This window comes from Mus caroli, chromosome 5 (genome assembly GCF_900094665.2).
Source record: "Mus caroli chromosome 5, CAROLI_EIJ_v1.1, whole genome shotgun sequence".
Lineage (NCBI taxonomy): Eukaryota > Metazoa > Chordata > Mammalia > Rodentia > Muridae > Mus > Mus caroli.
This window is the reverse complement of record NC_034574.1, coordinates 43,968,562-44,109,992: the sequence shown is the minus strand read 5'-3', so window position 1 is coordinate 44,109,992 and position 141,431 is coordinate 43,968,562. Positions and strand designations below refer to the sequence as shown.

Below are 141,431 nucleotides of genomic sequence, written 5' to 3'. Positions count from 1 at the left end.
TCTTTGAGTTTGTTTATATAGTGGATTACATTGATGGATTTCCATATATTAAACCATCCCTGCATCCCTGGAATGAAACCTACTTCATGGATTGAATTGGGTAGAGTACTTTCTGCTTCTATTCTGTGGAATAGTTTGTGAAATTAGATCTTCTTTGAAGGTCTGATAGAACTCTGCACTAAACACATCTGGTCCTGGGCTTTTTTTGGTTGGGAGACTATTAATGGCTGCTTCTATTTCTTTGGGAATATATAACTGTTTAGATCATTAACCTGATCATGATTTAACTTTAGTACCTGGTATCTTTCTAGAAATTTGTCCTTTTAATCCAGGTTTTCCAGTTTTGTTGAGTATAGCCTTTTGTAGAAGGATCTGACAGTGTTTTGGATTTCTTCAGGACCTGTTTTATGTGTCCCTTTTTATTTATGATTTTGTGAATTAGGATGCTTTACCTGTGCCCTCTAGTGAGTCTGGCTAAGGGTTTATCTATCTTGTTGATTTTCTCAAAGAACTGCTCCGCATTTGGTTGATTCTTTGAATAGTTCTTCTTGTTTCCACTTGGTTGATTTCACCCCTGAGTTTGTTTATTTCCTGCCATCTAGTCCTCTTAGGTGAATTTGCTTCCTTTTGTTCTAGAGTGTTTGGGTGTGTTTTCAAGCTGCTAGTGTGTGCTCTCTCTAGTTTCTTTTTGGAGGCACTCAGAGCTATGAGTTTTCCTCTTAGAAATACTTTCATTGTATCCCATAAGTTTGGATATGTTGTGGCTTCGTTTTCATTAAACTCTAGAAAGTCTTTAATTTCTTTCTTTATTCCTTCCTTGACCAATGTATTATTGAGAAGAGTGTTGTCCAGTTTCCACGTGAATGTAGGCTTTGTATTATTTATGGTGTTATTGAAGATCAGCCTTAGTCCATGGTGATCTGATAGGACGCATGGGACAATTTCAACACTTTTATATCTGTTGAGGCCTGTTTTGTGACCTATTTTATGGTCAATTTTGGAGAAGGTACCATGAGGTGCTGAGAAGAAGGTGTAGCCTTTTGTTTGAGGATAAAATGTTCTTTAGATATCTGTTTAATCCATTTGTTTCATGACTTCTGTTAGTTTCACTGAGTCCCTGATTTGTTTCTGTTTCCACGATCTGTCCATTGATGAAAGTGTGGTGTTGAAGTCTCCCACTATTATTGTGTGAGGTGCAATATGTGCTTTGAGCTTTACTAAAGTTTCTTTAATGAATGTGGCTGCCCTTGCATTTGGAGCATAGATATTCAGAATTGAGAGTTCCCGTTGGAGGAATTTACCTTTGATGAGTATGAACTGTCCCTCCTTGTCTTTTTTGATAACTTTGGGTTGGAAGTAGATTTTATTCCACATTAGAATGGCTACTCCATCTTGTTTCTTCAGACTATTTGCTTGGGAAATTGTTTTCCAGCCTTTCATTCTGTGGTAGTGTCTGTCTTTTTCTGTGAGATGTGTTTCCTGTAAGCAGCAAAATGTTGGCTCCTGTTTGTGTAGCCAGTCTGTTAGTCTATGTCTTTTTATTGGGGACTTGATTCCATTGATATTAAGAGATATTAAGTAAAAGTAATTTTTACTTCCTATTATTTTTGTTGTTAGAGTTTGCATTCTGTTCTTGTGGCAGTCTTCTTTTAGGTTTGTTGAAGGATTACTTTCTTGCTATTTCTAGGGCGTGGTTTCTGTCCTTGTATTTTTTTTTTCTGTTATTATCCTTTGAATATTATCCTATTCATGGAAAGATAATGTGTGAATTTGGTTTTGTCACGGAATACTTTGGTTTCTCCATCTATGGTAATTGAAAATTTGGCTGGGTATAGTAGCCTGGACTGGCATTTGTGTTCTCTTAGTGTCTGTATAACATCTGTCCAGGCTCTTCTGGCTTTCATAGTCTTTGGTGAAAAGTCTGGTGTAATTTTGATAGGCCTGCCTTTATATGTTACTTGCCCTTTTTCCCTTACTGCTTTTAATATTCTATTTTTATTTAGTGTATTCGTTGTTCTGATTATTATGTGTTGGGAGGAATTTCTTTTCTGGTCCAGTCTATTTGGAGTTCTGTAGGCTTCTTGTATGTTCATGGGCATCTCTTTCTTTAGATTTGGGAAGTTTTCTTCTATAATTTTGTTGAAGATATTTGCTGGCCCTTTAAGTTGAAAATCTTCATTCTCATCTACTCCCATTATCTGTAGGTTTGGTCTTCTCATTGTCCTGGTTTTCCTGGATGTTTTGAGTTAGGACCTTTTTGCATTTTGAATTTTGCATTTTCTTTGATTGCTGTGCCGATGTTTTCTATGGAATCTTCTGCACCTGAGATTCTCTCTTCCATCTCTTGTATTCTGTTGCTGATGCTGGTATCTATGGTTCCAGATTTCTTATCTAGGGTTTCTATCTCCAATGTTGGCTCACTTTGGGTGCCTACCTTCCTTTTTAGGTCTAGTATTGGTTTGTTCATTTCCATCACCTGTTTGGTTGTCTTTTCCTGTTTTTCTTTAAGGACTTGTAACTCTTTAGCAGTGTTCTCCTGTATTTCTTTAAGTGAGTTATTAAAGTCCTTCTTGATTTCCTCTACCATCATCATTAGATATGCTTTTAAATTTGGGTCTAGGTTTTCAGGTGTGTTGGGGTGCCCCGGACTGGCTGAGGTAGGAGTGCTGGATTCTGATGATGGTCAGTGGTCTTGGTTTCTGTTAGTAAGATTCTTACGTTTGCCTTTCGCCATCTGGTAATCTCTGGAGTTAGTTGTTATAGTTGTCCCTGGTTAGTGCTTGTTCCTCCCATGATTCTGTTAGCCTTTATCAGCAGACCTGGTAGAATAGCTCTCCTCTGAGTTTCAGTGGTTAGAGCACTCTCTGCAGGCAAGCTCTCCTCTTGCAGGGAAGTTGCACAGATATCTGGCATGTGGACCTGCCTCCTGGCAGAAGATGAAGACCTGAAACAGGGTCTGTCCTAGAAGCTGTTAGCTTCTGTAGTGCAGACTTTCACTTGCACAGACTAGTCTTGGAGGGATCCGGAAACCCAGATGGCTTCCCCAGGTGCTCCAGCAAAGCCCTCCAGGGCAGGTAGGACACCTGTCCTCTGGCAGGGAAGGTGCAGGGATGCTTGGAGCCCAAAATGGGGTCTGCCTCAGAAGCTGTCCTCTAGGGACCTTGTGGGTGTCCTCTGACTCTGTGCCCAGGTAACCGGGTGCTAGCGTCAACTGGAAGGGACTTGTGACCCTGGTCAGGCTGAGTTTTCTGCTTCCCTAATGCTGGTCCTTTTGATTGTAATGGAACAGAAGTTGTGTTCCACTCACCGGTGGTCCTAAGATCGCATCGAGAGTCTTCTGGGACCTTGGAGGTGTCTACCGACTCTGTGCCCAAGGTGACCAGGTGCTGGCGCTGACTGGAAGGGACTTATCACACTTTGCTTTCTTAATTCTCCAAGCAGAAATCTAAATAATTCAGTGAAGAATTTTTTGAGCTTCAGAAGTCTACTAGGCTGAGGTCTGATCCTGGGGGTTTTGCTTGGAAGGCCTAGAAAGTATAGATCCTTATGGCAGCTGTTATCGGCCAAATTAAGTTTTCCTAAAATTCACATGATGCAATCTTTACTTCTAATTGTGAATGCATATGGAGACATGACCTTTAAGAGGTAACTCAGGTTAAATGGAACTCTAAGAGTAGATCTGTGATCCAATGGACTCAATGTGCACTTGAATAAAGGTAGTTCATTCATATTCTCAATCTCTCTCTCTCTCTCTCTCTCTCTCTCTCTCTCCTCTCTCTTTCTCTCTCTCTCCCTCCTTCCTCTCTCCATTCTTTCCATTCTTCCCTCTTTCCATTTCTCCCACTCCCCTCTTTCTTTTTTCCATGTGAGAACACAGTGAGAAGGCAGCAGCCAGCTGTTTAAGTGACAGGAAGATACCAATTTACTGGCATTTGATCATTAGCTGCCAGACTGCCAAAAAAAAATTGTTTAAGCCACCTAGTCTATGTATTCATTTTGTTATGCTTGCCTGAGCTGATTAGTGTAGTGTATTATTATCAAAGTCTTGGGGACTTTAAATACATGTCTTCTGGCTGGTGATATGTCAGAATTACCCCTGTAAAATATTGCCCTTTGACCCATGTCAAAGAAAGAAAATAGTGAAAATATGAAATAGGGGAAGAATGGTCCCAGGTCATCAGAACAAATTGGTTTTTTATAAGAATACACGCTGTAGAGAAATAATGTTGATTTTTAAAAGGCAGGCATCAGCCCATCCTGAGTATAAACTAGGCAGAAGAAATTTGCATGTTCTCTTTACTTAAATATGTAGCAGGTAGCCTGGGACAAAGCCAAAGAGTGAAACAACTGTAAAAATAAGAATGTTGCAGTGGAATCTGCCTGCTAGATAATATTGGTCCAAGGTCATTTCAGGCTAAGGGCTCCTGAGCATTCAATATGCAATTCAAAAATTCATATTGATTTTGCAGGCTGATACCAAAAGAAGAACTTCATGTGTTAAATTCCCTCTCAAAATGGCTCTAAGTGCTTATAATTACATTTCAAACATCTGCTGCAACAATCACAGCTCTGTGCTAGTTTTTGCAACACAGATTGACTGACAGCATCTCTACTGACAACAGTTCTGATTCAGCTTCAGCTTGAGTTGTGAGAATTTGCAGTTGGGAGCCTTATCTGAACTGTCACCATTCTGTCTTATCACCCTCAAGCAAATAGCCATTCCTGAATGGTACTCACCACTGGGACTGCCTTAAGGTAGAATGTTGGCGGGACTAAACTCCAATATTTCCCAGTTGTTTTCCCTATAAAGTTTAAGATTTTGATTTTGAATGATTGAAATTTAATTTTTCAAATTAGTTTTTGGGTTTCAAATTAGTTTAGCAGAGGATTACATAGCTAGCTCAAGTGAAACCCTGCCTTGATGGTCACACTATTATCTATGTATGAGGAGTTCACTAGTTCTGCTGTCATTTACCTGTTTACATGGATGGGAGGGGCCAAAATAAGACCAATACTGGGTTAGCTAGATGGCTCATTGGGATCAGACCACTTCTCTTACAAACCCAAGGACTTGAGTTTCTTTCCTGGGTCTCACAATGGAAGGAGAAATTGACTCCCGAACTTGTCTTTCCTGACTTCTTTTTTCACGTTGTCAAATGTGTGCTGCCCTGACTAGTGTATTTACACAGTCTTCTACTACTACGACAATGACAATGACAAGTAACAATAATAAACAAAATTTAAGAACAAATTAACAATACAATTTCATGTCAGAATTATATGGAAGCCCAATTTCAATGTCTGTAAACCAAAGTCTATTGGGACCTGAGATGTACTAATACATTCATACACACCGTCCCCCACCCCCAGTGGCTTTACCATAGTAGCTGCAACTGAGACCATATAGCAACAAAGGCTCACACACTTACTCCTGTTCTTTGCATAAAATGTTTGCTGGTTCCTGCTTTAGCATCAACGAGATGAAGGTGACTCCCTCTCAACATCAGCCCTAATCCTTTTACCTGTATTTGTTTTTTTGTTTGTTTGTTTGTTTTCCTCAAAGAATAAAACTTTGCTTCAGGGAGTGTTTACAAAAAGACTATCCTAGATGTACATTTAAGAGGCACAAATGGTCAAAAGTTGGCCCTAGTTCAATGACTGGCGGAGATGGTAGTCTTTCACTGTAATGTGAAGACTCTAGAATCTTGAGAAGCACATAGACAGGTGAACTTTTAGCTTTTTCTCTCAAGAACTAAACTGAATTCGGAAGGAGTTGAAGGGGAATCAGCTAAGTCTCATATTTTTAGGTAACTCAGAAAAAGGTTGTGCCAGCAATTGAAGACAGGTGTGTTAATATCTAAGTGAGGAAGTGCAGGAAAGTCTGGGAAGGAAGGAGAATACCTGTGTGTGCCATGAATGAGGACTAGGATGTGTGATATTAACACTGCATGTTTCTGTACTCAACAGGATATGCCAGATACATAGAGGAACTCATTTGTGTCTTTCTACAGTATCAGAATTTGTTTAATAACAGTAAATTCATGATGATTTCAGTACTGATGATTCGTCTTATAAATCTACCTGGCTTGATTGCCTGGCTGAAGAGAATCCAAATACTTTATTTTACTCTGAATTATTAATGTTAATTCATATCACACATCACATATCACATGGTGAGTGTGTGTGGTGTGTGGGGAGGCATATATACATAAGTATGGGTAACATGATGGATACAATTTAAAAGGAGGTTGTGGTGGAGTTTAAGAGGTCTCAGAAGTGGGGAGAGGCAAAGTTTGGATTGATCAAATACTGCAGAAGCTAGAGTCAGGGTTGAGAGTGAAGTTGCAGAGTTCAACAGGCAGATGAAAGGCTGGATTAAGAAACAGGTCAGGTCACGTCCAAGTCCAGAATGGCAGGCGGTTGAGTAGGCTACTTTAATGGCAGAGGACCAAACTGGGTAGGAGAGTTCTCGGTCCTTGAGACCCACAGTGGGCATCAAATGATAAGCTGGCGTGAGGCCATCATCACTTATGGCACCCTTTCCTCGACCTCAGTGGTCATGACTCCTTTGGAGGCTGTGTATTAGATATCCTGTATATAAGATATTTATATTATGAGTCATAACAATAGCAAAATTAGTTATAAGGTAGCAGTGAACTAATTTTATGGTTGAGGGGGCCACTGTATGAAAGGGTTGTAGCATTAGGAGGCTTGAGAACCACTGCTCTACCTGGCGTATCTGACGAGTTCCTGGAATGCTTTCTATGATACAATCTCAATTTGCCCATGTATGCATAAACTCATAGGGTGGCTACTGTCTGTGCCCACAAATAAGTCCTTTATCAGCCTGTGCTGGAGAGGTGATGCCTGGCAGATGACAGAAACTCTGGGCCCACCCAGGGCCTACTGTCATTCTTTTCTCTCAAAAATATGGAGCTCTAATCTGCTTATTGGTGAGGTTTCCTAGGGCAGTGCACAGCCTGAAACCCACTGTACTTTACAGAGTTTGGAAGTAACCCGGAGTAGAACACAGCTGATCACAACAGGCCCTCTGCAGTTTAAACTGGTGTTTGGCTCCTCCTAAAGGCAACTGAAGAATGGCTAAATTAAACACATTTTTTTGTTGTTGTTCCTGATAAACAAAGGGATTTCTTTTTCATTTTGCATCTCATTTGTCACTAAGGGATCTCATTAACTCTGTAAAAGTGAGCAAAAATCAGACGAGTATAGGGATTAATCCTCAAGCCCTTTCACGCCATCCTACATGAAATGCTACATTTGGGCTTTAGTCTCAATTTTTCCCTTCTTTCTTGGCCGCCAAATCCTTCTCTGTTTCTTCCTTCTCCTCTTGAAATACTTAAAGGTCCAGGGTAGAAACCAAATACTCCATTTTGCTTTCTTTTAATTTTTCTGCTTAGAAATCTCATCTACACCTGTGGCTTTAAATAAAAGTTTTGTACACTGATTTAAAAGAACAAATAATTCCCCAGCTAGTGCTAAAAACTTCAGACCCTTCATAATGCTGCCTTAGAATATAACCACTGACTTGAAAATGAATTTGAGGTTCAGCATGCCCCGACATAACCCTGCAATGAAAACTGGTCTTCCTCCAGGGGTCTTTCCTAAGAGAATGGTGCCATCAATCACTAAGGCAAATCAAGACACCAAATGTCTTCTCCCTCATTCCCTCTACTCAGCCACAAAAATGAGCCTTATGGTTTTCTGAAATACTGTAGGATTCAGCTCTATGCATCCTTTCTCATCGTCATCCCCACTGTCCTATTTTAGATTGTCTGATCTGGAGCTACAAGCTCCTAATCACTCCTAGAACCCACCCCTGTACAGTTCTCTTTCCCTCTATAGTCCCACTCCTGAGTCCAAAGAAACATACAACATGTAACTTTTATTCCATTACAGCCTTTAATAGCTTCCAAGAGTCAAGATATGTATATGCCTGTGCATATGTAATATGTGTACATTGTACATATCTATATGTGCTATATGTATGTACATATATGTATTAATATGTGCATGTGCACATATAGTGCATTCATATGTAAATGGAACATGTGTATATGTAGTATATTCATGTACATGTGTATTCATATGTACATATGTACATGTGCATGTAATGTGTTTATTTATATGTTCACATGTTTGCATGGTACACATGTGTATGTAGTTTATGCATGTGCATGTATGTACTCTTGTGTACATGTGCACATGTGTGTTTCCATATGTGAACATGTGTGTATGGGGTACATGTGTGTGTGTGTGTGTGTGTGTGTGTGTGTGTGTGTGTTAAAAAAGGAATCCAGGGCCTTGTATATGGCATTCTCTGGTTTTCCAAAGGACATTCTTGATGATGATGATGATGGTGATGATGATGATGATGAACAAACAAACATAAAAGACAAACCTGGATGCTGTCCCTGAAGGGTCTCCCCTGCGCCCATATCACAGATCTCAGCAGATGGCTTTCTTTCCATGTTTGTTTCAGTTTTCTGAACTTCTCCAGTGTCCTCATGTTCTACTTTCTTTTCTGCTGCAGGAACCTTCCACAAGCTGTTCCATCTCCTTGGGTTTCATTTAAAATGTCTCTTATTCCCAATAGACTGAAGACTAATGAAGTCTATCAGAGATATATAGCCACTGAGCCTCAGAGTGGTTCATTACTTCTGAGAATCTTCCATGACTCCCATGAAAACTTTTATTTTCCACCCAGTGACCTGATTGATCTACCTGTAAAAGGATGAAGCAACAACAACAATAACAGCAACAACAACAACAAGCAGTTCTAGTCAACCCATTTTTTTTTAAAGACTTCGATAAGGCCATGGTTACCTTCCTTGTCATTTATATTTATAGCGCCTGCACAACGGAGAGACTCCTTCAAGGGGCCCTCGAAACACAATATATTCTGTGATCATTTGCTGCTTATTGATGCCAGAAAGTTGAAAAATGTGCTCACAATACTTTGTGCTCTGTCTATTTTACAATCAATATGTCTTTTGATTAAAAAGTAAAATCAATCTATCTTTCTCTTAAAAAGTAAGTACATAGTTTTTCTTTTTTAAAGAATCAAATGATTTAATACAGATGTGCGCAATATAATGTAAGTCATTTCCAGGTCTTTGCCCCTTTTCCCTGACATAAAAAATTCATTATCCACATTATCTTTTATATCCTTCCATGCATACTCTATACACAAACAGTACAAATAGACAGATGAATAGGTGTCATATACAGAAATGGAACCTCACAGATGCACATAGATCTTCACATCCTCTTTCCTCAGGTCTTTATTGCTCTCCATGTATGCTGTATCCTAACTTATTAAGCTCATTGATGTCTTTAATTATTGATAACAGTGGTGATTTGGATGAGACTGGCTCCCACAGGATCACATGTTAGAATTCCACCATTGGTGAACTGTTTGGGAAGGATTAGGAGGTATAGCCTTGTTGGATGTGGTGTGTCACTGGAGGTGGGCTTTGAGGAACAAAAGCTCACCCAATTTCCAGTTAGCTCTCTGTCTCTGCCTTGTGGCTGTTGTCTCAACACGTAAGCTCCCAGATACTGCTCCAGCATCCTGCTGCCATGTTCCCACTGTGATGGTTATTGGACCCTACTCATCCTCTGAAACTGTAAGCAAGCCACAAAATAAACTCTTGTTTTCTTGCTCATGGTATCTCTTCCCAGCAACAGAAGATTAACTAAGATAACCATCATGGATGCCCTTTCAAGATTTTGCTATAACAAAAAGTCTATCAATCAATGTTCATCTGTCTGTTCTCCCTCCACATGTAGCTATGATTCTGAAGGGAAAATTCCTGGTAGCTGCATTTCTGTTCCAAAGACAGAGTTTCTCTTTCTGTTTGGAAGGTGGTACTAAGCTCTCCTAGAGAAATAATTTCAGTTCTTGGTGTGGCCTCCAGCCCTGTGGGAAGATGTCTAACTTTCCTATAACTGGAGGCCACTAAGTATTGTCTGGTCCACTTCTTTCTAGTTTGCTGGGTAAAAACTGTTGTCTTAGTTTTTGACTATGGGTTGAAATATTTGCTTTTATTTATTTAATTATTTGGTGGGACTAAGAATTTTTTCATATTATAAAATCTGTTTCTATTGTTATCTGAGCTTATTAATGTTTCATGCTGATCAATAAAACAAAACTTGTTTTGTTTTTTCTTAATGTATATGGGTATGTTGACTGTATGTGTATCTGGGCACCATCTGTATGCCAGGTGCCTTTCACAGCCAGAAGAGAGACTGGATTCCCTGGAACTGGAATTATAGACAGTTTTGAGCTGTGATGTGGGTGCTGGGAATTGAACCTTGGTATTCTGGGACAGCAGCCAGTACTCTTAATCTCTGAGTCATCTTTCTAGCTCCCAGTGTAGTTTCTTCAATATTAAAAAAAGGATTAAGTGCATATTGAAATTTTAAAAATAAGTTTACCCATCGATTTCCTGTGACTGATTTTAAATTTTCAAATGATTACATTGATCAGTTTGTGTCTTACAGTGGTTTAATGTCTAAACACACATAAGTGGAAATGATTACATACTCATATGTAGATACGTTTTCTAGCCTGTTAAAGTCATATTTTTATATTTAAAAGTCTTGGTCTCTCCTTTGGAAGAGAGGAAGTAGGAGGAAAGACATGGGCAATTATTACTGGTGCCTTTGAATGGATCATAATCCACAGCTGAAGGAATTTATAACTCTCATAGCGGCAACTAAGCCACTGCATCTTTACTCTCCCCATGTGACATCACATGACAAAGCAGCACCTCAGCTCTTTCTTCATTTCATTTGTTCTCAATCCTCTGTTTTTCTGATCCTGAGCACTGGAGTGAGGGCCTTGCACATGCTAGGCAAATGCATGATCCCTGAGCGTCTCCAGCCCTCTTAGCACTCTTGGAAAGGATGATTTCCTCATGCTAGATGTGGAACAAAATTGTTCATTAATCTACCAAAAAATTAAAATGAATCATAATACTTAAAGTAATACTTACAGTTTGTGTACATTTAAAAAGCAAATACTTAAGAAAAAAAACATAAATCAAAACCCATGTATTTCTTTGTCATCCATTTTAACCATTTTGAATCTTCTTCTTTCTATTGTTTTGTCTGTGTCATATGCTAACAGGAGAGAGACCAGGATGGTAGACAGCACTGGTTTGTGTTCTTTTGCCATCAGAGATCTATTTGGAGAACTTTCTCCCTCCAGCCTGCCCATGTACGTTCAACTCATCCTCCACGTTCTGTCTTCAGGCATGTACGTCTCAAGACAGAGCAATCACAATCCTTAGCAGAGTGATGGAATGTGGCATCATTGCTTTGTTTATATTTTACCTGGTGAGATTTTACAGTTGAAGACACTGTCTGGGAGAATGGCTGCCCTTTTACAGGTGAGTAATTCTTAGTTGAGAACAAAGGTATCAGTGAACTAGGAAATAGAAGAAAGCATTGTTCCAACGACTCTGCATTCAGCTATTAAGCAATATTCTATTGACATGGACCAATACCTTCCTTTTCAAGTTTAAACTAGTTAGAATTACATTTGTGTTGCTTCGATTGAAGTTGCTTTGGTTGACACTGGAAGTGTTCTCATAGTATTTGGAGTTGTTACAATAAGGACTCTCACCTTACATCTCTTCCTTTCAGGGTCCTGTTACAGGGGAGAAGGGAGGATTTGAATATGCAAAGAAAACAACAATAGATACAGAAGTTATCCCTCGCTGATTAAAGGACCAGGCTAAGGTATACATAGATGAGTCAGAGTGCTGGACAGGGCCCCAGGGCAGAATCTTCTGCTCAAGACTTAACACATTACTGGATGAGCTGCCAGAGAGATTGTTTTTATTACATATTTCCATCAAAGTGGACTGAGCTTTATTTAATGAAGATTAGAGAAGTTAATTAAGTGGATTTAGAATTTAATATACAGGGCTTTTACTGCCAAACAGCTTTCAAATACATGAGTAATTTTCCTGATTGGGGCTGGTTACCAAGTCAGACTACTGGGATTTTTATCATTCTATCTAGCAGCAACAGCATCAGCTAGTCAAAGCATTGAAAAACTGTGACAAGTTTCAATGCACACTCAACTGAGCTGAGAGTCCAGTTCATTAGACAAAAGTTTTGTGTAAGTTATCAGGTAGGTATTTAATTGTGAATATTGGGTGGTCATGAAATGGCATGTTAATGAGTTGAGAAATATTATTCATTTATTTTGTTTATTCCCCGTTAATGTATTCCCTGTCCAGTAATTCTTTATGGACCACTGCAGTGGGTTAAATGAGAAATGTCCCCTAGAGGCTCCTGTGTTTGAACACTTGGCCTCCCGTTGGTAGAGCAGTTTGGTGAGGTTTTGCAACCTCGAGGAGATGAAGCCTTATTGGGGGGCAGTACATCACAGGTGGTGGCCTTGGAGAGTCTCAAGTCTTCCCTCACTTCCTGTTCTCTCATTCTGCTTCCTCTTTGTGATGAAGATGTGATTAGCCCGCGTGACCGCCAGCTCCTGCTATTGTCGCCATGCTTCCCCTGACCGTTGCTGTGCCTTTTCTACCATGCTGGACTCTGTCCCTCTAGAGCTGTGAATCAGAAGAAACTGTTTCTCCCGTAGGTTGTTTTCGTCAAGATATTTTACCATAGCAACTGAAAAATGATAAATCCACTTTTGGAGTGCCTACCATCATTCAGACCCAATAATAAACTAACAAATGATCTAGATGCACTGGACATTCAAAGCATCTCAGATACATGGAATCCAACTTGGAGTCCTGCAACCTAATCTGTACAGGGATGGGTACTTTCCTCCAAAGTGGGGAGGGCAATCAATGCAATGAAGTGCACAAAAGGAGCTCTACATGCAGAGAACATAGGGTTGATTTCCTTGAAATCTTCCTTTTGGTTGCCTCAATTGTCTGTTTGGTTTGTTAGTGGAAGGACAGTCTACTACTCTTGGAGATAATTATCTCCCAGGAGTTAAGAGAGTGGGTGATGAAAGAAGCTGATATGTCTAATTATAGTGTTATTAAAGATAAAATATTTTCATAATTTGTAGTGATGAAATACTATCGTTGCATAGATGTTTTTCCCAGTGATTTCACCCAGGCATTACTAAACCTTCCTAATGTGACTGGAGGGCAAGCTGTTATCACTAATCTTCAGGGTTGCTGACATTGAGCAAGCAATCTTTGTAAGTCAGTGTTTGACCAGGTGTATAAGAATGTCTGATTATAGGTCTATAAGGGAGAGAAATCACACCTGCAAAGTTTTCCCAGGTATGTGCTTCAGGCTTTTCAAGGACCAAGAAGCTTGGACACATTCATTTAATTTCTGTAGGCTCCAGCCTTGTCATCTGGAACAGGAGGAAAGGGCTAGATTCCAATTCTGCTTGTGTTTTGAGCAATCTGCTGTGGGCAAATCATGTGTTATGTGCTTTCAATGTTAGATTAATTTAAATTTAAACCAATGAACAACATATGAAGAACACTGCATTGTTTATGGTAACCTAGGTAAGGATGTAGTCAATGCAGTAATCTGATTCCCATCTTCAAGATCAATGGTCTGTGTACTTTTAAATTTTGTATATACTTTAACAGTTTTGTATTTACATAATATATGCATGCATTTAAATGTATTAACATATAGGCTAGTATAATATTAACATATAGATTGAAGCAACTTAGAATATAAAACATGGTTTGTGTCATGTTTGAAATAACATACGTAAATTAAATTTTTAAAGAGTCTCTAATTTACAGTATTTGTTTTGTGACATGGTAACATTTGTTTGGGGTCTCTAAGTGATGAAAGAACGTGAAATCAACAGGACATGGCTATAGTTCATTGGTGAGGCACTTGTGTGGCCTGCACAAAGCAAGCCCTGGGTTTCATCTCATTTAACAGCTAAAGCAAAAATCAAACTTAACAGTAAGTTGTGGTGTGTTTGTGTGTGTGTGTGTGTATACCAAAAGACGGGATGCATAGTGGTTAATATTCAGGATCACAGGCCAAATCAAAGAAGTAATTACTTTGTTGACAAAGGAATAGTTTCAAACATAATATCTCGTTTTGCTTAGCTCAAAAAATGAATTTTGCTCCTATCAGCTGACCCTGAGGAAGCTATAATTGAAAACAAAGATTTAGGTGGACATTTCATGATTGGTAAATCTGCTACAGAGCCTTTCATCAACAGTTATCAGTCTGCTAATAGATGTTAAGCATTATGACTTTGTATGGAGGACTGAAGCTCCATATAGATAATATACAAAGTCAGGACAGGACAGGCTGTGACATACATACAACGTAGACACTCAGGAAATACTGTTTTAGAAAGACATTATACTTCTGTAGTAGATTATAGTTCTAATTTTTTTTAAAGCTATTGCACTCTCTGTTATGTATTTTAAGTTTCAGTTGAGAAGATTTAATCATGTTCTAGAAAAAAAATGTGGGAAAGATGAGAGAGTGAAACAATGTTAAGTCTATGAGCAAAGAGATGTGAGACTTGGCAGACATAGGAAAGCAAACAGAGTAGATGTGGTAGGCAGATAAAAGTGGTGGAATGTATGAGAGAAGTACTTATACACAGAAAAGAATGGGTAGGCCCAGGAAACGCCCACTATTCATGCTTTCCTGAATATACATGGGACATTTGAAGCACTCTACTTATTGGGTTGAAAATCAGCCTTTATTAGTGACTTTTAACCTAGCCTTACATGTGCTGTGTCCAAAAGGCACATACACAATCCACAACCCTTCATTGGACTGTTTGGCTGGTTATAAGTATGATCAGCAAGCATTGTTTTTATGGGCCCAGTAGAACAAATAGTCCCTACTGTCTCCTGCCAGCTCACCTTGCTTTCTGACCTCAGAGCTGAGCCTTTAAAGCCCCATCAGTAAGGGACAACGATGTATCTGAGATCAAAGACAAAAGTGCAAATACATGAGTTAATCCAGACAGTGACTGTGATATTGTGAATCAGTATGCAGAATGATTCAATTTTTCCCAATCCTTTGTTTTAAAAATATTAACTTTTATCTGTGTGTATGTGCATGTTTGTACTTTGATCATATGCCGAAACATGTGCATTTAGACGTATCCAGAATCCAGGAGAGGATGACACATCCTCTGAACTAGAGTAGAGGCATTCCTGTGCTGCCTGACATCAGTGCTCACAACCAAACTCCAGTCCTTTAGAAGAGCAGCAAGTGCTCTTCCCTACTAAGCCATCTCTCCAGCATTGTCTCTCTGTGTATGAAACAAACCATGTATAAGCATAGACTAAGCCTTCTTGTTCCATGAATCTGTGCTAACAGATCTGGCCATAAAAACACTTGGTGCCCGCTGTTTTATCAAGGTAATTCTTCTCATGGCACGGCTGGTTGGACTTTGCCTCATATTTCTCCTTTGTATTTATAACCAATAATAATTACACTGGAATGGAGAAGGAAAATATCATTTCAGAAAAATATTTGGTCACCTAAAGAGAGTAGTGGTGTCATGAAGATACATTCCAATAATAGCCCAGCTGCCGCACACCAACAATGACTTCATGGCTCATCAGGACAAAAATTGCACTTTAAACCCTGTGCTGGTTTAAGTCCTCATTTAAAAAGGTGACATACAGTGACTTGCTGAAGGGCACTGTATCTCCTAACCAGTGAGCCAGAGCTGGGGCCAAAGCTGTGTAAGAGGCAGGATATCTGAGATAACACAGAGGATCCATCTGGGTCCTGGGTAATGACCAAGCTCACATTCTAACACATGCTATGAAAACACTAAAAATACAAACCACAGATGTCACAATTAATAGATTACCATCCAAGCACACAAAAGTGAACTGAGAATGTCTGTTTAATTAGTAAGGCTTACTAAAGGTGTTCCAGAGACCTTTCAAGTGCTAGCAATTGATGTTCTTTCCTGCTGTAAATTTAATCATGGCATTACACATTTCTATCTGATCCTAGAACAATGAACTTCATCCATTTCACATTGGTTAACAATAGCTGGGAATTTATATTTGGCCACCCAAAATGCTTATTTCAACAAAACTTATCTTTAGTCATCATGGCTGAGGGATAGCAGCAGATGTCTGAAACATAGAAATGAGTACATCTAAAATGTTGTAAATTGTCAAATGCCGTTGAGTTGCTTCTGTGTGCCAGGATGGCCCTAGGTTGTAGAAAGTTATAACAATGGTGACATAAATGCAAGGATACTCACCATTGAGGGAAAGAAGTCCAGAGGCTTGAGTGACAATTGACCATGATATCAGTAGGCTTCTGTTTTTAAATACCCTTCTATGATTTAAAGTGTTCCTTGAGGCTTTTTGCCTTCTGATTACAAAACACACATTTCACCTCTAGGTGGCAAACGTCAGTGGTGGGAAAAAGGGATGGGCTATTAGCACCCACTTCTCCTTTTTCCCTCAGCCACCACTTAAGAGAACCACACAGTAGGCTTTAGGCATTTTTGTTTGTTTGTTTGTTTGTTTGGGTGTTTTGCCTGCTTCTGTTTCCATGTATGCAATGCCTGAGGCAGTCAGAAGAGGGCATTAGATCTCCAGTGATTGGAATTACAGCTGGTTGTGAGCCTCCCTGTGGGTGTTGTGAATCTAACCATAGACTTCTGGAATAGTAATCAGTGCTCTATATCTCCAAGCCACTTCTCCACCCAATACGCTCTTTTAAAACAGATGACACATAGAAGTTTCTAGAACTACTGTAGAGTCTCTAAAGTCAAACTGATATTCATCAGTTATAAGCAGCTAGGAAGCACTGATCTGAACGACTGAGAAACAGAATTTTTGGTTAAAATCTTGTCAAGCTTTTAGGTTAAATTTATACACTCTTAAATTTATATACACTATTGAACAGCATAATTGTTGATTCCTTTTGCAAGGTCATCTGCCACCAGTAGTTACAAGGATGGCTGGAAAGTGATACACCTCAGAAAAGCTTAAGAGTGGCTTTTGGGCAGCAACCTGCCATGGGAAACAGGGACCATCAGGGAGCTACAACTGTGGTAAGGGAGAGCTAACATACACAGATGTAAAATTCAAAGGGAAGGAAGTCATGCGCCAAGTTTAGATAATCATCTAGACCCTGGATCTAAACAATCCAGATTCCAGAGCCACAAGATGGAGGAAAGAGAGAGAGAGTGATTTGAAAGGGGGAATCAAGAAAAGCTTCTAGAAGCTCATAGTCTGGCGACGGGAAAAGGTTCCTAAAAGGAACTGTTAACAGTAAATTTAGATAGGCACATTTATTATCTATGAACACATATATTAAAACATATTTTCATTACAGGTATTCACGCAGACATACACAGTTTATACAGTATTTTATTTTAAATCAAGAAAAACAAAGCATGTTTGATATCTCTTACAAACCTTACAAGACCAGCAGATCTCAACTGGTCTCTAGACCAGTGAGTGTCAACTTGAGGGTCTCAACCCCTTTAGGGTTATGTGTATTTAGATTTTTACATTACTATTAGTAATAGTAGCAAAATTACAGTTATGATTTAGCAACAAAACAGGAGCGTCACAATATGAGGAACTGAATAAAAGGGTCACAGCATTAGGAAGGCTGAGAACCACTGTTCTTGATGAGATGCTGAATGTGGTCCATACCCCCTCCTTAAAGCAACAGCCAACATGATGCTGCCCTGTTCCTGTATGGTTAAGAAGTAACATCTCAGTTTCTAGAACTTTCTGCTATGGGACAGTCACAGACACAGTGGGAACTCAGGACCCAGGAAGCCCTACAGTTTCAAATGTTGCAGGCCTGAGGGAGGAGCAGCAGTCACTGGACCTGTCTGGCGAGAAGATGTCGGGGTGAGAGTAGCTTAATTCCAGTTTAGGTTTTGGTGAAGCTGTCAAGCTCAGACTCCATCATCCAGTTCTGTGCAGTTCTAAGGGAGGGCTCACATGTCATGGTGCTTGCATAGACTCAGCGCTCGGCACACTCTGGTGTCTACAGTGTTGAGAATTTCTAAAGCCGGCTCCACTCTGTGATTTTTTTTTTCTTCTAAATGACTTATTTTCAACAATCATCTGAATGACTTCTTTGGAAGAAAGCTGAGCTGACCCACAGACTAGGATTGTTTCCTCCATGTTTGTCTCTAGATTCATGGTCTTATTTGTGACCTACCCTTTTCTGGTGATTTTATATTTTAATATTCTCAACCATCGTGAAGTACAAATTTGACGCCAAACTTAAAGCACATGCTAAGTACGTCTCAGAAGAGTCAAACACATTTACCTCCATGATAGTTATCAACATTTTCATGTAGTCTATGATACGCCAGTCTATGGCAATATCAACAGCAACATGGCAAATAAAAGCTTTCAAATTATTATGGTAAGATTTTATTTTTATGGTGAGAACAGGTAATGATGACAGGTATTGATTTTGGGGGGGGTAATCATCTTCATATAAGTTCTACAGAAAGGTGACCAACCTCACCACAACTGAAATATGAGTTTGTGATCTATAGTTAGTTGTAAATTTTAAGTGACTTAATCATGGCTATGATTTCTTACTTTTCTTAGCCACTGTAAGCACAGACTTGTGCTGTTCAACACATATGTAATAGCATTTAGAGCTGAATTTAATAAAAATGAAATTGAATAAAAACCCCACTTCCTACAGAATTGTAGATAAATTTTAAGCTCTAGATAGCCACTCTTAACTAACATGGATACTATAGGTCTGGATCCCTCTTTTCCTTGTCACATGCCAACTTCCAGAGCCAGAATAATTCTCTCCACATTGATGTATTAGTAGATGCTATATGCACTACTGTGTTTAGATATTAGATAGTTAAATCTCAAGAAGTATCAAGTGATGCACAATTAACACTTATCTAAGTGTCTTGGTAACTTATATACTATTGAGAACGCCAAATACATGCATCTGGGACATGATCTTGGAAATTTTTTTCGGAGGTCTTTTTAGATCCAAGTAAAAAATGCCTGCCATGGACCCTGCTTCTCTTCCAGTTCTCTCGATGTAAGATCAAGCAGCTGGAATATCCACTCCTGTCTCTGTGACAGCCTAAGGGTGGCTGTGTTGGGAGGGACAGGCAGGCTGATTGGGCAAAGGTGTGTACACAGGTGCCACGCCCCACCTGTTGCTGAGTGGAACCAGCATAGGAAGCAAGGCCAGCAGGGGATGGACAGGCCACTGGCTGTGTCCACGGGCTGTGATCACGTGCTCCTTACCTGCTAAGTTACAGGGTTGAACTCCAAAGTACGCGAGGTTTCTGTATACCAAGTTGCTCCTTCCTGGATGTTAAGGAAGTCTGTTTCTCAAAGGAGAATAAAACTCATTTTGTTGGCTTGTATAGTCTCTATAAACTTTAAACATAGGGTAGGTAAGCCCTGGTCTTGCAAATGTTAGGGTGGGGTCTGCGGTCTTTGGTATGAATAATAAAATTCAGCTTGGGTTTCTTGGCTGCTTCGTCACTGTTGCTCCAACTGGTTAACATCTGATCTACCTGTAGACTCAGAAATTTCGGTTGAATGGTCCCCATGCATCCTCAGCCTTGCCCACAGCTGCTTCAGGCCAGGGACAGCTTCCGAGTTCAGTTTATTGGGAAGAAACCTGTTTCTGGCTGTGGCGGATAATGAAACTTTCTAACATGGCCTTTCTTTGGAAAGATTGGTTTTAGGCTCTTTCCCCTCCTCAGGTTGGAGAAAGAAACTTCACCCCCTCCGGCCAGGGCTCTTAGGGGCGTGCAGGGCGGCTTTGTCTGCCAGGCGGCGGCGCCAGGAAACACGGAGCAGAGCCGGAGGGCTGCTGGAGTTAGACTAGTCTAGAACTTTCTTCCGCTGGGTCCAGGAGCAGCGGAGTTCCGGCCAGGACCTGGGGGCGTGCCCGGGTCGAGGTCGGGTCGGCTGCGGGCCTGAGAGCGCGCGGGGCTGGGGTGGGAGGAGCGGTCGCGCGGGGAGGAGCCGGCAGGAGGAGGCGGCGCTCCCGCGGGCCGAGCGGCGAGCTGGGACCCGGCGGCCCTGACCCCGCGGCTCCGCGGAGGGCGAGCGCGGCCGCGGACAAAGGAGCATGTTGTCGCGAAGCGGGACCGATCCTCGGGCCGCCGGGAGGCTCGGGCCACCGCCAGGGCCGCCCCGCCCCGCCGCCGCCCGCTAGGCCGGTGCCGTCTCTCCGCCCCGCAGGCCCGGTCAGCGGCATGGAGCCGCCGCCGCCGCTGGCGCTGCTGCTGCTGCCGCTGGCGCTGCTCGCTCTGCTGTGGGGAGGAGAGCGCGGGGCCGCGGCGCTGCCCGCGGGCTGCAAACACGACGGTCGGGCCCGGGGTACCGGCCGAGCGGCCGCCGCCGAGGGGAAGGTGGTGTGCAGCAGCCTGGAGCTGGCGCAGGTTCTGCCCCCGGACACGCTGCCCAACCGCACGGTCACCCTGTAAGTAACCCACGACGCCCCGCTGCCCTTTCCTGGGGTTCCCTCGCTCCCGGGTGCGCGGAATGGGCGCGGGGGTCTCCCGGGTATACACGCTCCTTTGTGTGCGCGCGGCGGCGGGCTGGGGGTGGTGCTGGAGAAGCCCTGCGGCTTAGTGTGGGACCTGGGTGGCCCATCGCCTTCGCAACCGCCTCTGTTCCTCCTCTGCTAGTTTTGCAAAGAAAAGTTTTCGGGGTTCCCGGGAGCGTCCCATGCCATCCCTGCTTTTGCTCTGCTCCGGCCGCCGAATACCACGTGAAGATGCTAATAAACACTCAGTCGGTGCAGTCCAAGCTCATTCATCCTGGCTCGGGGCTTCTGGGGAACACCCTGTGTGCTCAGAAGTCTTCATCCTAACTGTGGAAATGAAGTCGCACCTGAGGTAGATCCAGTTTGCAGGACGCCACAGCTTAGGACGGCTCTGTGTGGTCTCCAAACCTCTACGAAGCTCTCCTCGCTTTCTGCCTTACTTTTAGTGCTCTTTCAGAACAACTTTTAGAGTTACTAATTTCGGAGAAATGTAAGATAAAAGTTGCCCAAGTCCATTTCAGCTACATACTGAAGTCGGAGAGCTCTCGGGAAAGCCAGAAACTTCGGGGATTGAAAACAGTGTGTGTTGAGTGAGCCCTCCAGAGGTTGGAAGGACTTCGGGTTTTCAGTGTGGGTTTCCACCTGGAAGGAAAAGTTTGGTAACTCAACTGTGCTATAGGATCCAGGGTTCAGTCCTGGAAACGTGGTTCTTTGTGCCAGTTGGACTGAGCGGTTGGCCCAGTGACTTTAGATTCAGTTTTCTGTGAAAGATGAATTGGTCTGGAAAAGTTTGAGTCAGAGTGTTTGTAGCGGGTATTTTGGCAGGCTGAAATCTGAGTCCCTGGGCGTCGTGTTTCCCTATGTTGTTTTGGTAGGTTTCTTAAAAAAGAATCAAGGCTGCCACTATGCACACATAAAGGCAAAGGCATGTGTGATCTATGAACCCACTTAAAGTAGGATTTTTAATGTAGCCTAACTAGACAGAAGGATATTTGGTGGGATAGCCTAGTCAACACCTTTATTGACTTATTTCCATCCCTTTCCTCCCTTTCTTTCTTTCTCTCTTTCTTCCTTTTTTTTTGATAAGGAGACATTTAACACAAGAAACTGTCTTTTCTGCTCACTCAGGTTGAAGATGGGTAAAGTAGTTTTTGTTTTCTTGGGCTCTTACTGACACGACACTTTGGTGTTGTCTTTGCCATTTGGCCGTTGTCAGGAGTTCTATTTATTTAGGTTTTGGCCAGATGTTTTGAAGTGAACAAAATGTAGGCACCTTAATTAAAGTCTAAGTCTGGTGGAGAAAGGCCCAGTGTTGAAGTCCCCTGTGACTGGAAAAATTAGTCACACAAGTGACTTAAGTAGTGATTGGATAAACACCCAAATGCTAGGTCAGTGAGTGGCACTCAGCCTGATTCCTGTTTATGTTTACTTGTCCTGAAATGGATCAATTATATGTAAGGTATTGGCCAATTTGGTGATATTGTTGTATAAAATCACCTTTTGGCCTATTATCAATTATTGCATCAGATTTTGCTCGCGTATAGCCATTTAAGGCCTTTGAAATGTCATTTTGATCCTTGTTTATGTCTGAAAGCTGGTTAGATAAAAATAAAATTAATAAAATTAAGTGACCAGCAAGTAAGCAAAGGCTCAGTTAAGCCACTGCTGAAATATGGTCAGAGTATTCCAAGCCTGTTGGAAGGTCTCGTAGGCTACTTGCTTCATCGTGCTAGACAGGCTTTCAAAAGAACGGTGGGTAAAGGCAGATCCAAGTTCCCATAGTGGTTGTGTGTCTGGTCCTGATCCCAGATTCTTGCCCTGCAGTTGAGATGTTCCTCATCAGATGCTCACACCTGCCTTCATCTTTGTTAGTTCAATGTTTTTTGCCTTCGGGGGATTCTTGGTAGAAGACGGTGTGTGGAAGTTTGGGTTGTCTGTGAGTTTCCCAAGGCTGCTGTAGATTGCTACATGCTTGGCTCCTTGAAATAATAAATTTATTCTTCCTCAGTTCAGGAGAACAGAGTCTAAGGTGTCAGCTTCACAAACTAGGATAGACTCCTTTCTTGATTCTTTTGGCATTGAGTGCCCTTCAGTTTATGATAGGTGTATTTTAGCCTCCACCTAAGAGTTCACCTGGCTCTCTTTCCTCTGCCTTAGTGCCTTAGGTGGCTCCCCCCCACCCCCCGCCCCTCTCCTTCTTTCCTTTTTTCCTTCCTTCCTCCCTCTTTCCCTCCCTCTCCATCTCTCACCCTCTCTTTCAAAAAAGGAACAGTCTTGGATTGGGATAGGGCCTATTCTAAGTATTCTTGTCAGAATCTCTTACTTCATTATACTTGAAAAGACCTATTTTCCAAATAAAGTTACATAGGTAGGGGCCATTTACCTCAGGCTTGGACAAATATCTTTGTGGTGGGTTAATTACCATATATTTCATTTTAACACAGAAATAAAATCAAGATCCTGGGGGCTGGGGAGGAGGTAGCTCCTGGATGAACACAGTGGGCCTAGTCTCTACAGTGTTTTGAGTTTGATTCCCATCACTGCAAAACAAGCAACTGTTCTTGAGGGATACCCAGGTATTTGGAGAACAGTCTCTGAATAAATCTTAGAGCGGTATGCTAAATGTTTTATTACTGGGATGCACATTGAGCAGAAAAGGACCCACCCAGAGGAAGACAGCAAGCCTTGGCACTTGGTGTGATCTAGGGTCTGAAAATCCTGAGCCAATTCTGGAAAAAGGAAGACAACTAAAGAAAATAGTTGATGCAGGGAGGCAAAGAGGAAGTTGAAGTCAGGGTGCTCCTGCGTGCCTCGGCTCCCGGAGGGCAGTACTCAGTTAGGATGCTGTGCAGTTGGTGGCATTGGAATAGTAGAGGCAAATGTCCCTTGCTTGGATGCTCATGAGAGAGAGACATTAGAAGATAGCTGGCTCCCTGGTTTAGTGTTTAGGCCTTAAGTGTGTGTGTCCAAGGGTTTTCGGTGAGCTGTCATGTTACTGCAGAGAGGAACATTTAATTGGCTTGGATTGTGAGGATGACAAGGACAGGCTAGTTTTCTGTCTGGCGAGGAACTTGTCATTGATTACTATAGCTGGACACTGTGACACCTTTCAACCCTGAGAATAAACACTTCTTACTTCCAGCGGCTGTGTTTATCAAAAGAAGTTGAGCAAAGGTCTTTGGCCTGAGCACGCTCGGTCCCAGGTTCTCTTGTAGACTCTGTTAAGGAGATAGATTATACTTATGAAGTTTACAGAGAAAGTGAACAAAAAACACCTGCATTTAATAGTTTTACAGGACACACATTATTTATTACATCTCTGTATTTATATGAGATGTTATTACATATGTGATTTTAAAAGTTCTGAGAACGTGATTGGCTGAAAGCTTTACAGGGTTAGCCATGTGTGTCCGTGTGTATTGTCTTCACGGTTATTGTAGGGAAACAGTTAAGTCAGGAGTTGTGACTCGGGAATGAAGTCTGGTTATCTCTTAGTTTGATAAGTGAAAACAGTGCATGTGCGTTTGGGTCTTGATTTTATAAAATGTTATATTTGTTTTCTGTCAGTTGGTAATTGTTTCGACGCCTCTGATATGGACCAGTCAGTATCAGGTACAAGAAAAGGAACCCCTGGAGTGTCCAGGAACTTAATTAAACATTGTTGGCGAGAAAGGACAGGATAGATAGAGTGGGCAACATTCAGGTACAATGAAAGAATTCCTGTAATTATACAAAAGTCCTGCACTGCTTTCTAATGTTTTAGGAGACTTGAAAGGGGGAGAAGTCTGGGGTGGTACAGAGTCTCTGGGAAGTACTTCTTTCCTGCAAGAAGTAAAGACTTGAGTAGGGCCTCAGGGAAGGGGAAGGTTCAATTGGAGGATAGAGATCATTTAAGGCATAAGGGAGCAGGCTGGTTGCCAGCCCAATGGACTGGGGATCTTGTGTTGGGCCATTAGTATAGAGATAGCTTATGGATATTGGCTTTGACACACTTGGTATTTCCCATACTTGCCTTGTTGGTGCTGCTGGGAACAAGATGAGATGGGGGCCGGGTCCCAGGCAGAAAGCAGGGGAAGTTGGAACTCAACGAGATTGTAAATGAGACTACTCACTGAGGCTGTCGGAGCAAAGAGAGGACTAATCATGAGATTTCATGGTGGGAGAAGCCGCCTGGTGGTGAGGTGCCCAGAGATCATGTGCAGACACACCAAGACTAGTCTTTGACAGCTGAAGGTTTGAAAGCCGTTCAAGAACCCCGTCCATACACCAAAAGTGAAAGATGCCAGGCTCTGTGGCTTGAAGGGAGAAGGGGATTGGGAAAGGTATAATCAAATATGGATGAAGCAGGAGTTCTGGGAGAATGAAAGCAGAAGGTGTTCTTAAAGGATTTGGGTTTCCTGGGACGTATGGGAGTATATTGAATGGGATGGGAGAGAGTTGCCAGGAGGAGAAATGGTGGTAGAAGGAAAGATAGATGGGGCTGAGCATACGTAGAGCGTGTGGTTTTTGATGGTAGCAGGGACTTTCCCTCCCTGCCAGAGTAAGAGGAGACAAGGTATAACCAAGAGGAGCATGAAGGAGCAAGTGCAGAGGCGGCTGTAGGTGGGAGGGAGAGGGGGCTTCTGTGTTCCCTAAGAACATAGGTGAAGGAAGAAAGTTGAGGGAGGATGGTGGGAAGATGAGGGGAAGAAGGGCCCCCTTTTGGAGAGTCATGGCATGGGGGTTGCATAATGTCATCGGGGTGGAGTCTTGTCCAGTTTGGTCCTAATTTCAGAAGGGAATAGCCAGCAGGCTTGCTTTCTCCACTTGCATTCAGCTTGAAGCTACAGCTCCTTGTGGGTAGTAGGTGGCTCCCTCACCACACAAGTGCATTCACACACAGAACAGAATGACTTGTGTGGAACACCCTCCTCTCCCCTTTTAATTAACCTGTGGTGATCCCAGGTAGCTACTGGGTAAGGTTGTTGTCTTTGAATTCGAGATCTTATTTATTGCTCTATATTAAGCAGATTAGGTTTTCTTTCTGTAGGTGTCTTCTTGTAGTTTGAAGTGCCTAGTGCTGGTGGCTCTGATCCACTAAGGTATGCTGCTTTGCTACCCGAGAAAAGTCAGGAATCAGCAGAAGGGAGTCTCATCCGCTTTTACTCTGTGAGTCGTTTCCATCTCGCTGCCGTGCCTCTCATCTTGAACACAGTTTGTACTTAGCCTTCTATAGAGCTTGGAACCTGTGCTCTTGTAAATTCTGCATCCTTCACAGACTGCCCGACTTCTGGGAATTCTTCACTGACTGTCCTCATGGCTTGGCCTTAGGTCATTTTGTATTTCTCTTCTCTTACTTTTTTCTCCTCCTCCTGTCTCTCTACTCCTAAGGCCTTGTGTGGGCTAACTACACGAGGAGCACTGAGATACATCTGTCCCATACTCCTGCATCCCTTTCCATGATACTGGGTAGCCATGCACATAGCCTTGAAGGGAAGGGCTAGGAGGAGACCTATCTGATACAGCAAGTGTTCTTTATTGGCAAGCATACCGTCAGCAAAGATTCAAGAGCGGATGGTGGAAAGTCAAGAAGAGTGGAGGACAAAACTTTCACACTGGTACAGCAAATGAGGGCATTTATTTATTTTAGTCTGGTTCAATAATGCATAGATGTGGGACCCATGATTCAGAAATGGGTATAGTAGGTGTATCTACACATACACCTACTTGATCTTCTGTAGCATCCTAAATTCCTACAAGGAATACTTTGCAGAAACAATCCATAGACTTAGGCATTTTTGATCCTTGAGTACCTATCTCCTATCTTAAGTTTTTATGAAATGATGTCAAGGTTTTGCATAACCCTGCCCCCAAATCCTGTTGCTTCTTGCCTGTTTAGAGTCCTTTAGTATCAGGCGTACAGGAGAGCGGATCGCAGGGTTTGGCAGTATGCCAGGTTAAGATACAAAGAAACCTTGGAAAGTTTGGAGGTGTTTGTTCCATTGCTGCCCCACCTTCCCACCTTTGTCTCCAGGAGTCCTGTAAAGATGGCTTTGAAAAGCACGTAAGAGAAGTAAAATAATAATAATAATGATAATAACAACAACAACTAGAAAGTAAATCAGAAAGTGATCTAGGATACAGACCTTCTTTCTCCTTATTTATCCTGTTTTCCTATTGGCCTCTATTCCTGGCAAGCCTCCTGCCTCTGTCTTTGCAGTGCAGAGTGCTGAGCTTCAGTGACAAGCCTTGTAACACCATGCATGGCGGGTTAGTTTCTTATGGTGACTTTAATTCACCTGCTCCTAGTGATGCTGTTCTGCCTTGACTCTGGAAATCTTATGTCCAGAGACTACAAGGAAGGCACACTTATATTAACATTTTCCTGTAAATAGGAAAAATAAAATCACATATACAGTACTATGAGTTTAAGTGGCATGTTAAATTAGACTTCAAGATTAAAAAGCTATACATGCAAACTTGGCCTTTTCAAGTTTTGATTGTTGGCCAGCAACTCAGTTTGGTTTTAATATTCTTTGTATGGTTTATCTTGCATGCATGTTCAAATTTAGTTTAATGCAGGAGGCAGTTTAAAATAGCAAGCTGTCCTCTCAAGGTTTTCTTTTGACTGACTTTTCATCAATTTTGCATGTCCAGTTAGGGGACTCCCTTTAAGCCAGGGTGACTTTCCCAGGCTCTCCTGGGTCTCCATCACTTGTCTTGGCTCTTAGGCGCTGTGCTGAGTGCAAAGCAGACATTGGCTTTGCTCTTGCACATTGTTTAGCAAGCCTTTCCTTGTCCTGTGATTCTTCCTGTTGAGAGCCCGAGGAGATCCAGTAGGTCAGACCCCACCCCATGCTCTCCTCTAGCCATAGTCTCTTCTCACTTGCCTGCAGACAGCTGGCTTCTGGGGTTTGAACCTGTGCTGACAGACTAGACAGCAGCTTTTTTTTTTTTTTTTTTTTTTTTTAGTGTAGAATAGAGTTCATTTAGGGCATGGGGAGGGGAGTTAAGAGGGTAGTAGAGACAGAGAGAAAGACAGAGAGAAGGAGCGAGTAGATAAGTGGAGGCCGGCCATGAACATGTGGAGGGGGTGGGGAGGGGATAGGGAACAAGGAAGCAAGAGGCAAGAGAGAGGCCCGAGCATGAAAGAGATGACTCTTTTCATGTTTACTCATCTCTTACTTTTCTTCGTGGTCAGTATCCACGTCTGCAACTGCTTGAGTCCATTTAACTGCTAGCTGTTCCGATTTGTGGTCGTTTCAGGCCTTATCTCTGGATTCGACTCTTTTAATATTTAATTTAATTTGATTTGATATTTTTTGCCCGCTGGATCAACTCTGTCCCAGTCAGACACTGCTGTTCTGGAGCTGCGCCTCGTCCTTCTAGCCGTCCAGTATCTGTCATGCCCCTCTCTCCTAGCGTGGATATGGCCGTCAGTCCAGCTTCCTCAGGATGGTCTCTAACCCATGCTCTGGATCCACACTGTCACATTCTCCTGAGACAGAGCAGAGTGCAGAGGTAGTTTGTGTGGCTTTTGATGTGTTAGCGGCAGTAAGGCTTTCTAAAGGGAGGTTTGGAAGACAGGTTTAGGCAGGACTTTGCCAAAGGGGCCCAGTAGTAGATCCTTTGTTCCATTGACCATGGTTGTGTTGTTTTCTTCTTCTCATCCATCTCCCGGGCACAAAGCCTCTCTGCAGTCCCGGGTGTTTCCAACTTGCAGCACACAGTCGCATTGTTATTCACGGAAGTTACTGCAAGATTTTCACGCCAGGACATGACACACGCAAATGGTGGTGAATGACATTCCCCAGGCTGTGTCCAGAAGTAGGGAGATGAGGGATGCTCCCAGCCATTATCTATCCCATCCCAGGGGAAGAAGGGGCTGGTTGTCTCCTTTACTGAAGCCTGATTTCAAGTGTGCTGCTGAAAACTTCATTTGCATCACCCAGGAGCATTAAATATTCCCATATCTGGAGCACAGACCTGTGTTCCCATGCAATTGATGGGATCCCAGACATTAGTGATTTCCATTGATTCCGGTGACCCTTGGGATTACAAAACCTGTTGTTAGGGCTGGAGAGATGGCTCAGCAGTAAAAGGACTGCTCTTACAGAGGTCCTGAGTTCAATTCCCAGCAACCACGTGATGACTCACAACCATTTCTTATGGGATCTGATGCCCTCTTCTGGTGTGTCTGAAAAGAGTGACAGTGTACTCACATACATAAAATAAATAATTTTTAAAAAACAAAAACAAAAAACAAAAAAACCAAACCCATTGTAAGGTATCCCAGTCAAGGGTTAATTGTGGCTACCAGCTGTCCTCTGCTACAACAAAGGGAGATGGAAGAAAGAGCCCAGAAACAGAGAGCAGCTGCCTTTGGGAGTGGGGAGGGGTTGTTCTATGTGCAGACAAGAGGGATGAGATTAAGAGACATTCCTGGGACAGTTAGCTGATAGCTGCGGGCTGGGGCTATGTTCACAGGAGATTATAGATGGAGACTCAGGTGTGCTATCTAACACCGGATTTAATGTTAGGTTGGTGGGATGGTGTTAAAGATATGCCGTGGAGATAAATGACTGAACTTGAAAGGGCCTGACAACTGCCACCATTTGTCCCACTGGTATTTGAGGGCCTGCTGCTGTGTGTTTGATTTGGGATGGGCAACAAAACAGAAAGGGTTCTTCCCTGCTCAGGGTCCCTTTCATGCTCTTTGTTAGATTTAAAACTCAAGGTCCCATTTCCATGCATGAACTTTCTCACAGGGCAGGGGCTGTCAAGTCGAGGAGCTGCGTCGTCATCCAAATCTTCCTAAAACTATCACAATATGAACAGCTAGTTGCAGAATGAATTCAAGCAGTTTAAAAAGTAGGATCCCCATTGTGAAGAACACAAGGGAAGAGTGAACCACCAAACACCAGATCTGGGCTTGGGGCCTGCTTCTCAGTGTGACAGCACACACATATGCAGGTGGACTGCAGTTTGCTGCTTGCAGGCAGGCAAGAGAAGGAAAATGAAGAGGTAGAGGGTGGCAGGAAACTGGGCCTTCTCTACAGGGCTCAGCTCTGCTCTTGCACTTGTTTTTCCTCAGGCTCTGAAAGAGAAACAGAAAAGTGAAATGACTGCTCTGATAAAAGAACAACAACAAAAAGATAATTTAGTTCTCAGTGTGTTTTAATATAATTTAACCTATGGAGGGGTCATTTGTGTTTGGCCAAACTTCTGAACAGTTAAAAATCTATTTATGTATGTATGTGTGTATGTATGTATGTCCCCATTGACATGAGGTTTCTACGGAGATAATTCACCATCAGATATTTATTTCGTCATTTTCTTGCTGTTTGTGCTGGGCCTGAAGGAGGCAGCCCAGTAGACCTCCTTGTGCTGTTGACTTCACAATCGGCAGGTGTGCTGTGCGGGAGCCATGTCTGGAGAGCACAAAGCTCCTTTGCTAGACTGTGAGTCAGCTCGGCTCTCAGGCCCTGCCAGTCACTCTCAGCGCCTCATCTGCGCACTTGTCCTGCATTCTTGGTTCTGAATTTAAATGAAACACAAACCTTATATCTGCTGGGTTTTTTTTTTTTTTTTGTATTTCTTCTCATGTTTTACCTTCTTCAGTTCAAAAGTAATCTTTGTGTATTTGTCTTATTTTTTACCCCATGGTTGTGGGGATCAGGGCACACAGAAGAAGACTGAATTACTGCTGTGGCAGTCTGTTAAGAACTTTTATTGATTTCATTTAGGATCTTGCCCAGTGACAGTGTCATCATAGCAAGAGAAAAACCTTTATATGGCTTGATAGCCCTGTATGAGAAAGTGCTGCCCCGCCCACCTGTTGAAGGTTGTACTTATAGACTGCTGTTTTTCCAAAGGGGCTAGGCATGCTGGACCCCTGGGGGTCATTCCTCTCAGTGCCTCCCCTCCCCAGGGGCAAGCATTGAATGTGACTGGGATGTGTGTGTGTCTCCATCCAAAATACCTCCAGGGTTGCCCCACTTCCTCTGTCAGGAGCACTTGCTGTAGAGACCAGCAGTTAACAGGGAATCCTGTGCTGGCCTGGCATTTCTGTCTAAATCCCCCTTGGATTTAATTGAAGGAAACTCTGTGCAGCCTTTTCGTGGAATGGTAATGAAGGTCCTTTAACACCCGGCGTTAATGTTTTCTTTCTTTAGGCCTGCTTGATTCTGAGTCTAATTAAATTGATTCCTTTCCCATCAAGATAAGACTTAAAAAAGCCTTCTTGACTGTGCAGTTTCTCCCAGATTCTTGTGGAAAAGGTGAAGCTAGATCGCAGGGCGGTGTCTAAGATGTCCTTTCTGTTAGTCTTATCTGTTTTATTTTTTTTTTTAGATGACTTTTTTTTTTAATTTAAGTATGGAATAGAAAAATACAGTGATAAGTATATTAAAATAGTGCCCCAGTAAGCACCGAGGAAACTGCCCTTAGGATTAGGAAATAGAGCTTTGAGGCTCTCCCCAGTCATCTTGAATTTCTTTCACTGCCTGGCACTGTGAGTTTGGATGCATCATGTTCAAGCTCTTATAACCTTGTCTTCCGTTTTCGGTCTGAAACCATGTGCCACTGTTCTTGTGCATTCCTTAGTGCGATTGATAGGATGATGTTCTTTATATTCTTAAAAATAATATCCATTATGGGTATGTGCCAGTTCATTGTTAATGTCCACATATCCCATAGTTTATTTATGTTGTTATATAAGAAGATATATCTCTATAACATGCATGTACTTAGCAACCTCTTGCTAGTGATATGTGAGCGTATGCATGTGAATGTGTACCTATCTATCTATGACTCTCTCTCTATAGATACTTAGACTAAAGTCTTTCAGTCAAGTATACCATGAGGCTTACGCAGGATGTTTCCTTTTCAACATTGGTGTCAGGCTTGTCATTCTCCAAGCACAAGCGTAAACTCTCCCTTCATGCCCAGGCTAAGGATTCTAAAATGGTTGCAGTGAGAACCTGGAATCTGCCTTGTACCCCGCTTGAAAAATGTTAGCTCATCTTGCCTGGTACCCACTTCCTACCTGATGTTTGCTTGTGTTTTTGTGGGGTGACCCAATTTGGTGGCCCAGTCTCTGACCAGAACGTATCAGACTGTGGTTTCCTGATGGCCACGTTGATCTCTGGATGAGCCTCGGGCACAGGAGCATTAAGTGATTCTCTGTACAGGGAGGTTGTCTTTCATTTCTCTGTGCTCTTAAGTTGGGCTAGGGAGGCATTTCTTCTAATTCTTAACTGAGATGGGATGAAAGTGTGGCAGCTAAGCCCCCGAATACTCAAAGAAAACTATGTTCCTGTGAGAGTCCAACTTTACCTCCTACAGTATTCATCTGATGGCACGGTGCCTGTCTTAGCCACATGGACCTGTTCCTTCTTCCAGTTGCTCCCTGCCTTTGGGAAAGCATGCCTCATTTTGCTCTCAGAGCTTCTCACATAGTTTCTGAAGGTGTCCTTGCCATGCTCTGGCATGGCTTTCCTCCTCTGTTCAAAGCACCCCAGGAATCCCCTGTAGCATGTGCTGCTTGCGCACTCTGCTATAGCTCAGCTCCTCAAATTCACGATCTGGTCCCTTCTGTCTTAGTCAGCTGCTCTGTAGTTTTTGCCCCCTGCGCACAATTTGCTGCCAAGGGTAGAGTTCTCTGGCAGCCCCTCTGCATTTCTGCTCATATTTTCTTCTTTGGTTTAATGACTGCATTTGATATCACACTCCCAGATCATTGAATTTCAGCTGCTGAATCCGGGTCCTTTCATCTTCTGCACTTTGGGCTAGAAAGCTCCTAGGAACAGTCTAGACCCAGGAAGGACAATGGCCCCGGGGGCAAAAGGGAGGTGTCATAACAGTGTGAACCTCTGAGAAATAGAAACTGTTTAGATTATTTTAAATTGCTTCAGCAATCCTAGTTAACTCTTCTATTTAACTATCTAGTTAACAACCTAGTTAACTCTTTTATCAGGTAGTGGCAAAGGAGGGTGTAGGGGATCCCTAGGTCCAGCAACTGGGTGACAAAGAGGCTCTTTTCCCTTCCTAGCTCCAAGATTTTCATGCTCTTGAACGTCTATTTCACACTAGTCTGTGAGGCTTGTGTGTTGTGGAACTCCATCCTTTGGCCTAACCACCATCATCTTCATTTAGAGCAGCTGTGACCACGTCCAAGCAGTCTCCTCACTGTTGGCATTCACTCATAGAAAGAAGGGCTGGAAGGAAAGGGTCCTTTCTCTCCCATCTGAGATTTTGACAGTCCCATCCTGCACCTACCTGCTGTTTGTATACACTTCTGTCCTAATTGCCCGTGGTGCTCTCTGGAGTTGCTAGAGTGCAGTCGGAAGGGTGGGAAGTTAAATGAAGTGGGGTGGGGACTCTGTGCATCATCCATCATAGGGTGATGTTCTGGGCTCATTCAGCTCCTGTAAGCAATCCTTCATCTAGACGCTGTGACTAAACCGAATCAATTCATTGGTTCCCCAAAGTGGACTTTGTTGGACTAGTAGACCTTGGTTTACAGGTTCCCAGAGAAAGAGTTCCTGCATGCCTTACCGTTGTGTTCTGTATGGCAGCTTATTTTCCAGTGGTTGGTTTTTGTTGGGAAGTTGCAGAGAAGGACAGTAAAATGAAATATCCTGTTCTCACTTTTTTTTTTCTTTTTTCAGAATAGGATTTCAAAAAAATCATCCCCTTTGGATGAGTTCATTTTGAGATCTGTAGCTTTCATTGTTGGAGTGACCACAGTTGAGTTTTCTTATCCACAGATGCACTAGGGTTCTTGAGAGAAACAGCAACGACGATGGGATGTAGATGGAATCACCGGGGTGGGGGTAGGGTGGGGGGGATGGTGTTACAGGAATTGGCTCATTTGGTTATAGTCTAAGGAGTACCCCAGTGTATAACCTGGAAAAGCGGGAGTCTGTGGTGTGACTCATCCTGGAGTCAAGGCTCTAGGATCAGAGCCTCAGGCACAAGAGTCGGCAGTACTGGTGCAAGTGCAGCCTAAATCTGAAAGTATCAGGCACACAGACGTCCAGGATCAGAGAAGTAGTGTGGAGCAGATACCTGGGCACCCCGAGCCCTGTCAGAAGGACACAGAACATTCACCGCCTGAAAGGGTTGAAAGGTGTTTCCTTCCCAAACTGGTTTGGTACTTACTCTGAACCGCCAGGACTTGGGGGACATAATGTGTGTGGAGTGCTCCTTGAGTTTAGAACCTCAGCATCCTTAGCTGATGCTCAGGTTCTGGAGATAACTGACATCTTGATACTTGTCAGGTAGTAGCTACAGTGTTAAATACTTTACAAAGAACACATTCCTGGCTCCTTCAGATTGACAGGGGAGGTAGTGTCCATGTTTTTACAGGTGCTCCGGCAGATGCACAGATGAGTAAATTAGTATTCTCCAGTTACATAGGTTCTGAGTTCCAGAGCTTGGCTTGTGAGCCATATCTGTGACTCCAGTTCTACAATTCTAACTATTGTTATACCACAAAAGCAACCTTTTGGTAGTAGGGTTGGGTGTAAACCTTTGTAAAGCAGTTGACACAGGAAACTGGTGCACACTGAACAGCTGATGGGGAAATAGGAGCTGAGAAATTGCACTTAGCACTTAAGAGTTGTTGAAGAGAAGATGTTTATTATCCCATTTGCTCTCATTGCAGTAGTTGTGGGAGTGACCGTGTTGGTCCTGCTTAGGTCTGTAATGTAGTGTTGGCTATTAATTAGGAATGCCTTGCTCGTCTGCATTCTTGAGGTGGACTGTTTCATCCTAGAATTCCCAAATGTCCTTACCTGGGACACAGCTACCCTGCACACCTGGGGGGACTAAGACCATCATGGTGTGGGAGGGCGGGGTAGCTGCCTAAAGTCTTCATCAGAAGATTAAATCAGCCTTTTCCCTCTGCCTGACGTTTAGGGAAGGTTCACGTTCCCCATGGTTCTATGCTCCAAGATCCCGATTTACTAATGACCTGAGAGAGGAGGAAGCAGAGGAAATAACAGGAGACTGTGGTTTCAGGGAATCCACACTGGCTTTGCCAAGTGTAGCCAGAGTGTAGCTCTCAGCCCATCACAGGTACTCTGGCCTTCACTTCTCTGACAGGGAAGTAAGGTTTTGAGCTGGCTTGTCCTTAAGGGCTCCTTAAATGCCTGAATTCTGTGAATTTACATAGCTCACAAAACCAAATCAAACCTGACAAGATCACTGAGGTGTTTTTTAAAAGGCACAGACGTTAATGAAGCCCCAGTAGTTTTATTAGAGGGATTCATTGCATCATTATATGGCATTCACACAGTAAGTACAGGGGCTGTCTTCTTGGCAGAGGCAGCCAGGGAGGGCTGGAGAGGGTGGGGGCTGCTAGGATTAGCATCTGGCCAGCCTGGTTCCTTCCCTGTCTTTATTCACTGCTTTTAGCTGCTCTAATTGCCCCTCACTTACCAGTTGAGACCTGCCCTCCTTGCCTAGGGCTAACCCCAACCTTGGGACCTTGAGCTCTCCTTGTGTTAGCCTGTGTGTTAACCCGATTTCTCTCTTGTCTCAGTTCCTGTCTTTAAGACCTGAGCACTTGAGGAGCCCATTAAGCACTCGAACCCTGGTGTATCCCTATTTCTTCCTTCATCACAGGAATACAGATTTTTAAGTTCCCAGCTAAACGGGTAGCCCAGGCTGCTTGTCTGAGTTTCTGAGCTCTGGGTGAATGTTTGGACATCCATTATATAGGAATCACAGGTATTTTTGTTAGATAGTAAAAATTTCCTCAGTGGAATACACACATACACACACACACACACACACACACACATACACACACACACAGGTGTGCACACCTGCATACACGGATTAAGTATGCTCCACTACACCTCTCACACTCGCCTTGCAAGTATTTTACCAATTGAGCTATCTCTCAAAACTCTCAAAAGATGTTCTTTTCTTTTTTTCCTTCCTTCCTTCCTTCCTTCCTTCCTTCCTTCCTTCCTTCCTTCCTTCCTTCCTTTCTCCCTCCCTCCCTCCCTCCCTCCCTCCCTCCCTTCCTCCTCCCCTCCCTTTCTCCCTCCCTTTCTCCATTCCCTGCCTTCCCTGCCTTCCTCTTCTTTGGTAATTTTTAAATACTACTGCAATTATTTAGGTTCTATATAGAGTAGAGAGCTCTACAGTGTCCACATGTTGATTCCAGGCTGGGTAGTTCAGTTGGTGGAGTGGTTGCCCAGCACGTAGCACCTCTTGGGTACCGTCTCCATTGGTACATGTTTTAGATACATGCACAGTGGTGCCTGCTTGTAATCTCAGCATTTGGGAAATAGAGAAAGGAGGTCAGAAATTCAAGGTCATCCTCAGCTTCATAGTACTGAGCTCTACCAGCCTGGGGTACGTGAAAGCTTATCTCAGAAAACAAAGCAAGAGGCTGGAGAGATGGCTTAGAGGTTGAGAGCATTGACTGCTCTTCCAGAGGTCCTGAGTACAATTCACAGCAATCACATGATGAGATCTGATGTCCTTTTCTGACATGTAGGCAGGACACTGTGTACATGATAAATATAAATCTTTATAGAAACAAACAAAAGCCAAGGCAGACAGAACCGCAAACACAAAAATACCTGCTTCCCGCCCCCAAACCAAACCAAACCAAAACCAGGTTGAATCTCTCATCTTTCTCACACACTCTTGGTCATTCTATCTAGACAGAGAATGGCTCCCATCAGCAACCACAGATCTTTGGGAACTGTATTGGGGGAAACTAAATGAGAACAAAAAGACTGAGCATCAAAAATAAGGCCAATTGGAACATAATTTTTTGGAATGTGCCAGGTCCTGTGGTATGTGTGGGAGTGTTGGAGTTACGTTCATACTTCCCTAACAAGGTCATTACTATGATGAACCCTGTTTCATGCTTTGGGAAGTCCGGCCCATTAAGATTCCAGGGTCACTGGACTGCTAAGAGAAGGAACCAGGTTTGAGCTCAGTCACTTGGCATCCAGAGCCCATCTTAATGCAAGGACAGATTGACAGTCAGCATTGTAAGCTGAGATTCTGAAGTGACCCTTCAGCTCTCAGAATCTAGCTTGAGTCTGGCAAGCAATGATCCATGTACCTACATTGATGAGTCCATAATAACTTTAATTCTATTTTAATGCTAGTTGGCAGTTTTTTGTTTTATCATTCCTAAATCAATCATACTTTAGTACTTGGAAAATGCCCATAGCCTCTTTCATTTTATCATCCCTATTAATTTCTTACCTCATCTATATTTATCAAAGAAGTTTCTCCATGATCTGTCAGTTGATTTCCTTAAAGTTACTTCTTTAAAATGTATCTTCATTATTTTTAATTCCATATGTGTGTGTCTGGAGTGTGGGTTTGTGCCCATGGATGGTGTTGTATCCCCTGGAGCTAAACTCAGGCTGTTGTGGGTGCTGGGAACTGTACTCTCCCCTTGGTAAGAACCTTAGGCATTTGCACTCAAGTGCTGACTGCTGAGCCATCTTTCCCTCTTTGAAGTAACTTTACCCAGGACGAACAAGATGAATATTTATCACTTTCTTAGCCAGTAAGAATTGGCTCCATTTACAGTTTTTAATCTTTTACTCATATAATTGTCTTACAAGTTAATAATTAAAAATAATCTTTTAAATTAAAAATGGAATCATTATTTGCTTAGAAATTAGTATTTTGACTACATTACCCCCCTTCTCTCTTTGTGTGTGTGCAAGAGATCGTATCATGGCGTATATATGGATGTCAGAGAGAGCAGCCTTGGGTTGGGGTCTTTGGGTTTCTTGTTTGTTGTTCATCTCTGCATATGCCAAGCTAGCTGGACCGTGAGCTTCCAGGAATTCTCTTGTCCCTTCCTTCATTTGTGCTGTATGACGGCTGGGATTACAGATGTATGCCTCCTCGCCTGGCTTTATGCCAGGCTGGGTATTTTGTGCTTTACCTACTGAGTCTTTCCCCAGACCGGTCTTTAGTCTTCTAACAAAACAAGTCAAATAATGTGGAGCTCTGCTTGTAGCTGGTAGTAATTTGTGGTAGCTTGGTTTCGTACAGTATGTGTGCTTTGCAACTCCATCTTTTGCAACAGGATGGAACATGTGCTTTTTGGCAAGTTCCCAGACTTGAGCAAGACTAAGGGGGGAGGCTAGTTCAACAGATTGCAAGTGTTTGCTTTTTAAGTCCTGATGCTTCTTCACACTGCCCAAGTAGCTCAAGGTACAAAGAGATTTGAGACCTCTATCCTTGATAGACGAAGTCTGCATGAACTGGATGTATGGATGTAGTATTTGGGACTGTCAAAACATCAGCACAGAAGGTGTCCCACAGTGTCTATGTCGATGGTGAAAATGATTACCTTTGAGACAGGGCTCTACTCTGAAGAGCAGGTGTGTACCACAGGCTGGCCTCACGGTCTTACCTTCTCAGCCAGGAGCTGTCTCTCCTTTACTTGTTTATTTATTGTTCATCAAACAGCAGGGTTAGGCTGTGTTATGTTGCTAGTGACATATTCAAAATATAGGTGTGGTCTTAGATACTGGTTTAGACAAAGATCTGTATAAGATCTTTCTGAGATACTTAGGAATCTGATTGTGACCTGGATATGAAAATAGACTGAACTGGAAAGGCTGAGTCGGTAGCTCAAGAAGCTGGCATCCCTGTTGTTTGTAATAGGATCTGTGTTTACAAAATCTATACCTGTCTGTGTATATGGTTGACAGTGTCACGAGTCTGAGCTCTGAACTTGTGAGCATATTTGTCTGTACATAAAAAGTGTAGTTTACTTTCTTATTCTTCTTCATCTTTGTTTTCTAATTTAAGTACTTGACCACTGCTACTGTAATAAAAATTATTTAAAAGCAAGCCACCTTTTTGCTGAGAATTTTCATTTATCACTCACAATGGTCTCTTCATCTTAGCTAGACCTTAATATCTGCTTCTTATATTATTTTTTCAAGAGATTTTTTCCCACCAGCCGACACACTACATATTTTGCTGTTTTGGTTGTGTCCCGCCGCCCACTAGTATATGAATTTGTGAAGACTGCAGTTTTAGTTTGGTCTGTTTCCCCTGGCGTCTCTAATGCTCTCAAGCATGCAATCCACACTCAATAAATCCTCATCACAAGGACCTGATGAGGGGAAATCGATGTGTGTGTATGTTGAGTTCTCTGAGGGAACTGTAGCTTTCAGTCCAATTTAAAACTATTGCATTAAGTTGTATTTTAAAACCAAACCAAAAAAAGCCCTTAGCTTAAATAATGTTTATTTCTGTAAAGTTCATTTGTGTAGGAAAGTTTCTAGAACTGGATGGTCACCGCCAAGGTCTGGAAGTGGTTTAATATTGCCCCTCCGGCATGTGTGGAGGGTCTCTTCATGAGTACTGGTGAGCACATGACCACTGAGACAGCCCGGGGACTTGTTGTGAAGTTTTCTCTTATGTTTGCAGCTTTTGGCCTCCTTGCTGTGATTGGCCAGACACTCAGTTGCTTGGTCAGTGGTATATATATATATATATATTTTTTTTTAAGGCATTTCTTTTATTAGATATTTTCTTTTCTTTTTTTTTTTTATTAGGTATTTTCCTCATTTACATTTCCAATGCTATCCCAAAAATCCCCCATACCCTCCCGCCAACTCCCCTACCCACCCACTCCCACTTCTCAGCCCTGGCATTCCCCTGTACTGGGGCATATAAAGTTTGCAAGTCCAATGGGCCTCTCTTTTCAGTGATGGCCGACTAGGCCATCTTTTGATACATATGCAGCTAGAGTCAAGAGCTTTGGGATACTGGTTAGTTCATAATGTTGTTCCACCTATAGGGTTGCAGATCCCTTTAGCTCCTTGGGTACTTTCTCTAGCTCCTCCATTGGGGGCCCTGTGATCCATCCAATAGCTGACTGTGAGCATCCACTTCTGTGTTTGCTAGGCCCCAGCATTGTCTCACAAGAGACAGCTATATCTGGGTCCTTTCAGCAAAATCTTGCTAGTGTATGCAATGGTGTCAGCGTTTGGAAGCTGATTATGGGATTTTTAAGTTAGTTACTTTTCACATCAAGGTAGGTTCACTATGTACCAAGGTTGTTTGGAGCCTAACTTTATAACATCATAGTAGAGAAATGATCTAATTTAACATCTGTCCTAAAAGTTCCAACTGTGCTTAGGGGTACACGCCTGCTTCTGATTCTGTGGCTTAAGACCTGTGTGTACCCATTATTCATTCACATTCATTCATTCTTCCCCCACCGTCTCCTCTCCCCTACATTTGCTCTTGCCCTTTCTCTCTCCCCTCTCCCCCTTTCCTCTTAATAGAGCCAGGCTCCAGAAAGGACAAAGGGCTGGATGCTTATAGTGTTTTCTTTCTAATACGCCATTTCACAGGAGGCCAATTTCGTGTTCCTGTCTTTTCTCCCACACAGCAATGCCATTTCCCGGGTACTATAAAGCTGTGGCGTGGGACTTGCCTTGGAGGGAATTTGTGTAGTAATGTTTCTTGGCTCCTTTTATTTCCTTCAAGCTATACATTTCAAGGGCAAGGGTAAACACTCCAGTTCTGCCTGGTTTTGTACAGCCTGAGAGCAAAGAAAGGGTTTTTACGCTTGAAATGGATTTGATGATCAGGACCTCAGTTAGTGAAATTTTATCTCCTCCAAAAAGGAGTGCATTCTTCATTTCATTCAACAGTGTGGTAAAGAGAAAGAGATTGGGACCCCTGTTAAATGAGAGCAACAACTGTATGCAGGATCACTTTGATGGATGTTAGTTGGGCCTGAGATACTGGGCTCAACTCCAAATATAGCACTAGCAAATGGGGGTGGATTGCCAAGGAGGTTGGGGCAGAGGGTCATCAGATTTAGAATTACTAACTGGAGACATCAAGGTGGACGAACTGCTGCAAAACTGGCCTAATAAGGTCCTTGCTGAAGGTGGCCAGGTGATCTGCTCTCTGCAGGGATGTCAGGGAAATGAGGAATTTGATCAGATATCAGGAGGTTTTTGTTTTTTCTTCTTCCTAATTTAACAAGATCCTTGTTAAACTAGACACCATGCTACAGATGCAGGAGCCAGAGGTTAAAGAGGAGGGTCCTGAGTCACCTGACTAAAATTTGGTTGAGGAGAACATTTGTGCGAGGGTTTAAGAAAGAAGTCGTGCTCTGTTGTTATATTTTGAGCTTTGTCATTCATAACTTGTGAAATTAGAAAAATATAACCTACAAAAAATTGTTCTCCATCTTGATACAGAACCTACTTGCTACCTTGGATCTTGCATAGCTTTGCTTGTTAAGTTTTAGCGGCGGCCTGGCATTTCTGACAGTTTATTGCTCTACAGTTTCAGGACTGCTCTTGTGGGTCACAGTGCTACAGTGAGCAGGAAGTGTAAGGTTAAGTGTAGCTCTTGTGCATATTGTACTGAGAACTTGGGCTTTAGGAAAGCACACTTGTCTACCTTAGCCTGTAAGATCCCCACTTCCTGAACATTTGTAGCTATAGCCTGTGAGCACAGTTGCCTGTGCCATTTCAGTGGCAGCCTCTTCCCTTCACCCTTCCTGTGAACCCAGAATCTTCTGTGCCTTCTCTGACCAGTTCTACCTGGTAGAGGAGCCCATGCAGTCCCTGCCAGGGCTCTGATCTGCATAGTTCTGAACTGTTTATGGAAACCTTGGCAGGATTACAAGGATTTGACTGTTTGTCTGTCTTTAACTTCCCACCCTTTGGAGTTGGGGAGGGGACAGCTTACATTGTATATAGTTCAGCAGTGTGTCCTCCTAATCAACTCGCTTTCAGCCACCCTGAAAGTCTGTATTCTCTTTGGAGCAGTTAAACACCCTCCTCAGAGCATGTGTGCATATTAGTCCTTGAGGTCTGCTCCTGTATCTGTTGTGTCTCTCCCAGAGCGGAGTAGTTTCTCAAATATATTCGGAGTTAATGAGTGATTGATACATCATCAAAATTTTCAGCTGAAAAATCAAATCTTTGAATCCTCAAGAACCTCAGTGTGGTCCCAGTAGAAAGCTTTCTGTTTGATTAAAATGCCAAATAAACTCACTTTTATTGTATTCATAAATAGTAAGTGTCCAACATTCTCTGTGATGTACCGGCACCTTGAAGAATGGGCTTCCTTTTCTCAAGGAGCTAATGTATTTGTAAGATATGATGGAGTGTTGTTTAATAAACAGTTTTTCATTTTTAGACATTGTTGAACGATATCTTGTATGGTGTTAAAAACCTTTCAGATTTTCTTAATCAACTAAATGCTATTTAGCTTTATGTAAACTCACTGTGTTTAATGTTATCGCTGAAAAATAGGTTATTTACTTTTTATTTATGAAACTGCTAAGTAAAGCATTGAAAGCAAATGAGGAAAAAAAACCAGGCTTTTATGTATTATTTCAAGGGTTGGATCTTTGAGAAAGCTGCCTGGGAACTTGGAAGGTTATTTAATGAGCCATTTGGAGAGTTAGGGTTTACTGTGTACCCGGGCATATTTTTGTTGTCTTTGTATGGTTATTAACGGCACCTTTTAATCTTAAGACTCTAATCATGTGTTCCATGCTGACGGTTTTGACTTGCTGTCTCATTTTATATAATTGTTCACTTTGTGGGAATCGAAGTTGGGCGTTGGGTACAGCATTGATAATGTAGCTAAGTTCTGCTGGATGAATTCTGTAGAAAAGATTTCTTGGATGAATAAATCTGAGATGTCCGACAAATTTAGGTGTCTTCTGTTCAGCACAATAGGGATTCCTGTGTGTGTTTGCTGAGAGAGCTAATTAGCAGGCTGCTGCTTCGCATTGCTCTAATTCTGGGGATCTTGCTAGTGGTGGTGTTCCTACCCCTTTGGGTCTGTGTGTGTACCCCATCATCCTTAGTTGTTACAGGGTACCACCCATCCTGTTGCCTGCACAAGATTACCCTAAAACTGGGCAAGACACACAGGAACCTCAATAGTGTAACAGCTGGCGAAGGCTGGTTTCGCTGAGCAGTTGCTCCAGGCCTTGAAGAAGGCAGCATGGTCAAGTATGCAGTTACCATTGGGCGGTGCTGAATGGAAACTCCTGCTTGGCTAGCTGTTGTCTGGCTGTTGTGATTTGCTTGGATCTTATTAAGTAGTGCTAAAGGCCCACTTTAAGGACTTTCCTACATTTGGCTTCTATGTCCACTAAAAGCTTTCATTTTCTAAGTCCCTAGAATAATTTATAGATGAGATATTGAGTAACAGAGGTCAAGAACCTTATGCAGAATGGTGAAGCCAGATCTTGGTATTAATGTTTAAACGCAGGTAGTTTGTGTGACAGAGTCTACCCTCTGTCGTGGTGTTACCTGCTCAGTAACTACTGAGACAAAGGCAGGGACTGGAATAGTGACCCCAAAACAACAGATTTGTTTGCCCAGTCAGTCATACGACCCACTTTGGTGATGGAGTAGCACAATCATGCATAGAGCAAATGAATGCTTATTATGCTCAGGGACATCCTGTTGCTTCATATGGGGTCTGCACCTTAGCTTTGGTCCACAGGACACTCTTGTGATTAAAGTAAAAATTCTGTTAAGGATAAGATATTTGAAAATTTCTTTTCCCCCCCTATCTTTCTCTCTTACTTCTGTCCTGTTCAAGATCATGTTGAAAATTGTAGCAGAAACCCAACAGGGCTGAAAAATGAGAGAGCAGCTTCGCTGGCCCTGGAGCACTGGGGACTCAGGAGTAAATCGGGCAGATGGATGGGATTGATGGTGAGACCCCACAGCAGAGGGACTTACAGCCCAGGAGAGAAAGTGCCAACTCACTAGAAAAATGACGTTCTGAACAGCGCTCTGGAAGAGTCCCAAGAACCTAAAATGTGGGGAGTGGCAGCAGAAGTGGGTAATGAGAGTGCCCAGCCAGCAACTGATGACCTTGAGACAGATGCTCTGTCCAGCTGGGCCCAGAGGAGGAGCTGCTGATCTGAGGTTGCTGCAGCTGCAAAACCACTTTGCTTGTTTTCTGTCATCTGCGGAGGCTACACAGAGTAGGAGTTGGAAGCAGGAAGTTACTGAGTCCCTGCAGCTTGTGTAACTCCACTCTCTAAGGTTACAAGACTCCCCAAACTCGGCATAAAGGAGGTGGTGTCTTATCTGTCCATCCTTATTTTCATATATGCTAATGAGATCCTTTGCTGCCTTTCAGTATTGATCAGTCCAGTGAACAACCAGAAAGAGTCATTAGACTTTTGAGAAATCAACACTGTGAGCCGGCAAGGAGCCAGTGTTTTGGAAGCATTGGTGAGATGTTAACGCAGGGGAATTCTAGTTGGTATTTCAGATCCAAAAGAAGAGCAGATCCATAGGGCAAGAATAGCGTGGGAAAGGGTGAGAAGGGAGCTCTGAGGAGTTAGCTGTGAGGCTGAGATGTGAAGGAGCCTGTCCCGGGGTCAGTGATTGGTCTGAAGGGCAGGAGGGAAGTGACTCAGGATTTAGGAAATTAGTGGTCTGGAAAATTGAGCGGAGGATTTATTTGCAAATTCAAAGCAGAAGGATTAAGATGGAAGTTGTGAAGCAGTATTAAGAACCATGGAGGACGGCCTAAGAGATGAGTATTCGCTAAGTCATAGAATCTCAGATGCTGCTGGGGCTGGAGAGAGATGACTTATCTCTCTCAAGAGCTGGCGACTCTAAACATGGAGGTTTCTTTCCCCACACCACGAGGCACGTCTTTAGAATCTCTGCCAACCCCCAGTCCTCTCAACCAGAATTCCAAGTCACTCAACCATTCCAGGTCTGCGTGAGATCGTTTTAATACAGTGCCTTTCCAGCTTCAACTTGAAAATAACTAGGTGAAGTTAAGAAGTAGATGGGTAGAAACTACTTAACATTGTAACTCAGGATACCTGCCTTTCTTTTACTCACAATTTACTATTTTAACCAGACTTTCCTTTTTTTTTTTTTTTTAAGATGTGTCCAATATTTTATTGTGGCATATGCAGTGTGCTTGTATATATGCAGTGGTGTTCCAGAGGTCATTTTTCTCTACTTTGTGTGTGTGTGTATGCATACAAATTTGACAGTAGGGTATTTTAATAAAAACAAAAATTTAAAAGAATATCTTCAGTCATGAAATTATAGTTTAGATGGCTCTGAAGCATTTTTTTAAAAAACTTGTTTAGCTTCCTAATCTTGATTCGATTCTCCCTCCTCCCTAACCCCCAATTGAGTCTCATTTTCTGAAGCTTCAGTGTTTCCTTTATAGGTGGATGAGAACTTAAGAAAGTTTCCTGTGGCACCGGAGTGCAGTCCCCTACCCTCTGAAATGTTAAATTCTGACAGTGGCATCGCTTGTCCTCACTCACACTGACTGTCCTATCTTCTGTTATACAACCTTTAATTTCAGTGTTGCATTGTAGTGGAACCTTGGTGTGTAAGCACTAAGCCACAGTTAAAGAGCCAGACTTAAAATTCAACCACAGATTGAATGTGAGCCAACGACAACAGTCACTGATAAATCCATGGTTCTTCCTTCCCTAGCAGCTGGAGATTTCTTTCCACATCAGTTTTAAGGGGGTCCCAGTGTTAGAAAGGCAATAACGTGGACATACTTCTTGGGATTTTGGAATAGAAGAAGAAAGACAACTAGACATTATCTGGTAGATTTTCAGAAAAATCCCTGGAGCCGCAGAGAGGAAGGAGCGAGTGGTCTAGATTTATACTTCTCTGTACCACTAGAGGCCAGTAAATTACGAACTCTGCATCTCACAGTCCTCAGGGAAGGATTCTTGAACAGAGAAACTTAAACCCAGCCGTATTTTTATGTCATTCATTTATTGAACAGATGTTGTGAGCACCTTGTCATTCGGGGCCTCTGGGGACCAGGTCTGGATGGAGGGCTGAAGTACAAGATAATTTACAGGGGAAAAAATGACTGAAGAAAATGAAGGGAAGGAGGCAGTGGGAAGGGTCCAGGTTGAGCATCTGTGAAAGCTGAGGACGTACAGCTAGGCGAGGCCTTTGTCCTTCCTGCAGCTTTGAGCTAGTCTGGAATGGCCCAGCAGGAAGTGACAGTGTGGACACTGCCCAAGGGGCAGCCTGTGGTGGTCAAACAGCTGGAATCTGTACTGTGGTTCCCAGCCCACTGACTGGACACTGCTTATAGAGTGAGCCCCTTCTTTCGGCCAGCTGCTGTCTACGGTATGTCTTTGGGAAAAGACACCCATGCACCACCCCAGTGGTTGCACATGGCACATGCTGTACTGGCAAGGTTAGATCTGAACTCCGCTAGCAAATGTGATTGTCATTCTGAGCAAACTTCCTGGTAGTCATGTAGACTTTTTATTACTGTTTTGGAGGACATGGTATGACTTTTGTCCTGAGGTTCTCGGAAAAGGTGAGGAAATTCACTTAAGGGGGAGAGGCTGCTCAGTGTGGTTCTCAGAGGTTCTCCAAGCCAGCATGACTGTCTTTCTGTCTCTGAGGTTTATCAGCAATACTCAAACAAGAAAAGATTCATGCACTTTATGTATTCTACATGCCTGCACTGTTTTAGTTGTGTGTTGAGTGGAGTAATTTGCGGAACATTTTGAAACATATAAGCTAAAACATACCTTCCGGGATGATTTTCTACAAAAGTAAGTGAACAGATTCACCTGATCAAGAGTGGAGCCGTCGGTGAGCAGCGTGCTCAGTTGCCTGTAGTAGGCTCCGGCGTACAGCACTGAGAACTGTTCGGCATATGCTTTCATCAGTGGAAAACCAAAATCCAACAACAACAAAGAGCCGAAGCACTACATTCACTTAAAGGAGTTTCATTCCTGACTTTAGCCGAGGGCAGGTGGCCATAAAGGTTTAGGGTGTATGCCAAGAGAGGCTAATGATTCATCTGGCTCTAAACCTGGCCTGCTTTTCTTTCTTTCCTCAGTAGAGAAGGTGGTAGGAAGGGCATACATTATTCTACACAGTAAACCCAATGTGTATCAATTTGTACTGTAGCTTGTATTACAAGAACAGATTAGACCTCTAAACACATGGAAACTTACTATGTACATATGTCTTTTCTTTCTTTCTTTCTTTCTTTCTTTCTTTCTTTCTTTCTTTCTTTCTTTCTTTCTTTCTTTCTTTCTTTGTTTTCATGTTCTTTCTCTTTTCTGAGACTAGGTCACATGTAATCCCTGTCATCTTCAAACTTGTTACTTCAGGTGACCATGCATGAATGCTCCTCTTGCCTATATCTCCCCAGTGCTTAGATTATAGTCATGCACTACTCTGTCTACTTTATGTGGTATCTGGTTTTGAAGCTAGAACTTTGTGGATGATAGGCAAGCACTCTATCAAGCAAACTACACCCTAGATCCTGTGCTTTGATCCATGTGACTATTTAAGGAGTTCTATCTTCTTGAAACTGCAAAGACTTGATCATTTTAATATGCATTCGGTAGACAGGAAAAAAACCATTATTGGAACCCATAGTATATTTAGTAATTAGCTTTTACTAGTTGTATGATTGTAATTTTGCTATATCCATATAATTATGTGACATGTAGCATGTAATATATTTTAGTTAAGTGTATGTATGTGTTGGAAGGTTTTTCAAAGATACTGTAAGAGTGTTTTCATTGGTATGTTTTCCTGCCAAAGGGGTTGTGCTCACTCATCATAAAAATGGGAGTGGTTGTCTCCCCCAGAACAGATTATATTTTCCCACCGTGGTAAGTCCTTACAGTGTCTTGATGAAGCTCATATTCTCTTCTGGTTGGGGATGCACAGTCATCTATAAATCATGGTCCTTTGTCTCTCTTCTTATTTATTTTTAAGGAGACATGGGTCTCACTTTGTCCTTGAGCTCCTGTCCTCACATGATCAGTCATCTTGTCTCAGCTGCCTGCGTTACTGAGGCTACGGGCACTTTTACATTGCATTCGGGCTTGTTTTTATATGCATTGAGTGATCACTTCAATCTTTGTTAGTTTTCCTGTTGCAGTATGATTTCAGCTTCCTGTGGCCCTCTCAGCATTTTCTACATATGTCTGCCCTTTCCTTGGTCCTAAGTGAGGCCCCTTCCTAGGTACTGAGTAGACATCTTCCATCCCATCCTGCCTGTTCTAATTTCACACACATCTAGCACTGTGAGAAGCACTTTGGCAAAAATCAAGTAGAGGAAAGGGGCTCACTGCGGTGTAGCCTTGCAGGTTACACAGGGACATTAAAGCAGGAACATTGAACAGCTAGCTATAGGCACTTCCATAGTCTGGGACAGAGAAAGTGTGCTCATGCTTGCATGTGTTTAGCTTGATTTATCCACTCTCACCCAGGTCAGGATACAAAGCCTAGGGAATGGACAGCTCACAGTAGACAGGGTCTTCCCAGATCAATCACTGTAAGACAAAGCCCTACAGACATCCGCATATACCAGCCTAATGTAGAAGATCCTTGTGGTGGTATGAAAGAAAATGCCACCACCCACCCCATAGACTCACAGGAAGTGGCACTCAGGAGGTGTGGCCTTGTTGGAGTAGGTGTGGTATTGTTGGAGGCAGTGTTAGTTCACTTCCTGCTGTCTGCCTATCCAGATGTTGAACTCTAAGCTGCTTCTGTGGCACCAGCTCTGTCTGCATGCTGCCATGCTTCCCACCATGACAATAAAGAACTAAACCTTTGACGCTGAAAGCCAGCTTCAATGAAATGTTTTCCTTTATAAGAGTTGCATGGTCACAGTGTCTCTTCATAGCAATAGAAACCCTAGCTAAGGCAGCCCCCTCCCCCAGGCTGCTCAGGTGATTGTAGGTCAAGTTGAGAGTTAAAACTAAGAAGCAAAACTGCCACTCCATCTACTTCCCTGACCCACAGGATTGCTTCCCTGGATTTTGTCTCCAGCAGTCAACGTTCCTGAAGTTGAACTGAATAGTTAGTGCTCTTAAAAGTATATTTTAAACTTCCTTTCCAAAAGGAAGTCTTTTAGTGACATCTGACATCCAGGGAGTGGTTTCTATTGACAGCTCTCATGGTTCTGATACATTTTGGGTCTAATAACAGCAAGCAGCTGAGGACATCTAATCTATATCGTTCCATTTGCTTGTGATTTTTTTTAAAACCCCATCTGCTTTTAAGTCTTGTTCTTTTTTCATCTTTGTGGAGATGGCACAGCACACTAACTTGGTCCTGTGTGAAATGATAGTGGGCGTCAGACTCTTCCATACAGTTTCTGGATCAAAGTGCTGGAAGCCTGAATAGCATTCAGCTTGTTGTCTATAGATCGTGTCTTGTTCACATCATTAGTATAGGACAGAAATGGGTCTATATAAGCTCTATAACTCTGGCTGGGTTTGAAATTTCAAAGGTGTCAGCAAAAATATTGATTATGAATGGGTTTTAGGTTCATCGTGATATATGATATTAAGCACCCGCTGGTTCCACAGCCCCCCATTTCAAAATTGAGTATAAAAGCTGTCTGCAGCGTAGATTTATTCCTTCCTATCCTGTTTTCCTGCACAAAATCCTTAAACACATCCAGTAATGTGTAGATGGAATATATTAACTTGAGGTTGTAAACTATATTTTAAGGTTACAGTTATAACTTTTTAAGTGTGATGAAATGTCTTCCTTTTTACTTTCCTCAATAAAACCTATCATTTATTGCAGTAAAGCCTTTATGACTGAGGAAATGACAGTCCCATCGCTGAAGCTATACCAAATCACAGGCAGAGCCATTCAGTCAGTGCCCACCAGTCCTGTGCAAGTTTCTTCCTTAGCTGAGTTTCATTCTTCACTCAGAAATGGCATCTTAAGTCACTGAGCTGGGTAGAGTGTATATTTTCGTGCAGATTTTTGGGTTAATGCTTACATATTCTTGGCCATTGTCAAACATAGCAGCTTTGCCTATTAGAACATGAATCAGTATAGACAATTAAGAGAATCCGGGAGTGATCTTCGTACTGTCAGTCTGATATAATATTCTCCTTTTTAGTCTTAAGGATGCTGAAAGCCACTTAAAAAGTGAAGTGACTGACACCGTCACATTGTAGAGTCTCTGTTAGTACCAGGGCCCCAAACATGACTGTTCTACTTCTTAAGGCGACAACATCGGTTGCTCTATGTGCAGTGTTTGATCAAAACCAAACAAACACAATAGGTAAATAGACAAATGTGCTCTGGAATCTCAGATCACCTCGGATTTCTTTTAACTTTTACTTCTGGGAATATACACATACTCAAAATTAACTCGATCGAAAGCAAACATTCCTAAGATTCATATGTTTACTACTGGGGGCTGGGTACACCCTGAAAGTAAGATATTTCAGAACTTATAACATGAATTATCATCAGTCAGAGAGAAGTGAATGGCAGCCTCTTCACCATGGCAACGTTGAAAGCCTTGTGGGTCTCCTGCTTCTGTTGTTTACTTGTTGCTACATAGAGATTCTTTTCTGCCCATGGTATTAATTGATGCGATCACATCCTTTCCCTAGGTAGCAGCTTCACTGGATGTGTAAAACCTGCCTTGGATTATATTTGTCCTCCGACCTTCTTTTAGTATCCTCGAGCATTTGTCTGTTGTCTATCATGTTGAAACCGTGCCGTCAGGGTCAGGATGCACTTGGTATTATGCCATATTTGGTGACTGTGAGCGCAGGCTCTGCCTGATCAGAGTAATGAGGGCTGGGACTCTTGCTCTGTACTGCCTGGCTGCTGGAGAAGCCTGCTGGCACAGACACTGGGAGCTGTATGCATGTCTCAGTTTCTCCTAGCCTGAACCAACTACTTTTCTTTCTTTTAAAGATCATTGTCATTTTCAGTTAAGAAAACACTAAGAAATGCTTTTGCACCTTGTTTTGTCTCATTCCTACACTTTTTGGCCTTGCCTTTGCTTCAGTGATACCATGAAACAGGAGAGAACGCTACCTAATGAGATTCTTTGGTTGCAAGGTATATGTTGGCTGCACAGACACTGAATTGAGGAAGGACATATACATCAGAATCAGGCAAACAAATCCTGTATCTTAATGGCTGCTCACTGAGTGTGCCATGCCTTTTAAGTTTTCCTGTTAGTGTTTATGAGGCGGTTCTTATTCTTCACATCTTCTGAGTCAGGGACGTCTTACTGAGAGCTGGCGAGACTTGCTGGAGAACAAGAGAACTTAAAAGTGGCAGAGCTGGGGCCTAAGCTTGACTCAGAGCTCACCAGCACATCACAGAAGCTGCTCTGCTATGTTATCACAGGGCAGGGATCCCACTGCTCTTTCCCTCCACCCTGCCCTCCCTGCGTTCTTTCTTTTACAAATCTGACTTACAGCAAAGACAGCTGGATGACAGCTGGCTTTTCTTTTTACTTGTTAGATTAATGAAGAAGTCATGTTGTACACAGAGACACACACCTACAATCTTGTCTTGCAGAGGTACCCTGTTTGTCTTTGTGTCTCCATGTAATGACTGTCGTACCTGCCCAAAGGGCTGCCCCTGAGTGGCAACATCATGTGTGATCCAGTTTTTTTGTCCCAAATGACAGTTGTGTGACTCTTGACCAACCTGGTTGGATATTGAGAAATGTGGGCAGAGCAGACATTGTTTGGGTTCAAAATCTGGCTGATGGAGCTGCACTCTCTTGCAGAGGACAGGAGTTCAGTTCCCAGAACCACTGTCAGGCGGCTTACAACTGCCTGTGATCTACAGCCCCATGGTAGCTGACTTCCTCTCCTAGTCCCTGAGGGCACCTTCACATATGTTGTGCATAACCACAAGTACACAAACATACATAAAAGTAAGAATAAGTCTTGGAGGTCTGCCTGCTGTTTGCTAATGTCATCTACCTGCTGACTTAGTTCTTGTCTCTGTTTCTTATTTTTCCTCCTCTTCATGTCCCCCCTTGAAGCAAGGTGTTCTCACCTTGTTGATGGCCAGGTGCTTAACACTGTAGAAAATTCTAGACTGTAGAAAGGAAGGAATAGAAAATAGATGCAGTCTTTTTGTTGTGGGGAGTCCTGTCAGGGGCAACCCCCTGTGGTTTTAGTTTGGTTTTTAGTGAGCACTCTCCTCAAATGTGAGATAAGCCGTGAAGATAGAGCAACCCTGTTGGTCAGGGCAGTGTGGGCTAAGGCAAAGGAGGCGATGCACACATGTGTGTGCATGTGCACACAAACACACGCACACGCACGCACACACACAAAGCTAGTGCATTTGCATATTGTTAAACTGCAGGGAAGACCTAGCAGTGTCCACACAGTGCCTACAATATATTTCTTTGTTAGGTTGGTATTTGGGGGGGGGGGTCACATATCATGTTTTCTATTCAGTCTCTAGTTTTAACATAAGTTCCTGAGCTGACTGAGTGAATCAGTCCATGGTGACCAGCTTTACCTTGTATTGAACCTATAGCTTTTGTCACTTCCTTGTCCTCCTTTTTAGTGTTTTTATCTAGATATGACAAGAATGATTTAGGATGGGGCAAGATATGGAAGCTATTTTGGGAAAGAAACTGCATTATTCTGAAGTGCCTAAAGAGTCCGGTTAATGATTTCTGAGGATTCCTTCTGTGTTTAAACAGCATGAGCTCAGTCGCTCTGATGTTGAGGGTATGTGCTAGACAAGTTATATATATATATATATTCTTGTCATTTTTAGGATTTTAAGCAACAACAAGATCTCCGAGCTGAAGAATGGTTCATTTTCTGGGTTAAGTCTCCTCGAAAGACTGTGAGTATTCTCCATGGTCATTTCTCCTGATTTAGATAATATGTTTTCATTGTAAACCTGCCAATGGAACTGCCAACAATTTTAATAAAAATTAGTTTTTGCTAACATTTTATTATGCAGAAGTTCGGGAAGTGATGCTTAAAGAGAAGCAATTTGGATTCAGAGGTCAGTACACCTCCTGGAAAGAGTCAAGTACTAATCCCAGTTCATATGGGCTTCACGTTTGGTCATGGTGTCTGTGCTCTGCCGTGAAGTGATCAAGCGATTCCGGCAGTAATGGGCCAGTCAGTCCTTAGTGATGTGTTGTACATGACAGAACAGTGATAATGAAGGAGTCTGTGCAGATCGCTTCCAGTAAAGCTGTTTACCAAATAAGCTCTGGACTCAGCTGACCACTCACTAGCTTAGCACAGTTGTTTTGAAACTGTATCCTAAAATGATAGTGTTCTGAATACTGCATTAAGGATCATGTTTAAAATTGTACTGGTAGGTGTACATTTACAGGAAAACTTGGAAGTATGTTAGGGAGCCATGTCATAGGTGAACATTTCTGTGACATTACAATATAACCTAGTTTTTGATTCTCTGCTCTTCTCATAATCCTGACTTTTTTGTCCCCAGTTTTCTCCTCACCATTCACCCAGGGGCCTCTGCAATCAAACCTCCTCCAGCACTTGATTGCTTCGGTTGCTGAAGTGTTGCTTAGACATACACCACCTAGACTTCTGCGTCTTTTTCTGCATGGCCCTTTTCTTCTCATTTTACTGCATGACTTTAAGTTATGTGCATATATTATTGATATCCAGATAGTTTTATAGTAGTACATTTTCATACTTTATGCATACATGTACAAAGCATGTGAACATGCAGAAAGACAAACATGTATATGCATAAACGCTTTCTTGGCACTTCAGGCCTTAGTATGCACATATTGTGTGTTTGTGTGTATTGACTTATTCCCGTCATGATCCTCACAGTCCACAAATCTAGATGTTACCTACATCCTCAACTCCAGGCCCGACTGTGCTGAGACTAATCCTTTGTACACACACTGTGGTTGCTTCAGGAATAGATATATGGATCAGTTTGGTTGAGTGGAGATGTGCTTGAGGCTTGAGGGAATGAATTTCCTCGCTGTTGGGAGAAAAGAAGGAGCCTGTCCTGCTGGGAGCAGTTCACCCGAGTGGGGTGAGGAGTGACTCTAAAGTTCACCAGAGTGGGGTGAGGGGTGATTCTAAGCAGGGGGAGATACTGCTGGACCCACCCACTAGGCATTAGAATGGAGAAGGCAACATCTTCCCATCAGGCATTCTTCATGCAGACCCGTGTTGTCAGGAGATATCTCAGCATGCTGGGCGTTTAGTATCTGCCGGGCTGGCAGCTGAGGGGATCCCCATGCTCAGAGGAAGGGTGCAGGCACTTGTGGCTTATCAGCGGTGTCTGTTGTGTGGAGACACTGTGCTAGGCTTCATGTGGTTGCTCATGTACACATAAACACTGTGGCTAGCTAGCGTGGCTGGTGCTCAGTGCTGCACTCGGAATTAGGCCTTTCTTCCACATAGTTTTTAACTTGCTTTGTCTTTGGCCATAGTTTCTGCCCTTTGTTCATAATAAATCTCTATACAGAGTTGAAATAAATTAAGTTGCCATCGTGGGTCTATTAAGATGCATGAAAGGTGTTTTTTAGCCTTTTTAATACCTGAATTCCAAAATACCACCAGGCTTTTATGAGTGAAAAAACAATATGCTTATACAGAAGACGGAGTTTAGGGTTTCCTGCTGACTAGTGTGGTTCAGTCCCAATTCTTAAATCAATCTCATGTGTTATGCTGGGGCCACTTGATGAACTAACTCAGCGCTTTGTGTCAGCTTAGGACAGAGTGTCTTTAGCTCCTAACAGATGAAGGGCTTTGGAGAAAGAGTTCTTCGTTGCTAAGGGGATATGGGAGCACAGTGTCTGCTCTTCTGTTCCTTTTCTTTTCATGGATCTCGGCACCTGGGATACCACCTCATGAATAAGGATTGTGCAGTCCCATTGCGGAGGACAGTGGCTCTGAGAGGTGTATGGAGCCAGCCACATTGCTCTGCTTCTCTATGTCTTTAATGTGAGATGCTAGTTTTATTATTACGAATTACATTTGCTACTGCATTTGTTGTTATTTCAGACATGGATTCATTACGTTGCCCTGGCCTTGAACTTCCAAAGAGCATCCCTGCGTCCTGAGTGCTGGGATGGCAGGCAGGGCTGCCACAACCCAGCCAAGGCAAGTTTGCTTGCCAGCTAAGGGCTGTTTGCACTTAGAAGAATCTCATCCCATAGGTCATGGACTCTTCCCTAACAAAGTCCGTGCTTTTACTGAGCATCTTGGTAATTTTTTTCTGTTGTCACAATAAGACACTATGTCCAAAGCAATTTTTAGAAGAGTTTATTTAGGTTTAGGGTTGCATATGGATAAGAGTCTGTTGTGGCTGAGAAGATTGACAGCAAGAGGCTGGGTTAGTAACGGAAGCAGGAAACTGACAGCTCACATCTCAACCATAAGCGTGAAGCAACGAGGACAACCTGGAAGTAGATGGGACGTTTTGCTCTCAACACACTCTTTTGGTGCTATGCTTCCTAGCAGGGCCACACAGCACCTAGACTTCCTCCAAACACTGCCACCACCTGGGAACCAAATGTTTAAATGCCCGGGACTGTGGAGGATATTTCTAATTCTGGCCACCACAGGGACTTTTCTGTTGCTGCCTAGAAGGTCGTGGAGGGATTTATGTTGGCTTACTGTTCACCAAGGCAGAGAGGTCATGGGAGCCAGGATAGGCTGGGAGGCTGGAGCAGCTGTTATCACCACACACAATCATGACATAGTCCCATGGTGGTGACAGACAGGAAGTGTTTCACCTGAAGCTGGCTGGCTATAACTCTGAAAGGCCAGCCCTGCACCCCGAATCACAAATCTCAAATAGCCATACCTCCCACCTTAGAGCTTTCTCATCCTCCCAAAACAGTGCCACTATCTGGGGACCAGTGTTGCCACACCTAAGCCTTAGGGGTGACATTCTGCAGTGAGACTAGGCACTTAAAACAGGCCTTCAGTTTGTAAAAGCAGGTCTTGGGCTTCTTTTCAGGTAGAGTTTTATGACCTAATGCATTGTGATTTAGCAGTACATTCTAAAGTTAGACTGCTGTGTACTAGACACACTTTGCATTGTTGGGGAGAGAAATATTAAATAGGAGAGTCTGACTATAAATATTTTTTGGCAGTGTCTGATTAATATGGCTATTATTAAATATTATATAATATGTCAAGAATTCTTTATTATTAAAGAAAAAGTGTATCTTTAAATCATATTACACTGCTGAGTTATTCATGAGAGGTATTTTGTGGAATCACACACAGTTTATCACTGACCACAGATTTATGAACTTCTTTAGTGAAATCAGTTTCTCTTGGTGAAGCTGCTTGGAATCTGAGAAGGGAAACTTATGCTTTAAAAAATAGGGCTGACATTATATATTTCTATTTGCAGAGATTGTTTTTTTTTTAGTTTATTGAAAATAAATGAAAAATAGGGGTTGTTTACGTTCAAACACTTACCTCTTTGAGGTGGACAGTGGTGCTCACCTGGAGAGTGGAGAGATAGGATATAGAAAAGTTAAGGCTGCCGACGTATGTACCTTCTATTAAGATCTTACAAACTTAAGCTAGTTAGGACGAAGAGAACATCTTATTATGAAGGCTTGCATAGGACTGAAAAGCCCATGTTATCTTCCAAATCAACAATTTACTCCCATTCAGCAATTTAATGATTATCAGTTTAAGACCTCTCCTCATTAGTGTATGCTGTCACATCACATTTGAAGTGTCACTTGGAAGTCAGTGACAGACAGCAAGACACTGTCCTCTCTGAGAAGTGTTAGTAGCATTGTGTGAGATCCACGTTCTTAACACTGTCTGGCTTGGTGAGGAGGAGCTGGGTGGCTTTTGAGGCTTTCTGTAGCTGACTGATCCTTGTATAGGCAGGTAGAGGTTGTTAAGGTACTGTCTCAGCTTTGCTTTATTGTTTTATCCATTCATCTGCCTATGCACAAACCCTCTGTAGACTGGGTATCGAGGATGCTCTTGCAGGACTCGATGTTGGGGACAGAACCCAGTGGCTCTAATGTGCCAGAGAGGCTTTCTGCCAGGGACTGCATGCCTTTCTAGACTCGCTGCAGAATATGGCCACAGTAGATGAAAGTGGGAAGGCTTGAGTGTGGGGGAGACAGACAGGATCAGGGTCTCAGGGAACTTTGCCAGTTGCTCTAAAGACTTTGCCTTCTTTTTTCCTCCTCAACCGATGGGAACTTGTGGAGGTTTTAACAGAAAGACGTGATCAAAATTCTGCTCAGGAAGATGAGTAGCAGTGGAGAATAGCTGAGGAGATAGGATACATGTGCAAACTGTGTTAAAATCCTCGCTCAGATGATGCCATGGGGGTTGAACAGGACTCGGGTGACTTGAGACATTATTATCATATACAATAATTTATTTTTCAACTTCATTTTCAAACATCCAGAGAGGTTGAAAGAATATTACCTCCAGCACCTTGATTTAATGATGACCAACTTCATGGCGTGTTTGGTTATCAATTTTTCAATTGCTCTAGGTATAAATTTATTTAGTTCCTTTAATGAATTCCTACTGCATGAAAAATGTGCTTAAATCCTGACATCAAGAACCTGACTGCATTTTCTTCATTTTTGTGCATGAGGGTTTGTATGGAGGAAAGATTGATTTTGGCCCCATTTCAATCCAGGTGAAAGTTGGGTGGGTGTGCAAAAGTGGCTCACACCGTGGCAGATAGGAAGCAGAGAAAGGAAGGGCTGGTGGCTCGCTGTTGATCTTCAAAGTCACTCCCTTAGCCAGTCCCTTCTACCAGGGAGGCTTCAGCTCCTAGAGCTTCTACACCCTCTAAACAGTAGCACCACCCACTAGAGAGCAAGTGTTTCATACATGAGCCCATGGGTACATTTCATTTTCAAACCATGACATTCAAGGGAGTGTCCCAGAACTCAGTGGAGGCCATGACACAGACAGGATGCATAGCAGTGAGATTGGAATGGTCCTCGTCCGTTTCAAGTCCATCTTGTCCGCTTCATGGACAGAGTGGGGAGTGAGGTATGAGGAAAGCTGGCTTATAGTAAGCGAGTGACTTCTGCCACAGGTGAGCAGAGACCAGCTTTCCCAGGATGTGTGTGTGTGAATTTCCCCAGGCCACCTTTCCGGAAAATGGTCTCTGGGTTGTATTTTTGCTGCTTTGGTAATTACGCCTTTAAAGGAAAACGGAAAAAAGGTAGAAAAGCGTGTGTGAGTCCCAGTGCACACAGTTAGTTGTCTTAACTGGGAGGGCAGTAACGTGCAGTGTGCCTGTCAGATGAGATGGAAGAACACCCAGGATCTTTGCTCAGCTTCCTAAGATTTGTTGTTTGGAGTCTTTTCTTGAACATAAGCAGACTGGGAACCTCTGCTGATGAAACCTGAGCTGCCGTGGGTTTGAGAAGGCTACCCGGAGACTGTGTCTAAGTCTTAGAGACTTCATGAGCATGGGCTTGACTGTCGTTGGTAGAATCATAGTTTTTAGATACTCATGAGGCAGGCCACCTTTGTGTTGTAAGAACAGGTATTGTTAAAGTCTAGGATCTACTTCTAGGATGACCTCTCAAATCTCAGATGAAATAAACAGAAGGGACTCTGGAATTCAGAGTTACCTAGCGTTCTAGCTTGGTGAGCATTCCTTCCCCCATTTATGTTTGGCTGCTATTGTATGTGCCACCAACCCATGTGTGAAGGGAAGTGTCACAGGAGACTTGAGTGGCTGTGTAGGTCAGGGTTGCCACCATTAGAGACAGACTTGAGGAGAAGAGAAGCTTAAGGACTTTGTGTCTGTTTGTGAGCATCCATCTCGCAGACAGAGGACCAAAGACTGAAGTTGGTCCTGGCACATTGGCTTACTTAGGGCATCTGGGAGAGACACCTACTGGAAGGAGTGTGCTACTGTATGATTGGTACAAGAGCTGGCCTTTGCAGAGGTCTAAGCTAATACTTAATTGTCTTCAGAGGCCTAACCCTCTCGTAGGTTGCTGGGTCTGGAGACATGACTGTGACATGGAAATGTCACAAGCTTCCTGTTTTTCTGATTTTGGGCTATTATATTGTGATGCATAACATGTTTATTTATAACCTCACCTTATGGAGAACATCACTATAGAATCCCAGGGAGGGAAAAAATATAAAAAACAAATCACTTGACTTTTAGAGTACATATTTTAAAGATATTTTTTGAGTAATTCAATTTAATGATGTTTGTGATAGGCACAACCACTGATATATATTATATATGTGAGATATATGCACACATACAAAAGTATAGCATGCTAAGGAGGAAATTATAGACATAATGGGTGTGTGGTCCTGGAAAGCTGCCTCAGTGGTTACAGTGCTGGCTTTGCCCGAGTGAGGACCAGAGTTCGTGTTTACTAGAATATAATCTATATAAATGCCTGGTAGGCATGGCGACCTGTCTGTAAATCCAGTGTAGGGAGGATGAGACAGGAGCTCTCCAGAGCACTCTGACTTGCAAGACCATCATCAAGCCCTGTGTTTTTGAGCATGATTCCTGACACCAATCTGGGGCTCACACATGCATGCACATACACATTTGCACATGCAGCCACATGCACATGCACTCTCCCTGTATGCATACATGCTTACAAACAACGCATACCACATATACCACACATACATAAAAATGGCAAAAGAAATTAAAACAAAAAAATTATACATTTGTTTTAAACTGGCTGAATATTCAAGATGATTAGGACACTAACTTTTTATGACATCTGTTTTTGTTGCTGAAACAAAAAATCTTTGAGGTCAGATTTCTTTCTTTCTTTTTTTTGGGGGGGGGTTATTTTAAATCTTATCCCTTTTTCTGATTTCTCCTCCGAAAACCTCCTTCTCCCTCCCCCTGCTCACCAACCCACCCACTCCCACTTCCTGGCCCTGGCATTCCCTTAACACTGGGGCATAGAGCCTTTACAGGGCCAAGGGCCTCTCCTCCCATTGACGGCCGACAAGGCCATATTGTGCTACATATGCAGCTGGAGCCATGAGCCCCACCATGTGTACTCTTTGGTGGTTTAGTCCCAGGGAGCTCTGGGGGCTCTGGTTGGTTGATATTTCTGTTCTTCCCATGGGACTGCAAACCCCTTCAGCTCCTTGGGTCCTTTATCTAGCTCCTCCATTGGGGACCCTGTGCTCAGTCCAATGGTTGGCTGGAGAGCATCCACATCTGTGTTTGTCAGGCACTAGTAGAGCCTCTCAGGAGACCAGGATATCAGGCTCTTGTCAGCAAGCACTTGTTGGCATCTACAATAGTGTCTGGGTTTGGTGACTGTATATGGGATGAATCCCCAGGTGGGGCAGTCTCTGGATGGTCATTCCTTCAGTCTCTGTTTCACACTTTGTCTCTGTAACTCCTTCTATGGGTATTTTGTTCCCCCTTCTAAGAAGGGTTGAAATATCCACACTTTGGTCTTCCTTCTTCTTGACCTTCATGTGGTCTGTGAATTATATCTTGGGTATTCCAAGCTTCTGGGCTAATATCACCTTATCAGTGAGATGGCTCAGCTGTTAAAGGCTAGGCTCACAACCAAAAATATAAGAGGTCAGATTTCTTAAGTTTGAATTTACAATTTGTTACTCTGTGCTGGGGAGATCTTGTAGTAACCTTTGCTTTGGTTTTTCTCCCATAATGGTGGTTCTGTCTACAGCAGGTAAGTGTAGTATGCTGAAATATTTGATGTCATGGTGACTGTCTGACTAAATCTTACTTTTCTTTTCACAGGGACCTCCGGAACAACCTTATTAGTAGGATAGCCCCAGGTGCCTTTTGGGGACTGTCTTCACTGAAGAGATTGTGAGTTTTGAATTGCTTGCTTGTGAGTCTGAACCTTTCCTTCTACAGTTAGTAGTGAACTCCAGCTTGACAAAGAGGCTCATCTGGGCAGGTTTCTGCCAGGGCAGAGAGGAGTTAAGTGCTCTGTCGGTGTGCTTTGGATGTCTCTCTTGTACTAACAGACTCATTACCATGTCAGCTCTGTCGCCATAACTCCTGTAGAGACAATCCTCAAGCTATGACTCCAGTCAAACTCTTCTTCTTTTGAGTTACAAAAATTCAGGCTCTCTATTAATGATGTAATGGCTTGCCATTTCCTTGTGTACTTTTATTTCAAAGCCTAAAGAGTTGGTTTTATTACTCTGAAAGCGAACCTCTTGCCACAGTTTCTCACATTTGGGAAGTTGAGGAACTAAAGCCGCATAGACCACGCCCCAGCCACACAGTGTTCTTTGTGCACACATTTGCTGAGCTCTGACTGCTTAACCACACCCACTTCTGTGGAAGAACTCAGGCTCTGGATGCATCCAAAAAGCTGTACAGGGGAGAATTGACCTCCCAAGTTCCTGGCTGAACTTGTATGGAAAAAAAAAAAAAAAAACACAACAGACTAAAGAGTGAAAATTTGATTTGTTAACACACATGTGCTGTACAGTGTGGGTGGAGTCAATAATGAACAGATGTCAGACAAGGACTTAGGACTCTGGGTTACTGAGCCTCTCTAAGAGGGGATAAAAATACTTTTAGAGAGAAGTAGCAGGAAAAGGATAAAGGAAAAGGACTCTGGGACTGTGCAGAGTAAGGTAAATGAAGAATGAATGCTAAAGTGCTACCCTGCCTGAAATTCAAGAGCTGGGCCACATTCTCAGCACCCCTCCCAGTCACTGATGCTCACATTCCATGATGTTTTTCCCTCCGACATCTTCCGTCAATCATTACACGTTATCTCTTCCCTGTGTGGGTCACTGCTGTCTACACAGCCGCTTGGGTAACAGAAAGGTTAGTATTTATAACACCTCCATGCTGAGATCCAGGGCAGAGGAGCTTAACTGTCAGTTAAAGACAGTTTCCTGACAGTGGTTTGAAGGTGCCGCAGAAATCCTTAGGCTCTTGCTTAGTTCCTTATCCTAAATAATGTCTCAAGTACTGCTGTCTAAAAGTTTAATAATCCTGTTCAGTAGCATTTAACTTAATTACTGGTAATTGTGCTAGGCTTTGCCGTAGCTTGTTTGCATTGCATTGCACAGTGAGGGCTCTTCTGGTGTTCCTGCCTTGTAAGGTAATTGCCATTTACAGTGTTCTTCCTGCCAGAAGATACGTTCTTAATTCCAAGCAGCTGACTCGTAACTGAGCTTATGGTGTACAGCTTGCAAGCTGAGGGAGTCCTACGTGGAGGCTCAGTGGGATGTACAGATAGCCATTTAGTCAGTGGTTGCTAGCTTTTATAGACCCAGACGCGCTTTCTTGCAGGCTTTAAGTCCTTCATTTCAGTGGCCGCACAAAGTGTTTTGTCAGTGTCTGTGGTTTTGTCTGTACGCATAGATAATTAGAGTCAGGAAGATTAAGTAGCTTTTGAGAGATTAACTACCAGGAGTAGTTGAAACTCAAACCCATTCACTTTCTTCTTTGCTTTATCAACGAATTTAAGCTGATTCTCAATCCAAATGAAACTCACTATCAATACCTAAGTTCCATTTAAGTAGGCATAGCTATAATGAAATTGTTTCCCAAAGAGTCACTGGTAATTACACCACTGAAAGCTCAGAAGTGAGCCAGGATAATGAATAGGACCACGGCACTCTTGTTCAAGCAACAGCCCACAAGATGATACCTCATTTTGTTAAACAGTAAAACCCAGAAATAAAAGAAAAATCCACATTAAAAAATCCGACACAATTAAGTGCTTGGCTTTAATATCCTAAGGAGCTCGAGCAATGTGAGCATAAGAGCAAGCTTTGTGTGGCTTAAAGTTACGTTAGCCATAACAGCGAAATCCGAGCTAAAGCATCCTGTTCTGCCCAGATAACTTAGGGTGGCTTTTGAAATACATAAGGGAAAAACTCACTGAGGAGATACTCGGGTCAAAAGCTCTGTTCTTGGAATTTAGAGTCAAAACCATGCATTTTCTGCTGTGACCAAGTGCACAGTTTGGAATTTAGAGGCTTTTGTTTGGAAATAGGCACTTTAAGTACCCTCTTCCTTTTATAGTGTAGCTTAGAGTGTAACAAAGGATGTATGTCTCCATGACAGATAATGATGTGGACATTAAAGGAAATGAATAAATATTTTTGAGACTTTAGTTTATATACATTTCTGATTTCTCTATTAACATTCCAAGTGAAAATTGAATTATTCAAAATTTAGCAACTGATACAAAGAATGATTCATAGGAGTTTTTCCACACAGAGTTGTCAAGTTCACTGTTTAACAAAGATGCAAGGTGTGCCATTCCGGATAGATGTTTGAAATAGCCTTCCTACTCACAGTTTTCCTGAATCCCGGAAAGTTCACTGCATCCCTTGCTTCAGGTGTGAAGTAAAATATGAAAGGAAAGATGCAACAATGAGTCAGCTAGAATTTCACCCCAGGGCAGGTAGGAGGACTCCTCAGGCAGAAGCAGTTGTGTCCCGAGCCTTACTGAGTTTAGTCTGTGGAACACAGTGTAAGACAGTGGGAGGAGAGAAGTCTGAGAAGTTTGTCTGCCAACCTCCATGTGCATACTGTGGCACTTGCATACCCTGTGTGCATGCATGCTCTCTCTAATATTAATTAGTAATAACCAGTTAATAATTATGCATAAATAAAAGGGGGCACTTTATATATTAATGAGAGGAAAATATTTAGAAGGTAATGTTTGCTAGGAATTGTTAAACCTTAGGGTTGACTGGCAGGGTAATTGGGCTGTTATCTAGATGTTGAAGATCATTTGGCTTGAGAGTAAATGACAGATTTGTTAGGAAAAAGCTAATTTAGTGCCCCCCCTTCATTATAGTCAGAATGTCTGAGTAGCTAAAGGATGGAGTAACAGAAGTCATGTTGTTAACACGATTGGATGATTGGGCTAAGTTCTCCGGCCTCCCACCTTGGTTGACTTGCAGGGCATCTCAGGAGTTCTGGCACATAGTAAGATAGAGTGAGTCTTGGTTTACTACTCTAGTTTTATTTTGAAGAATTTTGTAGAGTCAGTGGTTGGAAAATAATTAAATAGCATCTTGTCTCTGTGTACCGAAAGGTCGATAAGCCAAGATCCCTTTTCTGGAGTGCCCTTCGTATCTCGCTTGAGGGAGGATGAAGAAAAGAAGGGTCTTATTGTTCTTGACTATTGAGTCTATGGAGCCTGTATTAATTAAGAGAACTAATTAAAGACACACCCTTCCCCCTTCCTTTAGGGACCTGACGAACAACCGAATAGGTTGTCTGAATGCAGATGTATTTCGAGGACTCACCAATCTGGTTCGGCTGTAAGTACTATTTCTACCCTATTAAAATGTAAGGTATTTGAACCACTAGGTACTCACGAGGCTCTGAGCATCAGTGGGTTTTAATATTCAAGTAGTAACTGTAGGCCTTGCAGAAGCCACAGGGACAGGAAGCTTACAACTGGGTCAGGAGATACAGTGTCCTCAGAACAGAAGATGGGTTCAGAATCCCTTATACTAAAGGAGTACTTCAGACTTGAGGTGATCTCATGTGCACAAGGAGATGCTCTGCAGATGAGCCCGAAACATAAACATGAACTCCATTTCTCTTTCATAATCACCCCTCAGTCAGAGCCTGCAGATAGTCTCACATAATATTTCAAACACTCTATTGCATGAAACACAAGTTTCATGGTACAAAATTTTCCATGCTGCTGTTATGGAGTTCAAATATTTTGGAGCATTTTGGATTTCAGATTTTCTTATTTAGGATTCTAATATACTATCTCAGCACATCAGTCCTGCTATCTCCCTGGAGGTCATTGTGTACTGATTTTTCAGAGTTGGTGCTTGTGTGGTAGCAGGGCTCCCATCCCAGTCTAAGAACTCATTGTTGCAGGTGTGACAGGAGCTGACCCCCTGCCTCAGCCCTATCATTCTCTCTCCTCCCTCCACAGTTGGCACTGTCGTATTGAAGGATTCAGCCCATACCTCGGAGGAGAGTTTGACCTATTCACCACCCCCAAGTCTCTGCCCCGTGCCTTCCTGTGTCCTGTTCTGCCCCCACCTCCCCTTCTTGAAACTCTAAATTCATCTATCCTTGGTGCACAGAATAGAGCCTGTGGTGTTTGAATGGTGCTGTCATTTTTTTCCAGAGACTTCCGTACTACTTTAATGTTAGAAACCCCCGAGTGTGTGCTGTATATCCTGAACACTCACCAGCATAATATATTAAGTACCTATTTTCTATATTTTTATAATGATAAAATTATACTTAGTGTTGAAGATTTCAGTGCTACAAGGTAATAAATATACTGTTCTTTTTATGTGTGAGCCATATCCTTAACTTGTCAAAATTTTAAGTAAGATACTATTCTATGGATGGAAATTCTTTCTTCTTCTCTGTATATGTATATGTAAATACATAATCTCTTCCTATATGTGTGCATGTATATGTATATATAGCAAAGGCTAAAGAACCATAAAGCGTGGGATACCTGTTTCCTATCCCCTACCTTTGAGAAGCACTCCCCCAAGGAAGTTACATTGTGCCTTTTTCACTCTAGCTCCTGGGCACGTAATGACGTGTGGAAGACGCTTTAGTCTCTCATTTCACACCATAGTACTAACACTGTTGAGTTTAAGCCTACACCTTGCTGTACTGTTTACACAGTCAAGCATTTGGATGGGAGAGGGGCAGGAGAGCTTGCAGAGTTGCCTTTTATACCCCGAGCCCTCCCCACCATAGGGCATATTACTTTGCTTACAGTTTCTCTCAGTCATGAAGGCCATTCTTTCTTCACCTATTTATGGTTCCTTTTCTGAATGATCCTGAGTGGCCATGTGATCAGGCCTTCTAGCGGGAAATCCATAAGCAATCTCTCGGGTCTTCCTGATGAAGGTAGAAGAATCTTATCTAGCATTAAAGTGCTTTAAACTTTTGCCTAGTGCACTGTGAGGTGGAGACTGCTACCCTCTAGCCGCATGGAGGCATCTTCACATTCCCTTTTTTAAGAATTCTAGCAGCTTTCATGAATTATTCTTTCATTACATTTGCTCTGATCATAAGACATTTGAGATGATATCAGATAAATACAAGTGATGTGGAGCTGAGTATTTTAAGAAGTGAACCTGTTTCTTCTTCCTCCTAGAAACCTTTCAGGGAATCTGTTTACTTCACTGTCTCAAGGAACTTTTGATTATCTTGGCTCGTTGCGGTCTTTGTAAGTAAGAATTCTTTTTTTGTATTTAATTTATATTCAGTTTTGAAAATTAAAAAACGAACAATTGCTATGTAGCTTAAGAGGTCTTATGAAAAATGTTTTGCAGATTTGCCAAAGTTAGGGTTTTGCAGGAGCCATCTTCTGTCCTGAAACCCACGAGGTAAACCTCAGGAGATATTTCAGTTGAGATGGCCATCTCTTCTGAATGTGTCCTTCCCAGCTGTGGTCAGAAAGAAGAAATCTGTGGAGTTGGTCCTCATGACTCCATTTTGAGATCCACAAGTTTTTGTTGTTGTCTAATTAATGCCCAGGGTATAGCCCATTACTCCTTGTAAAAACCCTTTTCTGGGACTGTTTTATAATTTAAGGGTTTAATTTTGTCCCTAGTTTCTGCTCCACTTTAACTTCCCAGCTTGTTTCTGCTATTCTGAGAAGTCCCTCAGAGGACGATCATCTTCACAGTATATTTCCAGATAATCCTTACTCTATTTTAACCTATAAATTGCACTGCTTGTTTATTAGAATCACAGATTGTCTATCACATTTTCATGATGTATAATCCATTGGGTGGAGCCATTTTCCAGGGAGCTCTTTCTTTGCCAGATGTCTTTGTTTAGTAGATGCTGCCTCCCCCCCATATCCTCCTCCCCTTACTCTCAAAGCTGGCCATTGCACATGCCAGGTAAGTGTTCTCCCACCAAGCTACACCCCAGGTTTTCCTTGACTTCAAATAAGATGTCAAAGGATTACCTTATCATTGAGCCTCAGTTGCAGGAATCTGGGAAATAATTTCATCCAAGAAAGGGGAGACCTTGGCAGTGCTTTTCCTCATGAGTTACAGATGCACCAAACCATTCTTATAGTAATATTTTAAACGTTAGCATCTCTTTGCTCAACTGTATGCTTCCCCTCACCCACTTTTTTGACTAAACTCTGAGATGACCCCATGTGCTAACCAACTGTGAGTTAGAAGCATGCCCCCCTCTGCACTTGGTTGACCTATCTTTAGGCTCCATGCCATAGGGATGAGTTCATACTGATTCTTTGATCCTACTCTTAGATATGCTGTGCTGGCAGGGGCAGTCTCCATAGTTACTTGCATTAGCTAGACCTACCGCACTGGGCGTCATAGGAATAGGAATAGTCATTGCTTAGCCAAAGGAGTGCTACCATTGATGGGCTGATAACCTAATCTGCCAGTCTTTTAGGAATATAAAGCCAACTGTTCTGTTAAACGCATAGTCTCTGTTTTTGTTCATAGTGACTTTAAAGTATTCTTACTTGTAGCGTACCCACTATATAGGAGAAGAGTATCATAGAATGGTCCCCACCTTTGAAAAGCTTACAATCCAGCCAGCTGTCCAGAATATGACCACAGAATAGGCCCTTACTCCTTCATGTTGCTATTTCATTGCCAAAATCAACAATAGAGGTAGCAGCATTTTGTCCAGGAACATGGAGTGATGCTGTAAAATTTGGGAAGGCTTCAAGATCCCATATTATTATCGTGTGCTTTACAGTAAAAAGTAAAGGCTTGCTAGGGTGGGTTAGGACCTGGTTTTCCAAAACCCCAGGGTTGGGAGATTTGCATAGAAGAGAGGGATAAGAAGTGCAAGTGGGTAGGTTGGTGAGCAGAGGGAGCGGGAAGGGAATAGGAAGTTTTTGGAGGGGAAACCAGGAAGGGAGATAACATTTGAAATGTAAGTAAAGAAAACATCTAATAAAAAAAGGAAAAATACATAAATATTTAAAAAAGGACAATGTTTAAAATAAAAAAAACCAAGAAAGCTGTCTGACAAACTGAGTGTTTTGTTTTGTTATTTATGTCAACTTTGATAAGAAGGAGTCCTAGGATCATGGGAGGTATTGGTAGGATCTGTCACTCTGAAAGGACTAACCAGTTTACGATCCACACCTTGTGCTTTACAACAAGGTCAACAGTTCTAACAAAAAGAGGCCAGCCCAAGCCCACAGCTACACGATGCTTTCACAGTCCCCTAATTTGTGTGTTGCAGAGAATTTCAGACTGAGTACCTTCTGTGTGACTGTAACATTCTGTGGATGCATCGCTGGGTAAAGGAGAGAAACATCACTGTGCGAGACACCAGGTGTGTTTATCCCAAGTCACTGCAGGCCCAGCCTGTCACGGGGGTGAAACAGGAGCTCTTGACTTGCGGTAAGGGAGAAACCGAACTGAGAAGTGTTTATCCTGTTTTGATATGCTATCATGTTTTCTTGACAGACTCTGAAGTTCTTTTGACAGAATCTCGGCACAATTAATCTGGAAGACTTTACTAATATGCCATGTAAACCAGTGGTTAAGGTAGCCAGATTAGAAAACAGTCTTCCCGTGGACTCTAGGGTGGCTCTTCTTGGTTCTCAGCAGGTTGAAAACCAGTTTCAGAGACTAACAGAGTGCTCATGTGTGCTCCAGCAGGCAAATGGGGAACTTCCTGAAGGATGTTCTCACTGTTTAGTGGTAGGAGTAGGACTCCATAGTAACCTCTGGGTTTTGCTTGTAATTTGTGTTTTGCTGTGTTGGGAACCAAACTAGCCTTACACAAATTAGGCAAGTGTCCTGCCACTAAGTCATACCCCTAGCCACATAATATGACCTTTGAACTATGGCTCAGCCGTATATGTCAGTCCATAAAGTTCATACAGGATTGATAGAGTTAGATCTAAGAATTCTATATCTTAGAGTTAATTTAAAGGAATTGATCACTTTTATATAAACATATGCTGAAGTTCATAATTATAGAGAAATAGTTGAGTGACATTTGGCATTTCCAATCGGTAATGTAGCATGCAGTTATTGAAAATCATGAGTCTGGGGAATTTCTGCAAGCATGAGCGAAATAGCACAGTAACTGTGTAAAGTGATAAAGTGCACCATAGGAAAAAGGAGACATGTGGCGGACACAAGTACATGATCTTGTCTTTCTCTCCCTCTGCTTATTACTGGGAGTATTGTTATTTTACAAGCAAGGTATGGTCTGTGAATGAAATGAAATGAATGAAAATTTTATATATATATACATATATATATATATATATATATATATATATATATATATATGAAACTCAAAGAGAGCAAACTGTATACTACTTCATGCTATTCAGGGATAGCTGGTGTTGAGAGCTTAATGCAGCTTTTCCTGTATTTTCTCAAAAACAAAACGAAACAACAACAAAAACTGCCATCTTACTCTTAAAGATAACTTTCTGAAAGTTGAAATAATGTAAACTTGCTTTCTTGTATAAAATAGCCCATTGTGTAGTTGTAATATAACAGCTTTCTTTCTGCATTTTCAGCTTGTTAATAATTTCTCACTCCATAAATAACACAGTGATTAATTTCCTTGTATATATTTTTGCATATTTTTTCGCTTTGATTTTTATATACTATTGCTGTCAATGGAATTGTTGTGTTAGATAAATGAGCTAAAGATTTTAGCATCTTTATAAGGAACCAGTGGTATTTGTATGCATTTGTTTTTATGTATATGTAAAGTCTTTCCCTTTCTGACAAAGGAAGGAATTATGTTGTAAACAATGATTGAAAGGAAGGATTTTTTTTCTTTAAATGTTTTAAATTTCTCAATATATATATGTATGTGTGTATGTATATATATGTGTGTATATATATATATATATATATATATATATATATATATATATATAATTTTATAACCAGAAGAAAGCATTTTAATCCGAGGAAATATGACCATCAAAATGTATTTATTCAGTAGCTCCAGTCTCTAGCTCTCAGTACTCTGCGTTTGGCCTCTTTCTTTGCTTTCGTTTGTGTTGCTGTGTGGTTAGGGCATTGCTGGAAAGGAAGAGCTCTGCATACCAGGAATGAATGTCAGATGCTTTCATTTTCAATGTTGTTATAAACTGCGGCCTATTTGCTTTACTCTCTTTCTGTTATAACAAACTGTACAAAGGCTAGAAACATTAGCCATAAGAGAGATTTATATACTGGTTCACAGTTTTGGATTGTGGCTCAGGATCATGCTTCTGCATTGTTTTGGCCTCTGATCAAGACCTCCTGGTAATAGCATCATGGTAGGAGTATGTGTGGAAGGAGAAGATGACATCTCAAGACCAGAAGCCAGATATCAGCCTCTGGCTGCTATACCAGCTTACCCTCATAGACTCATTCCAGGAGATCAGTTTCTGAGGGCAACACCTCCCATAACCTAAGAATCTCCCAGGAGACACATCCTCTTAAAAGTTTCATGGCCTTGTACATTGCCACACTGGGCACCAAGCTTCCAGGACATGACCCTGGGAGGTTGGGGGCCATAGCTCCGACTGGACTGGACCAGCACCCTGGGACTAGCAGTGGAAGGCAGGGAACTGAGGCGTGTGTGTGCTTCTGGTATCATCAAGGTTATCTGTAGCTTCTCAGTGTGGTGCAGGGACTGCCTGGGCTTCTGTTCACTCGGTCCTTTGTTTTCTGCCTAGATCCTCCCCTTGAACTGCCGTCCTTCTACATGACTCCGTCGCACCGCCAGGTTGTGTTTGAAGGAGACAGCCTTCCCTTCCAGTGCATGGCTTCCTATATAGATCAGGACATGCAAGTGCTGTGGTATCAGGATGGGCGCATTGTTGAGACCGATGAGTCTCAAGGGATCTTTGTGGAGAAAAGCATGATTCACAACTGCTCCTTGATCGCGAGGTACAGTGCTCCTGGGTTTGCCGCCCTTTGGGGCTTGCGGTGCCAAGCCAGAATTTGTCGATTGCTTCTTTTTCCCCATTTAAAAATGCGCTAAATAAGACATTCCTTTTGCCTGATTATTATTGTCACCTTTTTAAACTAGTTAACTATCTCCTCATCTAGTTTGGAAGAAAAAGCTGAATATAAAAGGGAAACACTAAAAGTTGAAATCTTTTTCTTTAAAGTTTTAAGAGGAAAATGTAAACTTTTAGTGCTAAACCTAATTGCTAGCCATTTCTGCTACTAAACTTTTATTTCTCTTTTAGGAATCACCACCCTTTCACCATTTCCTGTTCAGAATAATGCTATGTCTCCCCTTTGTATCCCTACCCACTCACTGCTAGTGTAAAAGGATAACACTGAGCTGTCAATCCCATGGCTGGTTGGTCAGAGTGAACTCTATAACATGTGTGCTCCCCTTCCGGGATGTGGTACTGAGTGTCCTCGTTTCCTCTGTCTTGCCTACTGCCTGCCTAGAGTGTGGCTGAGATCTTCCTAAAGTAAAACAGCAGCTTCCATATTGCCCAGGCAGGGGTGCTGTGAGAAATTTGTTGAGAAAGTAAGGATTCTTTAAACCAGAAGTCATCTCTGAAATGTTAGGGTTGAATTCTCTAGTTTACACGGGTTTTGTTGTTGTTTTTGTTTGTTTTTGTTTTGTTTTGTTTTCTGGAAGCATATTTCCATTTAGTGTCTTCCAGTGTTAGAGTAGATGCTAAAATTTTAACCCTTGCTCTTACTCCAGACTCTGAGTCATCTTAGGGGAGTCATGATGCCTGACTACTTTTATTTTGAATATGGTTTTAAAAAATATATTTCCACAGTACTAATGTTGAGTTAAATCACATACTTTATTATAAATGTACAAGGAAGGAAATACTGATAAAGCATTGTGGGCCAACTCTGACCCACAGAGAGCTAGCATTTCTAAGCAGTCACATTACAAATGGTTATATATGCATTTATATAATATCTTTCATGTTGCTTTTTTTAGCTTACAGAATCTAAAATATTTACAGTCTCACCATGGAGAATAGTTTATGACTGGATTCTTCTGGGTTCTGTTGTATTCCTCTTAGGAGAAGTAAGTTTTATTTGACTGGGCAGTTAGCTTGGCTAACCTTCTACTTGTAGCTCTGTGTCTCTGGTAGGTAGCAACTGAAATATGTCTGTGTTTAGTGAGAGCTTTATTGGTGTTTAAACACTCGACTTTTCACATGCTAGGGATATGCTCTGCACTGAGCTACAGCCGTAGCTCTTGAAGGGATTCCCTGTGTAAGATGTCAGGGCTTTTCCTTTGCTCCCTCTGGTCTAACTTTTCAGGCTACAAAGATTGTATATTTCTGGTGTTAGAGGAGCCTTGGGCCACAGCCATTTTAAAATGTCCGATTTATTTCCCAGTGCCAATCCCTTCTTCCTATATCAAATCCTCTGTAGTTTCTGTCTGCTTTTGATCACTCTTTCTGTATCCCAGTCTCCACATACTTACCCTTATTAATGTGCTCTGAGCCGCTGACTGTTCACCGCAGAAAGGATGGTTTAATGTGGGCTTGGCCTCAGCAGCTGAACTCCTTATTAGGGTTGATGTTAATTGTAAGGAATGATATATTCATTGTTACACTATCTTTACTGTGGTGATAATTACACAGGCATATACATATGTCAAAATGCATCAAATTATACACTCTTAAGTAGTTTATTGTATAAATAGGCAATAGTTGACCCAATACAATAACAAAACTTTACAAATAGTAGACTCTTCTATATACAAAGAGCTTTGGTCTGTTTACACCTCTAAAGTTTTATGACTAAAGTGGAATTACTTTGTAAATCTGTTTTAAAAAGTATATTCAATTTTTTACAGCAACACAAAAAGTAATTCTAAGAAAAACAACTTGACCTAACGTTTTTCTTGTTAGAAACACTTGACTGACATGACAGTCTTTCATATGAAGACGGAGGGTCTAGTCCCCAGAGGTCACCCCAGAATCTGTAGAGAGAGGAAGCACATGGCTCTTGATGTGGGTAAGGTTGAAGCTTATTGATTCCCAATAGGTCTCCTGATGTCAGTCATCCTTCATCTCTAACACTCCGTGCTCATAGTTTTCTTAGAAGATGAAATTCAGGCTGTTTCTTTCTTCTTGAATCTCCTTAAGTCTCCGAGACCTGCTATCTGGACGATTCCTGGGACTTTTATTCTAGTGGATGCTTTTAGACATTGAAAACATTATTAAAAGTTATCCACAAAATAGTTGGCCTAGGGTATGAAGAGCCATGGTAGGGGTTTTTATTGGTTATTTTACTTATTGACATTTCAAATGTTACCCCCTTCCCAGTTTCCCCTCCACAAACATCCTATCCCGTTCCCTCCTCCCCCCTGCCTCTATGAGGGTGTTCCCCCACCCACCCACCCACTCCTGCCTCAGTGCCCTAGTATTCCCCTATGCTGGGTCATCGAGCCTCCACAGGACAAAGGGGCTCCCCTCTCATTGATATCTGACAAGGTCATCTTCTGCTACATATCCAGCTAGAGACATGGATTCCCCCATGTGTACTCTCTGGTTGGTGGTTTAGTCCCTTGGGAACTTTGGGGGGTCTGGTTGGTTGATATTGTTGTTCTTCCTATGGGTTGCAAGCCTCTTCAGCTCCTTCAGTTCTTGCCCTAACTTCTCCATTGGGGTCCTTGCGAAAGATCCATGGTTTACAGAAGGGTGCTACCTATATATACTGGGGCTCACATAGAATAATCCTCAGAAGCACTGACATTGGTTAGACACCATGTACCTGGTAGCTACTAGTACAGTATCCCCATTAAAACATGTCACATCTCTTGATTGCACCATGCTTTGAAATGTGGGACTTTAGGCAGTTTGTGATGGTCTAGTATTATGGAAGTATTGTGGTGTCACAGTATATTATGGAAGAAGAAAGTGTCATTTGCCTGATTAGATTCTGTTAGATTCTGAGCGATGATTTTATATATATATATGTATATATATATATGTATATGTATAGTAGACAGCAAGCAGTTGCCTCCCATGTGAAATCATTGTGTTTATTTAAAAATAGGGTTAATTTTTTATTGTTCTGTAGTTTTTAGTTCTCTTTTGCTTTAGCTGTATCTTTGAAATGGCTAGGCCAGTAATTTACTGGAATAGAGACACACAGGGTATTTATGCTCTTCTTCTTGAGCCTAGGCTGACCTTGTGGTCTTTTAGCCTCAGCCTGCTCCATGCTGGGATTCAGGTGTGCACCACAATGACTGCCTTGGATTTGACATATATCTTACTAGTTGGAACTACCATACTTTTTTTTTTTTAAGGGACATTGTGATAGAGTTACATAGTAAAGGCTTTTGAGCTGTGGTTGCAACCTGGGTTATGTATGGTTTTCTGCACCATAATCTCTGTGCACTTCATCCTAGCTCAGTATAGCAACACAGCATAGAAATCTGCAGACTTCATGGTTATTTAAGAATGCATTTCAGTTTTTATGTACCTTATCATTAAAGTATTTATTACAGTTGTTGACATATTTCTTAACTTAGGCAAGCTAACGTTCGTTTTCTTTGATGGTTCAGAATGTGACAGTGCCTCAGAGCCTTTTTCCAGATACTAGCCCTTGGTGATTTAAGAGAGTAGACAAATGTGTGTTCACTTCCAGACATAACTTGATAAGTTAATTAAGATGATACATGCTTTATGTCTAATTATTTCTTATCATTTGTGTCTATATAACAACAAAGCACAGTGAATCATATAGAGGAATAGAGGTTAATTGAAGGTTTTGACACTTGCTCTTTAATTAATAGGTTTTATACTAGGGAATTATGATTTCATTTTGAGAATGAGATTTATTGACCATTACATAGCGATGCAGGTCTTAGGGGAAACATAGTTTCCCATAGAAACTTCTTTAGGAATCATTAATTGGTCATTTGCTAATCATTCTCGGGATTTATGTTTATTCGGCGTGTATGCATGTATTCTTCATGACTACTACACTGTCCGTGTGGGGTTTGGAGGACTTTAAGGCAGGAGTTTGATTCTCTCTTGCCACATATGGGTTCTAAGAGTCAAATCAAAGTCATCATGAATCCAATCACCTTTGCCCACCGACCTCACACCTCCATTTTTATTCTAACCTTTCTTCACAAAGTATTTCCCATTAAATACTTTCTTTGTTTTTATACGTGTGAGTGCTCTACCTACATATATGAATGTATGCATGGTCATTGTGTGCATGCAGTACCGGTGGAGGCCAGAAGAGGTCATTAGATCCCCTGAAAGTGGGAGTTACAGAGCCTTTGTGACCTCCTATGTGGGCTGCTGAGAATTGAACCTTGTTCTGTTCTAAGAGAAGCAACTGCTGTTAACCCCTGAGCCATTTCTCCAGCCTTGTCTTCTTTAGTAATTTTAAAATCACTTCATAATTGACCTTTCTTCATGAATGCTTTGTTCAGAGTCTTTGAAATGGTGTGACTTAGAGAAATATTTCCACTTCCGCACTGGAGGTTCTGTGCCTCACCATGCTTCACGAATTCCTGTGTGTTACAAAGCATTGAGCGGGCCCTATTCCTGCCCCTCTCACAACTCTCTTTATCTTCAGGGTCCCAATCGTGTTTCTCATTTTCTAAAATCTTTTTTTATTCCTTTTTTAAAATTTTTTATTTATGTATTTATTTTTTTGTGCAGTGCCCTAACCATTTCTAATATTCAAGCTGGATCTACTGGAAATTGGGGCTGTCATGTTCAGACGAAACGTGGGAATAACACAAGAACTGTTGACATTGTGGTATTAGAAAGCTCCGCCCAATACTGTCCACCAGAGAGGGTTGTGAACAACAAAGGTGATTTCAGGTCAGTGACGTGGAAAATACTAGAAAGGCTAATTTTCTTAAAGCTTTGTATTTCCAAAAACTCTGAGTGTGTGTGTGTGTCCCCATATAGATTACAAACATACACATATATACATAGATATATGGGTATTCACATATAAATATATGTCTAAGAAATATCCTTTGTAATGATAATTTTAGAATCATTTATGGAAAAAACCAAAGATACTTGAACTTTTCAGCTACCTATTGATTTAGGAACCTCTGGAAGGATAGTCATTTTAGAAAAATGTGTCCTTTTAAAAATTCTCACACATGCATGCAGTGTATCTTGATCATATCCACTCTTGCTCTCCCTTGTTACTTTATCAGATGGTTTACTACAGGTGTTTCAAACCCCTGCTTTTGGGAGATAGTGACTGACAGGTTGATGAGACGGTCATTTTTATTTTCTAATGACCTTTATAATGAACCGAGAAAGGGATGTGTAGCTCTGACTGTCCTGGAACTCACTATGTTCACCTGGCTGGCTTCGAACTCACAGGGATCCACTTGCCTCTGCCTTCTGAGTGCTGGGATTAAAGGTGTGCACCACCCACCTGGCTAGGGTTTCGGTCTTAAGTCATATATCTCATCATCAGGGGAGACACAGACCTACTTTTCTTCTCCCATTTAATAATTATTGCAAGTGAGTCAGGAAGACTTTGGGAAGGTACATGGATTCATAGCCTGAAGCAGCTGTTGGGATCCGGTGAGTTCCAGGGCTCTTGTACAAGCTGCTGAGGCAGTTGAGATCCAGTTGGAAGGATTAGGGCCTACAGGGATGACTGCTTTCCCTTCGACTTTCTTACTTTGAAAGATGTTACTCATCTTTCCAGATATATTATCCTGCGTATTTAGAGGTTTTTAATAATGAGTTGTTAGTGTAAACAAAAGAAATACATTGCTCGTTAAATCTAGTATAAGATTATTTAATACTAAGTTTGCATTGTTTTTAGTGGGGCTACTGTTACCTCTTGACTGTAGAGCAACAGTTTCAGAGTAAGCAAGACTTTTAGTGTTTGTCTTTCCAGTCTGTGGGACACTGCAGCGGTTATGTCTTTCCATCAGTATTCTGCATTTCTGTTTTCACTGCCTTCTTAAAACAATGGTGTGTATGTGTGTGTGTAAGAGAGAGATCCAGCATTGCCACTGCAACCTTCATGTACGTCGAACACTATGCTTTTACTAAGTACTTCAAAGCGTAATGTGCAGCATTTGTTAATTTTGTGACATTCAACATCTTTTATGAGGTAATCATAACGTTTTCATTTTAGGCTGGATTTTTGTTTTTTTGGTTTTTTTTTGTTCAGTTTCGGAGTGTTTTATGTGTTTAATAGATTGCAATGAATTATTTATCTCTGACACTCCTCAAGGTATTACAGTATTAAAGCACTGCTGCATTAATGACGTTTGGTCTCGTGTTGTTTGATTTGCTTATGTAGTTTTTGATTATGGTTTCTGTTTTGGTATGACTGATCTGTCTCAGCAGTTCCACTGCGATGCATCAGTTATAATTTGTATTAAGTATGCACAACTTCATTTTCTATTTTCAAGAAATAGAGTTCAAATACCAAAGGTTTCTCCCAGCTCTGAGGGGTGACGTGCTGCATCAGCAGGGTTGAGTGACTCCTGGTCCAGTACCTCCTCACTGATAAATTATGGTGAACACTGATGGTGCTGTTCAGAAATTCACTGCAGGGTCTCATGTGGGAAACTTAGTGTGGGATCTCTAAGTAGACATAGTTGGAGCTTAAAGGTAAAGGGCATAGGCAGGTTCTGGGAGAATCCATGAGTAAGCGTCACACATAGTGCCTCCTCCAGTAGAATAAATCAGGTAGACAGCAGCCTTCATGCAGGTTCTGCCAAGGAGCACTCCCCAGAGACTCAGTACCCACGGCTGCTGGTGAGCGCTGGTCTTCTGTTTAGCACAACTCAAACCTCCCAGCCTGTAGGTCTTTAGCTAATCCTGCAGCATAGGCTCAGCCGGTTCCTGTCACAGGCCGTGAACCACCCCCTTCCACCCCCGCGCCTGCACCATGGTTCCCACAGAGCCACTGAGAAGGGCTAGTTGTGCAGACAGGGTTTTTTCAGGATGGCACTGAAGGACCTGCTGTGGCATTTTTACTTGTCAAATTTCCTAGCCACACTTGTACAAAAGAGCAAAGTCTGTCTTTACTGAGCAAGAATCTTCTCTCATGTTGTACTTGTTATATAATGCCAAAGGTACAATAACACTTATTAAACTGAAACATAAGCTGATTCATAACACCAATTTTCATTTTTCTTTGGTCTGATATAATTTTCTTGAACATTCAAAGCATCATTTAGATTTTAGACTCTTATTTTTGAAAAATTACTGCGTTATGCTACCAACATATTTTCAAGTAATAGACTGGATAAATGCATCCATATATCCATGGGAAATTTTTTTTTTTGTCTCAGGTTGTGTGTGTGTGTGTGTGTGTGTGTGTGTGTGTGTGTGTGTGTGTGATTTTTCTCTGTGATCACACTCATGTCTCAATCCTTGCTTTTTTTGTGCCATCCCTGACCTTGCTAGCATCTGACATTCTAGGTTTCCTGACTGTTTTGCTTCTCCCTGTTTAGATGGCCCAGGACGCTGGCGGGCATCACAGCATATCTCCAGTGTACCCGGAACACCCACAGCAGTGGGATCTACCCTGGAAACGCACAGGATGAAAGGAAGGCGTGGCGCAGATGCGACAGAGGTGGCTTTTGGGCAGATGATGATTATTCTCGGTGCCAGTATGCAAATGATGTCACTAGAGTCCTGTATATGTTTAATCAGGTAACTATAAGACATTCTGATTCACTTGAGTTATGCACGAAATATAGTATTTTTAAATGCCAGATAAGGGTAAGTGTTGGATGAAAATTCCTTTATATCTTTGTGCTCTGGGAGGCCCTATCTTTTTCTGTTACTGCTTGACCAGCCAGAGTCCCAGACTTATCTGGGATTCTGACTGTGTATCTCCATAACCCCTTTATCAGAAGTGATCCCTGCGAATTCTCGGCTGACTCTCATTGTTGCTGCTTCCGTGCACCATTATTAACCTTCCCTCACTCGATATGGGGTCTGTTTTAGGTGTTTTCTCTGTCCCTTAGTACCAGCTTGGCTTGTATACAGCAGTTGTTGCTGTCACAGTGTCAGTCAGTAAATTAACAAATGTGACCATAGAGATGAGTTCTTGGTAAGTGTGTGCGTCCTGCCTTTGGGCAGGAAGGGATGTCTCCACCGATCCCTGCCGGAGAACTGGGAACTGCTTTCCCGCAGCAACTGGGAGAGAAGTTTGTATAGAATTTGGTTAAGCAAAGAGTAGATAGAGCTGTGTGTTTTCCCATGTGCCTCCAAACATTCCTTTATTTCTTTCTCAGTTTAATATATCCTCCCTTCCCTTAGTACATTTTTTTTTGTCAGTCTAACTTTCTTGAATTTGAAACCGATTTGATGAATACTCCTCGGTAGATTTTGTAAGTCAGTGTCAGCCTCAGTAGTCCTTGTGTGAAGTTTGCCTTGTTTGCCTTTTTCTACAGATGCCCCTCAACCTTACAAATGCGGTCGCTACAGCTCGGCAGCTGCTGGCTTACACAGTGGAGGCCGCCAACTTCTCTGACAAAATGGATGTTATATTTGTGGCTGAAATGATAGAAAAGTTTGGAAGATTTACCAGAGAGGAAAAATCAAAAGAGGTAAGTTCCTAAATTCAGAGTTGCACTGTAAATGTCAGCCAATGGTGACCTCTAATGGGATAGAGTGGATCGCTTATTTTTAAAGCTGGCTTATGTTTTCTGTATTTGAACTGCATACACTTTTTTTGATTCCCATACTTACCATTGAGAAGCTTGTGCACTCGTAGTGATGGGGCCCTGTGTATCTGGGAGATGGTGGTGAGCTGTTAGTTCCTGAAAACCGAGGAGTCTGGTTTAGCAAAGGGAGAGTGAGGGAGAAAGCAGTCTCCACCATCTTGTGTGTTAGCCAGCTGCTTCTTGTCATCTCTGGGAGTCTCAGAGTCTACACAGCCGCGTGTCCCTCTCATTGTTTTGTTCCCCTGGACTGTGTTTTAAACCTCCCTGTCACTTTCATTATAAACAGAAGTGAGAGTCTCCCAAGGAACTTCTGTATACATATAGGAGACGGCATTGTACCTATAGACGTACAATTTATATGTGTCTGATAAAGGAAGTCTTGAGTGTTGAGAAGGTATATCCTTAAATAGGGGTGTTAAAACTATGGTGTTTGTCAACATGGAAATTTTTAGGGGGCAGTCGAACTCCCAGATTTCAGAGCAGCAAATAAAAGAAAAAATATTTAAGTTTTGAGGCAAAGGATATGTTTACTTAAGCTGTTGTTTTTGAGCTCTTTAAGAATGTTGTATATTGTTTCTCCTGTGATATAACCACTTCACTGAGATGGGTTTAAAGGCAGGTAGAAAGAACTTAGGTCAAGTATGAGCTGAGCCTGTTAACAATGAAGTGGCCTATCAGCGTACCCAATTAGGCTAGTGCTGAGCTGAATACAGAACAGGGAGTCCTCACGAAGGATCCAGAAGTGTGTCCTGTAGTGTGCCATTTGCTTTCAGCCGTGTCCTATCTTTACAACAGCAAACTTACTCGCTAAACATCACAGATTCATTGCCAGTAGTGTTTTAGGTAAATAATATACCCTTTCTCTACCTCATTTAACCAAGGATTTGCTTTCCATCTTTAGAATATTCTTGTCTTGCATGTTACTAGTGACTTGGTGACTGCAGCCCTACTGCAGTTGCTGTGTACTTGATCGTGTGTAGTTAATGGAGGAGGGAAAATTTTATGTGTATATAAATGGAACTTGGGTAATAGGCAACGTTGCTGGACATTGTGACTGTTTCAGTGCTGTGGTCTGAACTCACGGACCCTGGTTTTCACATAAACTATCCTATGTTCTTGGCAGCAGCCACTTCCCTGGCGAAGCTTTGTTAGCCCTGGGAGAAACTGTTTAGATTCGACTGGTGCTGTTACCCTCCGTTGTTGCTGATAATCACAGGGTAGCTGCCCACATGATTGCTGTTGCTTTCTGAAAGTGGAGTGCTTCGAGTTAGTGGAATAATTACAGTGGCATTTGGAATGCGAGCTCTGAAACATTATGATGTCTGTTCCTCCTGTGCTGCTGCAGTGGATGTGAAGAACTGTTTTTCAGTTCTCCACTTAGAAAGAGCAGTGTTGAGGCTGGTGAGATGCTCAGCCGGTAAAAGTGCTGGCAGTGAGAGCCCAGTTGATAACTTGGCCTACATAAAGGGAGAGGAGAGAGAAACAACTCCTGGAAACTCTCTTGTGCCTACACACACACACACACACACACACACACACACACACACACACACACATACACATTTACCCCTACTTACACATGGACAGTGCACACAAAGGGCAATAGTAGTAAATACAGCTTTTTGTTTACAATTAAAAGGAGACGAGCAGTGTGGCACTCTGGGTTGAGTAACTGGTACCTGGTGCTTGTGATGCCGTGCTTCCATGTCTCCGGTGACAGCATCTTGTCGGGTTAGGACTTAATGGTTACCATGGGCTTTTTTCATCTGGAAAATTAGGATTGTATTGGCTCTACTTAGCTTACAGAGTTTCTGTACACAAGTAAAAGAATTGAGGGGAAACAATGTTGCACAGTGGTTTCCAAGCCTGGGTCTGGTTTTATGGGATTGTGGAACTTTTCTCATCTCAGAAGGTATTTATTTATTGTACAGCATTGTGGGTGTGACCCATCGCCCCGTGCCTTTCTGATCTCTGTGCCAAGCTAAGAACTACTCAGGGCTTCAGGTAGTTTTCTGAACATTTGATTGGAGGGTATTTTTGTCACTTTCTGGTTAATACAGTAAAGTTTACAGTTTTCATCAAAAAGAAGTGATGTCAACCTATCAAAAATCAAAGGAAAAATAGGCTTCATGATTGAATCCTGGAAGTCTGTATGCATTCCCTGTGATTTGGTGACTGCCATCCTGTGCAGTCCTTTGGGAACTGCAGGCTTAGCCTTTCACTGGTTATTAGGGTAATAAATAGAGATGGTGGGATTTAAGGACTGCATTTTAAGTTAATTACCACTGCATTAAATTATGCTAAGATACCCTGAGATGCACATACATAAGATATGATAGTAGTTAAATGAATTTCTCAAGTATGCTCAGCACGGTCTTTGCAGTGGGTCTGGCTCATGCTTCAGTACATAGCTAACATATTTTGATGCGATTGCTCTTAAAACCATGGTTGATTTCTGTCAGTTTAAGGCAGGAGCATCATGTCAGGATAGCACTGAAAGATATCACAGATCACCCTCACAGACCTAAAAGGTATATTTAGTGGCCAGAAGAAGGCAGCCAGAGTTCTCTGGGAGTAAATGTGTCCTCTGTATTTACTAGAGGAGGTTTTCTTATGAAGCCAATACTTAATGTTGTCTGATGAGGATGGAGGAGGTTCACAAGGAGCCGGATTAGGATTAGTTTTGCCTTAGAGTCCTTTGCTGAGCTCTGGTTGACTGTGTGAACAAACTCAGCACATGTTGATGCATTCTGTCTACATATCTGCATTTATGTAGCCATTCCATTCTGATGCTTCTGGTTACCTTTATTTCCAGTATGTCCCAGCTCTTTTGCCTAACCATACTTGCCAGACTTTGCTCATTAAGCTTTTTAAGACCCAGTGCTTGGTAGTGTGAGCTTCCTGGAGAAGTCACCTGCTGGGTTCTTAACACAGACAGCTCTCCTTGTCCCTGCCTGTGCTCCAGTCTGTTATCCTAGGAGGGTTCTGGCAATCTGCTGCAGCCCTTCTTCAGAAGAGGCTCTGAGACCTGCTGCCGAGTTTTCATTTTTTTCATTATATTGTTCATTTGAATTTTTTCCCTTTGGGATTAGGCTCCTGTGAACATTTTATTGGAAAATTTCAGAAGTGTTGAGAATGTTATTGTTAACTCCTGTCTCATCTTCTCACCTAACTGGGACAATTTTCAGCCATCAATCTTATTTATATAGTCTGTGCGTTTGGTTTTTTCTCCCACTTCTTCCCTCCCAGCGATAGAGTATTTAAGACCTGACTTTACTTGCTGTGTGTCTTTTACATAAGTTTTCTACAATAAAAGACCTTTAGGGGCTGGTTCAGTGGGTGACGGAGCCTGTTGCTAAGCCTGGAAACCTAAGTTGAATCCTGTACCCACATTACCTACAAGGAGATTCAGAGCCAACAAGACTGCCAGCTTTAGCTGAGAGTGAGCCATTTTCCTCAGTAGTCCATGCTGAATGGCTAAGAACTCAAGAAAAGAATTTGTCACCAGAGTATTCCCTGTAGCAGCAGATAGTCACAGAAATCCCCATGCTTCTGTGACTCAGTGGTGGAGAGAGTTCAGAATCTGTCACAGTGGTGGGGAAAGCTCCAGTAGCTGAGAACATATTCCTGAAAGTGCACATATGGGTGTAAGACACAAAACCAGGACAGAACTACAGCCTGTGTCGAGCATGGGATTCTTCCTGGGTTCTTCCTTATAGGCCGCTCCAGTCAGGAAAGGGTCAGGAGAATCAGGGCCTGTGCCTGTGCCTGTGCCTGTGCCTGTGCCTGTGCCTGTGCCTGTGCCTGTGCCTGTGCCTGTGCCTGTGCCTGTGCCTGTGCCTGTGCCTGNGTGCCTGTGCCTGTGCCTGTGCCTGTGCCTGTGCCTGTGCCTGTGCCTGTGCCTGTGCCTGTGCCTGTGCCTGGGATGAAAGAAAACTTCTCGGAGCTGCTTCTACTGTGTGACTCATTGCTCCCTTCACAGTGATTAGCACAAGCCCCTTTCTGACCCTGGCATGACTGGAGGTTAAGAGTGACTGGTTCGCATAACGATAGGGTTTCAGGAGGGATGACAGTGACAAGTCTGTCAGGCTTCACAGTCAGATCCTCAGAAACTTCATGTGCTTAATTCTATAAAAAATACAAAACACATTTCATTAAAATCATGCCATCCTATAGTAGCTCATATTTGTAGCTTTGCCTTAAGTGCAATCAGTGCTTTTGTGTATTTTATCTCCGAAGTTTTCATAACCAAAAGCATTTCAATTCTGATGGTCACTGAGCGTGTCTGAGGGCTTCATCACACTGCCTGTTACATTTTTGCATAAAATCCTGAAATAATAGCAAGCCAGAGTAGTAGACAATAGAAAGCATTATTCCAGCCATTCTCAATTTTGCATTTAAGGATGGAGCTCACTAGTTCATTTGTGTCAATGTCTGATTGATCTGATTGGCTGGTGCAAAAAACAATGTAGGAGTCAGTAGCCATCTTATATGCTCAGAAACAGGGGTCTTCACCAGCACCACACCTGTTGTTAGTAGGAAAGTGCAGGGTGTGGTGTTCCCGTGTTGCCTATGACATTAAATGACTGCAGTTACAGATTGGTGGCTGCTGCTGCTCCATCTCCTGTCTCTCCCTACCTCTCCCTTCTGTCCTTTGCCTTCCCCCCACCTCCCCATCCTCTTTCCTCCTGGTTCCCTCCCTCTCCTTCTTTTTCTCCTGTTCCTCATCTTCCTTTTGTTCTTACTCCTCTTCCTCTTGATCCTCTCCTCCTCTCCTCCCCTCTTCTTTTCCTCTTTCCTCCCCTTCTCCACTTTCTCTTCTTACTCTTCCTTTTCATTTTGACAGGAGGTCAAAGTTGACAAGTTGGTCTTCCCAACTCTCAGACGCAAAGAATCCTCCACCCTTGCCTTCCACGTGCTCGGCTTGTAACTACCCCACCACACCTGCCCAGTTCCTCCTAACTCTTCTGTCAGTTGACCCTGGTACTGCTTCATGCTTGGGAAAAACATTCCTGGAGAATGGGGGCGTCCGTTGGAATGGAATGTTTTGATTATATTTTATCATTCTCTGTCACGTTTTTACCCTGATAAGTCTGTCATGACAGTGATCTCAGTGGGAATCACATTTTCAAATGAGAATCCCATGCCTGTTTTCTCTCTGTGCTATAAGCTAGGAAGTGGAGCACGCTTGACTCCTGCAGTGCTCCGTTTTCACTGCTCCGGATAGGGAGTCACAGTCGCTCAGTGTTTATTCAGTGATAATGTAAGTGAGCACCACTAATGGACATTGAACCGTGAATGAAGTGACCATTGATAGCTATTGGCAGTTCGAATGAGTCTTGCACAGATACTAAGGTATATGTGGAAATAACACATTTTAGTCCCCTTGACTGCAAGGAATTACAGCTGGAATGAAGCCTTAATGTTCTATGGCATGTGCAGTACAAAGTTAGGAACTTTTTAAAAGTTAGAGCAAGGTTTGTCATTGAGGCATTAAGCCTTGATATCTGAAAACGGATATACAAAGTGCCCCCATCTTTTTTACCAGCTAAAGAAAGTCTTTTATTGTTGTTGAGGAAACACATGTGCAACAGGCACACAGAGAAAGAGCTGGGGGACCCAGAAGCTGAAAAATCCAGTCTTAGATGGAGGGCTGGGGGCTTTATCGCCTCTGAAGAGGTTTTCTTTTCCCTAACTTAGGATGTAAAGAAAGTTAAGCCCAATTAGCCCAGAACTACATTATGACACACCCTGAGCAGCCCTTGAGCTTACTGAGCCAGGCCTTCAGCAGGGAGCATGCTGGTGGGACACAGAGGCACACAAGAAGTTTGTTTTAAGCTGCCAGGCTTTTGTCTCCAGTCAGGAGGTTGGGGAAGAAACTAGCCATCTTGGAAATTCACCCCCTTTATTACCTAGCCATGACCCCTCTTCCTATCAGTCTGCCTAACAGGGAGTCTCTCTGACTCCTAGTGTCTCAGTCCCCCATCTCAGATCACCCTAATTGCTGCTCAGACATTTGAGGGTGAAAGCAGCTCTTAACTGCTTCAAGCTGGCAAAGGGGCAAAGTCGAGGGGCAGTAGTCAAGTGCTTCCAAGGAAGAAAACTTTACCAGTGTGGATATTGGTGATGCAGACCGTCAGCCAGCCATTTGCTGATGCTGTATATTCCCCAAACATGTATGTGAAGTATCATCTTTTAGAGTTGGTGGTCCCCAAAAGAAATCCGAGATGAGCCTCCAAAATGATACTGTCTAGGGGTCCTTGTCAGGTTTGTTTACTCTGCCAGTTAAATCTGCAGAGAAGATCTGAAGAACGAGGTTCCCTCTTATGGCTCTATCTACTACAAAGATTTTTGTTTTAGAAAGCAGGCCTGTTTGGGGGATGTAAATGGTTCTTTATCTTTACCTCCACCACCCCCAAAGGACCAGTACAATTAGGAAAGAAGCCAACATAGTTTTTGTGCTTGCTCTGTGTGAGGCTTGGTTTCAGGAGCCTGATATTTGTTGCTGGCACTTAAATGTGCTCATTGTTTAGAAGGCACTGGACTGTAGTTCCCTCTTTTCTGGGTCGAAGAGGTGCCAGTCTGGCCAGGCATGTGGCCAGACAACCCGAGTGCTGGTATTCACCCCTGCACTGAGGTTGTTCTGCCTGCGGTCATAGAGGAAGGATCGGGTGGGTTTTCCATTGACCTCTTTTCTAAGTGGACCATGTTAGGGTGGGCTGGACTTCTTCCTGAACCTCCTCAGCCATCTTATTCATACTTCTTATGCAGAGCAGGGTTGAGGGTCTTAGCTGGGATCTTCTGGGATAATCAAAAGCCATTTGCTAAAGCAGTCCTGGCTTTCTGGCTTGGCATTGCAGCTTAACGCCTTTGATGCTTGCTTTGTGGTAAGAGGACCAAAGCTCTGCTCCAGCCTCTGGAATGCTTTTTTTTTTTTTTTTTTTTTCTTTCCATATCCCTTGCCAAGATCTCCCTTCATGTGTGATGCTGTTCAGAACTCCCTTGACTTGGGTGGGTCTCCTTAGCAAACAGGCTGCCCAGTGCATTTTCCTGCGGTAGCTTGACTGCAGTAACCAGGAAGCAAAGTGACCTGTTCCTGCTATGGCCTTATGCTGATATCTGTAAAGTGCAATTGAGCAAATAAGAGCAGAGTAGGTGTGGTGTGTGGAAGGAGCCGCAGAGAGGGAGCGCCTCCTAGGATCAGTCCTTACATGGCTTCGGGCTCTCAGGTGTTCTTTGACTTGAGGTGAATGCAGGGAGGTCATTCACAGTGGAGGGAATCCCACTGCACACTGCACACTTTGGGTGCTCGGGTGGTGAAGGTGACTGGTATTTTGAATATGCCAGGAGATAGAAGAGGAACTGTAGGTAGTGTGTATAATTGATAGGAGTTTAAGCTGATATTCACAAAGTGTTCATAATGGTTTTCTAGATGATGAGCTGAAGCCTGTCTGTGACAGTGTGTCACATTCTCCTCCTTAATTAATCTAATTGCCTTTCTTTTCCTCTGAGATGATGCACAGCAGTCTTGTCACTAGTGATGTAGTGGCTACTTAAGTACTGTTTGGAGCTAAATATTACCAAATGGCCATAAATGCGCGTGCTGTTCTATCTGGGCTTTAATGAGAAGCAAGCACAGTTCTCTTACATCAGATTTATACAGAAGCCAGTCTCATCCTTTAAAACAAATTTGTTTTGTTTTGTTTTTTAATTTTAAGTTTTCATTTTGAGTCTGTCTAGCGGCTCACCCTGGCTTTTTAACATCATTCTCTTCTCTCTGGCCTGCTCCACAGCTTGGTGATGTAATGGTCGATGTGGCAAGCAACATCATGTTGGCTGATGAGCGGGTCCTGTGGCTGGCACAGAGGGAAGCGAAGGCCTGCAGTCGGATTGTCCAGTGCCTGCAGCGCATTGCCACACATCGCCTGGCCAGTGGGGCCCATGTGTACTCCACGGTAAGTACAACATTGTCATAGGCCCTCAGGAGGATTTGAGTATGGCTACTCCAACCTCTCCACCCTATCATGGTGTCACTGTCTCCTGCTGTAGCACAGAATGTCTTGCTCTGAAATCATTTGAGAAGTTAATTTTGCTTCTGAGTAATCTGTTTTCTCAGAAAATGTAAAATACTTTTGTATTATGTATTTGAATGACTGTCAGTGTCTAATCCACTGAAATGAATTCTATACCAACAATAAGAAATACTTGTACGGTTCTACTGGCATGCCACCCACTGTCCGTCTAAGGTAATTCTCTGTTCTGAGCCACGAAGGATGTTTCAGAATGTCTGATAACTGCCTCGGGTTCGATCTTAAAGGACTGGGCTGCCCTCCAACATTTGGAAAGCAGTTAGTACAATATAATAATCTCTCAGTTAAACAGTATTAAATTATGTTCATGCTAAGTTGAACTCGTAAATTTCTTTGTGTATTGCTTACTTGTGTTCTAAAAATGTGATAAATAAATGTCTTACTCCCTTAGCTTTCATACTCTGGTCTGATTAATGGTTTTCAGCTCCTGACTATTAAAGGGAAGTTGAGTGTTCTACACTTCCTGAGGCCGTTTTGATCATCCTGTGCATTATTGTCCCGTTAGCTCAATTAAGATTGGAATTCTGTGCCCAAATAATTATGTAATTAGAGGCATGATGTAGCTGTTGTCTCACCGCTAAGTTCACGGCGGTTTCACTCTTAGAGGCATGGCCTAACTTGAGACCCACCTGTCTTTCAATACCCTCCCCAACTGTTTACACCTGCTCCTCTCTCACAGCCTCCTGGATTACTTAGCTGCACCTCACAGGTCCTTCTGCCATAGAAGGGCATAATAAAAGTGATGGTGCATGAGTGAAGGCCATTTCGGCATGCAAAACAGGCTCCAAGAGTCACACATCTGCTTACACAGCTGCCTTCCTTAGTCCTGGGAAAGTATTCTAGGACCCCAGTGCATGCCTGAAGCCATGGGTAGTCAGGAGCTCTGCATATGCCATTTTATCCTCTATGTTCATAGCTGCCACGCTCAGCTTATAAATCATGTGGAATGATTATAACAGAGCAAAAAGTTATTTATGAGTATTATAACTAGAAATTTCCATTTAGTGCTTTAAGATGATGGTTGACCACAGATATCTGAGGCTAGAGGAAGTAAACCAGGAAAGGGTTGGGGGTTGGAATAATAAGTCAAGAAGGTGTATGAAGAAGAATATGAAGACAGGGCTTCCCCAGGGAAGTTTCAGGTATCAATTGTGTTGATGTGATGTTTCAGAAACTACGGGATTTTTGTGGATTGTTATCCAGCAATTATTTGGAGTCTACATTATTAGTCTATGTGTGTAATGAATGCTGATTTCACAGGGTTATTGTGTGAAGCAAACGCTAATGCACACATAATCATCCTCACAGCAAGGCAGTCACCATGGTTTCTTTACATGTACAGTTAATCCTGCCACCTTGGCAGATTTGAAAGTGACACTGTCACCTTTTCTCTTCCTGTGCCTCCCCTGGCATGGGTGGTGGAGTGGGAGAGGTGCTGGGGTCCCCCAGAGTACAGGCATAGTGGTTTGTGGATTGGCAGCTTGCGCATCTTAGTGATTCCCTAAGTTCAGATCACCTTTGAATTCCTTCAAAGTTAGAGGGTCGGCAGGTGCCATCTGTTTTAGGCAATTATCCTGACCTAATTTACTACTTAACTCAGTTTATTTTCTGCCATTTGGATCAGCATCTGCCTTTTTTAGGGAGAAAAAAAAAAACAGCTTTAGGATGAGTCTGCAGCTTTTTGTTTCTTTCTATGAATTCAGTGTAGACAGCCTGTTGTTCTCCATGTGAAGAAGCAGCGTAGGCAGTCGGAGCATTATCAGGATTCCCTCCTTTTCTTATCAGCCATTCTGTGCACATGGGGGTTGCTACAGGTTTTTTTTCATAGCTCATCCTGTGAACAAAATCTTCACATTTTAGCTTATTATCTGTAAGGTATTTTTAGAATTATTTTTATTATTTCTTTTTATCTATAATGCCGAGGTTCAAGCCTAGGGCCTCCTGTGTGCTAAGCAAATGCTCAGTTCTGAGCTACAGTGCCTGCCCTCGGGTTACTATTACTTTTAATTTCTTTATATAATTAAATATCACACCATTCCTCCCCTTGCCCACCTGCCCCTTGCATGCCAGCCTCCTCAGGTCTTCCCTCTTCATAGCCTTCCTCACTTCTTTAAGGTGTGTGTGTGTGTGTGTGTGTCTGTCTGTCTGTGAAGTCCTGGAACATCCCCTTACCCTGCATTCTGTATCTTCCATAACTCCTGTTTGGTTGATTTTTACAGTACTCACCCAACATTGCTCTGGAAGCTTACGTCATCAAGGCTGCTGGCTTCACAGGGATGACCTGCTCCGTGTTCCAGAAGGTGGCTGCCTCCGACCGTGCAGGTCTTTCTGACTATGGGCGAAGGGACCCGGACGGAAACCTGGATAAGCAGCTGAGCTTCAAATGCAATGTCTCCAGCACCTTCTCAAGCCTGGCCTTGAAGGTGTGCTATCCTCTCTGGCCAGTTAAAGTTATCTTTGCTTAAATTTGAATACTTTGTCTAGCTTTACACAGAAATCTTGCTAAAGTATGTATGTTTTAAATGTTTTATCCGTTCTTTGTGAATGTCATTTTGTGCACCCCAGTCCTACTTTTGTTCCCTCCCCTTGTCCTCACCCTCCTTGCTCATAGCCTGTAACCTCCCCCTCGCAGAGGAAAAACAAATCGCATTGTGGAAACTGTAGTGTGTCACAGTGTGTCCCACCGTACACCCTTTTGTCCACACTTCCTTTGCTTACAAATGTTCATGGCAATGATTGGTTGGTGTGGTCTGAGGCCTCTGGCTTCTGCCACTCTGTGAATGCTGGGTCCTCCCTGGGACTCCTCTCAGACATCCTGTTGCTGCCCTATGCCATGAAGATCCTGTAGTTTTGCATGTGTAGGATAGGCTCCTTCATACACTCCAGCAGTTTATGGATGGGGTAGATGTTGGGGAGGGCCAGTTCAAAGCCCTGGATCTGAGCCTGAGAGGTATCTGATCCTGCTCTCCTGACCTCATCAGGGCCAGCTTCCCAACTGCAGCTGGCACAAGGGAGGGGAGGGGATCTCTTCCTGACACTGCTACCAAACACGGGGGCTTTTGTTTTGTTGTTTTTTTCATGTGTGTCTTTTTAAAGGGTTTGGTGGGAGGCTTTGGAGTATTGTGCTGCTGTCTTAAAGGAGACTCGGACAGAGGTAGAGCATGCAGACGTCACAGGCCGCACAAGTTTTGCCTTCATATTGCCTTTCTCCACTTGGAGATACCAAAACCTGCTGTTTTTCTGATTGCTGTGGTATAAAGGCAGATGTATTAATATTATTTATCAAAATATTTTCTTCCATATAAAAGTTTTCTTCTTTTGGTTTTAAGATATTAAAGCATTTTCATGAGCCATAGAATTATTGTGGGTTCTTGGCAGTATGCCTACAGTGTCTACAGAAATGAGTCTTGGCATATGTCAAATTTTGGAAAAGAAATGTCAATATGTGACATGTATTTTTAAAAAATTCAAATTTTGCAGTGTATATTTTTAAAAATATCATTTTTATTATTGTCTTTTGAGCAGTGAAAAAAAAAGCTTATTTTCACACTTCAGAGTTTGCCTCAACTGCATTGAAGGAGAAAGCACTGGAAACAGAATGGCAGCCCCTTGATGGACCTCCGTGTCTGCATTTCACTTAGCTCTGTCTTGGTCTCTGTGGCTTTTAGCTATAAGGAGCCTGTCAAATAATGATCACAGAGGTGCTCTGATATGTGAAGATGCTTGATATGTGTCTACTCAGAGGATGGATAACTCATGTATTTCCTCATGGTTCACCCTTATGCCCTTCATAAGGAGAGCTAAGTATGCTGAGTATAGAAATCCTGTAGCCACTAAGACAGCCTGAAGTGGATCTGATGATGTGGTGCCGTGCTCAGTACTCTATGCTCAGAGGCAAATTGGCCAATTTGATCTGCTATTCTTGGCCTGGTGAGAGTACATGATAACACAGCCACCACCTGTAGTCCAGCTCAGCTTACCTTCCTGCACCCTTCTTGGTAAAAAAATACTCCGTAAAGAGAAACTGAGATAGCAGCATTCACAGTGCATTGGAGATAGGCGTCTGTTTCTGAGGAGGACTTGAGATTGATGGCTTATGGTTGGTAGAAAGGGGCAGAAGTGATGCCACCCTGTACTTCATGGGTTTCACAGCCTGCCCCTGTCTCAGGAGAACACCCCCAGCTGACTGTGAGCGTATCACGTGACCACTCAGGGATCTGCACCTTAGAATCTATTCTCCGTTTAAGATCATCCTGTGGCCAGAGAACAAGGCACTCTGTGCCCTTATTCCTGTTCCATGGATGCTTATGGTGAGACAGCGTAGGGAGGAGCATGTTCGTCACAATGGATGCAGAATTAATTAGATGGTTGGATGTCAGTCGTAGAAAATGCACTTCAGCTTTCTCACTCTATCAGGGGATATTCCTTACCCCTAAAAATTGAAGCTGGGCAATTCTTCATTCTTTAAAAATTGCTTCAAAAATATGCTAACTAGATTACTTGAACTAATGCATCCAATCATTCACTGCATCCCCCTGCAGGGTGGACTCACATTAGCACCTGAGTTGAACCTATATAAAAAATACCTTTACGCTTGTTGACAGGAACCTGGTGTGGCTATTTCCTGAGAGGTTCTGCTAGCACCTGACCAATACAGATGCCGATGCTTGCAGCCAACCACCAGACTGAGCTCTGGGACCCTGATGGGGGAGCTGGGGGAAGGACTGGAGGAGCAGAGGAGGATTGCAACTGCATAGGAAGAACAGTGTCAGCTGGCCAGATCACCCAGTGCTCCCAGGGACTAGACCACCAACCTAGGAGTGTGCATGGAGGGACCTATAGCTCTAGATACATATGTAGCAGAGGATGGCCTTGTCTGACATCAGTGGGAGGGGAGACTCTTGGTCCTGTGGAGGTTTGATGCCCCAGCATAGGGGGATGCTGGAGCAGTGGGACAGGAATGGGCAGGTGGGTGAAGGAGCACCCTCATATAGAGGCAAAGGGGAGGGGGTAGAGGGCAGATGAGATAATGGGAGTGTGGAGGGGTAACCAGGAAGTGGGTTATCATTTGAGATGTAAACAAATGAAATGATTAAAAAAAATTTTTTTAAAAAGATGCCTTTACATAGCAGAAGGTATCTGGCTTGTTTGGTTCTTGCATATTTTGGCTTGTTTTTGTGCATCCCTGCATGCACCCTAGCTAGATTCATACTTTCCCATGCAGACTTTCCTGGCTTGTAGTATAAACTCACCTTTATTAAACTATTTGTGGTTGAAAATAATGCTGCTGAGAATACAGGGACTATACTTGAGGTCGTGTATTTTCTAGCTGAACAGCACATGGTGCTGTGGAGTCTTGACATCCACTCTGTGGCCTCATGGCCAGTGAGGACCTGCGCTTGCTGCTGCTGCCCAGTATTACAAGAGAGGATGACACTACCAGTTATTAGCGTAGGGAAGACCAAAGGTCAAAGGACGTTTTCTGCTGAGTATGTCTCATTGTCAGAATTCATAAATGAAGAAGTCATGCAGTGTTTTAGGAGCAGGTTGCATTTGCCAAGGCATTGCACATTCCTGTTCAACCTCTGTGTCTTGAAGCCATTCCTTAAAAATTCTTTCTTTACCTGGGCTAACGACTGCTGGACGAGTGTACCATCATTAACCTCCTAGTGAACACAGCATTGAATTCCCTTCCTGTCATGTAGCTGCTTGAGTGCCAACTGGCCCTATGGGTTTTCTGTTGGGAGCACCATGAAGATCTTTCCATAAGTGAGTGGTTCCTGCGATATCTACATAGTGTCATCCCCAAATCTACCCTGGTGCAAAGTTGACCTTATGTGGACAGCAAGTCTCAGGAGGAGTTGGGCATTGACTTGAGCATCTGCCCTCAGCTCTCCTGTCCCACATCCTTTGTTACTGCTTCTCTTCTCTGTCTACTGATAACAGACTTCCCTTGGTTCATTTCTCACACTTGACAATTTTGAGTCCAGGCACATGCTAATTCTTTTACTGGAATTTATACCCTTCCCTACTTTCTCAGCTCCTTAATTACGTGATTAGACCTAGTGCAAATGTCACCTCCAATAAGTCTTAGATAACACTATCTGGCCAGTCTTCTTATACCCTACCCTTGGGTCCCTGGTTTCTTCTCATTATGCTCTGCTGACAGTGCCCACTGTTTGTTGCCATGGTTATGTGTAGGGGTTACGAGGATCATGAGAGGCAGGTCAGCTTCTGCAGACTGAATCTGAAGCCTGGCCTCAGTAGGCTTCACATTAAGAGTTCCGGGTGCCTGGATGTGCAGCATGCAAAGCTGTTCTAACATTTCCTTCCCCGGTGATTCCTTTGACTGTTGAAACCACAATCTACGCATGTTCATGTGATACAGCAAAGTCCATTGCCAGAGAACTACAAGGGATGTGAGGAGTCAGCTAGTGTTTTAAGGAACTAAGAGACAACCATTTATAACTAATACCAGTTATCCTTGAACATCCCTCACGTCTCTCATCCCAGACACCTGGGGCTTTATCCCAGCTGAAGCTCTCACCATTTCCCAGGCCAGTCATTAAGTGCCTTCACTCTTCCTGCCTTGATTCCTGCCCTCTCTCAAGTGCGCAGCTCTTCCCAGCCTGGAAGACACTCTGATGCTCTCTGCCTCTGGGGCTCTGTGCAGACTGCTGCTGCTTTTCCTTCTTCGCAGAATTAGTCTCTGTTAACCCCAAGGTGCTTTGTTCATTTGCTGGAAGAGTTGCAAGTCTTCTGACGGTGCCTTGGTTCCCCAAGGTCATGTGATATGACTGACTGTGATCTCTGCAGCTATGTAGCCTGCATTCCATGTGTTCTCTTTCCATATTACAGCTGTGTAGACAGAGACCAGGGACCAGGGTCTCTGCTTCTCAGACTCTCTGTGCCATGCGATTGGCAGAGGCTCATGAAATGGCACCAAACTTGAACAGTTTTGAAAAGACGAAAGGAGTTGTCTATGTTGACATTTGCAACAAAGCTTTCTCTGGGTTAGTTGTATTCTTCGTGCATTGTGGCAATGGGCCTCGCCTCTCTCTCTTATCTAAATTATCAATATTTGATAGCAGGGACCTGATCCACAGAGCCAAACACAAAATAACCTAATCTCCAAAAACTGTCAAATCAAATTAACAGTTACATGTTCTTCACAAGGACAATCAGTTGAAAAGGAATCCTGAAAGCACCCCACCCTCCTTATCTACAGCAGGAAAGAAGCACAAGGCAGTTAAAAGTCTAGATACAGACAAGAAGGCGCCTTAGGACTTGGCACCTTTTTACAATTGCAGGACTAAATCATTTGGTATTTTGTTGTTTTGAATTCAGTGTTTTTTTAATTCATCCTGACTTTACTGTTAGAATTTTATAAAAGTTAAAAAATATTCTTTAAAATTTGAATATTACTTATGGAGGAAGGCCATCTCATTTCATGAGATGGTAACATCTATCTAAATTGCTTTCAGGTTTGAGTTAACCTGTATCCTGCTTCTTTTTAGTAACTTGCCATGGATGGTGCTGAAAGGCTCATGATAACACGCCTTTCATAGGTGTGTTCATGCTTTACCTGTTTGCATAGTGAAACAAAACTACAGATGTTAGAACATGTGGTTCTGGCTTATTGTTAAGTCAGCACTGTGTTCTTCCTGGTCCCCAACCATGGTCCTCCCACGCCAGAGCCATAGTAATCGTCGCACCCGCAGCTCTGCGGTTTCTGTGCCCTCCTGGCCACATTTCCCTCCATCCTGTGATACAGAGGTCATTGGAACTGTTCTGAGGTTGAAACACACGTTGAAGGAAATTGAGCAGTGTTACCCTGTCCCCCAATCAGGAGGGAGCCACTCCAAACATGTTTGCCTGCTGTCTGCAGCAAGGCCAGCCATCTTCCAACAGTGATTACTAGAAGCCACAGTCCTGCGCTTCTCACAGCTCCTTAAGAGACGTTCCCCATTTATTTGCTGTGATTTCTATGTGTATGTATCTTGCTCATTGCTGTAATCCACACAGTCTTAAAAACCACATGTGATGAATTGAAATTATAAACTGTTTCTGCCTTCGGGCCAGTAGACAAAGGTATAGTCATGAGGAATGTAACATATTACGTGTTCTTCAGTGATTTCTAAAATTAGATTTACCGCCTTCCCATCGATGGTGAGCACACTTCTCTTCAAGGAAGGAAACATACATTTTGCATTCTTACTACGAGTTGTGGACGTGATTGATGCAGCTGCAATTCATCTCCTCAGCACCCTGGGCTCCCCCTCTTATCTCATGGAACCTGTAGTTATTATTTGGTAATTTTCTTTATTGGGCTCTGAAGGAAGTTTAAAAGCCCCGACAATATAAAGGCTGTGGGTGTGTAGCTCTTGCTATGAGCTTTTTCCTTATTGTTTTTGATTAGTTTTACAAGCTTAAGATTAGATTTTTTTTTAATTTAAAACTTTTACATCTCCTTTTTTCAACACGTTGAATGTTAGTTCTGAAATGTAATATCAGTTCAGTGTCTAAGCCCGAGGTAGGACGGCTGAGGCTCTCTTGTCCTCGTTCAGTGTTTCTTTTTTTCTTACTTCCAGTATGCCCCAAAGTCCAGGCCTACATCGGGCTGCCATGTGTTCTTCAAACCCAAAAATCAATTTCCTTACCGTTACTGACACTCTCTTGGAGAACTCTGTTTACTTTCTAATAATTTTGAGTTCTTCAGTAAGACTATTTTATGAATTTTGTAATTCTTAACCTTGAGACGATATCATTTTTATGAAGGGTTATGAACTATTAATTGAATGATGGCTTGACTTTTTTTATCTTTACGTAACTTCTTATACATTTAAAAGAAATGTATATATTTTCATAGCAAAGAAAAGAGCCCTAAAATCAGGCAGAGGTAAGAGAGAGCCACTTGTCCTCACACTTGGGAGTGCATAAAAACGCTAAACTGAGAGCTATGGTAAATACTCAGAAGAGCTGCTGCAGGCCGGTGCAGGCCCCGTGCTTGCTGCTTCCATCTCTAAGTTCATCTGTGCTTTGTTTACTTGCTTTAGAGGCCTTGGTGTCCCAGTGTCCTCCATCCCTTCTGGCTCTCACCCCTCCTACCTCCTCTCCATGCCTCATATTTGTAAGAATAATGGGAGCCTTTGCATGCTTTTCCTTAGACAGTAATTCTGATACATATTTTCATGACGTCTTTAATTTAAAAGTAATATGTAAATATCCCAAATAACACCCAGCAGATTACTGCCAGGGATCTGCTGTGCCCGCATTGTAAGCAGAGCACTTAAATAATTACAAAGTCAATCATTTGCTTCAGTACAACCTTTTAATTTTTTTTTTTCAGCAAGCATGCCATGTTGACTTGGTTAAATTTATTAACAGTGAGCTATTTTCAGTAAATGTAAATGACAGGAAGTAGTACACAGGAGATAAAAAAATGAATGTTATCTGCAGCCCAAATTCCTTCCTGTCTAGTTAATAAGCAGAGAGACATGTGTTGGAGCTGTAGAACTTGACTGTGTGACACAGGTGTGCATACTCTTTAGCGTCCAGAAGATGGGACAGCCACCTAGGAAGCCATTGGACTGACTCTTCCACCAAAGAGCATGGTGCTCAGACTTGTGTAAAGTCTTTCTCTTGGCTGCCGGCCGGCCATGCCTTCTGATCTGTCTTTTCTGTTGTAAACAGAATTACCTTGTTAAAAAGCAAGTCCAATAGATAGATTCAGGAGTTTGTCAGACAGCAGCATTGATGTCAGGGCCCGGTCTGCCCAGTGCGCTAGGCCCATGGAGAGCAGAGGCTCCTGCTGTGGTGCTCTTGTCTCTACCTCTGAGCTAGGACATAGATGTAAGCAGGAGTCTCTAGTCAAATTATATGGTGCCTTAGCATGTGGGGCAGTATTCTAAAAGTCTCACAAGCAAAGTATTATTAAAGTACAGTAATAATCACCTTTGTCTTTCAAGAAAAAATTCTTTTGGTTCCCTGTAGATCGCTTTGGAGGGAGAAGGGGGTTGGTGGCTAAGAAAATGACTTCGTCATAAATTCTTCCTTTAGTGAATATTTTCAGGTAGGTTAAAATCTATGAGCATACAGATTTTTTTTTTCTGTTAAAGTTGAATGCTTATCTTTGTTAAAGTTAACGTGTTTTATTAAAGTTGAATTGTAACTTAAAATCCGCAGTAGACACAGACAATACTGCTGCTCGACCTTCTGGCTGTGCTCAGGTGTGAAGAAGTGAGGGCACACTCTGGCTGTCAAGCACTTTCTCTTCTGTTTGTTGTGGTTCCCAACCACCATTTCTTAGTCGCAGGGAAACACATGCTGAGGTAGCAGTGTGTTAAGTTTAAACTTCGGTTTTCTCATTAAAATCTTGGTCTTTTCTTGTGTGACCCTGACTCTGTTCGCCCCTCCTGCTTATTCTTGGTAACTGTAAAACTGATGAATGGAGCTCTCTATCTCCTTAATGCTGTCTGCCGTAGCTGTGTATGTTGTCATGGGGAAAATTGACAGTTCTCTTATTTTTAAACTCTTGGAAAAAGAACTTGGATTTCTCTCTGTTTTATACTTTTGACCTATGCCGCTCTGTACTGCTCAGACTTTTTTTTTCTGGACTTGTTAGTTTTAAATATTCATTTTTGTATACACTTTTTGAAGACATGTTTAGCATATAATTTGAACATTTTCTTGACTACCTGACATTGTTCAAGGTTTTTCACACTAGTATGGTGAATTTTATAATATATATATATATATACATATATATATATATAAAAAATATCCATTTTTTTTTTTCAGAACACCATCATGGAGGCCTCCATTCAGCTTCCTTCCTCCCTTTTCTCACCAAAACAAAAGCGAGAAGTCCGAGCAACGGATGACTCCCTCTATAAGCTTCAGCTCATTGCCTTCCGCAACGGAAAGCTTTTTCCAGCCACTGGAAATTCAACAAAGTTGGCAGACGATGGCAAGCGGCGGACAGTAGTGACCCCTGTGATCCTCACGAAAATAGGTTTGTGAGACAGATGTTACCCGACAGTTGCTCGGCACTGTGGCTTTATTGGTTGTTCTTCCTAAAAATATGCTTATTTTTGTTCTCTGTTGATTTAATGAGTCACTAGTGAAAAAAGATCTTGCAGAGTGCCCATCAGTGTATAAGTTGGCATTTAATTGTTTATGAAGTTTGTTTGAGAAATACCGTTCTTTCCCATTTTCTCCAGATGGTGCGACCGTAGATACCCACCACATCCCTGTTAATGTGACGTTGCGCCGAATTGCCCATGGAGCAGATGCAGTTGCAGCGCAGTGGGACTTTGATTTGCTGAACGGACAAGGAGGCTGGAAGTCAGATGGGTGCTGTATACTCTACTCGGATGAGAACATCACCACCATTCAGTGTGGCTCCCTGGGCAACTATGCTGTGCTAATGGTGTGGCCGTTGTTAGCTTGGTGTATAAATACTATATATTGTAATGGTTCTCTATGCATAATTAAGCCCAAACGAAGAATTTACTTTTTAACTTAACATAACTGGCTCCATTTCATTATGTAAGAGGTGATTCTGGATTTCAAGGGAAATTGAGTTACTACCAAGTGAAATGAATGTGATTGCACGTTGTAGAGGATTCTCAGTGAACTATAAGGGAATCAGATCAGCTAGGCACTGACCTCCTTAAAACATGAAGAGATGGCTTGGGTTTCTACAGTCTGACTCCTTCAGTGTGGGGCGATTTCTTTGCTGAAGGATTCACAGCAATTCACAAAAGATTTCTGACCACATGCCCACACTGTTAGCCTTTTGAGTGGACAATGGCCATGGGAATTGATGGCAATGACTGTAATAAATTTTGTGGCTGCAGAACAGCACTGAAGGCTGTCGGTTTGATTGTCACTCGTTTGTCAGTCAGTTCCACTGCCCACTCTTGTTCACCACTGCTGTTGACCATTAGCCATTCCTAAAGGAACTTCTGTTACTACATGCAGTCAGGTCTCCTAAAATACTTGGCCTGAGTCTTGAGATCCTGGAGATCCTTGCTTCAGTCTTCTCTGTCCTGAGCACATGAGGATGAAATGACCCACTTTAGTTACTGTTGTAGCTACTTCGCTGTTATTTTGCAGTTGTTACATGGTGCCACTGTCTTGGTTGTGTGTGTAGAGCACAGAGAGATCACTACAGGTATGGAGAACAGCCAAGTCTTCCCTGTTTAATTTCAGTTGTGAATCTGGTATCTAGACAGTATGACTTATACTTATTACATATAGCTTTTAAGTATACTTATACTTGTATAGATAATCTTGAAGCATAGTTTGTTATATACTTGGTGATTTTTTTTTTAAGATGTGATAGCATTTGCCAATAGAAATGATCTTGAGGCAAGCCTGGATTATAATCATTTTCCCCAGTGTTTGTTCCTTCATTTTCCTTGCTTCTGTTTTTTTAATGCTTTCCTGGTCCCTTGGCAAATGAGGCTTGAAAATGGATATTTTGCAGGTGATAGGACTGTCGTCACAGTGACACCATGAATCTTTGCACACAGCTGTAAGCAGTGCACTTGAACCGTATCCAACATACCTATACTTCAGCCTGCACAGTTTTGGGATCTTTGAAGGGTGGAGGACTACATACCACTTGAACTGACTTTATTATTATTATTATTATTACTATTATTTGTGTTTAGCTTTTGTTCTTTAAGCCAGTGTTCATAGGTAATGAGGTGTCTGGTTTCTGGAAATTCACATCTCACTGTTTGGCAACAGTCTTTGAAGTAAAGCACTGCTGTGTTTGGGAGCTGGCTGAGTAGGTGATGTGCTCTTCTCCAAGCCTGAAGCTCTGAGTTCCATCCCTGGGTCCCACATATGGTGGGGGAAGAGAATTGATTCTTCTTTTTGATTTTTCGAGACAGGGTTTCTCTGTATAGTCCTGGCTGTCCTCAAACTCACTTTGTAGACCAGGCTGGCCTCGAACTCAGAAATCCGCCTGCCTCTGCCTCCCGAGTGCTGGGACTAAAGGCGTGCGCCACCACACCCAGTGAGAATTGATTCTTCAAGTTATCCACTGACTTCTCTCCAGGTGGCATTCACCCTAGACACACACACACACACACACACACACACACACACAAGATACATAAATAAAATGTGACATTAATTAAAGTTTGAGACAATTTCTTTTTAGGCCCTCCCCCCTTTTTTGAAATTTTAATATGGTTGCATTATCCTTCTCTCCACCCACCCCACCCTACCCCACCCCACCCCCGTCCCCCACTCTCTTTTAAATTCATGACTTCCTTTTCCTTGATTATTTTTGGTGGTGGTGGTGTGTGTGCTTCTAACTACATAGATACAACCTGCTCAGTCTGTCATGTTACTGTGTGTTCAGGGCTGACCATCGGGTAGTGGGGTGAGAAGACTGCTTCTCCAGCTCTCAGCTTTCCTTAGTTGCCTGCAGGTTTCCTGTGTAAGGTTGAGGCTTTGTGAGTTCAGCCTTCTACGTTAGTGTATCCATTGGTGTCCTTGTTCCACTCATGTTTGGGCAGTCATGTCGGTGAGACTTCATGGATGTAGCTTCTGACATCCTTGCTCCTCTGGCAGTTTAAGACCTTCCCATCCCTTCTTCCTCAGTGATCACGAACCTCTAGTAGCAGGAGTTAAGTGGTAAATGAGACCAGCGGAGGGAGACTTGCTTCCACAGTTCTGCATTTTGATTGGTTTTGTCTTTAGATTGTTTCTCATTCACATTTGAGAATAAAACATTTGGAAACCATGTAGCATTTGAAGGAGAAACAATAGGAAATACAAGATTATTTGAAATGTATGAAATACTGATCAGCAGTTGAGCAAAATAACGGAAACACAGAAATACTGCATTTTAAGCTTTGCTGTGATACCCCACCATGTGAAACTTTTGTTTTTGTTTAATCTAATACTAGTTGAAAGCTTCTATTTTTGAACTTCCTAACTGTCTTCTCAACTATTTAAATTAGTATAATCCTTTTCTAGAAGGAATAAGCTCTTCTTTTATCTTTCAGATTTTTAATCTTCTAAAAAAATGTGAACCACAGTGTTTGAAAGCTGGAAGACTGCTGAGATCTTGCTCCCCGAGTTTCAGAGACTCTTGTTTTCTGAGGTGTAACTGCCACCTAGAGGCAGAAGCTAGAAACACATCTGGGATAGTTGACAAAGTTACAAAGTTACCATAGAGTGTGTGGAAACTTTAGAGCTGCTTCTTCATCAGACAGACTTAGGTTGTGGGCATATCTCTGAGCGCTTATGTAGCAGGCAGGAAGCCTTGGGGATGTCCTCAGGACTACAAGAGAAGATTACACCTGTCCTACAGTACTTCACCAAGTTAAGACAGATGTAATGCCTTTTTAAAATTGTAAACAGTTGCTTTGCTTCTTCTATCCTCCTATTGACTCGTAAATGTAATCCTGCTTTTCTTGAGTGCTGCCTTCCTAGGTCTTCATGGGAAGTCTAAATGCCCAGGTCTCTAGGAAGAGAAGCCATGTGCTTATGATCCAGTTGAGAAATGTGCTTTAAAGGACGATATACAACTGCTGTTTTTGCTGCTATGTCTACAATAGACGATATCCTGGTTGGTTCTGCTAATCCCTACAGTCAGTTACAGAAAAGCTGCCCAGTCCCTGAGGGGGAAAATATCAGCAGAAGTTGGAATTGCTGCATTGATATCAGAAGTACCCAGTGGGGGTCAGAAGAATCAAAGGAACTCTGGGCAATAGAGGCAAATAGGAGCAGGCACTATGTAGGATCTTAATACCTCGATCATCAGTAGTAGTGAGGCCAAAGTGCTCAGTCAGCTTTGGCTTTGTTTCTCGGATTGTCTAGATTTAAAACCAGTGGCTACTTTCTTATTCCTCTAATAATGCTAACTGAGCCTGCTGAGTAAGAGCAAGCCAGCTCTAGTTAGTACATAGCTGACCGGAATGCCTGAATGACTTAAACAGCATATTCATCTCCATCAGATGGTTTAGTTACGTCTGTATGTGAAGATACTGTGGGAACCCCTCAGCTATCAGTTTTGCATAACTACAGTTAATAGCTCCTTGCATATTGAAGAGGTTTCATGTAGCCCTGTTTTCACCTCTTTTCCCACATGCTTGCTTGCTGTATACGCCCTCCTAAACCCTGCTTCCAGGAAGGAGAGATGGCTTAGTAGGTAAAGTGGTTGCTGAGAAAGATTGAGGACCTGGAGTTAAAAAGCCAGATGCCACTGGAGATATCATTAAGGAGGTGTACCACTGGGCACAGAGCCAGGAGGATCCATAGTGCTCTGGCCAGCTAGTCTATTCAAACTGGTAAACTCTTTCAGTGAGAGTACCTTTCTCAAAATATAAGATGGCTCTCTATGAGTTCAATAGCATCCTGGTCTACAGAGTGAGTTTTAGGACACATAAGGAATATAGAGAAACAACAACAACAAAACCCAAAAGCAAAATGTAAGATAGAAAATGATTTAAGAAGACATCTGCTACCTACCACTGGACACACTGTGGGACTGCTGATGCTCAGGCAGTGGAGATGGTGTGGTGGTAGCTGATCTGCAGTAGGCACTCATGTGTCAGGCACTCTCTGAGGTTTTTATGGTATAGGCAGTTGCCATAGTCCCTTGTCTGTAGGTTTGGAACTGAAGTAAGTTAGCTTTGGAACAATAACTAGAATCTAAGCAGTGTGATCCAGAATTGTTCTAACCATACTGCAGTACCTCATCTCTTGAATCTCGAAACTCACATGTCACAGGGAGAAAGCCCACTGTCTGTCTGTCTGTCTGTCTGTCTCTTCTCTAGTCTCTGAGGAGTGTCTTCTAGCCCTGCCTTAATGGCCTTAGAATTTCTCTGTTGGGTCTGATCCCAGCAGTTTGCTTGTGCATGCCACTTTAACATTTCATGAGGTCTGTGCAGCATACATTTCTGCAAGCTGAAACTAAGGGTGAGAGGGATGAGACCTTCAGTTTTCCATTAACTTTCAATACTGGGCAAGGTACATGAACCCTGGAGTTTGCATAAATGCTATCTCCATGTCATGCCCACCACTAATCGTCATGGTTGCTACTCCAGCACTTAGCAGCCCCATGCGTTTCTTCCCCTTTTCTAACACTGTGTGCCATATGTAAGTTGTAATTGTGCTCACACTCCACACTTGGGGCCCATGGTATTGCTTTGTGTGTCTGTTCATCTCCTCCATCTCCCCATTACATTGGGGGGATTTCTTTCTGTGTGAAGCAGTAGCTTGTATTTTTTAGTACATGCACATTAGTTCCGTCCACGCAATGAAAATACTGAAAACTGTCCCTTATATTGATAACGCAGATCAGGTGAGTGAGTGGAAGGTGATCTTGATGAGTCACCTGTGTGCTTTTGTTTTGTTTTCATTTTTTTTCGAGACATGATTTCTCTGTGTAGCCTTGGCTATCCTGCAACTCACTCTGTAGACCAGGCTGGCCTCGAACTCAGAAATCCACCTGCCTCTGCCTCCCAAGTGCTGGGATTAAAGGCATGTGCCATCACTGCCCGGCTATACGTGTGTGCTTTTGATTGACTGTACATTCCCATGAGTGGAGGCCAGGACTGTGAACCATCCCCATGCTCAGCTTTAATATTGATGTCCCACAGCTTACCGAATCATTGGCATCAGCTTAGTCCTGGTTGTTAGGACATTTCTTAGTTCCTTGTCGTGCTCACTGATCCTTAGAATCTTCACTTTGATGAGAGTGATTTCACTCTGCCTCTTGTGTTCCGAGAGTGTGGCTCTTATTCCTACAGCGGTGACTGGGATGTGGAGCCTCCGTGTGGATCCTTGGAGAGTTGGCTGAGGGCAAAGGTCAGCCCCGGTGTGCCTGGCTTGTTTTCTGGGTTCCTGATGGGCTAGGAATACACACACTCTCTGTGCATATAGGTTTTGCAGAGCTGAGCCCTTTTCAGACTCTCCTTTTCTCCTGCTCCTGGTGTGAACAGGATTCCTTAAAGGTTTTGTGCCTGACTTCTTAGGATTTTTTTTTTATAGTTAGTGATCTTTACATCCTGTTTATGAAATCCCAGCCTATCCCAAGTTCAAGAGGGTCTTTTTACTTGCCTTTTTCTCCTTTTAAATTTTCCCTTTTTTATATGAAATTGCCTCGTTGTTTTCTTTAAGACATCCCAGTATGATTTTCCTAACATACTTAGTTTCACTGTTCAACCAACACTAATTTTGAGTGTTGTGTGAAGTACAGTACTGTAGTTTTTAGGTGATCTCTTGTTCATTGTTGATGATGTGCGGAGGATATGGAATCTTTAGGAAGTAGAGGATGGGCATCTCTGGGGTAGGCATTAAGCATTTATAGCCTCACCTCTCTTGCTACTGTCTGTCTTTGTTCCCTGTATGTGGAGGGAATGAGATCAGATTCTTACTGCAGCCACTGCATGCTGTGATGGACTGTTCTTTCTCTGAAACTGTGAGCCAAAATAAACTCCTCCTTTCTTAAACAAATAATCAAATAAAAGTACAATAATTAATGCAGCATAAGGTGGGAAGACATTAGTCCAAATACAACACAGAGATGTGAGTCAGGGCCAGAGTTTTTGGCCAACAGCATGTCAAGCATTCAAAAAATACCCAGTAGCTAAATGTCTATAATAGCCCATGACTCCTTATTGGATGAGGTATCAAAATACCCACGGGAGGAGACAAAGTGTGGAGCAGAAACTGAAGGAAAGGCCATCCAGTGACTGTCCCACCTGGGGATCCATCCGATATACAGTCACCAAACTCAGACAGTATTGTGGATGCCAATAAGTGCCTATTGACAGGAGCCCAATATAGCTATCTCCTGAGAGGTTTTGCCAGTACCTGAAAAACACAGAGGTGGATGCTCTCAGCCAACCATTGGACTGAGCACAGGGGCCTCAATGGAGGGGACCTAAGGAACTGAAGGGGTTTGCAGCCCCATAGGAGGAACAACAATATGAACCAACCATTACCCCCAGAGCTCCCAGGGATTAAGCCACCAACCAAAGAGTACACAAGGAGGGACTCAAGGCTTCAGCTGCATATGCAGCAGAGGGTGGCCTTGTGGGAAATCAGTGAGAAGAGAGGCCCTTGGCCTTGTGAAGGCTTGATGCCCCACTGTAGGGGAATGCCAGGACAGGGAAGTAGGAGTGGGTGGGTTAGTGAGCAGGGGAGGGGGATGGGATAGGGGAACTTTCAGAAGGGAAATGAGAAAAAGGGATAAAATTTGAAATGTAAATAAAGAAAATATCAAATTAAAAAAATAGCCCGTGACCATTTTTTGTCCCCTCAGGATCTGACTGGGTCAGAGTTGTACACCCCAGCAGCCAGTCTCCTGCACCCTGTGGTTTACACCACCGCCATCACTCTCCTCTTGTGTCTCTTGGCGGTTATCATCAGTTACATGTACCACCACAGGTAAGAGAGTGCATCCGACTATCCTGGCTCTGTGCACTTGGAAGAGGACTTTACTTCACACTTGGTTGTGATAAACTGAGGTGTGATACCGGTGGTCCCCTTACAAAATAAAGATGCTGCTGTCGACTGCCCACAGCCTTCATCCCATGCCGACTGGGATATGAAGAGCCATCAGCTGATTTCAGCCCTGAGGAATTTTCTTGTTCCTTCTCTGCTCTGTTGAGGACATGTTTCCATTTCCTGTTTGTGGGAGGTTGTACCTAGAAGAGACTGTGGGAGTGGGAGCTGGAAGCTGGAGTGCCAGGCACAGAAGCAAGAAGGCTGGAAGCAGAGTGGGGTTTCGTCATGTACAGGGTCCCTGCAGAGCTGTCTCCAGGTAGTAGCCGGTCCATGTCTGTGTCTTACAGCTTTCTCACTGTTGCCGTATCCTTAAAGATAGCACTTTGAAGGAAGCTGGTGACATTTGCATAGAGGATTTGGTTTCTGTTAATTGGAGACACAGCTATCAAAACTTTTGTTTTCTGATTGGAAGGACTGAACTAAAAGCATTTGCTAAGCAGGAAACTTAGCTTACAGAAGACTCTGCTAGAATGTATTTTCCTATTTAAGTCAGACATGTATGGCATTTCTTGACATTTGCTTTGGAAACAAAAGGCGATTTTGATGTATTTAAAAAAAAAAAGGAAAAGGGAGACTTCAACATTTCGTTATAAAAGGCCAAGAGGAAATGCGTTGGGCATTTCATGTGTGCTATTGAGCTTGGGCAGGACAGAAGCTCAGTGGTACACTGAAGATATGTCTACACAGCCAAGCATGTAATTCAGGCTTCTTTGACATCATTTAGTGACAGTTGTCCATGTTCTGACGGTGGAGAATGGGTACAGCTTTTGTGCATACCCATGAATGTCTTTTTGATATATATAGTTAAGTGTTAAGAAACAATGTTAGCTTAAATGGACTGTCAAATTGTGTGTGTGTGTGGGGGGGGGGGTTAGTATATGCTAAGTTAGTAAGACTTTTAAACTTAAAGCATATTAATGTGATCTTTTGTGCAGCTGGAGTTAACCCGGAGCTGCTCCCGGAACCCTGCTGCCGGTGTTCCATCCTGAATGTTCATGTTCCTCTTTTCCCCGACAGCTTGATCCGAATCAGTCTCAAGAGCTGGCACATGCTCGTGAACCTGTGCTTTCACATTCTCCTGACCTGCGTGGTGTTCGTGGGAGGAATAACCCAGACCAGAAATGCCAGCGTCTGTCAAGCAGTAAGTCAAACTTGAAAGGTTTTAGGGTGGAAAAAAATTATGATACTCGAAAACAACTTTGTGTTTCGTTAACTGTAAAACAAAAAAACCTGTTTCTCTGGAGTCTTCCCTTTGCCTGCAGCCCAGCCCAGTGCCTGTCCACTAAGCAGTCTCGCAGTGTTCTTGAAGTTTTGAATATTTATTGCCAGCCTAATGACTACCTCTAAAAGCTTCTCACTGTCCTTAGCAGCTGCCTGTTATCTGCCAAGCCCTTTACGGTGATTAATAGTTCATTTAAATGTTTATAAAGTCCCAACTTTGAGTGAAAAATAAATGACATCTTTCTGACAGATTTTAAAGGAGGACTTAATCTACTGATTAATCCTGTTTCCTGTAACTCTGTGGGTGTGCACACTCTGTACCCACCACACAGCTCCTCCAATGATCCTGTCCCTCACACATTCTCTTCCTTGTCTGCTTTGACTTACGGGGCTATGTAACATTCTACCATTGTGTACTGTCCTTGAAGTTTATCTGTGTTGTTGAATATGACATGATTTCCTTCTTTATAATGATCAAATAACATTCCATTTTAGTGCCTTTGTGTATTCATTATAAACAGGAATTGTCTCCACTCCTTGACTTCAGTAAAGCTACAGTGAAAATACAATATAAATATCAGTTTGAAATTCCGATTCCTGTAGTCAGTGTGTCTGTCTTAGTTTCTGACCTGCAAATTGAAGTGATAATTGAATTGTTGGGTGATATGATTGTATATATTTAAAAAACAAAACTAATTCACACATATATTACTAGAAAAGACATGAAAGTTTAGAAAAGACTAAACATGACTTTAATGTACAGCAGCCTCCTGCCAGTATGCAGACATGGTGCCTTGGTTATTTTCTGAGTGCTATGATAAGACACCGTTAAGAGCTGGGCATAGCAGCTCACACTTGGGAGGCAGAGACCAGCAGACCTCTGTGATTTCAAGGCCAGCCTTCAAAAAATGAAGGAAGGAAGCCATGATCAAGACAACTTGCAATAGAAAGCATTTGATATGAGACTCATTGTTCTAGAAGTTAGTAGATCCATGGCAGGGGACAGGCAGGTGTGCAGGCCTGGAACTGGAGATGAGTGGGTTAGGTCTCAGGAAATGTATATGTTCAGAAATCAGCTCGAGCTGGACTAGAAGGATTTCGGGTTGCTATGTAAAAGCTAGCATACTTCTGGAACCTTGAAACAGATACCCAGTTACCAAAAGGTGTCATTTATCTAAGCCCATGCTGGCCTGCAGGCTCCCTCAGTCCCTTTTCACAAGTGCCCATTATACGTTGCAAAGCCCCATGCATGAGGGCACTGCCTAACTTACCAGACCATGTTAATCCCCTTCCCTTTATGATGGCAAGGCTCTCTGGCTCTGACAGATAGCTATGGCCACATCCAGACGGCTGCTTTCTCTCTCTGCTCAGAACTCTTTCAGATGCCTCTGGATGCTCTCATTCACAAGAAACCCCCCACCCCCACCCCGATCATGGGCCTAGATTTAGTGGTCATTTGCTGCCTCACATAGAGAGCTTACATCTGATCCACAAGTGTGCTCATGGACAGTGGATCCCTTGTACTCCGTTGGGTGGGAATGTGAGTGGACATCCTGTGAGGCCTCACCTTTAAAGCAAAAGGTTTGCGGACCATGGAGCCTGCAGTCTCACTCTTCATCTTAATGTCCTTGCTCTCGTGGGTGTGCATATGCACATGGGTATGAATATTCATGTAGTTTTATGTGCAGTAGCAGAAACTTGGGAGCAACGAAATGAATGCCTGTCACAAACAGTGAGGAACTTGGGCATGTAGTGAATAGTGAAGAGCAAAACTGGTGAAGCTGAGGTAGAACGACACTGGGAAATTATATTTACACTGGGAAAGCCTTTCACTAAGGTAAAAAGGAGGAATGTAACCTACTTTCAACAAAGGTAGTTTCAAGAAAACTGAAGAGTAAGAATAGGTTTGGTTACCTAAGAATCAGGGTTACATAGTTAGATACAGGTCATTCTCAAGTTCAGAATTTTATCATGCTGGTGGATTTTCCGATGGCTAGTACATGATAAACAATAATTTATTATCACAGACACAGGCCACGCTTAGTTGTGTGATTGCCTGTTTGTGATAAGGTTTGGAACAACCACTGAGAGGATTTAGCGTCTTGAGTTTCAATGGGAGTGGGCTAACTTCTCAGTAAGTGTTTTCTAGTACTGCCTGTATTGACAGTTACATCTCAGCTGTGTGATGTGTTTGTATGAGCCATTCCTCTGCCCTTGAAAGCACACTCGCAGATAAGTCTTGGATCAGGCAATACAGACAAGACAGCTGCTTTGTTCTTGGTCCCTCATATTCACGTCTCTGCCTCTGGCTTGTGTTGAAGGTACTATCAGTAACAGTTCTAGAGATACTGTCCCTTATGCACCTCTGTCAGAGCTTGCTATAGTCTCATAATACCTAATTACTCCTCCCCGTCTATGGACTCTAAGCTATCATTGGATTCGAGGTGAGAGCTGTATGGTTTGGTTCGTCCACATTTATCAAGGGACCAGGGTAAGAGCTGACCTATGATAGGTGCTCTGCAGTTACTGAGAAAAAGAAGCCAGTGTTTGTTGATAGACATCAAGCCCCTGGCCTTGTCGAGCATGTTAGTCCATGTTAGTTCCTGTTAGTACAGCCCACAGCGCACTTTGCTACAACTATCCTCAGTTTCATCCCGAAGTGGTCCTTGGTTTCCTGAAGCAGACATGTTAGCTTGTTCATTACTGAAATGAATAGGAAGAGACTGTTGTAAACATGACCAAATGGTGTTTTATAGCCTCTCTACAATGAAAGGGAGAGGGATTGTCCTGGACTCCTCAGGAACTCAGAACAAATGCTCCAGTTAAAGGTTTATAAAGTACACTTTGAGGGTGTAACAGACATAGCAGATTGGTTCTTGTGGTCATGACTCAGGGCCCCTTGGTGTGTTCTCACATTTTAAGGATTCAGTTTCTTGGGCTGGGAAGGGCGTATGGAGAAACCTGGTAAGGATTTTGGGTCCTGATGGGTAGTGCCTTCTGTGCTTGTCTCATCCACTTGTTCTACTAGTCTACCTGGTTAAGCCTTCTGTATTTCTCCTATAAAATATGTATCAGGATGGCTAAATAGGATGATCTTTATGTTCTTCTGTCTCTAAAACTAAGCCATAATAGGCATGCCTTTAATTGAAGCACTTGGGGGGGCTGAGGGTCAGAGGGCCAGGCTAGCACACTACCCATGATTCTCTATAAACTGAGGAGTCTGGCACCAGATGTATAAAACTGAGAACACGACGGTTCCAAGGCATGGTTGAGGGTAAGGTTTTTATTGTAGATATGGGGTAGAGTGCGGCCAGAGGCATCTGGAAGAGTCCAGAGCAGGGAGAGAAAGTAGTACATTGAACATGGCCACCAGACTGGTCTTGGACATGAGAGAGAGGAGGGAAAGAGAGAAAGAGTGTCAGCAAAGGAGCCCAGGAAAGGAAGACTAAGGAGAGAAATGTCAGGGTTCTGTAAGAATGAGAAGCAGGGGAAAGGGAGGCCTGTGAGCTGGAGAAGTTGAGGGTAAGGGTGGAGTGAGGAGGGCTACAGCTGTAATACTGAGAAAGCCAGCAGGCCAAATGTGCCTTAGTAGGTTATAGGCACCACCGTCAGCTATTTTCTCTTAGACCTGACAGTCTCAAAGTAGACCAACCATGCACTCACTGAGCCCTGATGACCAACCATGCACTCACTGAGCCCTGATGTGTTCAGTTTCAGGTACTTTGTGCATGTAATTTATATAGCGGTCTCTTCCCTCTTTCAAGAATCACGTACTTACCAACAGAGGGTGGTCCTACACATTCTGCCCCAAGGTGATTGGTTGAGAGTGTTGGAAGTGTCAGCTGCCAAGTTCCTAACAGTTCCAATTTTCTGCTGCCTTTAACTGGTTTGTGGAAGGAGCTGGAGGAAGCAAAGAGCCAGAGTTGAGAGTTTGAAGAGGCCTATCCCAGGGTTGGGGGAATTTGTGTCCTACCACATTCCACTGAGCAATTGCTTGGTGGTTCATTTTCTGCCCTTGGTTTTCTTTGCCGTGCATAAAGGGATTTGGCTGCACCTTACTTGACTGTCCTTGGTGTTCTGCGGTCCTGTGATTTAATCTACACATAGAGTGCCAGATGCCCTTCCCTCGTGTCCTTTTGTATCTGTTATCTAGAGAATCGCTGTGCTGGCACCGAGAGCCAGTGGGGGAAATCTAATCAGGAAACAGGAAGGGCTATCTACTTTATGTTAACCCTAGAAGGCACTTCGGTCTGTTATATATGTCTGTAAACTGAATCATGTAGAGTGTTACCCAGCAGAGACGTGATTAAAATGTTCACGTTTGATCTGATTCTCCCACTTCCATTGTTATGCACTGCTGAGGGCTGGGGCCCTGTAGACCATCACACTTGACTGAGAAGAGCCTGTAGGCTTGCTGGGGGACCTCTGTCTTGCAGCATCAAAAGCATTAAGTCAGTAGCTTAGAGATATATTTGTAGGTATGTGCCTGTCACATACTTCTGGAAGCTATTTCTTATTTTTGCATGTTCACATGTGATTATTCATCATACAGGTGGGTTTTGTTGTTTTGGTATGGTTTAGTTTGGTTTGGTTTTGGTATAGCTGTTATGTCTAGTACAGTGTATACATACTGCAGTGGCTTAGTTGAAAAAAGACAATGTAAATATATCAGAGTTTCTATTACTATGTAAGTACCATATAAGTAAGTGGGGTTTCCTCCACTTACATAAATTTACTGATTTCTCTGCAACAAATTTGCATGTGCTCCTTTTGCTTAAAGCTCTGAGGATGATTCAGACAGCACAAAGGGCCATGATGTTTTCCTCTATGAACCTTTATTTCCTTGCAAGTCAGTAAAACTGCTGTGAACCAAGGAGCTACTTCTGTCCCTAGGAGATGGTGACTTCTGATTGTCCTAGTTGAGATAAGTGGGATCCACTGTCCTGGCAGTTCCAGAGTCTGCATGGTTTATTCTGGGTGGTTACTGTCCTGGCTCAGAGTCACTTGGGCTCTTTTGCCTCTAGGCTTTAGCTGCAGGTTGGCTCTTGTTCTTTTGTTGCTGACCTGGGTTTGGAGATGTCAGCGGGAGTTTCCTGAAGGTTGGAGCGCTACCCCCTTAATGAATAGTTTTTCTTGGTGCTTTTCATTTCTAGACTTTTACCTGTAATAATTGTGAGGGAAAGGTACTGATCCAGGACTCACTCCTCAGCTCCAGGTAAAGCCATGCGCAATGGAGCGCCCTGCACTTCAGTACCTAGGAGGTGGAGGGTCTTATAGAAGGAGTACAGTCTTCATCCACTGCATGGTGACATTAAAGTCAGCCAGGAGACCTTGAAATTCTGTTTCCCAAATAAGCAAAGACACAAGATAACAACTGTTGCAACAAGTAGCAAGTCATTAGTTTAGAAAGCTGCTATGCCATGCTTATAAATCTAGCACTTTGTAAGCTGATGCAGAAGGATTGCTGCAAGTTCAAAGTCAATCTGGGTTACACAGTGAGTTACAGGCCACCCTAGGCTACAGATTCCGTCTCAGTCTGACCTTCTGCCCCATCCCATAAAAGAAACAAGATTCTAGATTGTGTCCTTCCTCTGCTGATGTATACTGTTTATTTTCTTAAAAAATTAAAAAAAAAAAGTTCAAGCCATTTGTGTTCCCTTTCAGCATCATACAGAATTGCCACCCCAGCCAGAGGGGTCATGTGATCAGCATACTTCCTGTCATCACAAGCAAAGAGTCCAGTCTGCGTTATCTGGGCAGCTACACCGTCAGGTGCCTAGTGTGCCCATGAGTTTATGCCTATTCAGATTCCACAGAACGCCAGTGCTGTCTGTTCGTAAAGTCCCCACTGTTAAATTGAAGAGACTGAAATCCAGGGTTCACATGCTTTCTTCAACATGGCCCTTACAACAATCACAATAAGTATTCTTAGGAAGCAATATAACATAGCTGAGGGCTTGAGATCGTGCGTGATGGGGCTGAAATCACAGCCAGGTAGGGAAATCGGTGCAGTCCTAAACTGAGGGAAAGTTTTACTTCTCAGTTTACCTGCTTAAGCCTTACCTTGTTACATCACCTTCTTCCTGGAATATGGCGACTCTCAGGCAGAGCCCAGGTGTGTCCCCTCCCCTCCCCTTCTCTGCTTCTCCTCGAGGTGGCAGTTAGAAGGTGAACTAAGTGATAAATTGATCTTCTGTTAAGAACCTCGCTTTCTTCATGAGCACGTGAAGGAGTCGCCTTCCTACTGCATTTTAATCAGACTCGAGGAAACATTCGTTCTTTTAATTGCCATACATTGTCCAATCTTCTTTGTAGGTTGGGATCATTCTTCATTATTCTACCCTTGCCACGGTATTGTGGGTTGGAGTTACTGCTAGAAATATCTATAAACAAGTCACCAAGAAAGCCAAGAGATGCCAGGATCCCGATGAGCCGCCTGCTCCTCCACGACCGATGCTGAGGTAGTGTGAGCCTTTGTTGTATCGCAGGTATTCATTACCTATTGTGTTTGCTTTAGTTGAACCACAGTCGTAACTTAGAACAACAAGAAACATTGGTGTGGCCTTTGAGAGGTAAAAGGAAAGACTTGCAAGCTGACTGGTTCTCAGTGTTCTGAGCATCAGCATCTCCACTGTAACCCTCAAGCTCAGAAGGAATGAGAGGGTCTCATGGTTATGTGCAGGGCAAGAAGGAGGTATCAGCTCCCTATAAAATACTAGCTTCTTGAAGTTTTTTGATGTCATGTGTCATTGATCTTCATCTCAAGAATTAATTTTGTCTCTCAACAAAAGACAAAATGAGTTTGGAGTTACATCTCCTTCCTGCCCGTTACGATAAAAAGAATTGTGAATGGATTGGTTGTGCTAGATGAGCAGAATTATCAATTGTGAGTAGGTTCACTGAAGGCCTGATGTGCACCCAGCTGAACGCACCCCCGCCTCAGAGTTTGCAGAACTGGCTGTGGATACGTATTGTTCAGTCCTCTAGAAAGTGCAGAATTGCACGTACAAAGAAGGGCCACTTGTGAGTGGAGGGCACTTGCTGAAGCTGCTGCCATGAACCTGCTTTGGGGTTAGGGAATGGTAGAGGTGTCCTCTGCATAAAGGAGCTAGCTGAGAAGCACAGGTTGCTTCCATTCAAGTCCATCTTGGGGAACTTGTACATTTATTAGATTAAGTGGCAGGACCGTGGGTGACTCGGACAAGGGTCACAGCTAGTTCTACTTATTGCCTATAGTACCTCAGAGAAGGGCCTCTATAGTTGTCTAAGTTTTGTAAGCTTCCTGAGTTTGTAAATTTCTTGAGAGTTTATGCATTTCATACCCAGCTCTTCCAGAGCTGCACAACAGATAGCCATGTTAAAGTGTGAATAGCTGCCGGACAGAGAACTTTAACTCAGGAAGTAAGTGCTGAGAGTGTCTTGTTAGGACAGTGTGGCATTAGTGTGGAGTGTAAGTTGGGATGCCTGAAAATAAGAAGTGTCAATGAGTCATGGGGTTTTCGCTGAGGACTGGAGTCAGAGAGCTTGTACATACTAGATGTGTGAGGAGGGTCGTGGGATTGGCTGAATCTGAGCATGCGAGTGTCAGAAAGGTGAAGATGTCTGCAGTGTTACAGTAAGCCTGCAGATGGTGTTTCCATCAGCTAAAAAATACAGGCAAAATAGCATGCATAATAAGCACCAGGGAGGTTTACCACTGCTTGGCCCAATTTGTTTCCACATGTTGCTGCCACTGAAATGCTTGTACTGAGCCAGGTCTAGGGAGAAGTTAGGGGTGTAGTGATCCAGAGGCGACATCTATTTCCAGTAGATGAGCTATGTTTGAAATGAAAAAGAACACCAGATAGACTGGATATCTCCAGCGCTGTTCAGGTTTGCTAACCCAGCCTGCAGAGGCACACTGTAGGGTTGGCTCAGATGCCTGTCAGTGTGTATAAGAACTGAAGAGTATCGGCAAGCTGAAGTCTGTGAAATCTCATCCTCCACAGATCTTCCTACTGTATTTTATGTGTGTGAATCTTGAAAGTTGCCGTGTTGTAATAGACTGACAGTTTTGGCTCACCAGCTAAATTTAATGGAAGCCACTTTCCCTGAAAACACAACCCACTAAAAGCTTAGGTAGACCCAAGTGTTCTTCCACCTGGCCACAGGGTGGCAGCAGCTCACCAGCTTTCCCCAGCTCAAAGCCAGTTCTTTGAAAAAGAAGGAAACAAATGGAAAAGCAAAGCAGAACAAAACATAACAAAGATCCAAACCAAAATCATATGGGCCATTTATAAAAGCAGTCACTGAAAGTTGTCTCAGTGTGTCATTGGAATCGTCAAAGAATGGCGTGTAAAGTGTTTAGACAATGCAGTAAGTATTCCTGACGTATAGACAGGATAATGAGCCGTTGTCTCTCCTAGGTTCTACCTGATTGGTGGTGGGATCCCCATCATAGTGTGTGGTATCACCGCGGCAGCAAACATCAAGAACTATGGCAGCCGGCCCAGTGCACCCTAGTGAGTACCCCATGTTCTCTGTACACCTGACCCCACTACTTACTCGAGGTTTGTGGGCACAGTTGGTGCCAATCTCCTAAGTGCTTTATTGAACTACAGAGTGTCTAAGCTAGTTCCTCATGTTCTTTCCTAGTTGCTGGATGGCCTGGGAACCGTCCTTGGGAGCCTTCTACGGACCTGCCAGCTTCATCACTTTTGTAAACTGTATGTATTTTCTAAGCATATTTATTCAGTTGAAAAGACACCCCGAGCGCAAATATGAGCTCAAGGAGCCGACAGAAGAGCAGCAGAGATTGGCAGCCAATGAAAATGGTGAAATAAACCATCAGGACTCCATGTCTTTGTCTCTCATCTCTACATCCACGTTGGAAAATGAGCACAGTTTTCAGTCTCAGCTTCTGGGCGCCAGCCTTACTTTGCTTTTGTATGTCACCTTGTGGATGTTTGGGGCCATGGCTGTTTCTCTGTATTACCCTCTGGACTTGGTTTTTAGCTTCTTCTTCGGAGCCACTTGTTTAAGCTTCAGTGCTTTCATGATGGTGCACCACTGCATCAACAGGGAGGACGTGAGACTAGCGTGGATCATGATGTGCTGCCCAGGACGGAGCTCATACTCCGTGCAAGTCAACGTCCAACCTCCAAACTCAAGCGCCACTAATGGAGAGGCTCCAAAGTGCACCAATAGCAGCGCAGAGTCTTCGTGCACAAACAAAAGCGCATCGAGCTTCAAAAACTCTTCCCAGGGCTGCAAGCTGACAAACTTGCAGGCTGCTGCGGCACAGTACCACAGCAATGCCTTACCTGTGAATGCCACGCCGCAGCTTGATAACAGTCTGACAGAACACTCGATGGACAATGATATTAAAATGCATGTGGCTCCTTTAGACGTGCAGTTTCGAACAAACGTGCACCCAAGCCGCCACCACAAAAACCGAAGTAAAGGACACCGGGCCAGCAGGCTCACAGTCCTGCGAGAGTATGCCTATGACGTCCCAACGAGTGTGGAAGGAAGTGTGCAGAATGGCTTACCTAAAAGCCGGCCAGGCAGCAATGAAGGACATTCAAGGAGTAGGAGAGCTTATTTAGCCTATAGAGAGAGACAGTACAACCCACCCCAACAAGACAGCAGTGATGCTTGTAGCACACTTCCCAAAAGTAGCCGAAATGTTGAAAAGCCTGTTTCAACTAGTAGTAAGAAAGATGCACCAAGGAAGCCAGCCGCAGCCGACCTTGAAAGTCAGCAGAAATCGTACGGCCTGAATTTGGCTGTTCAGAATGGACCAGTTAAAAGCAATGGGCAGGAAGGACCCTTGCTAGCTACTGATGTCACTGGTAATGTTAGGACTGGGTTATGGAAACACGAAACAACTGTGTAGCATTGCAGGGACTTCCAAGACAAGGTAAAACTGTGATACTCACATTCCTTTAAGCTATGAACTCTTAGAAACAAACTGTTTACAGCCACCTTAGGGATACAAAACAGTTCGGAATATTCTTGTGAGCTTTGGGACTTACTTATTTTATATTCCTAAATTGCCCCCCACCCCCCAAGAGTTAAAAATATTTTAAAACATGTTTTACTTGTCAAAGCACCAATAAGATATTTTGGAAGTTGAAAATATAATTTCTTAGAATCTGTTATATGTACTTAACATCTGAGGCTTGTATTTAATAAACTAAATAGAAGTTTGTCATTGTGCTGGTGGTTTATGTTTACTCTGTAAAACACATGTTAGGAGCTGGTGAGACGGCACCATGGGACAAAGGTGCAGACCGCCACGTGTCCTGGTGTGTGAGTTGTAATCCTAGCATCCATAGGGCAGAAGGAGACACCTCTCATGAGTGGTCCTCTGGCCTGCATGTGGCTTCCACCACACATGTATACATACATGCATGCATTTTAGCTGTATTTTAATAAAGTTTGTAATGGTGTTTTTCAAGGTGATCAGGCATAAATAATCAGATGTACTGTTAGCTTAACTACACTGATGATAACATTTGTATCAAAAGGATTCTGAGTTGATATTTTCATAAATACAGTTTTAATTGTTACAGGGCTTAAAAGATCTCACAGAATGATTTTTTTTAAATGGAAATACCATTGGAACCTGTTGTGTAAATTGCATATTTTTGCCACATCACTTTGATCCAATTGATGCTATTTTCCATTAATTTCGTGGTTTTCAGTTGTTTATCTTTGAGTTGCAGTTTCTTTATCTTCCCTTCCTACCACTTTTCTCTCTTTTGTCCTTCCTTCCACAGAGTCGCATATGTCACAGGCTGGCCCCACTTGCTGTATACTTGAGGGTGACCTTGGACTCCCGTTTTTTCTTTATCTCCCCATTGCTGAAATGACAGATGTATACCATTAGGTCCAGTTTATAGAGTCCTGACACTCAAACTCAGGGCCTCGTTCAGTTCATGCTGGTCAAGTATTCTACCAAAGGAGTCGCATCCCTGGTCTTGAGTCTGACTTCGTTGGTGGTCGTTCTTGGTGTACAGGAACTGTTTTTTTGAATACACTGAGAAGCTCTCAGTGTATTCAATAGGAATAGGAAGTTGCCATTCACTCTGAATCTCCTAGATTGGCCTATATTTTGATTGCCTTATGTTTTGTATTGAAGTGAACGTGTTCTTGACTTTATGCTAAAGCACAGGCCTTAATATTCCATCTCAATAGGAAACAATTCTGATAACAGAAGGCACCATTAGTTACACCTCAGTGGTCCTGAAGCATTCAGATCCCTTGTCTTAAAAGGTCTCTCTTCTGTAAAATATAGTGCTATGGGAAAAAATATCATACAGCCTGGAAATAGAAGTCTCAAAGTTTGAATCAAGTTCAAGAAGTCCTAAAAGACATCAGCAACTTACCTTAAATGTCAGACTCGAAGTGAAGTGGTCACTTCTGTGGCCATCTCAGCCACATTCTAGATCAACTAACTACTCAGAGCCACAGTAGTCTTCACAGTCATGGAGGTGCTGCCGGAGAAAATGACTGGGTTTTGGTTTGCAGTAATAAGCCTGACACTTACGCTTCGGCCCTTATTGCATGTGATGCCAGCGTTGGAGACAGTCTTTTTTGGTAGGGAAACAAGGCAAGCAGCCAGTTGATTGCCATTGGTACACTCTGTCTACTTTTCAGCCAAGCGTTGGAAACTGAGGGAAGGAGCCAAAGAGCAGAGCAAATGCATCTTTTCTTATCTTGTTTTTCTGATACAGCTCGGTCTGTTAGTTCAGTGTTGAGACTGTTTCGCTGTCCTGCTCTGCTCTGCTCCTGAAGAGAACATCAATCACTGCTGTTCCTTCCCCAGCACTTGACAAAGACCATGAGGAAACTCACTTCCTGAAGGTGTTCTATTTGGTGGGTGTTACTAATTTAAACAACTTGAGGTACAGGATGCCCAAGGACAGGTTACAAAAGAAGTCATGCAGTTGGAGGAGATGATGATGCTTTTGGGGGGGGGTTGTTGTTGTTGCTGGGGTTTTTATTGTTTTTGTTTTTTTTTTCCAAGACAGGGTTTCTCTGTATAGCCCTGGCTGTCCCGGAACTCACTTTGTAGACCAAGATGGCATCGAACTCAGAAATCCACCTGCCTCTACCTCCCAAGTGCTGGCATTAAAGGCGTGTGCCACCACCACTCAGCCTTTTTTTTTTTTTTTTAATTTGCTTTTATTTTGTTCTTGACCCAGGGTATCATTCAGTTCAGACTCACCCTGAATTCTGCATGTAATTAAGGCTAACCCTGGGCACCTGCTCCTCCTGCTTCATTGCCCCTAACTACTGGGGAAGATTTCAGTGACAACCTGGGCAGCCTAAGTGGGGAGCTTTATTAAGACATGGAATTCGATGAGTAATGGCTTTCTCCAGCTTTTCTATTTGATGGAATTAAAATTTGATGTTTGTGTAGAGGGTATAAAAAATGCATTTCTTTTATCCCAACCTTTCTCATTCATGATTTATGGCCTGTTGCTGGCCGAGATTTTTGTATTTCTCATAGAATTATAACCTATTAACAGATATTGCACTCTTTGAGATCAGCATTTCAGTTTTCCCATGAAAAAGATTTGACAACCAAGATTTGCACATTTTTGAGTTCTTGTGTTCCTGCTCAGTTGCACCATTTGGGGGCTGAGTGGCTCTTTCCTAATGGTCAAGCCCATGTACCTAGAGTTGCCTTTGTTTCTGTTGCTCCAGAGGCGCTTGCTATGTATCACTTTATCTGATTGTACTTACACCTTAGTTGCTTTGAGTCTTAGAGCAAAACATAGTTGGTAATATTTAGAGGAATACAAATGTTTATTATATGAAAGTTACTCTTTATGCCATGTCATATAATACGAGTGATACATAGTATATATACTTTATTCCACGTTTGTTCTTTATTTTGTGATGAAATAGCAGGAACGTGGAAGTCAGAGGACAACTTTAGGAGTTGGCTCTTTCCTTCTGCCATGTAGACTCAAGGTATCAAAATCAGATTTGTGACAAGTTCTTTACATTATTAAGCCATCTTGCCAATTCTATATTACATACTATTAACTTCTATTTATATAACTCAACGTTATACTGACCTACATTTTCTATGTTTAGATAAGTATTATTCTCATTATTATTAATTTATTCTTTCATATATTATGTCCTTCTTCTTTTCCTAGTTCATCACCCACATCCCTTCCCTCCCCATCCTTTGCTTCCTTTCAGAAAAGGAATATCCACCAAATAAGGCATGTTAATTTGGAATAAGATTTGACACCTTTCCTCATATTAACTCTGTACAGGGCAACCCAATGGGACAAAGGTTCCCAAAGCAAACCAGAGTGTCAGAACAAACGGCCCCTGCTTGCTTCCTCTGTTCAGAGTCCCACAAAACCACAAAGCTAACAACGATAACATGTGCAGAGGGTCTAGGTAAGATTCGTACAGGCTCCCTGATTGTCAGTTCAGTCTCAGTGAACCCCTGTGAGTCCAGGTTTGCTAACTGTGTGTTTTCTTGTGGTGTCCTTGAACCCTGTAACTGCTATAATCCTCACTCTTTGGCAGACTCCACCAGCTCCACCTAATTTTTGGCTGTGGGCCTCTGTATCTGTTTCTGTCAGTTGCTGGCACTGACCTACTTTTTAAGTGAAGACTTAGAAACATGATCGGTGTAGAAGTACTTTTGCATATTAGCACTAGTATTAAATGCTAAAGTAAATGTTTAATATTTCAGATAGTTATTGAGTGATTAACTGATTTCCAAATTTATGCTATTTTGCATATACATAATAACAAATCATGTTCCATTTACATAAATGGTACATGGAAAAGGCAAGATATGTCCCCATGCTGCTGGGATTCTTTCTGGAGAAGGAATGTTGTTTGACTTCTTTCTTTCGTGAATTGAACTTACAGTGCACCAACTGAAGTTGGCTGAGAACATAAAAATGGAGGAAGGAAACAAACAGCATATGGGGTGGTTTGAATATGCTTGGCCCAGGGAGTGGGGCTATTAGGATGTGAAGCCTTATTGGAGGGGGTATGCCACTGTGGGAGTGGTCGCTGAGACTCTTCCAGCTGCCTGGCAGTCAGTCTTCTCCAGTTTGCCTTTGGAACAAGATGTAAAACTCTCAGCTCCTCCAGTGCCATGCCTGCCTGGATGCTGCCATACTCCTTTCTTGATGATAATGGACTGAACCTCTGAACTTGTAAATATGTCTCAAATGTCCTTTGTAAAAGTTTCCTTGGTCCTGGAGTCTGTTCACAGCAGTAAAATCCTAACTAAGACAGAAGTTGTACCAGGGACTAGGATATTGCTGTGACAGGCCTGACCATGTTTTGGCTTGGAGGAATGTAAATTTGGGGACTTTGGATTTGAAAAGCCATGGAATTCTTTAAGTGGGACTTAATGGGCCATCCTAATAGGAATATGCAAGACATTGGTACTGAGGGTGATTTGAACTCTGAAGATCATTCTTATGATGTTTTGGTGAAGAATGTTGCTGATCTTTGCCCTTGTCTGAAGAGTCTGTCTGAAGCTAAGGTAAAGAGATTTCGATTAATTGCATTGACAAAAGGAAGTGTCCGACAAGTCCAGCATAGACTTTACCCTCTGGTTTACTCTCATGAAGAGTGTTTTGGTCCAGCATAGCAAGCTTAGAAAGGAAAAATATAAAATGTATGGTTCAAATAATAGAAGGGCACAAGGAAGTGCAGTAGAGTTAAATCCTGTGTTCACGGAGATAAGCAGATTAAGGGAGTGGCCTACCCTGTGATCCCAAGTCTTTTCCATGTGTCTGTTTGTCCAATATTCTTTATCTTGTCATTCTAGTCAGATCAAGTCCTAGCTGAGTGGAACAAGCAGCCTCTGATGAGGTCTTCTTTCACAGCAGATGGAAGAAATGACTGTGAACTTACAGGGCTTGGTAGTATTAGGTACTCATTTCTGTAGCCAGTGACCATCCACTCCCCTTTCATAAGGCTGTGTGCTTAGTAGTAATTCCACTTATTACTTCAGCATCATCGAAGTAAACTTTGCTTCATGCTGATCAAGACACAGATTGACCTTCTGGCTGTGTCCTATTTATAAAGCGATAGAGAATGTGTATGTGTGCGTTTTATCCATCATCTGCCTCTGCCATCTGGGTTAATCCATTATCTGCTGCTGCCATCTGGTCTGGGAAGATGCTAAAGACCTTTATTAGAGATCCCAGGTATCTTTTAAAAGGTATAGAGTATTTTTAGAGGATTCTTTGGCTCCCTAGGCAGGTTCCCTTAACAGTGTAAGGAGTCTAACTCATAAAATTTTCAGTTTTATAATCATTTTGTTCTTTTTGGCCTGACGTACAGCACTAATGGTTTGCTTTTGCACACGAACTTAGACTGTTGAAACGAGGAAATGTATTTGTAATAGCGGATTGTTTTTAGAACTAGTAGTACCAACCCAGCTTAAAACACACTGCATAAGAAAGGATTGAACTCCAGTACTGAGGAGTGTTTTATTAGCAACATCTCTTCCTTTATAAAACAGAGTAAAAATGTTAACTCAGTGATTAACTGTGATTGATATTTTTTGTTGCTTAATGAAAGTTCTTTGTTGATAGTTTGTTGTTACTCTCATCTTTCATATTGAGTCTAGTCTTCTGTGTAATAATGCAGCATCGCAATGCCTTATAATTTAATAGTCTGACATATATATATATATTATTAAGCTGGAAGTTCCCCTTTCGAGTTTTATGTCTCTCTCTCCAATTAGGGCCTTCCTCAGAGAACAGACAGTAGTACCACATCTGGGAGGGTGTTATACTTCAGATCTAGGGATGACAGGTCATTTCTACCCACAGTTCCATAGCTAGAACACATTGTAGCCATCATTAACAGAGAATGAGGTTAGGAAATGTACTTAGGCTCTTAAGTGCAAGAGGAGAAGGCAGATGGTTTAATGAATTCATAAACAGACTTATTTTCATACACCTGAGCTTTGGTCCCACCTTCTCTTCCCTTACATGGTCTTTCTTTTAAGTACCAATTCATTATGGATCCCAAACAGAAATGTTAGTTTTTATATCAGTTTCAGGGTCAACATCATAGTCATCTTAGGTTGCTATGGCAAATCCATGGTTATAGATTGTGGAATTTCTAACAGGTTTTCTATGGACTTGACATCCAGGATGTGGGAGGGTGTGAGCATGTGTGAGCATGTTTGGTTTCTGTGGTAAAGTCCTCTTCCTGGCATGTAGACCATCCATCTCGATGTGTTCAGTCTGTGGGGAGATCATTTCAAGTCTCTTCCAGTCTCCTCATTAGGGCTCCAGTCTCATGACTTAATTATTCCCCAGATGCAGCATTTCCACACATCAGTACAGGAAGGTTTCAGTATAGGGATTTTTAGGACAAGACAAATAGTCCAAAGCTTTCTCCCATAACCCATATCTGTCACAAATGTAAAACATATTCTTTCCTCCCCCTAACCCTCAGAAGTCTTTATTTCTATTTCTGTTTTAAAGTCTAATATTGTATTTGAATATTATCTAAACTTGATGTGAGTTGTGATATATCATCAGCAAAATTTTCACCAAGAAACGGAAATCAAAGTAGTGTGTGCTTCTACGACACAATAATGGAATAGACAACACGAAACTCTATTCCAAAAAGGAGACAGAATGATGGACAAGTGAATATCTTCAGTAAGCCTAAAACCTAGTGAGGCAAATCACATTATACCCTAAGACTGAAAGAAGTCTTTCGTTTCTGACTCATTGCTCCAAAGGAGACTGGCACCAATCACTAACACATTCCCCTCATACCCACTAATTATTGCTCCTGTTCCTGCTCCCATGTGTATTGCTAGCCCAGAGAGTTTCCTCCCATAGGGAGGATGCTTGCATCTAATAGAATTATAGTTCTCCATGGTGATTTGGGGCACCTCCTGCCTTTGAATTGATAAGCAAAGAAATGCTGCTGTGTTGGTTACAGTGAATGATCCTGATTTGCTAAGGGAATATTAGATTTGATGCCACCGAGGAAACAGTATGTCTGCCATCATCTCTATGTCCTGTGATTATAATCAATAGCAAACTAGTAGTCAAGTGCTCGTGTCAGTACCCTTCAGAAATGGTAGAAGGAGAAATCATGAGCCACAGCCAAGTGACCCATTGCAGACATGAGAACTATAAATGTTATGGGTATTTTCTCATTTTGTTTTAAATGTTTGTGAACAGACATATTTATGTCAAGTAATCTTTGTTTTCTTTGCATTTCTTTAACACTGGGCACTGACTTATCATAGTATAAAGGTATTGTTTATTTTATATTAGATTTTAAGTTTCAGTGTATCAAGATTTTACATAACTCAAAGGCTTTCCTACTGCTTCTGGGGAAGAGGGTAGTGCATTTCTGGTTCTATGCAGGATGGATGTGTTATGTTAGGCAGGCAGAATTGTAGTCTTAATGTCCAGATGTAGCCTTCATATCCAGATGACATGAACATTTGACCAGTAGACTCTATAAAGACTTGTTCATTAGACTAGTTCCTTTTAATAAATTTCTCTCATATCTGTATAATGTCTGCTGCTTCTTTCTTTGGAGAATCTTTATTAGTGTAGACAACATTTAAATGCACCACTACAAATAATTCAGCAATGATAAAAATAACTTCTATTCTAATAACCTATATCTCTAATATTTATGTTAAGACGGTGCTGTTAAGAGGGTCATTTCCTGCGGATTTGACTTGCTCATTGGAATGCATAAGGACTGTACCTATAGTTCATTTGGTCTAAAAAGTAATTACCTTTGAGCTATTTTTAAAAATTCCCCCTTTTAATATAGAACACAATAAAATGCACCAATGTTATGTATGCTTCTGACTGTGATACCACATGGGTAACAAAAGTCTACTTTAGCCAGTGTGTTCTCCCAAAATAACCACCACTCTAACCTTCCTTTCCATCTGTTAGTTTGCCTTGTTTATATATTTTATAGGTAAAGCATCGTTGTGTGTCACTTTTATGCTCGATTAATGCTTCTGTACAACATTGGGGGATTTACCCATGTTGCAGGAATCTATTCTTTGGCTGTACAACATTCCATTAAGTGATTCCAAAACCTGTTGTGTCCTTCCAGTTTGAACATTCTCACCTTATCTGCTGATAGACATAAGAACTCTTGTCTCTTGTATATACACTGAGACTATGAGACATGCACTTAATCACTAGAGCTAAGCTAGTCCCACCAGTGACTACACATCCAGGAGGCTACACATCCTCACTGTCATCATCTGTTATGGTTAGGTGGATTGATCTCTGTCTTAATCACTCTTCTATTGCTGTGAAGAGACACCATGACCAAGGCAACTCTTATCAAAGAAAACAGTTAATTGCAAGCTTGCTTACAGCTTCAGAGGTTTAGTCCAATATCATCATGGTGGGGAGCATGGTGGCATGTAAGAAGGAACTGGTGCGTAGCTGAGAGCTGTGCCCTAATCCATAGGCAGAGAGAAAGACTGGACTTGGCATGGGCATTTGAAACCTCAAAGCCCACTCCCAATGACATACTTCTTCCAACAAGGCCACACCTCTTAATCCTTTCAAATAGTGCCACTCCATGGTGACCAAGCATTCAAACATATGAGGCTATGGGGCCATTGTCATTCCAACCATCACAGTCTCCAGTGCTTTATCTCTATTCATTGCTGTTGATGTGTGTGCCTTTTCACATGCTTCCTGATCACTTGGAGCCTCTCTTTAGTTAGCTTCTTGCTCAATATCTTTAATAACTGGTTTGTCCGTCTTTATTCTTCTACAAGGCCTTTTTCAGATATATTTATTTGAGTGTTTTCCCCAGATGTTTTTAATCTTGTAATTGTTTTTTTAAAGATGTTCTCCTTTTAAAAATATCTACTTATTCTATTTTATGTGCATGAGTGTTTAGCCTACATGAATATATATATACATCACATGTATGTCTGGTGCCCATGAATGCCAGTGAAGGCATCAGAGCTCCACGAAGTGCAGTTACTCATAGTTGCCCATGAGCCAGCCTGTGGGTTCTGAAAACCAAACCCAGATTCTCTTCAAGAACAGCAAGTGCCTTTAGCCACTGAGTCACCTTTTCAGCCTCCAGCATCATTAATTTCTAAAGCCATGTTTGTTATGTGTGTTTGATGCAGGATCTCACTATATAAGCCAGGTCATCATAGAACTTAAAAGTGTTTTGCATCAGCCTGCCAAGTCCAAGAGCACAGCACCCTCTCTAGTTTAATACTGTATTTTGTTAGGTAACAGTTTTTAATTTTAATGAAGCAGTTATAAATTTTTATTTTACAGCTAGCACTTTATGTGCACTGTTTAAGAAGTGATTACCAACCATAAAGTTATGAATGTGTGCTCTCAGATTACTTCTAGAAGCTCAATCGTGTTAGCATATCTGAATCTATAACCCATCTCAAATTAGTTTTTATGGCTTGAATGTGGTAAGAAATGAGGTGTCTTCTCTTTTGTTTCTTGTAGTTTTCTGGTAAGTTTTAAGGTTAGAAAACATGAGATCTCCAACCTTGTTCCCTTTGTGTATTTAAAATTTATTTTGCTATTTATAGATATTATATGTTATTATATTTATATGTATATATGTCTGCATGAGTGTGTGTCTCTATGAGTAAGTACACATGTGTGAGTGTGTACTGGATATGTACAGAAGCTGGAATAACATGCTGGATGTCTTGGAGATGGAACTAGAGGTGTTTGAGAGACCTAGCCTGTTACATTTGGTGTTGGGCTCCCACCCCCAGTTCCTGTGATTGCATAGCAGTCTGTCCAGCCTCTCATTTACTAATTATGAGACACGTGTGGTCCTTTATTGTAACTGTGAGTGGACTGGAAATCACTACATCTCCCAGGTTGTCCTCAAACCTGCATGTAATCTTCCTGCCTCTGTGTCCTGAGGCTGATATTATAGACATGTACTGCCTTAGTCAGCTCTAGTTTTGTTACTCTTATGATTGCTGTATTGGTTGACCATGGATGCTGGAAAATACATGGAATAGATGGGTTAAGTAATAGCCACTTACTTCTTGTTGCAGAAAACATTAGTTGAGGAGATGATACCTTAGTAGGTGTGTTCACTGGAGTCTTCTTCTTTGGCTATAAGAGCTACTTTGTGTGTCCTCAGGTGACATTTCCTCTGCACTCACAGAGAGTGCACATTTCTGATGGCTCTCTCTGCCCAGATTTTCTCCTTTTACAAGGACAATTAGATAGGATCAGGGTCCATACTTAAAGCACTATGTTAACTTACTCATCAGTTTATAAATTGCTTTCAAATAAATTTTCTGAGCTATTCATTTTGACTCTTGTTATTTATCTGGGAGGATGAAAACCTAAACTACAATTAATATTAGTTATCTTGGTTATTCATTTGTAGTCTCTTGAGATTTGGTATTTTCTGCCAAAAAAAAGCTACTGGGATTTTTAAACATATACATTTATAATTATACATTTCATCTATAGATAACTTTGTCTAATATTGAGATTTTGACAACATTTAGCCTGCTGGGCCCTATCTTTCCACTTACTGTTGTGTTTAGATTTCTTTCATGAGTGTCTTAGAGTTTTCAATGTACAGCATAGCTTTTGCTTCCTTGGTGAAATTTATTCTTAAGTGTTTTATTCTCTTTGATGTTATTATAAAGAGGATGAATTTTTAAATTTCCTTTCAGATTGTTCATTCCTCATGTGAAGACTCAGTTGTCTTTGTGTGTATGTTTTCTATGCCTCAGCCTTGTTGAATTATTAACTCCTGAGTTCTCACTCTCTCCTCCACTACTGCCTCCCCTCCCCATCCCTCCCTGTCCATTTTCTTCCTTATCTCTGCCTCTCTGTTGTTCCTTCTCTTTGTCTCTCTCCCTCTCACCCCTGTTCTCCCTCCCTGTAATCTTAAAAAGGTTTTTTTTTTTCCATTGAGGTCAGAAGAAACATCAAACAGAACAAATTCTTTTGAATTTGGCCAACATACTTCTTTTTCTTACTGATTCACCTCTGGTATGGCTTCCATACTGTCCTCTCATAGTTATTTTTGGTTTCCAACTTGACTTGATCTAGAATCAACTAACAGAGAAGCCATATAAAGGTTTTTCTCGTCAGTTTAAAGTGTGACAACCTGCCATAAATCTTGGGTGGTATCTACCAGTGGCAGCTCAGATAAATGGAAGTCCAAGAATCAGCAGATTTCTTTGGCCTGCTTGTCTCCATTTGTATCCTGATGGCTGGCTCGCCTACACTTGACATCTTCCTGCTTCTGGTGCTACCAATGACTATTTTTCATTGACATTAGAATACTGCTTCTTTGGCCTTCCAATTTGGACTGAAGACTAATGTCTAAGAATTCTCCAGGTTTCAGCACTAGACTAGAACTACCAAAGTGTTCTGACTCATGGATAGAGTTGTGACTTCTACAGTAAAGACAGACATCATTGGACCACATAGACCATACTCTATAACCTAGTCTAATAAAGTATATATTCATTTCCCCAGATATATCTAATATTTATAAAATTCAAGTAGTGAAAGCAGAATTCTTTTTCTTGCCTTTGATATTTGAGAAAAAGATTTTCCTGCTCACTGTGACATGGTGACTGTGGCCTTGTCTTAGAGTTTATTATGTCAACACACTTTATTCCTGGTTTTACTTTGTTGAGGGTTTGGTTTGGTTTGGTTTGGTTTTAGTTTTTTTTTGGGGGGGGGGTCTTGAAATGGTGATGAACTTTGTCAAATGCATTTACTGAATCAAATGGGACATGTGTTTCCTAAATTACCTTCCTAAAATTGTGTATTACAAAGATTTTCATATTGGAACCATCCTTATACAGTATAAGTTATAGTGTGTAGTGCTTATAATGTACCATTGGGCTTTGGATTTTGATTCTGCTTATCATTTCTTAAAACATTTTGTGTCAGGAATGATCCAATATTTCTCTTCTTGTTGTTTCTTCCCTAACCTAATATCTACATTCAAAGACTTGTGAATGTAGGCAAGCACTCTACCACTGACCACAACCCTGCCCCTGTTTATTCTAATATTTGATATACATGTGTATGTGTGTGTGTGTGTGTGTATGTGTGTGTGAGAGAGAGAGAGAGATAAAGAGAGAGAAAGAGATAGAGAGACAGAGACAGAGACAAAGAGCTTCATGATAATTAAGTATTCCTAATTTTTTCAGGTTTTAACATGAATGATATTTTGTTTAATCATGTACTTTTTCTATATCTAGTGAAAAGTCTAAGTGGGTACTGTAGTTTTTTGTTTTTGTTTTTGTTTTTGTGTTTGTTTGTTTTTTTGTTTGTTTGTTTTATCTAGAATGACCCCACAAAGCTGACAAAGATTTGGTCCATCTAGGAGGTGATGGAAGTTGGAAACTGGGGCTTAGCAGGGATGTTAGGTTATTGGTGGCATGCCTTTGAAGACAACTATGGGACCCAGGTCTCTTCCTCTTCCCCCATTCATCATCCATTTGGTGAGGACCTTCCATCAGCCATATACTCTCTTTGAAATTTCTAAGCCAAACAACCCTCCTTTCTTCATATGTGGGTACCAGGGATTTGTTGCAGTGCCAAAAACCTGAATAATACAACTAGTCTCTCCCATTTCTGTTGCTATAGTCAAGCACTTAAAACATGAAGCCATTCCAACTTTTCATTCATGTCAAGTGCTGTGCTGGAAATGCCTTGTTCCTAATTGTAGAGGAATTACTTAGTCGCTTCCTCTTTTCTTCTGTTTTCCTGCACTCAGTTTTTCAATTTGCCATTTCTTTTTTTTAAGTTTCAGCTTTACAGTTGTGGGAGGGAGAAGTGCTTTAATGTGTTCATTAGGGTGTAGACATGTAGTACTTACTGACCCCAGGAAGTGCGTTAGAATGCTTTAGTCATTGTCTTTCCTGTGACGGGACTTCTCTAAGACTCAAATCATATTAGAATGAGGGCATAGTATTTGGAGGTATGTTGAAGTCTTCAAATGAAGTCATGTTGAGCCTTGGGCTTTGTTTGTGAGCGCTTTCCCTTAGTGTTAATTGAATTTTGTTTTTGCCACTTGCAACAAAATGAACATCTTTATTTACTACTAGACTTACTAGCAACTAATGAAGATAGTATTGAACTGTCATACATTATAAGTAAGTTTGTGAGAGAAAGGCAAGGGAAAGTAAAAAATTATAGAAAATTACCCAGAACAGGGAATGTACAAATCAGTATACAGATGACTGCAATCACACAAGGTAAGATAGAATGGCTAAAAATCTCTAAAATTAAAAAAGTTTCAAGAGTACTGAAGAAACCTTACATTAGGATTATATTAATATCTCAGACTGTTTCAGAAAAATGGAAGAACAAAATAAAAATCATTAAAAGTAAACACTTGGGAGAAAATGCCATTGACTTAATATAGATGTAGAAAATTGTATTACATTCTTTCACAATAGAATTGATACAAAACCAAAATAATGTTGTTTACAAAGTTTTAAGATAGGCTATCAACCTATAAATGCAAGTGTAAAAGTGGCAAATGGTTCCTACATGATGAACCCAGAACGACACTCCATACACATCCTCATGGGTTCTCCGTGATTGTTCAGTGTGTTGAGTTGTGTTAGTTTGCAATCCCCGTTTCTCCCAGGTTGCATACTTTACCATAGTAAAGCATCTTCACAGCCTGTCTTCATTAAAGATGTGCTCTGCCATCACCGCGTTCCCTTCATACTGCCTACTTAGTTTTTATAACAAGTCAGCATCACTAGTGATCCTCTTGCTTGAATTAATGTTATCATGAAGCTACCTCTGCTTCTGTTATTTTGTGTTTGCTTTTAACTCAGTGCCTTTTGTTCCTTAGTATTTTATTTTTGCCACAATTTTGGAATTTGTATTATGAGTTTTTGTCCAAGCTTCTTCAAGCATTAAAAAAAAAAACCCATTACTTTTAAATACACATACCTACTGGTTCATACTTCCATTTCACATTGTTTTAAACAAGGGTGAGCAGATGATTCATCTCTACATTTGAAAACTATCTAAGTTTTGTGACGGGTGCATACATACCTTTGCTGTCTTTGAATATGGTTTGAGTGACATCATGTGAACTCATATGTTGAAATGTAACCCCTGTTGTGAGGTGGATTGAGAGGATGTGTGGAGGTGGGAACTCTTGGGAAGAAATGAGGATTTGCTACATCGTTGGACTAGAACAGTGTTTGAGCTATGTCTATGCAGGTTTCCTTTCATCTGAGAAATTTTTATGTGACCCCCTAGATATACAGGTCTAGACCACAGGCATATACATCTAATACCAATAATCATTATAATTTTATTTTTAGCCGTTTGGTATACTCTTAACCATTTGCTACAGGCAAAAGAGAGTGTGCATCTGACAGAATGGATCTGCTTGTTTGTTTCTCCCTAGAGACCAAGTCACTCCTGAACATTCCATATTGCAGGGGTTGGAACATCTGCACTAGAGTTGAATAGTGTTTTGATTTTAAAGCCACCTTTGCTGGGAATGCTGCTTCACCAAAGTCCTAGTACAAAATGGCACAAGTGCACTTATTACTATTTTGTAAGATTTTCATAATTCAAAGTATAAAAAGTTTACATTTCATTATTTTAAATATATATATATATTTTAATTTTATGTGTATGAATGTTTTGCCTACTTGTATGTGTTTACACTGAAGATGCATCCAGTACCTAAGGAGGCTGGAGTGGGCGCCAGACTTCTAGAGTAAAGCCCTGGCAGGGTTCAGAGCCTGAAGGAGCATGTGTAGAATCTGCAGAGAAGACAGACCTAGAAGTGCAGTGCCCACACTGGCACCGTGGGTACTCAGGCCACCTGTACTGAGAAATCTACTTTTTCCCAGGTGAAAAGGCTTTCCCTTCATCTTCTCAGTTTTTCACATACAATCTCTTTTAAGAGCTTCCTACATTCAACAATAATGTACACACTAGACTGTAGTTTCCCCCTTCATTCTTCTCCTCAATCTCCACTGCTTCCTGCTAACACATCTGCTCTATCAAGAAACAGGAAACATAGCTTCAAGCAAGCACTTAATATCGAATCCTTGGTACATAACCAAGTGACTGTAGTTGGCAGGAATTGCAGTTACAGTATAGAGAGGTGATAGACTAATACCCAGGAAATTCTGATTTAATTATTGACAATGAGCATCTCCCTGTATGCTAAATCAGGAGATCTATTTTTCTCTCAAGCCCAGGGCGGTTGGCAAATTAGTAACCTGAGTCAGCACCTCATCCTTGCTTGCCTCACCTCTCAATGTTCCTATTAAGGCTTGGAAGCAGTGATCCAGCAAGACCTTCCTAACCTTTGGATAACCAACTACCTGTTGTTTGGAACAGGTTAGCGGATAAATTGTTGTCAGAGCTAAGATCCCATCTGGAGAGAATATCCAAACATTAGCCCAGACCGGGCCCTCATGTTGACTAAACTACATCACCATTATTAACAAGCACAGGAGTCGTGATCTGCTCCACTCCCACAATCCTCAGTGACAAACAAGAGTGAATCACGTTCAGAGCTTTCTCTTCCTGACTCTGGGGAAACATCTGTCACAGACAGAGGAAAAGTAAAAACTTCCAATGGCAAAGCCAAAAATGCAAACACAAGGCAAAAGTGAATCAAGCATTCCCTCAGCAAAGGCCAGGAGATTCTCCACGACTATCTCCTCAGGTCCTTGCCATGTGGGGATCCAACTCAGGCCTCACCCTAAGGAGAGCCATCTGGGTTACAGTAGTACACCTTTCTGAGCAGAGGCTTGGCCACCACCAACACCACCAACACCAGATACCTTGGAAATGGAGTTACAGACACCAGGTATAAACTACCATTTGTGTTCTTAGAAACAAGCCTAGCATCTCTGTAAGAGTAGGATGTGTTCTTTAAAGGCTGTGCAATGTCTGCAGGCCTCATCTAATGGGTTTTTAAGTGAAACTCAATTCAGCTGCTGTTCAAACATCAATTTTTCGAAGCCAAATATTGTAAAGCAGTACAACTTAAGTCATACCATTTTGAAGCGTGCTATTGAGTGACAGTATGAAAATATTAAAAGTATTTATTTCTGTCATTTGAAACGTATTGTTTCTGTAAGAGCAGAAAACCTTGTGTGCACAGTAAAAAAACAAACAAACCTGCAGTTTTTGAGATACGCTAACCTTGCATCTGAACAGAGCTGTTTCAGGCAGTGTTTTGGTACTGGGTGGTGTGGCATGCACAGTGCAAAGTTCAAGTGCTTCATGCCAAGAACCAAGGCTGAAATCACATGATGCAACCTGGGGGAGTCTGGGAAAGCCTTGGATTTGTTACATACTTGATTGTGAGTTGAGTTATGGCTGTGTGCACCTCGAAACTTGTTACCCTTGAAGTCATACAGGATCATAAGCCACAACAAAAGAAGCTACAGGGGAGAAAGGTTGGCATTTGAAGCTTAATAACTTTATGGAAGATGGAGAAAAATGAAGAGACACACAGATGCATCCTGCCCCTTGCCACATGAGCCCTGTACTGCCTCAGGACTGCCAGTACAAAGAGAACAGCTGCCTGCAATCTTCAGCCTTATACATCTAGAACTTTACCCCAAATAACTCTCCTTCCTGAGTTCCAGGACAGCCAGGGCTACACAGAGAAACCCTGTCTCGAAAAACCAAAAGGAAAAAAAAAATTCTCCTTCCTTGAAACTGTCTTAGCAGCTGAAGGGACAAAATAAAACAAAAGCAAAAAAAAAAAAAAACCAAAAAACCAAAAAACAAAAAACAAAATAAAAATCAGGTTACTTCCCCTAAGGAACAATGTGAAGATATTTTTAAGGTGATAGTGTTCTTCTACTAAGGATTCCTTTAATGGCTCACATTTCAAAACTACCAATTTAGCTATTTCTCCAGTCATATGACTTGAAACTTCTTCTCACCCAGAAAATCCCCCCAAATAGTTTAGCTTTATGGGAGTTGTAGTATAAGTGGGAAACCACTTGGTTCAGACAATAAACTTCACTTTGCATTGTAAACATGGCTTGATTGCTAAGTGGTGGTCACCTGGGCTTCTTGTACATTTTACTGACGTCAACTTTAAGGTTTACTTATTTCATGAATACGTGGGTGTCTGTGTGTCTATGCCAAATGAGCTTGGAGGCCAGAGGAAGCATTGGGTCCTGTGGATTGGGGAGTTACCGTGTGAGTCCCCCACTGTGAACGTGATGTGGGTGCTAAGAAGCAAAATCAGGTCTTAGGGAAGAGTACTAAATGCTTTCAACCTCTGAGCCATCTCACCAGCCCCAGATTTCAACTGTGAACTAGGAAGCTGACAGACATCATGACATGCCTAGATGATGCAGTTAGGCCTTTTGGTTTTGGTTTCTGGCTTGAGATTATTTTTTTTTAACTAAAGGTTTTTCTTTTTTTTATTGAGTTTGTTCTTTGACAAGCTCATATGTATGTTTAATGCATTCCAGTTATTCCCACCCTATCCTCTCTCCTACTCCTCTCCACCTCTGTCAACATTCCCTTCCTCTTGTATGTCCCTTTGCAGTGTGGTGTTCATATCTTCGTGGGTATGTGGTGTTCATATCATCGTAGGCATGTGTGTTCATGTGTGTGACTCTCTGAATTTAGCTAGAGGTGCTTGTGTGACTATCGGTATGTGCTTATCCAGTGATGATGCAAGTAATAATGATACTGTCCCTCTTCCCAGGACCTAGCCAATAGTTATGCTCCCTAAGTTCCTCTCTCATGCATAACTATTTGTTGACAGGTCCAGCCTTATACAGACTCGGTGTAGACAGTGGCAGCTGCTGTGACATCCTGATTGCAATGGCTGTGTCATGGAGAGAAGATAGGAGGTGGCCACCTTCTTCCAATCTTCCAGCTTTTCCAGTATTTCCATTCCATCTATGGTGTTCCCTGAGTAATGGAAGTATAGGTATGTTGCTTGAGCCTTGGATAGTTTGGTGTATCACTTTCCAGCTGTCCTGTACTCAACTGTCTGTTTTCCTCAGTCCCTTGAGAAGCAGAGGGTCTGTATTCGCTGCCTTCATTGTAAACAAGAAGGTTCTTTAATTAATGTTGAGAGTACCATTTGTTTATGGATATAAATACAAATATTTAGAAGGCAGTTTGACACCATGTCAATGTCAGTAAACAACTGTAGTAAGATTTTTTTCCCCTTGCCTATGATGTCCCACCATGGGGTTTGAACTGGGTTGCCAGTACCAAGTTTAAAATCCCTTCTGTAGAACAGACCTCAAATACAATCAGGCAGTGGTGGATTGCCCTAGTAACTGCCATGTCTCTATTGCGCCACTGAGGGACACCTTGCCTGTCAAGTTGATATTATTGTTCATGGAGTTCATAGTTGTGTTAGACTGTTGCCCGGAAGCCTGAATAATCCCTGAAATCATGAAAGCTTGCCAACAGGAAGCTTCCAACTTGGTTCCAGTTTGGCTTCTCTATATCTTATAACAAGATATGTGTTGGTTTTTTTTTTTTCCTCCAGCAACTATAGATCCTATTTCCTAACATCCCTGTGGTTTGAATATGCTTGACCTAGGGAGAAGCACTATTAGGAGGTGTGGCCTTGTTGGAGGAAGTATGTCACTGTGGGGGTGGACAATGAGACCGTCCTTCTTACCCAGTGCTTTCCTAGCAGCCTTCAGATGAAGATGTAGAACTCTCACCTCCTGCACCATGCCTGCCTGGATGCTGACATGCTCCTGCCTTGATGATAATGGACTGAATCTCTCAACCTGTAAGCCAACCCCAATTAAATGTTGTCCTCATAAGAGCTGCCTTGGTCATGGTGTCTGGTCACAGAAATAAAATCCTAAGACTATCTCCTACAGAACACGACAGACACAGATGATGTCTAGAGCTTCTGCTATTTGGTATGAAGATGATCAGTGGAAGTTGAGAACCACTGGGGACTACACCCAAAGGAAGAAATCCATCCATATTAAGGAGAAGAAACAGTAAGTATATGGGATCTAATATGGCCTCTGTATTATTACCTCTACGAGATGATTACTATATAGATATGTTGGTTATCTTTTTAACCTTACCCTCAACTGTATTTACATCCAACCAGAAATGGCAGTATTACAAGCATCCTAGTAAGGTACCACTTCAGAAGTAAGGTAAAGCAAAGAATAAATCTTGAAAACTTTGAAGGACCCATGGGGTTTAGGTGCCCAGATGTGAAGAGCCTCTTTGGTTTTTTGGCATGGCTAAAGCTATGTTAAAACACCTTTAGAAGATCTGCAGTAATGGTCTTTTGTATACCTTCATCTTACCCTTCATCTATGTGGATGCAGGTAGAGTTTTCATGGTAAAGTGTGATTGGTGATATGCATGATCCATTGTTGCAAGAACTGCAGGGTATGTGCTAGTTTGTTTTGTCCACATGATACAAGCTAGAGCATTTGAGAAGAAGGTACATCAGTTAAGAAAATAGTCTTGCAAGATTGGCCTTCTGGCAAGTCTGTCTGACACTTTCTTGATTGATAATTGATGTGGGATGATGTAGCTCACTGTGGGTGGTACCAACCCTGGGCTTGTGGCCCTGGGTGATATAAGAAAACAGGCTAAGCAAGCTATGGGAAGCAAGCCAGTGAGCACCACTTGGCCTTGGTATCAGTTTCGGACTCCAGGTTCCTAGTTTAAACTGCTGCCATGTCTTCCCTCAGTGATGGAGTAAGAATTGTATGGTAAAATTAACCCTTTCAGCTGCAAGTTGCTTTTGGTTATGCTGTTTTATCACAGCAATAGAAACTCTAAGACAGAACCCAAGTTAAGGCAGGCAGTGTCTTCACTAGGTATTTGAACCTAGAAATATATATTTCATTAATATTCACTTTACATCCCTACGACATCTTCCCCTCCTTCCTCTCCTCTCACTCCCTCCCTCTCATCTCCCTTCCTTCCATCCCCTTCTTTCTCCTCAGAGAAGGAGAGGCCTCCCAGGGATATCAGCCTGCCTTGGTATATCATGCTGCAATAAGACTAGGTGTACCTTTTTCCACTGAGGCTAAAAAGGCAGCCCAGTCAGAGGAAAGGGATCCAAAGGCAAGTAAAAGAGTTAGAGACATCCCCTCCCCCTGTTCCTACGTGTCCCACATGAAGACCACAATGAACATCTCTTACATATGTTTAGGGGCCTTGGTCTGTCTATTCATAGTGGTTCAGTCTCAGTGAGCCAGTATGGGACCAGATTAGTTGATTTTGTAGGTTTTCTTATGGCATTCTTGACCTCTCTGGCTCCTTTAATCCTTCCCCCTCTTCCACAAGATTTCCAGAGCTCCCCTAATGTTTGACTGTGAATCTCTGCATCTGTTTTCATCAGCTGCTAGGTGATGCCTCTCAGATGATAGTTAGGCTCCTGTCTGCAAGTTTAGTAGACTATCATTAATAGTGTCAGCGGTGGACTGTCTCATGGCATGGGTCTCCAGTTGGGGCAATCATGGCTTGAACATTACCTAAATTTCTGCTCCCTCTTTATCCCTGCACATCCTGTAGGCAGAAAAAAATATGTAGATTGAACATTTTGTGGCTGTGTTGGTGCCCCTATCCCTTTTTGGAAAGTCTTGCCTGGGTTACAGGAGCTGTCCATTTCAGGTTTCATATCTCCCATTGCTATGCATCTTAGCTAGGGTCACCCTCATAGATTTCTGGTAGTTTCCATTGTCCTAGTTTTCAATCTCCTTCCAGAGATTCCCCCACCAACCAATTCCAGTTCTTTCTCCTTCCAACCACCCCACACCTCCTGTCCCCTTCCCCATACCCTCTCCCACCCAGTTCCCTCTCTCCATCCATGTGTGATGATTAAAATTTTTGCTGGTTATATAGTACTCTGGGATAGCATCTATGCTTTTTAGAGTCTTCAAGATATCTGCCCATGCCTTTCTAGCTTTCAGAGTCTCTGTTGAGAAGTCAGGTGTAATTCTGATAAGCCTGTCTTCATATGGTTCTTGGCCTTCCCCTTACAGGTTTTAATATTCATTCTTTGTTCTCTACATTGAGTGTTTTGATTATCATTTGGCAGAAAGATTTTCTTTTCTGGCCCAATCTGTTTTGTTTTCTCTAAGCTTCTTGTATGTATGTATGTATGTATGTATGTATGTATGTTTATGTATATATGTATATAGGCATCTCTTTCTTTAGATTGTGAAATTTTTCTGTGATTTTGTTGAAAATATTTTCTGGCCTTTGAGTTGGGAATGTCATTCTATTCCTATTATTCTTTAGTGTGGTCCTTTCATAGTGTCACAGATTTCCTGGATGTTCTCTATCAGGAACTTTTTAGAGTTAAGATTTTCTTTGACCCATGTATCAATTTCTTCTGTCATACTTCTACACCTGAGATTCTGTCTTCCATTTCTTATATTCTGTTGGTGATGCTTACATCTGTAGTTCCTGTTCTCTTCCCTAGGCTTTCCATCTCCTGGATTCTGTTTTCTTTATTGCTTTTATTTTTGTTTTCTGTTATTGAATAATTTTATTTATTTCCATAATCTGTTTGATTGTATTTTCCTATATTTCTTTGAGGGATTTAGTCATTTCCTCTTTAAGATGTCTATCATCTTCATAAGACTAGATTCAAAGTAATTTTCTTATGCTTTAACTGTTTTAGGATATCTAGGGGTTGCCATAGTAGGATATCTGGCCTCTGGTGGTGCTGTACTACCCTGGCATTTATTGATTATGTTCTTGCCCTGGTTTTTAGCCACATGGCTGTCTCTGGTGCTAGCAGGGAACCAGGAGTGTAAGTAGAGTTGTGGACTGGAATATGGAGTGCCGGGAACTAGGTGAAGTTCTGTGATGCTGGCTGTGCCCCTAAGAAAACCTGGCAGGCAAGGGGCCTGGGGCTGGAGTCTCACCTGGTTGTCCCAGGTGGTGGCAGGCCTTTGGGAATGCAGGTAGAGCTGTGGGCCAGAAAGTGAATCCCAGGGAACAAGGCACAGCTCATGGCTGCTGGGTATGTCCCAGGTGGACCTAGGAGGCAGGCAGGGGATGAGGTAGTGGGAGGGAAGTCTCACATATTTGTCCCTAGTGCCTGCAGGCTCCCAGGACTGTATGCAGAGCCATGGGCTAAAAGATGAACCTCAGGGCCCAGGGCACAGCTCACCACTGCTGGGGTTGTGGCAGGGGCAGTGGGGTTCTCAACTGGTTGTCCCTGGTGCAAGCTGGCCTCTGGGAATGCAGGCCAAACTCTGGGCTGGAAAATGGGGCACACAGGACAGGGGACAGGGCATAGCTCATCACTGCTGTGCTTGACCCAGGGGTATCGACAAGTAATTTTTAATGATTTAATTATTAAATTTAAAGTACATGGTTGTGTCATCCTGCACATTGCTGTGGAAAGCTACATGGGGCATAGAAAACACAGGCCTGGCAGTTCCCAAAGCCTGGCTGCATTCTCTGCCTGTGGATCCTGACAGATCTTCTGCTTTAAGTCCCCCAGGTGTTTTTTTTTTTTTTTTTAAGTAGGGGATACTTTTCAGTACTTGATCCAAAAAAAGAATCCAAACCAACATAGCAGTGCAAATTCCATCTCGGATTTTGCCAAGTTCTTAAAGACTGACTTTTATTATTGAGGGAGTAATGTTTCGTACCTGATCCTCTAGTACTGAAATCCATTTGGGGATAAATTCTGTTTAATTCTCATTTGACTGAAACTACCAAATAGTATGGATATAATTACATGAAAGTTTTTGGATTAAAAATGCATTAACAATTACTTTTCTAGAGAAGAATTTAAGAAGAGATAACTATGTTTCTGGGGGGCAAAATAGAGTATGTCAATCTTGGACCTGCATTTAATATCTTGTAGCAAAGGTTTCCTCTCCAGCCAAAATTATTCTTTTTCATGTGAACAGGAGATTGGCTGGCTGATAGTCTTAATACAAGAAGGAACAGTATAAACGAAGATTGAAAAGCCATACAGAAGCAGAAAGACTGCCTTCACAATAAATTTATGTCCCAGTGAAGGCCCTCCATTTGCTATTCACCTTTGACTATTGAAATTTTTCTCAACTCATCAGATATATTCTGTTACAACAGAAGACTCATCTTAAGAATAATTTAGCAATTCATGAAGATCCATGTGTAGGTCGGTATTTCTACTTCAGTTAGAGCTACATGAAGGGTGCTAGAAAGGAATGGTCCCTACTTCTGTGTCCACTGAGGGGACACAATTTCCTGGCTGTGAAGAAGAGGCAAAACACTCAAGCAAAGTGCTTGGGAACAGGGAAAGGAAGCTGGCCTCTGTAATTGAACTAAGGACAAAGACCTCATCTCTAGAAACAGATATTTGCAAGTGTGAGACTGGAAGACATATTGATGGGTGAGCTCAGGGGCTGCAGCCGTGAGGCAGGCCAACAAGTATGGATGGAGGGAAGAAAGGCAGGTGAGGATTTTCCATGGGCCAGAGGTACTTGCAAAGGGCTGAGCCAAGAGGGCCCTCTATGGTAACAGAAGGCCCTCAGCAGCAAGAGGCTGGAACCATGTCACTGACTTCCTCTTAAGGAACAAATTTCAAATGACTCTGATGTCCAGGAAAAGACAAGGCATAAGAGGGTGGCCCAGGAAGGTCAAGGCAGTTTCTAACTGTTACAGTTCAGGTGAAACTTTTGGTCCCTGTGCCACATTGATGAGTAATAAGAGAAGCTAAAATTATCTTTATACAAGAAGTCAGAAGTGGGCCTGGTTGCCTCAACTTCTGTTGTACACTTCAAAATGCTGTATTTCCAACAACCTGAAAGAGAATTAAAAAAAATATATATAGTGAAGCCAAAAAATTGTGAAGGAACAATTGTGTGCCTACTCTTTCTCATATAAAACTAAGACCTTTCCATGGTACAAAGGTGCGCATAACCTTCCAGAATTATCCTCTAGAAAGATTGTTGTCTCTTCCCTTCCTAAATGAAGTATACATAGAGATGTCTGATGCCACTTAAACATTTTTTTTATTTTATGAATGTTTTCAAAAATGTAAAAATATAGATGTAATAGCATATAGCCACTCTTATAGTATGGATTTTGTCTCTAAAAATTCACAACCTTCCATGTGACTGGATTTAGAAAAGGATTTTAAGAAGCAAAATTAGATTAGTTTCTTAGTGTGGATTCTGATATGCAGCAGAGATAATGGCCTTAAAAGAAAGAACAGGAGAAAGCTTTTGGTCCTGCCATCATGTTCAGAGCAAAGGCGAGGGAAACTTCGGTAAGCAGATGATCCTTTTCTAGTCAAGGAACTCTCTTACTCACCAGAATCCTAGACCCCTGCTTGCAGCTGCCAGAACAGTGAGAAGGTAAATTTCTGCTTTTTAAGCCACCAAGCTATGACATTTTGAAACACAGCTTGAATATAACCTTTAGCCACAGCCTACACTCAACAAGTGCATGCTGCATTGTTCATCTATGTCAGCCTGTTCCTAACTCTCCCTCTCTCCTTTCTTCCCTCTTTTCTTATAAAAGCTATTTTAAATCAGTTTTCTTCAGGGGTGTTGTCTCTTCTTGAGCAGGATCCAGTGTTTCTTTGTTTTTGTTTTTTTTCAATTGTTAATGAAGGGTAAACAAATTTGATCACACTTACTCTGCCATAGATGGAAGTAAAGTCCCTCACTCTCATAAATTTTGAGACAACTTATGACATGACTTATTACATATACATGTAACCAAGGTATATAAAACTATTCTCAAAGCATGTATCT

At 42.3% G+C, this 141,431-nt stretch overlaps 1 protein-coding gene across 1 annotated transcript; it reads left to right on the top strand.

Moving 5' to 3' along the window:
- The first annotated feature begins 19,994 nt into the window (after nt 1-19,994).
- Adgra3 (adhesion G protein-coupled receptor A3) lies at nt 19,995-116,895 on the top strand. The gene is made up of 19 exons (XM_021162897.1): nt 19,995-20,436; nt 52,053-52,124; nt 60,012-60,083; nt 63,452-63,523; nt 65,353-65,424; nt 67,440-67,600; nt 69,898-70,111; nt 74,842-75,006; nt 77,631-77,832; nt 78,579-78,734; nt 86,645-86,806; nt 89,161-89,364; nt 97,742-97,955; nt 98,164-98,372; nt 105,240-105,364; nt 106,502-106,625; nt 113,021-113,166; nt 115,111-115,206; nt 115,340-116,895. Exons 1-19 carry the CDS (start codon nt 20,210-20,212, stop codon nt 116,580-116,582), a joined length of 3,936 nt encoding a protein of 1,311 aa, XP_021018556.1. The 5' UTR covers nt 19,995-20,209; the 3' UTR covers nt 116,583-116,895.
- Nucleotides 116,896-141,431: the final 24,536 nt, after the last annotated feature.

Bases quoted from the DNA above. Each gene is read 5' to 3' on its own strand.
- Adgra3 (XM_021162897.1), top strand. From the start codon at position 20,210: ATGGAGCCGCCGCCGCCGCTGGCGCTGCTGCTGCTGCCGCTGGCGCTG. The intron at 98,373-105,239 runs GTGTGGCCGTTG...TTGTCCCCTCAG, and splicing joins GCAACTATGCTGTGCTAATG to GATCTGACTGGGTCAGAGTT. The intron at 106,626-113,020 runs GTAAGTCAAACT...TCTTCTTTGTAG, and splicing joins ATGCCAGCGTCTGTCAAGCA to GTTGGGATCATTCTTCATTA.